This window comes from Phyllobates terribilis, unplaced genomic scaffold (genome assembly GCF_046119375.1).
Source record: "Phyllobates terribilis strain yellow unplaced genomic scaffold, ASM4611937v1 Scaffold_11__3_contigs__length_659146591, whole genome shotgun sequence".
Taxonomy (NCBI): domain Eukaryota; kingdom Metazoa; phylum Chordata; class Amphibia; order Anura; family Dendrobatidae; genus Phyllobates; species Phyllobates terribilis.
This window is the reverse complement of record NW_027362771.1, coordinates 1,740,366-1,884,544: the sequence shown is the minus strand read 5'-3', so window position 1 is coordinate 1,884,544 and position 144,179 is coordinate 1,740,366.

Sequence of the window (144,179 nt, the reverse complement as noted above, 5' to 3'; positions counted from 1 at the left end):
GTTCGCCGAACAGTTCGTCGAACTGTTCGTCGAACACCTTCGAACACCGTTAAAACCAATGGCAGGCAAACAAAAACACATAGAAACACATAGAAAACACCTTCAAAGGTGTCCAAAAGCTGACAAACTGCTCAGAAGACACAACTAACACATGGAAAAGTGACAAGTACATATAGTCATGCGAAAAGAAAAGAAGTGGAGGAGTAAAAGGAGGGGGAGACACAGATATAGGCATGTCATGCACTTCTAAAATCCATAAAGTGAGAAGCCGAGACGGCCAGTCCGCTCCTGCCCGTGCCACCTCCGTGTCGCCGGGTTTGTGCCAGAGCCGCGATGAACCCTGACGGCCAGCCCCCCTCTCCCAATACTGGTGCCTGTCCGCTGGTGGGTCGAGAGAGCCCCCCTGTGGTGGAGGCAGCTCTAAGCTTTTTAATTTAAATTGTCCCTCTAATTTGAATGAATACACTTTAAATCCATTTACAAGGATCTATTGGAGGGCAAGTCTCATGCCAGCAGCCGCGTAATTCCAGCTCCAGTAGCGTCCACTAAAGCTGCTGCAGTTAAAAAGCTTTTATAAGGATCGAGCTCGGCTGTCCACCGCAAGGCATCCTAGTGCCAGTCCCAGCCCCTATGCCTTGGGGTGCCTCCTGATGCTCTTCACTAAGTATCCCGTGGTCCCGAAGCATTTCCTTTGAAAAAATTAAGTGTCCAAACTACAGGTGGTGTAGCTTGCTTAACAGCCGGGATAATCCGCTGACTAGCAGACACTGCTACTAGGCACAAAGTATTTCCTGGGCTAGATGCAGTTAAAAATTTGTAAGTAGATACTCTCGTTGGATGCTGAGAAAGCATTCCATAGAGTCTCCTGGCACGCCATATATGATTCTCTTAAAAAGCTTGGGGTAGGGGTCTAGGGGACCCTTTTATAGCCCAAATCACGGCCCTGTATCACAATACGTCACCTAGGCTGAAGATAAATGGAACTGTAGCACCGAGGGCTCGGTTGCTACAGACGTATTGCACCTCACCCAGAGGTGTGATATCTCACTCTCAGATAAGGATGGAGTGTGGATCAGGACCCGACACCTGCATGCATTACACCACATTGCCGTGGGGCAGGGCGACCAATATGCCCCTGAGATGGGCACGACAGTCCCTGTCCCTGGCTGGAGTGGGGGGAGGGAACACTGAGGAAGGGGAACCCTGCAGTGCAGGAGCAGGGAGGAAGCAGTTCCTGGGTGCATTGAGAAGGGAGTATAAAAGGTGGGCACCATCTTAGTTCAGTGCAGAGAAGTCTGAGCAGAAGTGGCAGGGAGCAGGGGCTCTGCATGAGCTCTGCTCCGGAGGCGGGCCTAGTAACAGAGGCCCAGGCCTGCAAGAGGGAGAAGGAAGGAAGAGGAGCGGAGAAGGCTCCAGGAACGAGGAATGAAGGGATCCCAGGGGTGCGGACGGGCGAGTCGCCACCGCACGCCCGAATCCACCTGCGTGGAGGGGTCAGGCCAAAGGGGGAGACCGGTCCCCGAACTAGTGGAGGCAGGAAACGACCCTCAGCTAGAAACCGGAGGCTGTGACATTTTATGTGGCGCAGCCCCTTGCTCCACCCGCTAGGAAGGCACCACATAGGGTCAGGGAAACTGGCGCCAAGTTTACCAAGAGGAGGCCCGAGGCAGCCGGACAGAAGTGTTGGTAAGAAAGGCCAGACAAAGGACACACAAAGGGGGTCCTGTGAAGCGCTCCAAAGTTATCTGGGAGTTGTCTGAGCCCCTCACCTGGTGAGCACAGTACGACGTGGGCAGCCGTTACCTGCAGACGTGGTCTGGATAATAAGAACTGTGAGTAAAGGCCCTGAACTGCATCACTGACTCCGTGTCGATACTGCTGCTGCCCTGCACCATCACCCCCATCCTCCGCATACACTGCCCTGAGGCTATACTCCTCCCGTGGGGAGTTATGCTACGCTCTGCTGCACCCACAACACCAGCCTTAGCGGTCTGCCCTGTAGCGGCGGTTCACTCTGACCACAATCCACGGGTGGCGTAGTCGGACATTTAAACATCAAAACCACATAAATAGTGCCGCCACTGGTTTGACCGCCCTGAGCCACGGAACCGGATCGCCGCCACGAAGACTACAACCACCAGCATCCACCAAAAAGGGTCCGGCTCCGGGTGTCCCAAGGCCCAGGGGGTGCGTCAGAACATTTTCATCACCTTTCACAATCACCAATGGGACAAGGCAGGGATGTCCTCTGTCCCCTCTCTTATACATCCTAGTGACGGAGCACCTGCTCTCATCAATTCGCCATAACCCCAATATTAGGTGGATTGAGGTGGGAGGCACCGAGTACAAGTGCTCTCTATTTGCTGATGATGTCCTAGTATATATCACTCAATCACATATATCCATCCCTGCTGTTATGGCTGAAATAGATCACTTTGTTACATGGTAAAATTTTAAAATCAATGCAGGGAAGTCTGAGGCCCTCGATGTCTCCCTCCCTAAATCCATATAGGATTCCATCCAGTCCAACTTTCCCTTTGCCTGGCCCTCACAGGGTATCAAATACTTAGGAATTCCTATTCATAGAGACCTCTCCCATCTATGTTATCTTAATTTTGGGCCCTTTATTGTGCAATTCCATACAGACCACGGTTGGCAAGTTAGAACTGTAAGATTCACTACGTGAACCACTGGTGTTTTGTGGAAAAGCACATGTACACCGCGTTCCAAATTATTATGCAAAAAGTGTTTAGGAGTGATAAGGGAAGAATTTGTTTGTTTGTCAGTTAAACTCATTGATGGTGATGTGTGTCAGGGCTCTTTATATCACTGTAAGCAATTGCAGACACCTGTGCTAATTAGTTTGGCAGGTGTGTCCAATGAAAGGCAAGACTACTTAAGAAGGCTCTCTCACATTATTAAGCAGCCTACATTTTCTGCCAAAATGGGAAAGAAAAAGGATGTGTCGGCTGCTGAGAAGCAACAAATTGTGGAGTGTTTAGGTCAAGGCATGACTACAATCAACATTGTGCGATGATCAGGATGAAGTGTCTTGGCAATCAAGAAGTATGTAGCTGATTCACAGTACACACGTGTGCGTGCTGATAAGGGCAAATTGAGGACTCTTTCCTACAGGCAATTACGTCAGGTTGAAAGAGCAGCGGCAAAAAAGCCTTGTCATAGCAGCAGACAAGTTTTTGAAGCTGCTTGTGCCTCCAACGTCCCCCGAACAACAAGATGCAGGGTCCTTCAGAGGTTTGCAGCTGTGCATACGCCATCCTGTCGACCTCCTCTATCCACTTCACACAAGCAGAAACGGCTCCAGTGGGCCAAACATTACATGAAGACTGATTTCAAAACTGTTTTGTTCACGGATGAGTGCCGTGCAGCGCTCGATGGTCCAGATGAATGGAGTGGAGGATGGCTGGTTGATGGACACCCCACGCAAACACGGCTACAGCGCCAACAAGGAGGAGGTGGAGTAATGTTTTGGGCTGGAATCATGGGGAGAGAGATTGTCGGCCCCTTTAGGATCCCTGAAGGCACTAAAGATGAACTCCATAATGTATGTGGATTTTCTCAAACAGCACTTCCTGCCATGGTTCAAGAAGAAGAACCGTGTATTTCACAGCAAGATCATTTTTCTGCATGATAATGCACCATCTCATGCTGCACATAAAACATCTGCATCTCTGGCTGATATGGGCATAAAAGGGGACAAACTTCTGGTGTGACCCCCATGCTCCCCTGACCTCTACCCCATTCAGAACCTTTGGAGCATCATTAAAAGGAGTGTCTATGATGGCGGGAGGCAGTTCACATCTAAGCAACAGCTCTGGGAGGGTATTCTGTCCTCATGCAAAACAATTGAAGCAGAAACCATCCAAAACCTGACAAATTCAATGGACGAGAGAGTTCAGAAGCTCCTTTCGAACAAGGGGTCCTATGTGAAAATGTAACATCACCTAGAATAAAGTTTTGAGTTGAAAACTGTTTGATTTCAGTTTCTAACAACCTGCTAATGCTTATAATTTCAAAAATGACCATTTTTTTGGTCTTTATTAAAATGAAAAGGTTGATCGAAAAGTTTGGGGGATCTAAGAGTGTGGCAACCCAGTAGTCATGATTACTTCGAATTCTGACAATATGAGGGTCATGCTGCAGGTAGTGCAGCAAGAAGGCACTTATGTGTCTTGCGCATCTCGGAGCCCCAAAATTATTTTCCGGGCTAGATGCAGCTAAAAATTATTTTTAATTTTAAATCTGGTGAAGCTTATTATAGATGGCCTAATAGGATCAGTGCTGCACACTGCTACAAAGCCCAAATTATTTTCCAGTCAAGATACAGATAAACATGATTAGTAATTTGAAAGCTTAAAACGGTTGGTAGGGTGATTTTAACCAATCATCAAGCTTTTACTCTCCCCAGGATGACACAGGGGTAGAAAAGTCGTTTCGGATCCATGATTTGTTCATCTTTATGAACGTGAGTCTGTCTACATTATCAGTGGAGAGCCGCGTGCGCTTATCTGTCAGCACACCACCAGCAGCGCTGAACACACGTTCAGACAGAACGCTGGCTGCGGGGCATGACAAGATCTCCAAGGCGTAAGTGGCTAGCTCCGGCCATTTATCCAGATTGGAAGCCCAAAAAGAGCAAGGGTCCAGTGACACAGTCGTGGCTTCAATGTTTACTTGGAGATACTCCTGTACCATCGTCTCTAGGCGTTGACTATGTGTCAGACTTCTTGTCTCCTGTGGCCTTGCAAAGGATGGGCTAAAAAAGTGGTGAAATGATTCCGCAAAATTGATGTTACCAGCAGATACTGTGGTTCTGTTACGGTTTGAGTGCTGAACACTTGACGGTCCCACGGTTGGCAAGTTGGAACTGTGAGATTTACTACGTGCACCACTGGTATTTTGTGGAAAAGCACATGTAAGATTCTGCAACAGTCTCTGCTGATACTCCTGCATGCGTGCATCCCTTTCTATGGCAGGAATAATTTCTGCAAATTTACTTTTGTACCGGGGATCTAACAGTGTGGCAACCCAGTAGTCAGGATTATTTCTAATTCTCACAATTCGAGGGTCATGTTGCAGGTAGTGCAGCAAGAAGTCACTCATGTGTGTTGCGCATCCAGGAGCACCAAGTCCCTGTTGTGTTGGTGGCGAGGTAACAATCATGCTTCCTTCCTCTGTCCTCTCCCCCCAACCTCGCACAACAGAAATGTGATCAAGGTCTCCCTCATCTGATGAGTCTTCCATCAGTTCGTCCTCCACTTCTTCCTGGGCTCCTGCACCTTCCTCACTAGTTTGGCTGCTACCATGCGCCCTGGTTAAACCATCTCCCCCACCCTCACATGCCTGCCGCCTTGGTGCTGCCGACCGTCTGGACCTTGCAGATGTTAGCCCTTCCGCATACAACTCCTCCTCCTCTACTTCCTCCACCTCCTCTTGTGCCACCACCTGACTCCGAATTCTGTTTAACATGTGCTCCAGCATGTAAATCACCGGAATAGTCATGCTGATAATGGCATCGTCAGCACTAAACATCTTCGTCGCCATTTCAAAACTGTGCAGAAGGGTGCATAGGTCCCTGATCTGAGACCACTCCTCCAGCGTGATTTGCCCCACCTCTGAATCTCGTTGGCCCAGGCTATACGTCAGAACGTATTGCACCAGGGCTTGTCGGTGCTGCCACAGTCGCTGCAACATGTGCAGAGTTGAATTCCACCGGGTAGGCACATCGCATTTTAGCCGGTGAAGTGGCAGGCCCAACGACTTCTGTAGAGATGTAAGTCGCTGAGCTGCGGGATGCGAACGGCGGAAGTGAGCACACAGCGACCGTGCCCTCTGCAGAAGGCCATCTAGTCTGGGATAGTGGGCTAAAAATTGCTGGACAACCAGGTTCAACACGTGAGCCATACAAGGCACGTGTGTGACATTGCCCCGGCGAAGGGCCGCACCCAGGTTTGCAGCATTGTCGCACACGGCCTTCCCTGGTTTCAGGTCCAGTGGAGACAACCATTCATGAAATTGGTTCTCCAGAGCTGACCACAACTCCTCAGCTGTGTGACTCACATTTCCCAGACATTTCAATGTAAAAACCGCCTGATGACGTTGAGCCCTACTGCCAGCATAGTAAGGAGGTGTGCAGGATCCCTTCTGCGCAGTTAGAAAGCTTGTGGCATGACCAGACAGGCTTTGGGTGCAGGTGGAAGACCGAGAGGAGGTTGAGGAGGCAGAAGCAGTGTAGGAAAAATGACATAAAGAGGATTGACGCACAACTCGTGGGGACGGCAAGACTTGGACAGCAGCCCCTTGTCCTGCTGTCACCATAGTTACCCAGTGCCCAGTCAGCGACATGTAACGCCCCTGTCCATGCCTACTCGTCCAAGTGTCTGTGGTGAAATGCACCCTGTCACACACAGAGTTTCTCAAAGAAGCGGTGATGTTGTGTGCGACATGCTGGTGGAGCGCAGGCACACCTTTCTTTGAGAAGTAGTGCCGACTGGGCATCTGGTACTGGGGCACTGCGACGGACATAAGGTCTCGAAAATCCTCTGTGTCCACCAGGCGGAAAGGCAGCATTTCTGTAGCCAAGAGCTTGCAGATGGTGAAATTCAACCTCTTAGCTTTCTCATGGCTAGGAGGAAATGGTCTTTTACTTGTCCACATCTGAGGGACCGAGGGCTGGCTATTGTGCTTAGACGGGGTTGATAAGGGTGTCCCCGGCAAACTGCCGGTCTGTGAGGAAGATGCAGGCGGACATGTTAGGTTGCCTTGATCCAAAGGTGGTGCTATCGATGTCGGACAGCGCACAACACCAGCTGGTGTTACCACCTCCAAAGAAAATGATGACCTGCCAATCACGCTGGCTGTTGCGGGTAAAGAGGTGGCAGGTCTGCGCCCCAAAACAGGTGTGACTGCTGTCCCCCCAGTCACAGAGGATGAAGAGGCCGCGGATGCACAAGATATGGCAGACGGTGGTTGGCCCGGCCGGCTAGACCGCATTGTAGCACACTGAGCTTCCCACTGCAACTTATGCTTCATGTCCATGTGCCAGTTCATGCATGAAGTACTCAAACTATGTATTTTTTGGCCTCTACTTAGCTTTTGCTGACAAATGTTACAGATAACACGAGTTGGGTCATCTTTATCGATCTGAAAAAATGCCCAGGCTAAGCAAGGCTTAGCACCCATGCGACCTGAAGAGCCACCACGACTTGTGGTCAGAGGCAGAGTTGTGTTTGAGGATGCAGTTGTTGACGTGCTTCCAGTACTACGTCTCTGTCCAGGAAGGCGCAACCTGACCTCGTCGTCACTAGCATCTTCCTCCACCTCCTCTGCTGACCTCATCTCTTGGCTGACTGTGGGTTGACAGTAAGTGGGATCTCCGACCTCATCATCATCACCCTGTGCGTTATCACACCCGTCGTCCTCAGAGCCAACCTGTTCCTGCCCTGACAAAAAACTAAAGTTGTCGCTCCAATCAGGTATTTGAGTCTTATCATCGTCTTCCTCATTGTCTCCACCAACAGGAGTTACAGTTTGGGAATGAGGGTCTACATTATGGTCAGAACCTTCTGCGTCTGGTCCTGGATCCGACTCATAAAGATTCTGGGCATCAGTGCAGATCATTTCCTCGTCTGGATTCACAGAAGCGCTGGAGTCGACCTCTGATTCCCAGGCTATAGTATGAGTAAACAGCTCTGCAGACTCAACCATCTGTTCTACCTCATACTCAGACGGGCAGCTGGAGATTTGGGAGCTGTGAGGAAGCAAGTGCGATTTGGGTGACACCTTTGAGGACTGGAGTATTTGTGATGTTGAAGTTGATGTGGAGGAGAGCCCACTTAAAGGAGCACTTGATATCCGTTGAAGCACCTGCTGTTTTTGTGCCTCATCTGGAATTTGTAGCGATTGGCGTGGCCGTAAGAAAGGGATCTTATCACATTGTCCGCTAAAAGAAGTAGACATTTTAGTTTGGCTGGAAGATGGTCTTTCTTCTGCACCTACCCCACGGACACAACCTTTTTTCCCCTTCCCAACACGCCTATTCCCCTTTCCACCAGCAGCAGGCCTTTTTCCACTCATTTTGGTGGTTAACTAATTCACAACTCTGGAGTTGTTTGCACAAAAAAACAAAGGATGGTAACCGAGCAGAGCTGAGTGGCCAAACTGTGGTATTAGGCCAAAACTATTGGCTGGGTTAGATGCAGAAAAAAATTATTTTTAATTTGCAACCTGATGGAGGTCAGTATAGATGGACTAATAGACCAAGTCCCACACACTGCTAGAAGCCCAAATATTTTTTCAGAGCTAGATGCAGAAAAAAATTATTTTTAATTTGCAACCTGATGGAGGTCAGTATAGATGGACTAATAGACCAAGTCCCACACACTGCTAGAAGCCCAAATATTTTTTCAGAGCTAGATGCAGAAAAAAATTATTTTTAATTTGCAACCTGATGGAGGTCAGTATAGATGGACTAATAGACCAAGTCCCACACACTGCTAGAAGCCCAAATATTTTTTCAGAGCTAGATGCAGAAAAAAATTATTTTTAATTTGCAACCTGATGGAGGTCAGTATAGATGGACTAATAGACCAAGTCCCACACACCGCTAGAAGCCCAAATATTTTTTCAGAGCTAGATGCAGAAAATTTTTTTATTCAATTTGCAACCTGATGGAGGTCAGTATAGATGGACTAATAGACCAAGTCCCACACACTGCTAGAAGACCAAATATTTTTTCAGAGCTAGATGCAGAAAAAAATTATTTTTAATTTGCAACCTGATGGAGGTCAGTATAGATGGACTAATAGACCAAGTCCCACACACCGCTAGAAGCCCAAATATTTTTTCAGAGCTAGATGCTGAAAAAAATTATATTCAATTTGCAACCTGCTGGACGTCAGTATAGAAGGACTAATAGAACAAGTCCCACACACTGCTAGAAGCCCAAATATTTTTTCAGAGCTAAATGAAGAAAAAAATTATTTTTAATTTGCAACCTGATGGAGGTCAGTATAGATGGACTAATAGAACAAGTCCCACACGCTGCTAGAAGCCCAAATATTTTTTCAGAGATAAATGAAGAAAAAAATTATTTTTAATTTGCAACCTGATGGAGGTCAGTATAGATGGACTAATAGACCAAGTCCGACACACTGCTAGAAGCCCAAATATTTTTTCAGAGCTAGATGCAGAAAAAAATTATTTTTAATTTGCAACCTGATGGAGGTCAGTATAGATGGACTAATAGACCAAGTCCCACACACTGCTAGAAGCCCAAATATTTTTTCAGAGCTAGATGCAGAAAAAAATTATTTTTAATTTGTAACCTGATGGAGGTCAGTATAGATGGACTAATAGACCAAGTCCCACACACTGCTAGAAGCCCAAATATTTTTTCAGAGCTAGATGCAGAAAAAAATTATTTTTAATTTGCAACCTGATGGAGGTCAGTATAGATGGACTAATAGAACAAGTCCCACACGCTGCTAGAAGCCCAAATATTTTTTCAGAGATAAATGAAGAAAAAAATTATTTTTAATTTGCAACCTGATGGAGGTCAGTATAGATGGACTAATAGACCAAGTCCCACACACTGCTAGAAGCCCAAATATTTTTTCAGAGCTAGATGCAGAAAAAAATTATTTTTAATTTGCAACCTGATGGAGGTCAGTATAGATGGACTAATAGACCAAGTCCCACACACTGCTAGAAGCCCAAATATTTTTTCAGAGCTAGATGCAGAAAAAAATTATTTTTAATTTGCAACCTGATGGAGGTCAGTATAGATGGACTAATAGACCAAGTCCCACACACCGCTAGAAGCCCAAATATTTTTTCAGAGCTAGATGCAGAAATTTTTTTTATTCAATTTGCAACCTGATGGAGGTCAGTATAGATGGACTAATAGACCAAGTCCCACACACTGCTAGAAGCCCAAATATTTTTTCAGAGCTAGATGCAGAAAAAAATTATTTTTAATTTGCAACCTGATGGAGGTCAGTATAGATGGACTAATAGACCAAGTCCCACACACTGCTAGAAGCCCAAATATTTTTTCAGAGCTAGATGCAGAAAAAAATTATTTTTAATTTGCAACCTGATGGAGGTCAGTATAGATGGACTAATAGAACAAGTCCCACACGCTGCTAGAAGCCCAAATATTTTTTCAGAGATAAATGAAGAAAAAAATTATTTTTAATTTGCAACCTGATGGAGGTCAGTATAGATGGACTAATAGACCAAGTCCCAGACACCGCTAGAAGCCCAAATATTTTTTCAGAGCTAGATGCAGAAAAAAATTATATTCAGTTTGCAACCTGATGGAGGTCAGTATAGATGGACTAATAGAATGATGCTATGCCCAAAAGATTTTACTTCACTAGGTGCAGTAAAAAAATTGGTATTCTATACACAGGTGGTATATCTTGCAACACAGATAGGCTACTCCACTGACTAACACACTCTGCAATAGGCCAAAAAGGATTAGCTTTGCTAGATTCAGCCAAATGCTGTGAAAAAAACTTGCACAGCACTGGCACAGACCTGCCTGGCAAAAACTGATAGGAACTGATGTAACCTAGTCCTGAAAAGGACTCCAATTACAATTAGTCTTTACTCCCACAATCTATCTATTTAAGAGCACAGACCTGCCTGATAAAAGTCGTAGGAAATGCTGTAACCTAGTCCTTAAAAGGACTGCAATCACAACTATTCCCTACTCCCAAGCTATCTGTATATTTGTGCGAAAATTGGCTTGAAATTAACAAGGTATAGCGCACACAGCAACAGCGGTGCCGTCTAACACGCAGCTGCAGCAGTGAGAAAATGGTGGCGACGGGGAAAATGGCTTGGTCTTATAGGGCAAGGACATGTGACATACACTGCCAATCACACATGCCCTTGCTTGTGTGAAAAAAAGCACTTCGCTCCGTGTGTGCGCTGCTGATAGGCTGACAGATTGCACCTCCCCACTGCAAATGCGGGAAAGAGAAAAAAAAATGGAGATCTTCATTGTTCCTGCAGAGATCCATCCCCTGCCCCTCCCCCCGCCCCGCTGTACACTCAAACTGCGTATTAACATTAATTTTCATCATTACTGAGAAAAAATCCAGTTATGATTTTGGTGCACGAACAGTTATCGAACATAACCTCGAACAGCCGAATTTTTCTCAAATTGTTCGTGTTCGCCGACCGGCTCGAACACCGCCCAAAACAGCTCGAATTTGAGATTGGCGAACAGTTCGAGTAGAACAACGCTCATCTCTAATGATGACATCTTGTTCTTTATGAACACTTAATACAGATTCTATATCTCACAATTGCACTATCGCAAGCCCAAAATCAATGCAAATTTACATTGGCTCTATAGAAAGCTTATTAGTAAATAAATGAGAAAAGGCTCTCCATGGAGTTCAACCCATGAACTCCTATTCACAAGTAGTGTTGAGCCACCCCCGTAGTGTTCGAGTTCGGTTCGGTTCGTCGAAAACCCGTGTGTTTGTCGAACTGTTCGTCGAATACCTTCGAACACCGTTAAAACCAATGGCAGGCAAACAAAAACACATAGAAACACATAGAAAACACCTTCAAAGGTGTCCAAAGCTGACAAACTGCTCAGAAGACACAACTAACACATGGAAAAGTGACAAGTACCTATAGTCATGCGAAAAGAAAAGAGGTGGAGGAGTAAAAGGAGGGGGAGACACAGATATAGGCATATCATGCCCTTCTAAAATCCAATAAGTGGGAAGCCGACACGTTCAGTCCGCTCCTGCCCGTGCCACCTCCATGTCGCCGGGTTTGTGCCAGAACCACGGTGAACCCTGATGGCCAGCCCCCCTCTCCCAATACTGGTGCCTGTCCGCTGGTGGGTCGAGCGAGCCCCCCTGTGGTGGAGGCAGCTCTAAGCTTTTTAATTTAAATTGTCTCTCTAATTTGAATGAATACACTTTAAATCCATTTACAAGGATCTATTGGAGGGCAAGTCTCATGCCAGCAGCCGCGTAATTCCAGCTCCAGTAGCGTCCACTAAAGCTGCTGCAGTTAAAAAGCTTTTATAAGGATCGAGCTCGGCTGTCCACCGCAAGGCATCCTACTGCCAGTCCCAGCCCCTATGCCTTGGGGTGCCTCCTGATCCTCTTCACTGAGTATCCCGTGGTCCCGAAGCATTTCCTTTGAAAAAATTAAGTGTCCAAACTACAGGTGGTGTATCTTGCTTAACAGCCGGGATAATCCGCTGACTAGCAGACACTGCTACTAGGCACAAAGTATTTCCTGGGCTAGATGCAGTTAAAAATTTGTAATTAGATACTCTCGTTGGATGCTGAGAAACCATTCCATAGAGTCTTCTGGCACGCCATATATGATTCTCTTAAAAAACTTGGGGTAGGGGTCTAGGGGACCCTTTTATAGCCAAAATCACGACCCTGTATCACAATACATCACCTAGGCTGAAGATAATTGGAACTGTAGCACCCTGAGGGCTCGGTTGCTACAGAGGTATTGCACCTCACCCAGAGGTGTGATATCTCACTCTCAGGTAAGGATGGAGTGTGGATCAGGACCCGACACCTGCATGCATTACACCACATTGCCGTGGGGCAAGGCGACCAATATGCCTCTGAGATGGGCACGACAGTCACTGTCCCTGGCTGGAGTGGGGGGAGGTAACACTGAAGAAGGGGAACCCTGTAGTGCAGGAGCAGGGAGGAAGCAGTTCCTGGGTGCATTGAGAAGGGAGTATAAAAGGTGGGCACCATCTTAGTTCAGTGCAGAGAAGTCTGAGCAGAAGTGGCAGGGAGCAGGGGCTCTGCATGTGCTCTGCTCCAGAGGCGGGCCTAGTAACAGAGGCCCAGGCCTGGAAGAGGGAGAAGGAAGGAAGAGGAGCGGAGAAGGCTCCAGGAACGAGGAATGAAGGGATCCCAGGGGTGCGGACGGGCGAGTCGCCACCGCACGCCCGAATCCACCTGCGTGGAGGGATCAGGCCAAAGGGGGAGACCGGTCCCCGAAACTAGTGGAGGCAGGAAACGACCCTCAGCTAGAAACTGGAAGCTGTGACATTTTATGTGGCGCAACCCCTCGCTACACCCGCTAGGAAGGCACCACATAGGGTCAGGGAAACTGGCGCCAAGTTTACCAAGAGGAGGCCCGAGGCAGCCGGACAGAAGGGTTGGTAAGAAAGGCCAGACAAAGGACACACAAAGGGGGTCCTGTGAAGCACTCCAAAGTTATCTGGGAGTTGTCTGAGCCCCTCACCTGGTGAGCACAGTACGACGTGGGCAGCCGTTACCTGCAGACGTGGTCTGGATAATAAGAACTGTGAGTAAAGGCCCTGGACTGCATCACTGACTCCGTGTCGTTACTGCTGCTGCCCTGCACCATCACCCCCATCCTCCGCATACACTGCCCTGAGGCTATACTCCTCCCGTGGGGAGTTATGCTACGCTCTGCTGCACCCACAACACCAGCCTCAGCGGTCTGCCCTGCAGTGGGGGTTCACTCTGACCGCAATCCACGGGTGGCGTAGTCGGACATTTAAACATCAAAACCACATAAATAGTTCCGCCACTGGTTTGACCACCCTGAGCCAAGGAACCAGGTCGCCGCCACGAAGACTACAACCACCAGCATCCACCAAAAAGGGTCCGGCTCCGGGTGTCCCAAGGCCCAGGGGGTGCATCAGAACATTTTCATCACCTTTCACAATCACCAATGGGACAAGGCAGGGATGTCCTCTGTCCCCTCTCTTATACATCCTAGTGACGGAGCACCTGCTCTCATCAATTCGCCATAACCCCAATGTTAGGTGGATTGAGGTGGGAGGCACCGAGTACAAGTGCTCTCTATTTGCTGATGATGTCCTAGTATATATCACTCAATCACATATATCCATCCATGCTGTTATGGCTGAAATAGATCACTTTGTTACATGGTCAAATTTTAAAATCAATGCAGCGATGTCTGAGGCCCTCGATGTCTCCCTCCCCAAATCCATATAGGATTCCATCCAGTCCAACTTTCCCTTTGCCTGGCCCTCACAGGGTATCAAATACTTAGGAATTCCTATTCATAGAGACCTCTCCCATCTATGTTATCTTAATTTTGGGCCCTTTATTGAACAACTCCATACAGACCACGGTTGGCAAGTTAGAACTGTAAGATTCACTACGTGAACCACTGGTGTTTTGTGGAAAAGCACATGTACACTGTGTTCCAAATTATTATGCAAAAAGTGTTTAGGAGTGATAAGGGAAGCATTTGTTTGTTTGTCAGTTAAACTCATTGATGGTGATGTGTGTCAGGGCTCTTTATATCACTGTAAGCAATTGCAGACACCTGTGCTAATTAGTTTGGCAGGTGTGTCCAATGAAAGGCAAGACTACTTAAGAAGGCTGTCTCACATTATTAAGCAGCCTACATTTTCTGCCAAAATGGGAAAGAAAAAGGATGTGTCGGCTGCTGAGAAGCAACAAATTGTGGAGTGTTTAGGTCAAGGCATTACTACAATCAACATTGTGCGATGATCAGGATGAAGTGTCTTGGCAATCAAGAAGTATGTAGCTGATTCACAGAACACACGTGTGCGTGCTGATAAGGGCAAATTGAGGACTCTTTCCTACAGGCAATTACATCAGGTTAAAAGACCAGCGGCAAAAAAGCCTTGTCATAGCAGCAGACAAGTTTTTGAAGCTGCTGGTGCCTCCAACGTCCCCCGAACAACAAGATGCAGGGTCCTTCAGAGGTTTGCAGCTGTGCATACGCCATCCTGTCGACATCCTCTATCCACTTCATACAAGCAGAAACGGCTCCAGTGGGCCAAACATTACATGAAGACTGATTTCAAAACTGCTTTGTTCACGGATGAGTGCCGTGCAGCGCTCGATGGTCCAGATGGATGGAGTGGAGGATGGCTGGTTGATGGACACCCCACGCAAACACGGCTACAGCGCCAACAAGGAGGAGGTGGAGTAATGTTTTGGGCTGGAATCATGGGGAGAGAGATTGTCGGCCCCTTTAGGATCCCTGAAGGTGCTAAAGATGAACTCCATAATGTATGTGGATTTTCTCAAACAGCACTTCCTGCCATGGTTCAAGAAGAAGAACCGTGTATTTCACAGCAAGATCATTTTTTTGCATGATAATGCACCATCTCATGCTGCACATAAAACATCTGCATCTCTGGCTGATATGGGCATAAAAGGGGACAAACTTATGGTGTGACCCCCATGCTCCCCTGACCTCTACCCCATTCAGAACCTCTGGAGCATCATTAAAAGGAGTGTCTATGATGGCGGGAGGCAGTTCACATCTAAGCAACAGCTCTGGGAGGGTATTCTGACCTCAAGCAAAACAATTGAAGCAGAAACCATCCAAAACCTGACAAATCCAATGGACGAGAGAGTTCAGAAGCTCCTTTCGAACAAGGGGTCCTATGTGAAAATGTAACATCACCTAGAATAAAGTTTTAAGTTGAAAACTGTTTGATTTCAGTTTCTAATAACCTGCTAATGCTTATAATTTCAAAAATGACCATTTTTTTGGTCTTTATTAAAATGAAAAGGTTGATCGAAAAGTTTGGGGGATCTAAGAGTGTGGCAACCCAGTAGTCATGAGTACTTCGAATTCTGACAATATGAGGGTCATGTTGCAGGTAGCGCAGCAAGAAGGCACTTATGTGTCTTGCGCATCTCGGAGCCCCAAAATTATTTTCCGGGCTAGATGCAGCTAAAAATTATTATTAATTTTAAATCTGGTGAAGCTTTAGTATAGATGGCCTAATAGGATCAGTGCTGCACACTGCTACAAAGCCCAAATTATTTTCCAGTCAAGATACAGATAAACATGATTAGTAATTTTAAATCTGGTGGAGCTTATTATAGATGGCCTAATAGAATCAGTGCTGCACACTGCTACAAAGCCCAAATTATTTTCCAGCCAAGATACAGATAAACATGATTAGTAATTTGAAAGCTTAAAACGGTTGTTAGGGTGATTTTAACCAATCATCAAGCTTTTACTCTCCCCAGGATGACACAGGGGTAGAAAAGTCATTTCGGATCCATGATTTGTTCATCTTTATGAACGTGAGTCTGTCTACATTATCAGTTGAGAGCCGCGTGCGCTTATCTGCCAGCACACCACCAGCAGCGCTGAACACATGTTCAGACAGAACGCTGGCTGCGGGGCATGACAAGATCTCCAAGGCGTAAGTGGCTAGCTCCGGCCATTTATCCAGATTGGAAGCCCAAAAAGAGCAAGGGTCCAGTGACACAGTCATGGCTTCAATGTTTACTTGGAGATACTCCTGTACCATCGTCTCTAGGCGTTGACTATGTGTCAGACTTCTTGTCTCCTGTGGCCTTGCAAAGGATGGGCTAAAAAAGTGGTGAAATGATTCCGTAAAATTGATGTTACCAGCAGATACTGTGGTTCTGTTACGGTTTGAGAGCTGAACACTTGACGGTCCCACGGTTGGCAAGTTGGAACTGTGAGATTCACTATGTGCACCACTGGTATTTTGTGGAAAAGCACATGTAAGATTCTGCAACAGTCTCTGCTGATACTCCTGCATGCGTGCATCCCTTTCTATGGCAGGAATAATTTCTGCAAATTTACTTTTGTACCGGGGATCTAACAGTGTGGCAACCCAGTAGTCAGGATTATTTCTAATTCTCACAATTCGAGGGTCATGTTGCAGGTAGTGCAGCAAGAAGGCACTCATGTGTGTTGCGCATCCAGGAGCACCAAGTCCCTTTTGTGTTGGTGGCGAGGTAACAATCATGCTTCCTTCCTCTGTCCTCTCCCCCCAACCTCGCACAACAGAAATGTGATCAAGGTCTCCCTCATCTGATGAGTCTTCCATCAGTTCGTCCTCCACTTCTTCCTGGGCTCCTGCACCTTCCTCACTAGTTTGGCTGCTACCATGCGCCCTGGTAAAACCATCTCCCCCACCCTCACATGCCTGCCGCCTTGGTGCTGCCGACCATCTGGACCTTGCAGATGTTAGCCCTTCCGCATACAACTCCTCCTCCTCTACTTCCTCCACCTCCTCTTGTGCCACCACCTGACTCCGAATTCTGTTTAACATGTGCTCCAGCATGTAAATCACCGGAATAGTCATGCTGATAATGGCATCGTCAGCACTAAACATCTTCGTCGCCATTTCAAAACTGTGCAGAAGGGTGCATAGGTCCCTGATCTGAGACTACTCCTCCAGCGTGATTTGCCCCACCTCTGGATCTCGTTGGCCCAGGCTATACGTCAGAACGTATTGCACCAGGGCTTGTCGGTGCTGCCACAGTCGCTGCAACATGTGCAGAGTTGAATTCCACCGGGTAGGCACATCGCATTTTAGCCGGTGAAGTGGCAGGCGCAACGAATTCTGTAGTGATGTAAGTCGCTGAGCTGCGGGATGCGAACGGCGGAAGTGAGCACACAGCGACCGTGCCCTCTGCAGAAGGCCATCTAGTCTGGGATAGTGGGCTAAAAATTGCTGGACAACCAGGTTCAACACGTGAGCCATACAAGGCACGTGTGTGACATTGCCCCGGCGAAGGGCCGCACCCAGGTTTGCAGCATTGTCGCACACGGCCTTCCCTGGTTTCAGGTCCAGTGGAGACAACCATTCATGAAATTGGTTCTCCAGAGCTGACCATAACTCCTCAGCTGTGTGACTCACATTTCCCAGACATTTCAAAGTAAAAACCGCCTGATGACGTTGAGCCCTACTGCCAGCATAGTAAGGAGGTGTACAGGATCCCTTCTGCGCAGTTAGAAAGCTTGTGGCACGACCAGACAGGCTTTGGGTGCAGGTGGAAGACCGAGAGGAGGTTGAGGAGGCAGAAGCAGTGGAGGAGCTTTGACATAAAGAGGATTGATGCACAACTCGTGGGAACGGCAAGACTTGGACAGCAGCCCCTTGTCCTGCTGTCACCATAGTTACCCAATGCCCAGTTAGCGACATGTAACGCCCCTGTCCATGCCTACTCGTCCAAGTGTCTGTGGTGAAATGCACCCTGCCACACACAGAGTTTCTCAAAGAAGCGGTGATGTTGTGTGCGACATGCTGGTGGAGCGCAGGCACACCTTTCTTTGAGAAGTAGTGCCGACTGGGCATCTGGTACTGGGGCACTGCGACGGACATAAGGTCTCGAAAATCCTCTGTGTCCACCAGGCGGAAAGGCAGCATTTCTGTAGCCAAGAGCTTGCAGATGGTGAAATTCAACCTCTTAGCTTTCTCATGGCTAGGAGGAAATGGTGTTTTACTTGTCCACATCTGAGGGACCGAGGGCTGGCTATTGTGCTTAGACGGGGTTGATAAGGGTGTCCCCAGCAATCTGCCGGTCTGTGAGGAAGATGCAGGCGAACATGTTAGGTTGCCTTGATCCAAAGGTGGTGCTATCAATGTCGGACAGCGCTCAACACCAGCTGGTGTTACCACCTCCAAAGAAACTGATGACCTGCCAATCACGCTGGCTGTTGCGGGTAAAGAGGTGGCAGGTCTGCGCCCCAAAACAGGTGTGACTGCTGTCCCCCCAGTCACAGAGGATGAAGAGGCCGCAGATGCACAAGATATGGCAGACGGTGGTTGGCCCGGCCGGCTAGGCCACAATGTAGCACACTGAGCTTCCCACTGCAACTTATGCTTCATGTCCATGTGCCGGTTCATGCATGAAGTACTCAAACTATGTATTTTTTGGCCTCTACTTAACTTTTGCTGACAAATGTTACAGATAACACGAGTTGGGTCATCTTTATCGATCTGAAAAAATGCCCAGGCTATGCAAGGCTTAGCACCCATGCGACCTGAAGAGCCACCACGACTTGTGGTCAGAGGCAGAGTTGTGTTTGAGGATGCAGTTGTTGACGTGCTTCCAGTACTATGTCTCTGTCCAGGAAGGCGCAACCTGACCTCGTCATCACCAGCATCTTCCTCCACCTCCTCTGCTGACCTCATCTCTTGGCTGACTGTGGGTTGACAGTAAGTGGGATCTCCAACCTCATCATCATCACCCTGTGCGTTATCACACCCGTCGTCCTCAGAGCCAACCTGTTCCTGCCCTGACAAAAAACTAAAGTTGTCGCTCCAATCAGGTATTTGAGTCTCATCATCGTCTTCCTCATTGTCTCCACCAACAGGAGTTACAGTTTGAGAATGAGGGTCTACATTATGGTCAGAACCTTCTGCGTCTGGTCCTGGATCCGACTCATAAAGATTCTGGGCATCAGTGCAGATCATTTCCTCGTCTGGATTCACAGAAGCGCTGGAGTCGACCTCTGATTCCCAGGCTATAGTATGAGTAAACAGCTCTGCAGACTCAAACATCTGTTCTACCTCATACTCAGACGGGCAGCTGGAGATTTGGGAGCTGTGAGGAAGCAAGTGCGATTGGGGTGACACCTTTGAGGACTGGAGTATTTGTGATGTTGAAGTTGATGTGGAGGAGAGCCCACTTAAAGGAGCACTTGATATCCGTTGAAGCACCTGCTGTTTTTGTGCCTCATCTGGAATTTGTAGCGATTGGCGTGGCCGTAAGAAAGGGATCTTATCACATTGTCCGCTAAAAGAAGTAGACATTTTAGTTTGGCTGGAAGATGATCTTTCTTCTGCTAATGTTACTGTTGCTTTAACATCTACCCCACGGACACAACCTTTTTTCCCCTTCCCAACACGCCTATTCCCCTTTCCACCAGCAGCAGGCCTTTTTCCACTCATTTTGGTGGTTAACTAATTCACAACTCTGGAGTTGTTTGCACAAAAAAACAATGGATGGGAACCGAGCAGAGCTGAGTGGCCAAACTGTGGTATTAGGCCAAAACTATTGGCTGGGTTAGATGCAGAAAAAAATTATATTCAATTTGCAACCTGATGGAGGTCAGTATAGATGGACTAATAGAGAAAGTTCCACACACTGCTAGAAGGCCAAATATTTTTTCAGAGCTAGATGCAGAAAAAAATTATATTCAGTTTGCAACCTGATGGAGGTCAGTATAGATGGACTAATAGAACAAGTCCCACACACAGCTAGAAGCCCAATTATTTTTTCAGAGGTAGATGCAGAAAAAAATTATATTCAGTTTGCAACCTGATGGAGGTCAGTATAGATGGACTAATAGAACAAGTCCCACACACAGCTAGAAGCCCAAATATTTTTTCAGAGGTAGATGCAGAAAAAAAATATATTCAGTTTGCAACCTGATGGAGGTCAGTATAGATGGACTAATAGAGAAAGTCCCACACACTGCTAGAAGGCCAAATATTTTTTCAGAGCTAGATGCAGACAAAAAATTATTTTGAATTTGCAACCTGATGGAGGTCAGTATAGGTGGACTAATAGAACAAGTCCCACACACTGCTAGAAGGCCAAATATTTTTTCAGAGCTAGATGCAGATAAAAATTATTTTTAATTTGCAACCTGATGGATGTCAGTATAGATGGACTAATAGAGAAAGTCCCACACACTGCTAGAAGGCCAAATATTTTTTCAGAGCTAGATGCAGAAAAAAATTATATTCAGTTTGCAACCTGATGGAGGTCAGTATAGATGGACTAATAGAACAAGTCCCACACACAGCTAGAAGCCCAAATATTTTTTCAGAGCTAGATGCAGACAAAAAATTATTTTGAATTTGCAGCGTGATGGAGGTCAGTATAGATGGACTAATAGAACAAGTCCCACACACTGCTAGAAGCCCAAATATTTTTTCAGAGCTAGATGCAGAAAAAAATTACATTCAGTTTGCAACCTGATGGAGGTCAGTATAGATGGACGAATAGAACAAGTCCCACACACTGCTAGAAGCCCAAATATTTTTTCAGAGCTAGATGCAGACAAAAAATTATTTTGAATTTGCAGCGTGATGGAGGTCAGTATAGATGGACTAATAGAGAAAGTCCCACACACTGCTAGAAGGCCAAATATTTTTTCAGAGCTAGATGCAGAAAAAAATTATATTCAGTTTGCAACCTGATGGAGGTCAGTATAGATTGACTAATAGAACAAGTTCCACACACAGCTTGAAGCCCAAATATTTTTTCAGAGGTAGATGCAGATAAAAATTATTTTTAATTTGCAACCTGATGGAGGTCAGTATAGATGGACTAATAGAGAAAGTCCCACACACTGCTAGAAGGCCAAATATTTTTTCAGAGCTAGATGCAGACAAAAAATTATTTTGAATTTGCAGCGTGATGGAGGTCAGTATAGATGGACTAATAGAACAAGTCCCACACACTGCTAGAAGGCCAAATATTTTTACGGAGCTAGAAGCAGACAAAAAATTATATTCAGTTTGCAACCTGATGGAGGTCAGTATAGATGGACTAATAGAACAAGTCCCACACACTGCTAGAAGCCCAAATATTTTTTCAGAGCTAGATGCAGAAAAAAATTATATTCAATTTGCAACCTGATGGAGGTCAGTATAGATGGACTAATAGAATGATGCTATGCCCAAAAGATTTTACTTCACTAGGTGCAGTAAAAAAATTGGTATTCTATACACAGGTGGTATATCTTGCAACACAGATAGGCTACTCCACTGACTAACACACTCTGCAATAGGCCAAAAAGGATTAGCTTTGCTAGATTCAGCCAAATGCTGTGAAAAAAACTTGCACAGCACTGGCACAGACCTGCCTGGCAAAAACTGATAGGAACTGATGTAACCTAGTCCTGAAAAGGACTGCAATTACAATTAGTCTTTACTCCCACAATCTATCTATTTAAGAGCACAGACATGCCTGATAAAAGTCGTAGGAAATGCTGTAACCTAGTCCTTAAAAGGACTGCAATCACAACTATTCCCTACTCCCAAGCTATCTGTAGATTTGTGCGAAAATTGGCTTGAAATTAACAAGGTATAGCGCACACAGCAACAGCGGTGCCGTCTAACACGCAGCTGCAGCAGTGAGAAAATGGTGGCGACAGGGAAAATGGCTGGGTCTTATAGGGCAAGGACATGTGACATACACTGCCAATGACACATGCCCTTGCTTGTGTGAAAAACAGCACTTCGCTCCGTGTGTGCACTGCTGATAGGCTGACAGATTGCACCTCCCCACTGTAAATGCGGGAAAGAGAAAAAAAAATGGAGTTCTTCATTATTCCTGCAGAGATCCATCCCCTGCCCCTCCCCCCACCCCGCTGTACACTTAAACTGCGTATTAACATTAATTTTCATCATTACTGAGAAAAAATCCAGTTATGATTTTGGTGCACGAACAGTTATCGAACATAACCTCGAACAGCCGAATTTTTCTAACATAGTTTGTGTTCGTCGAACGGCTCGAACACCGCCCAAAACAGCTTGAATTTGAGATTGGCGAACAGCTTGAGTAGAACAACGCTCATCTTTATTCACAAGTGAGGCACATTAACTCAGTAAGCCACTGGAACATCACAGGTGCTTGAGGACGTCAGGAAGGGCAGTGAACATTGAATCGCTAATAGGTAAGTTAAAAAAGAAATCCATTGTTTTCACAATGTTATTCTTAATGCCAATCAGTACAGCGTATGATGACATCTTGTTATTTATGAACACTTAATACAGATTCTATATCTCACAATTGCACTTTCTGAAGCCTAAAATCAATGCAAATTTCCATTGGCTCTATAGGAAGCTTATTAGTAAGTAAATGAAACGAGGCTCTCCATGCAGTCAAACTCATTAATACCTGTTTACAAGACAGGTGCATTAACCTAGTAAGTCACTGGAACATCTCAGGTGTAAGTTTATGTCAATAAGGGCAGTGAACATTGCATCGCTAATAGGTAAGTTAAAAAAGAAATCCATTGGTTTCACAATGTAATTCTTAATACCAATTAGTACAGCATATGTTGACATCTTGTTCTTTATGAACACTTAATACAGATTCTATATCTCAGAATTGCACTATCCCAAGCCCAGAATCAATGCAAATTTCCATTGGCTTATTAGCAAGTAAATGAAGTAATGCTCTCAATGGTGTTGAACCCACACACTCCTGTTTACAAAACAGGTGCATCAACACAGTAAGCCACTGGAACAACACGGGTGCTTGAGGATGTCAAGAACGGCAGTGAACATATTATCTCTAATAGGTAAGTTAAAAAAGAAATCCATTGATTTCACTATGTTATTCGCTCTATATGAAGCTTATTAGTAAGTAAATAAAAAAAAAGCTCTCCATGGAGTTGAACCCATTCACTTCTGTGTACAAGAAAGGCGCATCAACACAGTATGCCACTGGAACATCACAGGCGCTTAGAAATGTCAAGAAGGGCAGTGAATATTGAATCGCTAATAGTTAAGTTAGAAAAAAAATCCATTGGTTTCACTATATTATTCTTAACCCTGCTATTCTCCTTGTTACCACTATACACTTGTTATCTTCCGGTCATTTTTGACCGGACCTAATAAAGTCTTGATTTTTAGCTAATTTAAGTGTTTTAGTTGAATAATTTTTGCAGTATTATATTGTATGTAAACCTGGTTGTTTAAAAACAAATGAAAATGGAAAGAAAAACTTACTTTTTATTTTTTTTTGTGTCAAAACATTTTACATTGCTTTATTGGAATATTTATGCATATTGCATATTTGCACATGCAAAAATAATTATTCTTCCAACTGTAAACTATAACTAATAACAATAAACTAAATGTAATTATATTATTTTCCAACAAAAAAAAAAATAAAAATTAACATTTCAGTTTTTTTCATGTAAAATGATAAATAAGTCCCACGGTGCAAAATTTACTGTTTGCAATTGTCACAGGTATAATTGACATGTCTTTTGCATAAATATTTTCCACATCTGTAACATATCACATTTGATTTGTGATTACTTGATGTTGGACAGAAGTCGCATAGTTTCCGTTTTAGGCTGGTTGGGTTGCTGGTGGCATCCGTGGGTATTGTAGCAGTGCTGGTGTAAGCTGTTGGTTCACTTTCTTTATCTTGCTGTTGGATCCTGTGGACAATGGCTGCCGCTCCATCAGCTCTGGATGTTACCTTTCGTTCTTCAATATATGGGCTAACTAGTCATTTTCCCAACTCCTCTATAAAAAGTCTTCTCTTATATAGTTTATTTTTGTTCCAATTTGGGTCTATTTCCTTCCATAGCACGAATGCATTGTATGCTGACACATCAATCATACTGTAAAAAATCACTATTGGCCACCGATTTGTTTTGCACTTACAGGTGTAAGTGCCTATCAGTTGATCTAGAGTATCAACAGCCCCTTTTGTAGCATTATATTCTAAAATGATGTCCGGTTTTCTGTCATCTCTATTACTGATTTCACTATCATGATGAATTGTGCTCATCAGAATTACCTGCTTGTGTTTTTTTGGGACGTAAGAAACTACTGTGGTATCCTTAGTAAAATAAAACATAGAACTATAAATGTCTCTCTTACTGAGAATACCTTGTGGCAGTTCTGGCTTATTTTTTATAATAGCACCCAACATGGTCATTTTTCTTTTCATCAACATCTGCCCTAATTGATATGATGTAAAAAAAATTGTCGCATGTGACATTTTGTCCTTTGAGTCCCTGGGTCAAATCCAAGACTACTCGCATGCCTTGATTTTTTTCGGCTCTTTCTCCAGCTTGTTTTTCTATGTATACCTGTGCATTTAGAGCGTACGCACTTTTGCTGTCGCACAGAGTCCATATTTTGATGCCGTACTTTGCAGGCTTACCTGGAATATACTGCCTGAACGGACACCTACCTCTGAATGAGACTAATTGCTCATCTACAGTCACATTGTCACCAGGATTATAAAATATTGGTAGATTTTCTACCCATTTGTTCCACAAATCTCTAATAGGGGCAAGTTTGTCTGTGGGTCTTCTTTCAATTCGATTGCTTTTATTATCAAAATGATGGACTCTTGAAATTTGATGAAATCTTTTCACAGACATTGTGGCCCTAAATATGTGGCGACCAGTTTCTGAATCCCATAAACTACTGGTTGACTCACCGCATGACCTGTAGACTCCTGCTAACAGTAGAAATCCTATGAAAGCATTTAGAGCTGTCAAATCTAAAGTATTCCATTTCTCGCCATAAACTTGTTGTCCCTCAATGTTGGACATTTGGATTATGATGTTTTGTATGGTAATATTTATAAACAATTTGAATGCAGATTGTATGTCATCAATTCTTGATATAGCATACCTGGTAGGACCAGGTGTACCTTTTATGACATCTTTAGAAGACATTCTACCAGACTGAGTAAAAGGCTGCAGGTTCCAAATGACATCTTTGTTCTTTGAAAGGATTTCTTGGATCCCACTAGTTGTCTGGGTTTCCTCATGAGATTCCACTTCAGAATCAGATTGCTCTGCATTGGATTCCCCATCACTTATGTGGTCCTCCTCTTCTGACACATTCTCAGGCGGGGCATCATCATCATCATCAGAATTAGAGGCGTTTACAAAGTCCTCCAAATCTTTTTCAGTCATTATACGTTTTCTCATTAGGAAAAGACGCAACACTCTGGAATAAAAACTTAAAATATACATAAAAAATAATAATACAATGAGAGAACAAACTATTACCAGTTTTACAACAATAAACACAATTAGGGCCCCATCACACATTGAGAAATTCACTGTGATTGTGATGCTGGAGCATCGCAAACAAGACCATCCATATAAGCATGCACTCATTCTATCAATTGCTGCTTTACACTATACCATCTAATCAAAAGAATTGAATACTTTGACAATAAAAAAAAGTTTATCTGCTACATACCTGTAAAGATGATCCTTTAGAACTCTGTTGTCTGTATATGTCCTTTCTGCTCTCTCTCCAGCTGGACTGAAAATGAAACTGTATAGACTACTATGGCAATTGTCTACTGATAGGATAAAATAAACCCCACCCCCACCCTTTCGGATAAGAGCTCAGAGTAAAGCAAACACACTTTTCAGACAGAATTTATTAGTACTCTTTCAGGTCAGCATTTCACAGAAATTAGATCAGGGAACACAAGTAAAAAAAGAGAATATGTTCATTTACAATATGAAATGTTGAGAACCGAATTGAACTATTTTACAGGAACAGCAGGGTAAAAATATTTGGCACATAACTATACTTGAAGGTAATCCATCAGCAGTATTGTAATGAGAAAATGTATGTATGTGTAAATCTGCATGGACCAAAAGGACCTAAATAAATTGATAAATAGTAGTAGATGTAATATATAGTCCAAAATGAGATTATAGCTCCTTTATTTTACTCATAAAATGGCTAGAGATCACTATAAAAGACTATCGGTCATATATGACCGAAGAGTACAAGTGTATAAAAAATTGTGGAGCAAAAAGTAAACATAAAAAAATATATATAACAATGCGCATAGTAAGAACCCTTCAAATGAGGAATAGTCAATCAACTACAAGTTTCAGAACCGCATCTTGCATATTTTAAAAAATATTAAAGTTCAAAATCAGTCATTTTTGACTGAAGACAACAAGGTTAATGTCAATCTATACAGCATATGATAACATCTTGTTCTTTATGAACACTTAATACACATTCTATATCTCACGATTGCACTATCTCAAGCCCAAAATCAAAGCAAATTTACATTGGCTCTATGGGAAGCTTATTAGTAAGTAAATGATAAAAGACACACTGTGGAGTTGAGCTCATGAACACTGGTTGACAAGACAGGTGCATTAACCCAGTTAGCCACTGAAACATCACAGGTGCTTATTGATGTCAAGAAGGGCAGTGAACATTGAATCGCTAATAGGTAAGTTAAAAAAGAAATCCATTGGTTTCACTATTTTATTCTTAATGCCAATCAGTACAGCGTATGATGACATCTTGTTCTTTATGAACACTTAATATAGATTCTATAGCTCACAATTGCGCTATCTGAAGACGGAAATAAATGCAAATTTCCATTGGCTCGATAGGAAGATTATTAGTAAGTAACTGAAAAAATGCTCTCCATGGAGTCAAACTCTTTAATACCTGTTTACAACACAGGTGCATTAACCTAGCAAGCCACAGGAAAATCTCATGTGCATGGTGATGTCAAGAAGGGCAGTGTACATTGAATCGCTAATAGGTAAGTTAGAAAAGAAATCCATTGGTTTCACTATGTTATTCTTGATGCCAATCTATAAAGCATATGATGGCATCTTGTTCTTTATGAACACTTAATACAGATTCTATATCTCACAATTGCACTTTCTGAATCCCCAAATCAATGCAAATTTCCATTGGCTCTATGGGAAGCTTATTAGTAAGTAAATAAAACAAAACTCTCCATGGAGTCGTACTCATGAACTCATTTTTATAAGACAGGCACATAAACCAGTAAGCCACTGGAACATCACTGGTGCATGGTGATGTCAAGAAGGGCAGTGAACATTGAATCGCTAATAGGTAATTTAAAGAAGAAATCCATTGGTTTCACTATTTTATTCTTAATGCCAATCAGTACAGCATATGATGACATCTTGTTCTTTATGAACACTTAATATAGATTCTATATCTCACAATTGCACTATCCCAAGCACAAAATCAATGCAAATTTCCATTGGCTCTATAGGTAGCTTATTAGTAAGCAAATGAAAAAAAGTTATCCATGAAGTCGAACTCATGTCTACAAGACAGGCACTTTAACCCAGTAAGCCACTGGAACATCACAGGTGCTTCATGATGTCAAGAAGGGCAGTGAACATTGAATCGCTTATAGGTAAGTTAAAAAAGAAATCCATTGTTTTCACAATGTTATTCTTAATGCCAATGAATACAGCGTATTATATTGTGGTGGCCGTTCAGAAGAATCAGGAAAACGTTGTACCAGTTCGTTGTTGTAAGCATCACAAACTCTCTTGGCCTTTAAATTAGTTTCTCGTAATATGATGTCACACATCTCGGGAGTCATGATTGACTTGAATAGCTCTTTTGCTGTATACAGGTTGCTGATTGCTGCAGGGCCACCTCTTTGTCGTAGGACATTACGAGATTTTGTTTGTACATTTGGCAGTGGATCACTACACCATTGAGTTTTATCCTTAGCAGTCCAAATGTCGCCTGCACTTTGAGGCACAGACTCATCCTCAACACTTTTGTCTGAGTCGTATTCTTTTTCCTTCTCTATGACCATTTCTTGTTCAATGTCTGAATCTTCTTCAGTAACATCTACTTGTGGTACATAGTTTTCATCATCAGATGCAACATATGGTTCTTCCTCATGCTCAGAATCAGATTCTTCTAGCATTCGCATTATTTCGTCAGACGTAAATCTGTAAATATGAAAAAATGAAAAATAAATAATTTTCCGAAATACTACACAATACTACATTATTGGCTTTTCACAAAATGATACTAACCTGCAAACACGTTTTCTTGGATTATGGCGGAAACTAGATCCAGCATCACTATCTGAAGAAGATTCAGACATTGAACAAGAAATGGTCATAGAGCAGGAAAAAGAATACGACTCAGACGAAAGTGTTGAGGATGAGTCTGTGCCTCAAAGTGCAGGCGACATTTGGACTGCTAAGGATAAAACTCAATGGTGTAGTGATCCACTGCCAAATGCACAAACAAAATCTCGTAATGTCCTACGACAAAGAGGTGGCCCTGCAGCAATCAGCAACCTGTATACAGCAAAAGAGCTATTCAAGTCAATCATGACTCCCGAGATGTGTGACATCATATTACGAGAAACGAATCGAAAGGCCAAGAGAGTTTGTGATGCTTACAACAAAGAACTGGTACAATGTTTTCATGATTCTTCTGAACGGCCACCACAAAAAACATTCAAGAAATTTACTGAAACTGAACTCCATGCATTTTTGGGCATACTGATTGCTGCTGGTGTGCACAGAGACAACAAAGAATCTGGAGGAAATGTGGAATGTTGCTGCTCTGCCTCTTATACGTGCAGCCATGTCTCATGACCGTTTCAAGATGATACTCAGATTTATCAGATTTGACAACGAAAATACACGTGCAGAATGTGTGCAAACAGATAAAGCTGCACCAATATGGGACATCTGGACAATGCTGAACAGAAATCTGGAGAGATCCTACAAGCCATATAATTGTATCACCGTCGACTAGCAATTATTTCCATTTAGAGGCCATACTAAATTTACCCATTATATACCTTCAAAACCAGCTAAATATGGCATAAAGATTTTATGGGCTTGTGACTCGTCAAACGCCTACCCATTACAAGGTCAGCTCTACACTGGGAAACCAACTGATGGTCCTCGACAAGTAAACATTGGTGAACGAACAGTATTCTACCTAGTGAGCTCGTATAAAGGCTCTGGAAGACATGTCACCACCGATAACTTCTTTACAACCATGGAACTAGCTAAGGTATTGAACTCCTGGAACATGACACTAGTTGGTACAGTGAGAAAAAACAAAAGGTTCCTACCTAGCAACATGCAGCCTGCCAAAGAAAGGCCTGTAAACTCGACAAATTTTGCTTACAATCATGATGCAACAGTCTGTTCATATGTACCAAAGAAGAACAAATCAATCGTGCTTCTATCATCTATGCACATGACGGGAGAAGTTGAAGAGACACTAGCAGCCAAGCCAGAGATAATAAAATACTACAACAAAACAAAAGGCGGAGTTGATGTTATGGATAAAATGTTGGGAGAGTATACTGTGAAACGACGAACATTACGTTGGCCTCTGGCATTTTTCTACAATATGATTGACGTCACTGGGTTAGCATCCTACATCATCTACAGAGAACACAATCCAAGCTTCAGGACAAAGGATCAACAAAGAATGTTCCTGAAAGATCTCGCAAATCAGCTGTGTATGCTTGCAATTGAAGATCGTAGTACAAACCGAATGATGATGAGAAACCATTTTCTTCGAGGTGCAGTAGAAATGGTGCTTGGACAATGCATTCTGGTAGCATCGCAAGCAGCAGCTGGCCCTCAAATACCTCATGGTAGTCGTGGACCCTCCCCTGTTGTTGGTAGTTGCTATGTCTGCCGAGACCTGAGGCGAAAACAACGTAAGACTATAATGTCTTGTGGGGTTTGTGTGAAACCTATTTGCGATGAACACTCGGTAACAAAGACAACATGCATTACTTGCGAAGAAAATCAATAAAAAAAGTTTCTTACATTTTCTTTTATAATGTAAATGATCAGTTTTTTTTACTTGTTTATAATAATAAAATAGCATTATCATTAAAAAAAATATTATTCTTTTTTCCTTGCATTATCTTCATTCAAAATATATGAGGGTACATTTGTACCTATGCAGCTTGTTACGGATGCAAAAATATCTCGACCCCTTATCTCGGAAGGGAGTGGAGATATTTTATTGAAATTTGGCCAGTTTATTCTGGACCAAAACTGCAGAGATGTCATGAAATTTCAGCCCTCTACCGCATTTCGGAAAAAAGTTATTGCAATTTTAAAACGGAATAGTTACAATTGTACCTACTCAGCCGGACGAAGGTTAAAAAAGAAATCCATTGCTTGCACTATGTTAGTCTTAATGCCAATCTATACAGCGTATGATGACATTTTGTTCTTTATGAATAATTAATACAAATTCTGTATCTCACAATTGCAGTATCTCAAGCCCAAATTCAATGCAAGTTTCCATAGCCTCTATAGAAAGTTTATTAGTAAGTAAATGGAAAAAAAGCTAATGGTGGATTCAAACTCATGAATGCCTGTTTACAAGACAGGTGCATCAACCCAGTAAGCCACTGAAACATGACAAGTGCAATGTAACGTCAAGAAGGGCAGTGAACATTGAATCGCTAATAGGTAAGTTAAAAAAGAAATCCATTGGTTTCACTATGTTATTCTTAAAGCCAATCTATACAGCATATGATGACATCTTGATCTTTATGAACACTTAATACAGATTCTATATCTCACAATTGCACCATCTCAAGCCCAAAATCAATGAAAATTTCCATAGCCTCTATAGCAAGTTTATTAGTAATTAAATAAAAAAAATATCGGTGGATATGAACTCATGAATGACTGTTTACAAAACAGGCACATTAACCCAGTACCCTACTAGAATATCACAGGTGTAAAGAGATGTCAAGAAAGGAAGTGAACATTGAATTGCTAATAGGTAAGTTAAAAAAGAAATCCATTGGCTTCACTATGTTATTCTTAATGCCAATCTATATGATGACATCTTGATCTTTATGAACACTTAATACAGATTCTATATCTCACAATTGCACCATCTCAAGCCCAAAATCAATGCAAATTTCCATGGCATCTATAGGAAGCTTATTAGTAAGTAAACTAAAGAAACCTCTCTGTGTGTTTGAACTTATGAATGCCTATTCAATACACAGGTGCATTAACCTAGTATGCTACTGGAACATCACTGGCATAAGGAAATGTCAAGAAAGGCAGTGAACATTGAATCGCTAATAGGTAAGTTAAAAAAGGAATCCATTGGTTTCATTATTTTATTCTTAATGCCAATCTATAGAGCGTATGATGACATCTTGTTCTTTATGAACACTTAATACAGATTCTATATCTCACAATTGCACTATCTCAAGCCCAAAATCAATGCAAATTTCCATGGGCTCTATAGGAAGCTTATTAGTACGTAAATAAAAAAAAACCTCCCTGCTGATTCAAACTCATGAATTCCTTTTGACAAGACAGGTGCATCAACACAGTAAGCCACTGGAACTTGACGGGAGAAATGTGTTGTCAAGAAGGGCAGTGAACATTGAATCGCTAATAGGTAAGTTAAAAAATAAATCCATTGGTTTCACTATGTTATTCTTAATGTCAATCTATACACCGTATGATGACATCTTGTTCTTTATGAACACTTAATACAGATTCTATATCTCACAATTGCACTATATCAAGCCCAAAATCAATGCAAATTTCCAATGCCTCTATAGGAAGCTTATTAGTAAGCAAATGAAAAAAAAGCTCTCCTTGGACTCAAACTCATGAATGCGTGTTTACAAGACAGGGGCATCAACCCAGTACGCCACTGGAATGTCACAGGTGTAAAGAGATGTCAAGAAAGGCAGTGAACATTGAATCGCTAATAACATAGTAACAGTTTGTAAAGCCGAATAAAGACTTGCGTCCATCAAGTTCGACCTGTTAGTTCTGTAATTGCTAAAGTTGATCCAGAGGAGGGCAAAAACCCCAAATGATTTAGCCAATCTTCACCTGAGGAAAAATTCCCTCCCGACTCTGAAACCAGCAGTCAGAATAAATCCCTGTATCAACCTACTATTTTATTCTATTTTTAAGTATACGCTGAAATCTGCCTGGTATCTAGAAATGCATCCAGTCCCCGCTTGAACTGGTGTAGTGAATCCGACATTACCGTCTCCTCACTCAGTGAATTCCATATTCTCACTGCTCTTACCGTAAAGAACCCCTTCCTATGCTGGTGCTGAAACCTTTTCTCTTCCAGTCTTAGTGAATGCCCTCTTGTTACCGTAATATCCCTCCTTTTGAACAAATCCCGGGCAAGATCTCTATACTGTCCCCTAACATATTTGTACACATTTATTATGTCCCCCCTCAACCTTCTCTTTTCCAGGCTGAATAGTCCTAGTTTTGCCAACCTCCATTCCCTTTATTAATTTTGTTGCCCTCCTTTGTACCTTTTCAAGCTCATTTATATCCTTTCTATATATTGGGGCCCATAACTGAGCACAGTATTCCAAGTGTGGTCTGACCAGTGCTTTGTACAGTGGAAGAACAATGTTCTCATCCTTTGCAGCTATACCTCTTCTGATACATCCCATTACCCTGTTTGCCCTTACAGCAGCGGCCTGACTTTGGACACTCCAATTTAGTTTGCTATCAATCAAGATGCCCAAGTCCTTCACCATCTCTGAATTCCCCAATGATTTCCCATTCAGTGAGTACTGGTGACTTCCATTTTTCCTTCCCATATGTATGACCTTACATTTCTCCTCATTAAACCTCATTTTCCATTTAATGCTCTACCTACCCAGCTTATCCAAATCCCTCTGTAGGTCTGCACTGTCCTCTTTTGTATTAATTGTTTTACATAACTTTGTGTCATCAGCAAATATCGATATTTTACTATTTATCCCGTTGACTATGCAGTTAATAAAGATATTAAATAACATTGGGCCTAGTACAGACCCCTGTAGTACCCCACTAGTGACGCTTACCCAATCTGAGTATATTCCATTTATAACCACCCTCTGCCTTCTATCCCTTAGCCAGTTTGCTACCCACTTGTAAACATTTTCCCCCAGCCCCATCATTCTCATTTTGTATACCAACCTATTATGTGGCACGCTATCGAACGCTTTTGAGAAGTCGAGATACACGACATCCACTGGTTCCCCCTGATCTACTCGAGAGCTACCCTCCTCGTAGAAGTCAATCAGGTTTGTTTGGCAGGAGCGATTCCTTATGAATCCATGTTGGTTCGGGATTAAAAGATTATTAGCATCAAGATGCTCCGTAATTGCCTCTTTAATGAAGCTTTCAAAAATTCTGCCCACAACGGACGTCAGACTCACCGGCCGATAGTTTCCAGCGTCACTTTTTGCTCCCTTTTTGAATATTGGCACTACATTCGCCTGTCGCCAATCAAGTGGTACAGACCCAGTCTCAACAGAGTCCTTAAATATAAGATATAACGGTCTGTCTATCACATTACTTAGTTCCCTTAGTACCCGTGGGTGTATGCCTGGTGATTTGTTTATTTTAATGTTACTGAGGCGTTTCTGTACCTCAACTTGGGTTAGATTAGTCATACTTAGCGGAGGATTAAGCTTGTCACTTCTCATTTCTCCTGTTAGTTCTATTTCCTTTGTGAAAGTTGTCGAAAAAAAATTATTTAATAGATTAGCTTTATCCTCATCTTTCTCTATGATTTTGCCTTCCTCACTTTTTATCGGTCCAATATTATCCGATTTAATCCTTTTACTATTTATATATGTAAAGAACATTTTGGGATTTGATCTACTTTCCCTAGCAATACGTTTCTCTGTTTCCTCCTTCGCTATTTTTATCTGTTTTTTACAGGTTATCGTTTTATCCTTGTAACACATTAGTGCCTCCTTACTGTTTTCCTGTTTTAATCTCTTGAATGCCTCTTTTTTGCTATTTAACGCCCCTTTTACGTTCTTGTTCAACCATATTGGTTTCCTCTTATTTCTGGCCCTTTTATTCCCATACGGTATATACCTCTCGCACTGAGTATTCAGAATTCTTTTGAAGGTTTCCCATTTACTATTCGTATTCCTTTGATTAAGTACTTTGTCCCAGTCAATAAGTTGAAGGTTTTCTATCAGCTGATCAAACTTCGCCCTCCTAAAGTTTAATGTTTTTGTTGTTCCCTTATTGATAACCCTACTGAAGGGCATTTTGAAGTCGATAATATTATGATCGCTATTACCTAGGTGCCCCCCTATCTGTACCTCAGTTATTCTATCAGGCCTATTAGTCAATATTAAGTCCAACACGGCCTTCCCTCTCGTTGGTTCCTGCACTAGTTGGGAGAGATAATTATCCTTAATATTTGTCAAGAACTTTTTTCCTTTCTGAGATCTACAGGTTTCTGTTTCCCAGTCAATATCCGGGTAGTTGAAATCCCCCATTACAATCACTTCATTATGTTTTGCTACTTTGTCTATTTGTCCTAATAGCAGATTCTCATTCTCCTCTGTTATATTTGGTGGCTTATAGCAGACCCCCAGTAATATTTTATTATTATTTTTTGCCCCCTCTATCTCTACCCACATGGACTCGACCCGGCTTTAGACATGACTTTACATATAAGCAGACTCCTCCGCCTTTCCCCTGTTTCCGGTCCCTTCTAAATAAACTATAATCTAATAAATTTACCGCCCAGTCGTAGCTATCATCTAGCCAAGTCTCTGTTATACCTACGATGTCATACCTCTCCTCAGATATAAGCGCCCGCAGCTCATCCGCCTTATTGGTCCGGCTTCTTGCGTTGGTCAGCATGCAAGATAAAACTTTGGGGTTATTTAGCATCCTATTCTTCTCTAACGATCTAACTGTACTATCCCCACCCCCCTCTCCACCCTCATTATATTCACTTCTCCCCTTCCCCCTTGCTTGCCTCACATCCCACCTATTTCCTTGGTTCCCCCCCGTCTCTAGTTTAAAAACTCCTCCAACCTATTAGCCATCTTCTTCCCCAGCACCGCTGCACCCTTCCCATTGAGGTGCAGCCCGTCCCTACGGTAGAGCCTGTAGCCGACCGCGAAGTTGGCCCAGTTCTCCATGAACCCAAACCCTTCTGCCTTGCACCAACTCTTTGGCCACTTGTTCACCTCCCTAACTTCCCGTTGGCGCTCCTGTGTGGCTCGCGGGATTGGTTGTATTTCTGAGAAAACTACCTTGGAGGTCCTTGCCCTAAGCTTCCTACCTAGGTCCCTGAAATCATTTTTAAGGACCCTCCATCTACCACTCACTTTGTCATTGGTGCCGATGTGGACCATGACTGCTGGGTCTTCGCCAGCGCCACCCAGTAACCTGTCAACCCGATCCGCGATGTGCCGGACTCGAGCGCCAGGGAGGCAGCACACCGTTCGGCGATCCCGGTCTTTGTGACAGATTGCCCTGTCTGTCCCCCTAATAATAGAGTCACCCACTACCAGGACCTGTCTTGCCTGCCCTACACTTCCCCCCTCCCCCTCATTACTGGAGCATACACTCCCCCGGCGGTCAGAGGATCTGTCGTGCTCCAATAATGCCGGTTCTGAACCAGCCTTCCTATACTTCTTCCCTCTATCCCTCCTAACTGTTATCCAGCTCCCTGCCTATTCAGCCTGCACTTCCCCACTATGCTCCACCCCCAGTGTTGACCCATTGAGTGTCTGCTCGGTGAGCAGCAAACTCCGTTCCATGTTGTCGATGCTCCTCAGTATTGCTATCTGAGCACTTAGATCCAGAATTTGGGCTTCCAAGTGCACTATATGCTCACATCTCTCGCAGCAGTATGGATCCTCAAGCGGTTGCTCACGGAATGCATACATTGCGCAAGATGTACACTGCACGGTTCCGGCCAACATGGACGTCATTCTAAATATGGGGATACAGTCAGTATATATATATACAAGTACAAAACACAATTATTTATATATAGGTGTATGGACGGGGATCAATTAGGGATGTGCAAGTGTATCAATTAGATATCGGCGGGGGATCAGTTAAGTATGGACGGGGGATCAATTAAGTATCAAGTATGGACGGGGGAATCAGCTAAGTAGGTCAGGTGGATTAATTAAGTATGGACGGTGTGTCAATTAACTATGGACTGGGGATCAATAAATATGGACTGGGGAAATAATTAATTGTGGACTGGGGAATCAATCAATTAATTATGGACAGGGGGTTAATTAAATATGGATGGGGATAAGGCAAATAAATAGGGACTGGGGATCAGTAAAAGTGGACAGGGGGAATCTATTAAATATGGACAAGGGGGATCAATTGATTATGGGCTGGGGGGGTCGATCAGTTAAATGTGGTCATGGGGATCAATTTAATATGGACGGGGGTGGTTGGGGGATCAATTAAATGCGGACAGGGGGGTCAATTTAAATGTGGTCAGGGGGATCAGTTAAATATGGATGGGGGGTGATCAGTGGATTAATTTAAATATGGACGGGGGGTGATCAATTAAATTTGGACTGGGGGATCACTAAAGATGGCCGGGGGAGTTGTATTAAATATGGATAGGGGGGAGATCGATCAAGTATGGACAGAGGATTAATTTAAATAAGGCCGGGGGGAGCACTTAAATATAATACAAATGCAATACAAATACAAATACAACACAGTACAGTACAGTACACGCTCGGGTTCAGTAGGGCCGCTTATCGCGGCCTCCTGCCCCTCACTCACCTCTTCTAGGGATGCTGCACGCTATCACAGCGCGCTCGCCCCTCCGGTCGCCTCTTACCGATCCTCCTGGTCAGCTCCTGGTCACCACCACCTGGCGCCCTCCGCCGGCCGGACCTGCACGCTATCACAGCGCTCTCTTGCGCTCGTCCCTCTGGTCGCCTCCTACCGGTCCACCCGGTCCACTCGGTCACCTCCGCCTGGCTCCCTCGCCGGAGGGCCGTGAGCCGAGTCTGACCTCGCCGCCCGCCGCACGCCGCTCACCACAGCCACACCACAGCCCACGTGCTCACACCCCGCGCGCGCTCTCACTTCCGGTCACGTGCTCTCTCTGTAGCTGGGAAGGAGTCAGATTAAAAAGTCCTGGAGATGTTTTTCCCTCCTTCCCAGCTCCTACAGCAGCACAAACTCCCAGCACCAACAGGCTCCTCCTCTTCCTGTCTGGAGCTCAATGCACCTCCTCCTCAATGCACCTTCATCATGAGCTGTAAGACTGCTAATAGGTAAGGTAAAAAAGAAATCCATTGGTTATACTATGTTATTCTTAATGACAATCTATACAGCATATGATGACATCTTGTTCTTTCTGAAAACTTAATACAGATTCTATATCTCACAATTGCACTATCTCAAGCCCAAAATCAATGCAAATTTCCATTGCCTATATAGGAAGCTTATTAGTAATTAAATGAAAAAAACCTCTCCATGGGTATGAGCTCATGAACACCTGTTCAATAGACAAGCACTTTAACCCAGTAAGCCACCGGAACATGGAGGTGTAAAGCAATGTCAAGAAGGGCAGTGAACATTGAATCGCTAATAGGTAAGTTAAAAAAGAAATCCATTGGTTTCACTATGTTATACTAAATGCCAATCTATACAGCGTATGATGACATCTTGTTCTTTCTGAACACTTAATACAGATTCTATATCTCACAATTGCACTATCTCAAGCCCAAAATGAATGCAAATTTCCATTGCCTCTATAGGAAGCTTATTAGTATGTAAATTAAAAAAACCTCTACGTGGACTTGAACTTATGAATGCCTGCTTACAAGAAGGGCACATTAACCCAGTAAGCCACTGGAACATCACAGGAGCATAGTGATGTCAAGAAGGGCAGTGAACATTGAATCGCTAATGGGTAAGTTTAAAAAAAAATCCATTGGTTTCACTATTTTATTCTTAATGCCAATCTATACAGCATATGATGACATCTTGTACTTTATGAACACTTAATACACATTCTATATCTCACGATTGCACTATCTCAAGCCCAAAATAAAAGCAAATTTCCATTGGCTCTATGGCAAGCTTATTAGTAAGTAAATGATAAAAAACTCACAGTGAAGTCAAACTCATGAACACCTGTTTACAAAACAGACGCATTAACTCAGTAAGCCACTGGAACATCACTGCTGCTTGGTGATGTCAAGAAGGGCAGTGAGCATTGAATCGCTAATAGGTAAGTTAAAAAATTAATCCATTGGTTTCACAATGTTATACTTAATGCCAATCAGTACAGCGTATGATGACATCTTGTTCTTTATGAACACTTAATACAGTTTCTATATCTCACAATTGCAGTATCTCAAGCCCAAAATCTATGCAAATTTCCATTGGTTCTATAGGAAGCTTATTAGTAAGCAAATGAAAAAAAGCTCTCCATGAAGTCAAACTCATGAACTCCTGTTTACAAAAGAGGTGCATTAACCTAGTAAGCCACTGGAACATCACAGGTGCGTGGTGATGTCAAGAAGGGCAGTAAACATTGAATCGCTAATAAATTAAAAAAGAAATCCATTGGTTTTACTATGTTATTCTTAACCTTCGTCAGGCTGCATAATTTTACAACGTTAACAGGCTGCAGAGGTACAATTTTACCTTCATATATACCTCCACTGTGGGAAGACTTTCTCCTTTACTTGGTTTCAGAAACTAAAGTTCATTCAGCTACAAATGTTATGCTGATATCTATTGGCCAGTGTTGTTACTGCTCACTTATGTTGCTGTCAATTAAGTTGATTCAAACTGGGAGTGGCTTCTACTTCTCTTCCTGCCTCCCTCTTCTCAGTAGCCATTTTGCTGTTCATCTCATTGCTGTGAGCACACACATTTCTAGGCTTGTGAAGTCTTTAATTTCTTGGATACGAAGGTAGGAAAGTCTCACAACATCTAACAGCCAGTTATACCTTCATTCGCCTTATGTGGGGACAGAACAGTCAGAAATTGTCTTTGAGCCTGGACTTGGCTTACATATATTTTGTATGAAGCTTATCACTGTAGGTATGATTTTTATACCAAAAATGGATAATAATTAATATCTAAATTTTGTTTTACGATGTTTTACTTATATTCAGCACAAAATAAAGATGGTGGCTCAGTTACAAATTTCCTATTGGTCGAAAAAACAGTCGAAGATGGAATGAAAATTCTGAAACTGTATACGGTTTACATAATATATAAATGACATTTATAAATAATTATCACTAGAAATAATTTACTTTTTAATCTGCACTTTAGAATCGAGCTTCATTCTACTTGCCACGTGTTACTGAACTAAATTACGAAGCCAAAATTCATCTACCAAGTCATCATGAGTGATAGTGATGCTGGATCTAGTTTCTGCCATAATCCAAGAAAACATGTTTGCAGGTTAGTATCATTTTGTGAAAAGCCAATAATGTAGTATTGTGTAGTATTTCGGAAAATTATTTATTTTTCATTTTTTCATATTTACAGATTTACGTCTGACGAAATAATGCGAATGCTAGAAGAATCTGATTCTGAGCATGAGGAAGAACCATATGTTGCATCTAATGATGAAAACTATGTACCACAAGTGGATGTTACTGAAGAAGATTCAGACATTGAACAAGAAATGGTCATAGAGCAGGAAAAAGAATACGACTCAGACAAAAGTGTTGAGGATGAGTCTGTGCCTCAAAGTGCAGGCGACATTTGGACTGCTAAGGATAAAACTCAATGGTGTAGTGATCCACTGCCAAATGCGCAAACAAAATCTTGTAATGTCCTACGACAAAGAGGTGGCCCTGCAGCAATCAGCAACCTGTATACAGCAAAAGAGCTATTCAAGTCAATCATGACTCCCGAGATGTGTGACATCATATTACGAGAAACGAATCGAAAGGCCAAGAGAGTTTGTAATGCTTACAACAACGAACTGGTACAACGTTTTCCTGATTCTTCTGAACGGCCACCACAAAAAACATTCAAGCAATTTTCTGAAACTGAACTCCATGCATTTTTGGGCATACTGATTGCTGCTGGTGTGCACAGAGACAACAAAGAGAATCTGGAGGAAATGTGGAATGTTGCTGCTCTGCCTCTTATACGTGCAGCCATGTCTCGTGACCGCTTCAAGATGATACTCAGATTTATCAGATTTGACAATGAAAATACACGTGCAGAATGTGTGCAAATAGATAAAGCTGCACCAATACGGGACATCTGGACAATGCTGAACAGAAATCTGGAGAGAGCCTACAAGCCATATAATTGTATCATCGTCGACGAGCAATTATTTCCATTTAGAGGCCATACTAAATCTACCCAGTATATACCTTCAAAACCAGCTAAATATGGCATAAAGATTTTATGGGCTTGTGACTCGTCAAACTCCTACCCATTACAAGGTCAGCTCTACACTGGGAAACCAACTGATGGTCCTCGACAAGTAAACATTGGTGAACGAACAGTATTGTACCTAGTGAGCTCGTATAAAGGCTCTGGAAGAAATGTCACCACCGATAACTTCTTTACAACCATGGAACTAGCTAAGGTATTGAACTCCTGGAACATGACACTAGTTGGTACAGTGAGAAAAAACAAAAGGTTCCTACCAAGCAACATGCAGCCTGCCAAAGAAAGGCCTGTAAACTCGACAAATTTTGCCTACAATCATGATGCAACAGTCAATTCATATGTACCAAAGAAGAACAAATCAGTCGTGCTTCTATCATCTATGCACATGACTGGAGAAGTTGAAGAGACACTAGCAGCCAAGCCAGAGATAATAAAATACTACAACAAAACAAAAGGCGGAGTTGATGTTATGGATAAAATGTTGGGAGAGTACACTGTGAAACGACGAACATTATGTTGGCCTCTGGCATTTTTCTACAATATGATTGACGTCACTGGGTTAGCATCCTACATCATCTACAGAGAACACAATCCAAGCTTCAGGACAAAGGATCAACAAAGAATGTTCCTGAAAGATCTCGCAAATCAGCTGTGTATGGCTGCAATTGAAGATCGTAATACAAACCGAATGATGATGAGAAACCATTTTCTTCGAGGTGCAGTAGAAATGGTGCTAGGACAATGCATTCTGGTAGCATCGCAAGCAGCAGCTGGCCCTCAAATACCTCATGGTAGTCGTGGACCCTCCCCTGTTGTTGGTAGTTGCTATGTCTGCCGAGACCTGAGGCGAAAACAACGTAAGACTAGAAAGTCTTGAGTGGTTTGTGTGAAACCCATTTGCGATGAACACTCGGTAACAAAGACAACATGCATTACTTGCGAAGAAAATCAATAAAAAAAGTTTCTTACATTTTCTTTTATAATGTAAATGATCAGTTTTTTTTACATGTTTATAATAATAAAATAGCATTATCATTAAAAAAATATTATTCTTTTTTCCTTGCATTATCTTCATTCAAAATATATGAGGGTACATTTGTACCTATGCAGCTTGTTATGGATGCAAAAGTATCTCGACACCTTATCTCGGAAGGGGGTGGAGATATTTTATTGAAATTTTACCAATATATTCTGGACCAAAACTGCAGAGATGTCACGAAATTTCAGCCCTCCACGGCATTTCGAAAAAAAGTTATTGCAATTTTAAAACGGAATAGTTACAATTGTACCTACTCAGCCGGACAAAGGTTAAAAAAGAAATCCATTGCTTTCACTATGTTATTCTTAATGCCAATCTATACAGTGTATGATGACATCTTGTTCTTTATGAACAATTAATACAAATTCTATATCTCACAATTGCACTATCTCAAGCCCAAAATCAATGCAAATTTCCATTGCCTCTATAGGAAGCTTATTAGTACGTAATTTAAAAAAAACTCCACGTGGATTTGAACTCATGAATTCCTGTTTACAACACAGGTGCATCAACCCAGTAAGTCACTGGAACACGTCAGGTGCAATGTGACGTCGAGAAGAGCAGTGAACATTGAATCGCTAATAGGTAAGTTAAAAAGATATCCATTGGTTTCACTATGTTATTCTTAATGCCAATCTATACAACGTATGATGACATCTTGTTCTTTATGAACACTTAATACAGATTCTATATCTCACAATTGCACAATCTCAAGCCCAAAATCAATGCAAATTTCCACTGGCTCTATAGGAAACTTATTAGTATGAAAATTTAAGAAAACCTCTACTCATGAATGCCTGTTTACAAGACAGGGGAACTAACCCAGTGAGCCACTGGAACATCACTGGTGTAAAGCAATGTCAAGAAGGGCAGTGAACATTGAATCGCTAATTGGTAAGTTAAAAAAGAAATCCATTGGTTTTACTATGTTATTCTTAATACCAATCTATACAGCGTATGATGACATCTTGTTCTTTATAAACATTTAATACTTATTCTATATCTCACAATTGCACTCTCAAGCCCAAAATCAATGCAAATTTCCATTGGCTCTATAGGAAGCTTATTAGTACGTAAATGAAAAAACCTCTCTGTGGATGCGAACTCATGAATGCCTGTTTACAAAACAAGTGCATTAACCCAGTAAGCCACTGGAACATCACATGTTTAATGTGATGTCAAGAAGGGTAGTGAACATTGAATCACTTATGGGTAAGTTAAAAAAGACATCCATTGGTTTCACTATGTTATACTAAATCCCAATCTATACAGCGCATGATGACATCTTGTTCTTTATGAATACTTAATACAGATTCTATATCTTACAATTGCACTTTCTCAAGCCCAAATCAATGCAAATTTCCATTTCCTATATAGGAAGCTTGTTAGTAAGTAAATGAAAAAAAGGGTTTTGTGGATTCAAAATCATGAATGCCTATTTCCAAGACAGGTGCATTAACCCAGTAAGCCAATGGAACAACACATAATTAGCGTGATGTCAAGAAGGGCAGTGAACATTGAATCGCTAAAAGGTAAGCTAAAAAAGATATCCATTGGTTTCACTATATTATTCTTAATGCCAATCTATACAGCGTATGATGACATCTTGTTCTTTATGAACACTTAATACAGATTCTATATCTCACAATTGCACAATCTCAAGCCCAAAATCAATGCAAATTTCCATTGCCTCTATAGGAAGCTTATTAGTAAGTAAATGAAGATAAGTTCTCCATGAATTCAAACTCATGATTGCCTGTTTACAAGACAGGCACATTATCCCAGTATGCCACTGGAACATCACAGGTGCAAAGAGATGTGAAGAAGGGCAGTGAACATTGTATCGCTAATAGGTTAGTTAAAAAATAAATCCAATTGTTTCACTATGTTATTCTTAATGCCAATCTATACAGCGTATGATGACATCTTCTTTATGAACACTTAATACAGATTCTATATCTCACAATTGCACTATCTCAAGCCCAAAATCAATGCAAATTTCCATTGCCTCTATAGGAAGCTTATTAGTTAGTAAATGAAGAAAAACTATTCGTGGATTCAAACTCATGAACGCCTGTTTCCAAGACAGGTGCATTAACCCCGTAAGCCACTGAAACATCACATGTTTTTAGCTATGTCAAGAAGGGCAGTGAACATTGAATCGCTAAAAGGTAAGTTAAAATGAAATCCATTGGTTTCACTATGTTATTCTTTATGCCAATCTATACAGAGTATGATGTCATATTGTTCTTTATAAACACTTAATACTTATTGTATATCTCACAATTGCACAATCTCAAGACCAACATCAATGCAAATTTCCACTGGCTCTATAGGAAGCTTATTAGTATGAAAATTTAAAAAAAACTCTATTCATGAATGCCTGTTTACAAGACAGGGGAACTAACCCAGTAAGCCACTGGAACATCACTGGTGTAAAGCAATGTCAAGAAGGGCAGTGAACATTGAATCGCTAATTGGTAAGTTAAAAAAGAAATCCATTGGTTTCACTATGTTATTCTTAATGCCAATCTATACAGCGTATGATAACATCTTGTTCTTTATAAACACTAAATACTTATTCTATATCTCACAATTGCACTATCTCAAGCCCAAAATCAATTCAAATTTCCATTGGCTCTATAGGAAGCTTATTAGTACGTAAATGAAAAATATCTCTTCGTGGATGCGAACTCATGAATGCCTGTTTACAAAACAAGTGCATTTACCCAGTAAGCCAATGAAACATTACAGGTCCAAGGTGATATCAAGAGGCACAGTGAACATTGAATCGCTAATAGGCAAGTTAAAAAAAAAATCCATTGGTTTCACTATGCTATTCCTAATGCCAATCTATACAGCGTATGATGACATCATGTTCTTTATGAACACTTAATACAGATTCTATATCTCACAATTGCACTATCTCAAGCCCAAAATCAATGCAAATTTCCATTGCCTCTATAGGAAGCTTATTAGTTAGTAAATGAAAACAAATTATTCGTGGATTCAAACTCATGAATGCTTGTTTACCAGACAGGTGCATTAACCCAGTAAGCCACTGGAACATCACATGTTTAATGCAATTTCAAGAAGGGCAGTGAACATTGAATCTCTAATAGGAAAGTTAAAAAAGAAATACATTGGTTTCACTATGTTATACTAAATGCCAATCTATACAGCGCATGATGACATCTTGTTCTTTATGAATACTTAATACAGATTCTATATCTTACAATTGCACGTTCTCAAGCCCAAAATCAATGCAAATTTCCATTTCCTATATAGGAAGCTTATTAGTAAGTAAATGAAAAAAAGCATTTTGTGGATTCAAACTCATGAATGCCTGTTTCCAAAACAGGTGAATTAACCCAGTAAGCCAATGCAACATCACATATTTAGTGTGTTGTCAAGAAGGGCAGTGAACATTGAATCGCTAAAAGGTAAGTTAAAAAAGATATCCATTGGTTTCACTATGTTATTCTTAATGCCAATCTATACAGCGTATGATGACATCTTGTTCTTTATGAACACTTAATACAGATTCTATATCTCACAATTGCTCTATCTCAAGCCCAAAATCAATGCAAATTTCAATTGGCTCTATAGGAAGCTTATTAGTAAGTAAATAAAGATAAGTTCTCCATGAATTCAAACTCATGATTGCCTGTTTACAAGCCAGGCACATTATCCCAGTATGCCACTGGAACATCACAGGTGCAAAGAGATGTCAAGAAGGACAGTGAACATTGTATCGCTAATAGGTTAGTTAAAAAATAAATCCAATTGTTTCACTATGTTATTCTTAATGCCAATCTATACAGCGTATGATGACATCTTCTTCTTTATGAACACTTAATACAGATTTTATATCTCAAAATTGCACTATCTCAAGCCCAAAATCAATGCAAATTTCCATTGCCTCTATATTAAGCTTATTAGTTAGTAAATGAAAAAAAAGGTATTTGTGGATTCAAACTCATGAATGCCTGTTTACAAGTCAGGTGAATTAACCCAGTAAGCCACTGGAACATGATAGGTGCAAAGTGATGACAAGAAGGGCAGTGAACATTGAATCGCTAATAGTTTAGTTAAAAAATAAATCCATTGGTTTCACTATGTTATTCTTAATGCCAATCTATACAGCGTATGATGACATCTTGTTCTTTATGAACACTTAATACAGATTCTATATCTCACAATTGCACTATCTCAAGCCCAAAATCAATGCAAATTTCCATTGCCTAAATAGGAAGCTTATTAGCAAGTAAATGAAAAAAAGTTTTTGTGGATTCAAACTCATGAATGCCTGTTTCCAAGACAGGTGCATTAACCCAGTAAGCCACTGAAACATAACAAGTTTTATGCAATGTCAAGAAGGGCAGTGAACATTGAATAGCTAAAAGGTAAGTTAAAATGAAATCCATTGGTTTCACGATGTTATTCTTTATGCCAATCTATACAGCGTATGATGTCATATTGTTCTTTATAAACACTTAATACTTATTGTATATCTCATAATTGCACAATCTCAAGCCCAAAATCAATGCAAATTTCCACTGGCTCTATAGGAAGCTTATTAGTATGAAAATTTAAAAAAACCTCTATTCAAGAATGCCTGTTTACAAGACAGGGGAACTAACCCAGTAAGCCACTTGAACATCACTTGTGTAAAGCAATGTCAAGAAGGGCAGTGAACATTGAATCGCTAATTGGTAAGTTAAAAAAGAAATCCATTGGTTTCACTATGTTATTCTTAATGCCAATCTATACAGCGTATGATGACAACTTGTTCTTTATAAACATTTAATACTTATTCTATATCTCACAATTGCACTATCTCAAGCCCAAAATCAATTCAAATTTCCATTGGCTCTATAGGAAGCTTATTAGTACGTAAATGAAAAAAATCTCTCCGTGGATGCGAACTCATGAATGCCTGTTTGCAAAACAAGTGCATGTACCCAGTAAGTCAATGAAACATTACAGGTCTAAAGCGATATCAAGAGGCACAGTGAACATTGAATCGCTAACAGGTAAGTTAAAAAAGAAATCCATTGGTTTCACTATGTTATACTAAATGCCAATCTATACAGCGTATGATGACATCTTGTTCTTTATGAACACTTAATACAGATTCTATATCTCAAAATTGCACTATCTCAAGCCCAAAATCAATGCAAATTTCCATTGCCTCTATAGGAAGCTTATTAGTTAGTAAATGAAAAAAAAGGTATTCATGGATTCAAACTCATTAATGCCTGTTTACAAGACAAGTGAATTAACCCAGTAAGCCACTGGAACATGATAAGTGCAATATGATGTCAAGAAGGGCAGTGAACATTGAATCGCTAATAGTTAAGTTAAAGAAATCCATTGGTTTCACTATGTTATCTCAAGCCCAAAATCAATGCAAATTTCCATTGCCTCTATAGGAAGCTTATTAGTAAGTAAATGAAAAAGAGCTATCCATGGATTCAAACTCATGAATGCCTGTTTACTAGTGTTCAGCCACCCCTGTGGTGTTTGAGCTTGGTTCGGTTTGGTTCGTCAAACACCCGTGTGTTTGCCGAACTGCTCGTCGAACACCTTCGAACACCGTTAAAACCAATGGCAGGCAAACAAAAACACATAGAAACACATAGAAAACACCTTCAAAGGTGTCCAAAAGCTGGCAAACTGCTCAGAAGACACAACTAACACATGGAAAAGTGACAAGTACATATAGTCATGCGAAAAGAAAAGAGGTGGAGGAGTAAAAGGAGGGGGAGACACAGATATAGGCATGTCATGCCCTTCTAAAATCCAAAAAGTGAGAAGCCGACACGGCCAGTCCGTTCCTGCCCGTGCCACCTCTGTGTCGCCGGGTTTGTGCCAGAGCCGCGGTGGACCCTGACGGCCAGCCCCCCTATCCCAATACTGGTGCCTGTCCGCCGGTGGGTCGAGGCCCCCCACGGTGGGGGGGGAGTAACATCTGCAGAAGAAAGACCATCTTCCAGCCAAACTAAGATGTCGACTTCTTTTCGTGGACAATGTGATACGATCCCATTCTTACGGACACGCCCATCGCTACAAATTCTAGATGAGGCACAAAAACAGCAGGTGCTTCAACGGATATCAAGTGCTCCTTCAAGTGAGCTCTCCATCACCTCAATTTCAACATCACAAATACTCCAGTCCTCAGAGGTGTCACCCCAATCGCACTTGCTTCCTCACAGCTCCCAAGTCTCCAGCTGCCCGTCTGAGTATGGGGTAGCACAGATGGTTGAGTCTGCACAGCTGTTTACTCATACTATAGCCCGGGAAACGGAGGTCTGCTCCAGAGCTTCTGTTAATTCAGATGAGGAAATGATCTGATCTGATGACCAGAATCTTTATAAGTCGGATCCAGGACCAGATGAAGAAGGTTCTGAGCATAATGTAGACCCTTGTTCCCAAACTGTAACTCCTGTTGGTAGAGACAATGATGAAGACGATGATGAGACTCAAATACCTGATTGGAGCGACAACTTGACTTTTCGGTCAGTGCAGGAAGAGGTCGGCTCTGAGGACGACGGGTGTGATAACACACAGGGTGATGATGACGACGTTGGAGATCCCACTTACTGTCAACCCACAGTCAGCCAGTCGATGAGGTCAGCAGAGGAGGTGGAGGAGGATGTGACTAGCCCTGGGGATGGAGATGACTCGGTACCCGGGCATTTGCCTGGCCTTGGGGATGTCGCGGTGGTCGGCTCCCTGGCCCGTACCCTGGGGTCTCTCTTTAAAAGGGTGGATAATTGTTAATTTTATAAGAGTTCATGACGCCACCTGTGGTATCTGGTGACAAGCACCAGCGCTGCAGCAGTCCACTGAGGCCGGTGATAAGGCAGCTCGATGGTATAGCTCCCCACAGGTGGACCTAGGTCTCAGGCCAGCGTATTCAGGGGGAATGCAGGACAGGCGAGACCCAGCTGGGTCAGAGCAAGAACGGGAACGGACACGGTAGTCACTTCAGTACCTTTTACTGGTGGAAATTCAGGCACATCCCGGAGCACTGTAGGGTGAAGGGTGCATATCAGGATCCTCCCCAATGAGCGGGTGTAGGGCCTCCTGTTTCTTGCCTCTGCATAGTAAGTTTCTGACCTGCCTGGAGCTAGGCCTAACTTTGTCTCTGTCCTGCGCTGGCTGACCTTGTGGTAGGGCCTTCTCTTGGAGTTCATGCTCCCAGTATGTGGGGCCTAAGTGTCTCCTGGCTCTGTTACATATCAGCACCTTAGCGATCCTGGGACTTGTAGTTCTCCAGGGATTCCGGTTATGCCTTACTGGGTCATAGAGATACCGGTAAGCTCGGATCCTGTGTCCGGTAAATGCTTCAGGGTGAGCTGGTTAAGCTCCTCTGCCCCTTATGTACTAACTCGCCACTCGCCTTCGGCCTACTCGGGCCCTCACTAGGCTATACACACTAACGGCAGCTTGCCGCGCTTCACTGATCTTACGGCACCGGCACACCTTAAGCTCTATCTGGGCTCCCTGAATCTAGCAAGCAGGAGCCTTGTGCTCCACTGCTGAACTATTAACTGCGTTCTCTAGACTAGACTGAGCTCCACTGCAGACTGACCTCTCTTAGGCTTCTCTACTGCAGGAACTCTTCAGAGGAACTGAACTGCCTAGCTCCACCTTCCCTATTTATATCCCTAACGGGCTCAATCTGCTGGTCTGAGGTGGAAGGTGGAGATGTGTGAATGTTTATGGGGGCCTCTTGTGGAGGATTCCATCAATGCACTCTTCTAGGATCTGTGATACCAAGCGCAGCGGGGCATCACAGATGCTATTGACGACGAGGTTAGGTTGCGCCTTCCTGAACAGAGACGGAGTACTGGAAGCACGTCAACAACTGCATCCTCAACCACAACTCTGCCTCTGACCACAAGTCGTAGTGGCTCTTCAGGTCACATGGGCTCTAAGCCTTGGATAGCCTGGGCATTTATTCAGATCGATAAGGATGACCCAACTCGTGTTATCTGTAATATTTGTCAGCAAAAGCTAAGTAGAGGCCAAAAAATCCATAGTTTGAGTACTTCATGCATGTACCGTCACATGGATATGAAGCATAAGTTGCAGTGGGAAGCTCACTGTGCTACAATGCGGCCTAGCCGGCTGGGCCAACCACCGTCTGCCCCATCTTGTGCATCCGCAGCCTCTTCATCCTCTGTGACTGGGGGGACAGCAGTCACACATGTTTTTGGACGCAGACCTGCCACCTCTTTACCCGCAACAGCCAGTGTGATTGGCAGGTCGTCAGTTCATTGCCAAGTGGAAACACCTGCTAGTGTTGAGCGCTCTCCGACATCGAGAGCACCACCTTTGGATCAAGGCAACCTAACATGTCCGCCTGCATCTTCCTCACAGACCGGCAGTTTGCTGGGGACACCCTACTCAACACCGTCTAAGCACAACAGCCAGCACTCGGTCCCTCAGATGTGGAAAAGTAAAAGACCATTTCCTCCTAGCCATGAGAAAGCTAAGAGGTTGAATTTCACCATCTGCAAGCTGTTGGCTACAGAAATGCTGCCTTTCCACCTGGAGGACACAGAGGATTTTCAAGACCTTATGTCCGTCACAGTGCCCAAGTACCAGATGCCCAGTCGGCACTACTTCTCAAAGAAAGGTGTGCCTGCGCTCCACTAGCATGTCGCACACAACATCACCACTTCTTTGAGAAACTCTGTGTGTGACAGGATGCACTTCACCACAGACACTTGGACGAGAAGGCATGGACAGGGGCGTTACATGTCGCTGACTGGGCACTGGGTAACTATGGTGACAGCAGGACAAGCGGCTGCTGTCCAAGTCTTACCGTCCCCACGAGTTGTGCGTCAATCCTCTTTATCTCGAAGTTCCTCCACTGCTTCTGCCTCCTCAACCTCCTCTCGGTCCTCCACCTGCACCCAAAGCCTGTCTGGTAATGCCACCTGCTTTCTAACTGCGCAGAAGGAATCCTGCACTCCTCCTTACTATGCTGGCAGCAGGGCTCAACGGCATCAGTGTTTACTTTGAAATGTCTGGGAAATGTGAGTCACACAGCTGAGGAGTTGTGGTCAGCTCTGGAGACCCAGTTTCATGAAAGGTTGTCTCCACTGGACCTGCAACCAGGGAAGGCCATGTGGTACAATGCTGCAAACCTGGGTGCGGCACTTCGCCGGGGCAATGTCACACACGTGCCTTGTATGGCTCACGTGTTGAACCTGGTTATCCAGCAATTTTTAGCCCACTATCCCGGACTAGATGGCCTACCGCAGAGCTCACTGTTGCTGTGTGCTCACTTCCGCCGTTCGCATCCCGCAGTTCAACGACTTACATCTCTACAGAAGATATCTACAAAAAGATATTATTGGGCCGATTTATACTATCCGCTTTTAATAAGCTTGGCCTGGTAGGGTCACTGTTATCATCTGAGTAAGCGGACCTATCTGTCTGCCGTTCCTAGGATATTGTGCTAATGTCAATTTTATACCTCACCTTTTGAGGATAGTGTACCCTCACTACTTAACTACACAATTTGACCCCCTTAATTATTATAATTATCGAACCTTGACTACTTCTTTATCTTGATGGTGCAGACGCATCCCGCTCATGCGCTGCTCGTCCCCTGTGGCGTCGCCGGCTGTACGCATTGCCGGGACGACGGGAGCGATGACGTTGTCCTCCCTCCCGTCTTCCCCCGGCGCGCGTCGGCTGGCCGCACCTCCCAGGGGAGGGGCAACATGACGAGTGATGTGCCGATTCGCCAGCCGCCCGGACCCCGTGATATTTATAGTGTCCATTCTTAACTTGTGTCACACCTCCTGACGAAGCCGGAAGGAGAAACGCGCGTCGAGGCGCTTGTGTGGATCTCCAGCCCTCTCCCCACAACGCGGATATGTCCCCAGGTACAGCATGTATTTAATATATTTTACTATGCCGTGTTATACCCGCTTAGTGCTCATTACCAAGCACATTTCGATCCCTATCTATACCTAAAGTTTTGCTGTCTCGGAGGCTGCTATGCATGCCTGTTAGTGTGGGGGGCGAATTTCTGCCTATTTTGATTGAGGGCTGGGAATCCTCTGTGTTTCTATGAGTTTCTATCACTCATTATTGCTGCAAATATTTTAGCAATTTGTCTTCCTTCACCATATGTGGATTTTCTATATGTATTAATATTTTGCTCTAATAAAATTAATTTGATATTTAAACCGATCCCGCGGTTTTTCTTTTGACAAAGAGTCCTCTGGTCTTTCTTTATTCCTCTGAGACTCATTTGAACCCTTAGCTAAAACCTTAATACTGTCATAATATTCTATTTCTTTTTGGGCTCAATTGTTGTGACTATATACTGTAGATCAGAGGTCTTTGTCCTCCTCTCCTTTTTTGGTTAAGTTTATATAATCGGGTCAGACTCCACTTTTAGTGGATTCGTTATAGGTTATCTCTACAGAAGTCGTTGGGCCTGCCAGTTCACCGGCTGAAATGCGATGTGCCGACACGGTGGAATTCAACTCTGCACATGTTGCAGCGACTGTGGCAGCACCGACAAGCCCTGGTGCAATACGTTCTGACGTATAGCCTGGGCCAACGAGATCCAGAGGTGGGGCAAATCACGCTGCAGGAGTGGTCTCAGATCAGGGACCTATGAAGTTGACGCGCCCCCTGGGCCATGGGGTATGCTGAGCCGGGCCGGTAGACGCTGGGGGTTGTAGTCACTGTGGCGGTGACCCAGTCCGTGACCCAGGGCGGTCAATCCAAGGGTAATTTGTATATATGGATTTTATAATGTCTGACTACGCCACCTGTGGAGTGCGGCCAAAGGGGCTGCTGCTGCGGAACAGTCCTCTGAAGCTGGTGGTTTTGCAGCAACGGTATTATTACTCACCACAGGAAGAGTGTATCTTCAGGGCAGTGTGGGTGGATGATGGTGGTTGTAGTGCAGGGAGTCAGTAATGAACACAGAGTCCGTGTGATGCTGTCTCAAGATATTACTCACAGTTGTTGTAGTCCAGATTACAGGTACCAGAGCAATCTCCCCCGTCGTGCTGTGCATACTCAGTGAGGGGCTCAGTCCACCCCCAGATAGCTCCGGAGTACTTAGCAGGACCCCCTTCTGTGTGTCCTTTCTCTGGCCTTCTCCCTGCACCTCACACCCAGTGACACTTCTATCCGGTATCCTCGGGCCTTGGCGGGTGACGTGTGTTCCGTCCACTGGGTCCTATGTGGCTACATTCTTAGTGAGACTGGTGTGGACTTTGGCCTGCAGTACATGAAATGCAGCAGCCCCCGGCTTCTAGTTGAGCCTTGCTGTTTCTCCGCTAGTTGAGGGACCGGTTCCCCTTATCTGGCCTGACCCCTCTGCCTCCTGGTAGCAGCGGGAGTACGGGTGGCCTTTTGCACGGCCCGTAGCCGTAGGGTCCCTTCGGTTCCTGGAGCCTTCCAGCTCCCACTCCTCTCTTCTCTCCTTCAGTCCTGGGCCTCCCAGGCTAGGCCCGCCTCCGGAGCAGAGCTCATGCCTAGTCTCTGCTCCTGTCACTTTTCCTCCTCTGTCTGGCTTGCTCTTTCTAAGATGGCTTCCTATTTATACTCTCCTTGTCATGTGCTCCCCTAAGCTGCTCCCCTAAGCACCCACTACATAGGACCCTCAAACCAGCTAGGGACCTGGGACTGTGCTCTCCCTTAGGAGCAATCTCGCCTTACCCCCACTGCGGGTATGTGTTGGATGCAGGAGTTAGGGTCCCGAGCCATACGCCTTCCTTACCTGAGGGTGAGATACCACACCTCTGGGTGAGATGCAGTAACTCTGTGGCGACTGAACCCTCAGGGGCGCCACACACTCTTCTGCACAGTTTTGAAATGGCGACGAAGATGTTTAGTGCTGACGACGATGCCATTATCAGCATGACTATTCCGGTGATTTACATGCTGGAGCACACATTAAACAGAATTCAGAGTCAGGTGGTGGGACAAGAGGAGGTGGAGGAAGTAGAGGAGGAGTCGTATGCGGAAGGGATAACATCTCCAAGGTCCAGACGGTTGGCAGCACCAAGGCGGCAGGCATGGGAGGGTGGGGGAGAGGGATTAACCAGGGCGCATGGTAGCAGCCAAACTGTTGAGGAAGGTGCAGGAGCCGAGGAAGAAGTGGAGGACGAACTGGCGATGGGCATGGAAGACTCATCAGATGAGGGAGACCTTGATCACATTTCTGTTGTGCGAGGTTGGAGGGAGAGGGCAGAGGAAGGAAGCATGATTCTTACCTCGCTACCAACACAACAAGGACTTGGTCCTTCTGGATGCGCAAGACACATGCGTGCCTTCTTGCTGCACTACCTGCAACATGACACCCGGATTGTCAGAATTCGAAGTAATCCCGACTACTGGGTTGCCACACTCTTAGATCCCCGGTACAAAAGTATATTTGCCGAAATAATTCCTGCCATAAAAAGGTATTGACGCATGCAGTAGTATCTGCAGACGCTGTTGCAGAATCTTACATGTGCTTTTCCACAAAACACCAGTGGTGCACGGGTGCACGTAGTGAATCTCACAGTTCTAACTTGCCAACGGTGGGACTGTCTAGTCTTCATCACTCAAACAGTAACAGTAACACAGTATCTGCTGGTAACAGCAATTTTGTGGAATCGTTTCACCACTTTTTTAGCCCATCCTTTGCAAGGCCACAGGAGACAAGAAGTCTGACACATAGTCAATGCCTAGAGAGGATGGTACAGGAGAATCTCCAAGTGAACATCGAAGCCATGACTGTGTCACTGGACCCTTGCTCATTTTGGTGTTCCAATCTGGAAAAATCGCCGGAGCTCGCCACTCACGCCTTGGAGATCTTGTCATGCCATGCAGCCAGCGTTCTCTCTGAACGTGTGTTCAGCGCTGCTGGTGGTGTGCTGACAGATAAGCGCACGCGGCTGTCCACTGAGAATGTAGACAGCCTCACCTTCATAAAGATGAACAAATCATGGATTCGCAAGGACATTTCTACCCCTGTGTCATCCTTGGGAGACTAAAAGCTTGGGGATTTGGTAAAATCACCTCACCAACCGTTTTAAGCAACAGTGGGGCAATTGATGCCACTTAACCCTAGAACGCATGACCATAAAAATCTACACTTTCACATACCTGGGGCCCTTTAGGTCCGTGTGCAAATAACATGGAATAACTCAAACTCAAATGACAAACAACTATATACATGAAGAATACCTAGAGTTTCAAAATTCTAACTAAAGTAATCTTGCAGAAAATAGAAAACAATTAACTGGGCGGGACTACAAGGCCACAGGTATGCGTTCTAGGGTTAAGTGGTGTCTGTGCCACAATTTTGCGAGTCCCCTTGCTGTGTCTTACGTGACGTTGGCATCGTCAATTCCAGGTGGGTTGGGTCGCCCCCCCCCCCTTTTAACTGTAAGAAACTACATACACTATGGCTTGGGGTAACACAGATGGTTGAGTCTGAAGAGCTGTTTACTCAGAGGTCTGCTCCAAATCTTCAGTGTCTGCTAGTCAGCGTAGAATTTTTAACTGCATCTAGCCTAGGCAATACTTTGGGCGTAGTAGCCCAGCTGCGAAGCAAGCTGCACCGCCTGTGTATCTAATAAGAATTTTTAAATGAATCTAGCCTAGGCAGACTGTGGGGACCCCCAACCAAACCTAGACGCTCAGCCCCTCTACCACCCCCCTTTCATGGACAATACAATAATGTAACTCTTACAACTGGATGGGTGAGGATCGGTCACAGCTTTATTAACTCTTTATTATGGTTGAGCCACCCCCGTAGTGTTCGAGTTCGGTTCGTCGAACACCCATGTGTTCGCCGAACTGTTCGTCGAACTGTTCGTCGAACACCTTCGAACACCGTTAAAACCAATGGCAGACAAACAAAAACACATAGAAACACATAGAAAACACCTTCAAAGGTGTCCAAAAGCTGACAAACTGCTCAGAAGACACAACTAACACATGGAAAAGTGACAAGTACATATAGTCATGCGAAAATAAAAGAGGTGGAGGAGTAAAAGGAGGGGGAGACACAGATATAGGCATGTCATGCCCTTCTAAAATCCAAAAAGTGAGAAGCCGACACGGCCAGTCCGCTCCTGCCCGTGCCACCTCCGTGTCGCCGGGTTTGTGCCAGAGCCGCGGTGAACCCTGATGGCCAGCCCCCCTCTCCCAATTCTGGTGCCTGTCCGCTGGTGGGTCGAGCGAGCCCCCCTGTGGTGGAGGCAGCTCTAAGCTTTTTAATTTAAATTGTCTCTCTAATTTGAATGAATACACTTTAAATCCATTTACAAGGATCTATTGGAGGGCAAGTCTCATGCCAGCAGCCGCGTAATTCCAGCTCCAGTAGCGTCCACTAAAGCTGCTGCAGTTAAAAAGCTTTTATAAGGATCGAGCTCGGCTGTCCACCGCAAGGCATCCTACTGCCAGTCCCAGCCCCTATGCCTTGGGGTGCCTCCTGATGCTCTTCACTGAGTATCCCATGGTCCCGAAGCATTTCCTTTGAAAAAATTAAGTGTCTAAACTACAGGTGGTGTAGCTTGCTTAACAGCCGGGATAATCCGCTGACTAGCAGACACTGCTACTAGGCACAAAGTATTTCCTGGGCTAGATGCAGTTAAAAAATTGTAATTAGATACTCTCGTTGGATGCTGAGAAAGCATTCCATAGAGTCTCCTGGCACGCCATATATGATTCTCTTAAAAAGCTTGGGGTAGGGGTCTAGGGGACCCTTTTATAGCCAAAATCACGGCCCTGTATCGCAATACGTCACCTAGGCTGAAGATAAATGGAACTGTAGCACCCTGAGGGCTCGGTTGCTACAGACGTATTGCACCTCACCCAGAGGTGTGATATCTCACTCTCAGGTAAGGATGGAGTGTGGATCAGGACCCGACACCTGCATGCATTACACCACATTGCCGTGGGGCAGGGCGACCAATATGCCCCTGAGATGGGCACGACAGTCCCTGTCCCTGGCTGGAGTGGGGGGAGGGAACACTGAGGAAGGGGAACCCTGTAGTGCAGGAGCAGGGAGGAAGCAGTTCTTGGGTGCATTGAGAAGGGAGTATAAAAGGTGGGCACCATCTTAGTTCAGTGCAGAGAAGTCTGAGCAGAAGTGGCAGGGAGCAGGGGCTCTGCATGAGCTCTGCTCCGGAGGCGGGCCTAGTAACAGAGGCCCAGGCCTGGAAGAGGGAGAAGGAAGGAAGAGGAGCGGAGAAGGCTCCAGGAACGAGGAATGAAGGGATCCCAGGGGTGCGGACGGGCGAGTCGCCACCGCACGCCCGAATCCACCTGCGTGGAGGGGTCATGCCAAAGGGGGAGACCGGTCCCCGAACTAGTGGAGGCAGGAAACGACCCTCAGCTAGAAACCGGAGGCTCTGACATTTTATGTGGCGCAGCCCCTCGCTACACCCGCTAGGAAGGCACCACATAGGGTCAGGGAAACTGGCGCCAAGTTTACCAAGAGGAGGCCCGAGGCAGCCGGACAGAAGTGTTGGTAAGAAAGGCCAGACAAAGGACACCCAAAGGGGGTCCTGTGAAGTGCTCCAAAGTTATCTGGGAGTTGTCTGAGCCCCTCACCTGGTGAGCACAGTACGATGTGGGCAGCCGTTACCTGCAGACGTGGTCTGGATAATAAGAACTGTGAGTAAAGGCCCTGGACTGCATCACTGACTCCGTGTCATTACTGCTGCTGCCCTGCACCATCACCCCCATCCTCCGCATACACTGCCCTGAGGCTATACTCCTCCCGTGGGGAGTTATGCTACGCTCTGCTGCACCCACAACACCAGCCTCAGCGGTCTGCCCTGTAGCGGCGGTTCACTCTGACCGCAATCCACGGGTGGCGTAGTCGGACATTTAAACATCAAAACCACATAAATAGTTCCGCCACTGGTTTGACCGCCCTGAGCCATGGAACCGGGTCGCCGCCACGAAGACTACAACCACCAGCATCCACCAAAAAGGGTCCGGCTCCGGGTATCCCAAGGCCCAGGGGGTGCGTCAGAACATTTTCATCACCTTTCACAATCACCAATGGGACAAGGCAGGGATGTCCTCTGTCCCCTCTCTTATACATCCTAGTGACGGAGCACCTGCTCTCATCAATTCGCCATAACCCCAATATTAGGTGGATTGAGGTGGGAGGCACCGAGTACAAGTGCTCTCTATTTGCTGATGATGTCCTAGTATATATCACTCAATCACATATATCCATCCATGCTGTTATGGCTGAAATAGATCACTTTGTTACATGGTAAAATTTTAAAATCAATGCAGCGAAGTCTGAGGCCCTCGATGTCTCCCTCCCCAAATCCATATAGGATTCCATCCAGTCCAACTTTCCCTTTGCCTGGCCCTCACAGGGTATCAAATACTTAGGAATTCCTATTCATAGAGACCTCTCCCATCTATGTTATCTTAATTTTGGGCCCTTTATTGAACAATTCCATACAGACCACGGTTGGCAAGTTAGAACTGTAAGATTCACTACGTGAACCGCTGGTGTTTTGTGGAAAAGCACATGTACACCGCGTTCCAAATTATTATGCAAAAAGTGTTTAGGAGTGATAAGGGAAGAATTTGTTTGTTTGTCAGTTAAACTCATTGATGGTGATGTGTGTCAGGGCTCTTTATATCACTGTAAGCAATTGCAGACACCTGTGCTAATTAGTTTGGCAGGTGTGTCCAATGAAAGGCAAGACTACTTAAGAAGGCTCTCTCACATTATTAAGCAGCCTACATTTTCTGCCAAAATGGGAAAGAAAAAGGATGTGTCGGCTGCTGAGAAGCAACAAATTGTGGAGTGTTTAGGTCAAGGCATGACTACAATCAACATTGTGCGATGATCAGGATGAAGTGTCTTGGCAATCAAGAAGTATGTAGCTGATTCACAGTACACACGTGTGTGTGCTGATAAGGGCAAATTGAGGACTCTTTCCTACAGGCAATTACGTCAGGTTGAAAGAGCAGCGGCAAAAAAGCCTTGTCATAGCAGCAGACAAGTTTTTGAAGCTGCTTGTGCCTCCAACGTCCCCCGAACAACAAGATGCAGGGTCCTTCAGAGGTTTGCAGCTGTGCATACGCCATCCTGTCGACCTCCTCTATCCACTTCACACAAGCAGAAACGGCTCCAGTGGGCCAAACATTACATGAAGACTGATTTCAAAACTGTTTTGTTCACGGATGAGTGCCATGCAGCGCTCGATGGTCCAGATGGATGGAGTGGAGGATGGCTGGTTGATGGACACCCCACGCAAACACGGCTACAGCGCCAACAAGGAGGAGGTGGAGTAATGTTTTGGGCTGGAATCATGGGGAGAGAGATTGTCGGCCCCTTTAGGATCCCTGAAGGCGCTAAAGATGAACTCCATAATGTATGTGGATTTTCTCAAACAGCACTTCCTGCCATGGTTCAAGAAGAAGAACCGTGTATTTCACAGCAAGATCATTTTTCTGCATGATAATGCACCATCTCATGCTGCACATAAAACATCTGCATCTCTGGCTGATATGGGCATAAAAGGGGACAAACTTATGGTGTGACCCCCATGCTCCCCTGACCTCTACCCCATTCCGAACCTTTGGAGCATCATTAAAAGGAGTGTCTATGATGGCCGGAGGCAGTTCACATCTAAGCAACAGCTCTGGGAGGGTATTCTGTCCTCATGCAAAACAATTGAAGCAGAAACCATCCAAAACCTGACAAATTCAATGGACGAGAGAGTTCAGAAGCTCCTTTCGAACAAGGGGTCCTATGTGAAAATGTAACATCACCTAGAATAAAGTTTTGAGTTGAAAACTGTTTGATTTCAGTTTCTAACAAACTGCTAATGCTTATAATTTCAAAAATGACCATTTTTTTGGTCTTTATTAAAATGAAAAGGTTGATCGAAAAGTTTGGGGGATCTAAGAGTGTGGCAACCCAGTAGTCATGATTACTTCGAATTCTGACAATATGAGGGTCATGCTGCAGGTAGTGCAGCAAGAAGGCACTTATGTGTCTTGCGCATCTCGGAGCCCCAAAATTATTTTCCGGGCTAGATGCAGCTAAAAATTATTTTTAATTTTAAATCTGGTGGAGCTTATTATAGATGGCCTAATAGGATCAGTGCTGCACACTGCTACAAAGCCCAAATTATTTTCCAGTCAAGATACAGATAAACATGATTAGTAATTTGAAAGCTTAAAACGGTTGGTAGGGTGATTTTAACCAATCATCAAGCTTTTACTCTCCCCAGGATGACACAGGGGTAGAAAAGTCGTTTCGGATCCATGATTTGTTCATCTTTATGAACGTGAGTCTGTCTACATTATCAGTGGAGAGCCGCGTGCGCTTATCTGTCAGCACACCACCAGCAGCGCTGAACACACGTTCAGACAGAACGCTGGCTGCGGGGCATGACAAGATCTACAAGGCGTAAGTGGCTAGCTCCGGCCATTTATCCAGATTGGAAGCCCAAAAAGAGCAAGGGTCCAGTGACACAGTTGTGGCTTCGATGTTTACTTGGAGATACTCCTGTACCATCGTCTCTAGGCGTTGACTATGTGTCAGACTTCTTGTCTCCTGTGGCCTTGCAAAGGATGGGCTAAAAAAGTGGTGAAATGATTCCGCAAAATTGATGTTACCAGCAGATACTGTGGTTCTGTTACGGTTTGAGTGCTGAACACTTGACGGTCCCACGGTTGGCAAGTTGGAACTGTGAGATTCACTACGTGCACCACTGGTATTTTGTGGAAAAGCACATGTAAGATTCTGCAACAGTCTCTGCTGATACTCCTGCATGCGTGCATCCCTTTCTATGGCAGGAATAATTTCTGAAAATTTACTTTTGTACCGGGGATCTAACAGTGTGGCAACCCAGTAGTCAGGATTATTTCTAATTCTCACAATTCGAGGGTCATGTTGCAGGTAGTGCAGCAAGAAGGCACTCATGTGTGTTGCACATCCAGGAGCACCAAGTCCCTGTTGTGTTGGTGGCGAGGTAACAATCATGCTTCCTTCCTCTGTCCTCTCCCCCCAACCTCGCACAACAGAAATGTGATCAAGGTCTCCCTCATCTGATGAGTCTTCCATCAGTTCGTCCTCCACTTTTTCCTGGGCTCCTGCACCTTCCTCACTAGTTTGGCTGCTACCATGCGCCCTGGTAAAACCATCTCCTCCACCCTCACATGCCTGCCGCCTTGGTGCTGCCTACCTTCTGGACCTTGCAGATGTTAGCCCTTCCGCATACAACTCCTCCTCCTCTACTTCCTCCACCTCCTCTTGTGCCACCACCTGACTCCGAATTCTGTTTAACATGTGCTCCAGCATGTAAATCACCGGAATAGTCATGCTGATAATGGCATCGTCAGCACTAAACATCTTCGTCGCCATTTCAAAACTGTGCAGAAGGGTGCATAGGTCCCTGATATGAGACCACTCCTCCAGCGTGATTTGCCCCACCTCTGAATCTCGTTGGCCCAGGCTATACGTCAGAACGTATTGCACCAGGGCTTGTCAGTGCTGCCACAGTCGCTGCAACATGTGCAGAGTTGAATTCCACCGGGTAGGCACATCGCATTTTAGCCGGTGAAGTGGCAGGCCCAACGACTTCTGTAGAGATGTAAGTCGCTGAGCTGCGGGATGCGAACGGCGGAAGTGAGCACACAGCGACCGTGCCCTCTGCAGAAGGCCATCTAGTCTGGGATAGTGGGCTAAAAATTGCTGGACAACCAGGTTCAACACGTGAGCCATACAAGGCACGTGTGTGACATTGCCCCGGCGAAGGGCCGCACCCAGGTTTGCAGCATTGTCGCACACGGCCTTCCCTGGTTTCAGGTCCAGTGGAGACAACCATTCATGAAATTGGTTCTCCAGAGCTGACCACAACTCCTCAGCTGTGTGACTCACATTTCTCAGACATTTCAATGTAAAAACCGCCTGATGACGTTGAGCCCTACTGCCAGCATAGTAAGGAGGTGTGCAGGATCCCTTCTGCGCAGTTAGAAAGCTTGTGGCATGACCAGACAGGCTTTGGGTGCAGGTGGAAGACCGAGAGGAGGTTGAGGAGGCAGAAGCAGTGGAGGAACTTTGACATAAAGAGGATTGACGCACAACTCGTGGGGACGGCAAGACTTGGACAGCAGCCCCTTGTCCTGCTGTCACCATAGTTACCCAGTGCCCAGTCAGCGACATGTAACGCCCCTGTCCATGCCTACTCGTCCAAGTGTCTGTGGTGAAATGCACCTTGTCACACACGGAGTTTCTCAAAGAAGCGGTGATGTTGTGTGCGACATGCTGGTGGAGCGCAGGCACACCTTTCTTTGAGAAGTAGTGCCGACTGGGCATCTGGTACTGGGGCACTGCGACGGACATAAGGTCTCGAAAATCCTCTGTGTCCACCAGGCGGAAAGGCAGCATTTCTGTAGCCAAGAGCTTGCAGATGGTGAAATTCAACCTCTTAGCTTTCTCATGGCTAGGAGGAAATGGTCTTTTACTTGTCCACATCTGAGGGACCGAGGGCTGGCTATTGTGCTTAGACGGGGTTGATAAGGGTGTCCCCGGCAAACTGCCGGTCTGTGAGGAAGATGCAGGCGGACATGTTAGGTTGCCTTCATCCAAAGGTGGTGCTATCGATGTCGGACAGCGCTCAACACCAGCTGGTGTTACCACCTCCAAAGAAAATGATGACCTGCCAATCACGCTGGCTGTTGCGGGTAAAGAGGTGGCAGGTCTGCGCCCCAAAACAGGTGTGACTGCTGTCCCCCCAGTCACAGAGGATGAAGAGGCCGCGGATGCACAAGATATGGCAGACGGTGGTTGGCCCGGCCGGCTAGGCCGCATTGTAGCACACTGAGCTTCCCACTGCAACTTATGCTTCATGTCCATGTGCCGGTTCATGCATGAAGGACTCAAACTATGTATTTTTTGGCCTCTACTTAGCTTTTGCTGACAAATGTTACAGATAACACGAGTTGGGTCATCTTTATCGATCTGAAAAAATTCCCAGGCTATGCAAGGCTTAGCACCCATGCGACCTGAAGAGCCACCACGACTTGTGGTGAGAGGCAGAGTTGTGTTTGAGGATGCAGTTGTTGACGTGCTTCCAGTACTACGTCTCTGTCCAGGAAGGCGCAACCTGACCTCATCGTCACTAGCATCTTCCTCCACCTCCTCTGCTGACCTCATCTCTTGGCTGACTGTGGGTTGACAGTAAGTGGGATCTCCGACCTCATCATCATCACCCTGTGCGTTATCACACCCGTCGTCCTCAGAGCCAACCTGTTCCTGCCCTGACAAAAAACTAAAGTTGTCGCTCCAATCAGGTATTTGAGTCTTATCATCGTCTTCCTCATTGTCTCCACCAACAGGAGTTACAGTTTGGGAATGAGGGTCTACATTATGGTCAGAACCTTCTGCGTCTGGTCCTGGATCCGACTCATAAAGATTCTGGGCATCAGTGCAGATCATTTCCTCGTCTGGATTCACAGAAGCGCTGGAGTCGACCTCTGATTCCCAGGCTATAGTATGAGTAAACAGCTCTGCAGACTCAACCATCTGTTCTACCTCATACTCAGACGGGCAGCTGGAGATTTGGGAGCTGTGAGGAAGCAAGTGCGATTTGGGTGACACCTTTGAGGACTGGAGTATTTGTGATGTTGAAGTTGATGTGGAGGAGAGCCCACTTAAAGGAGCACTTGATATCCGTTGAAGCACCTGCTGTTTTTGTGCCTCATCTGGAATTTGTAGCGATTGGCGTGGCCGTAAGAAAGGGATCTTATCACATTGTCCGCTAAAAGAAGTAGACATTTTAGTTTGGCTGGAAGATGGTCTTTCTTCTGCAGATGTTACTGTTGCTTTAACACCTACCCCACGGACACAACCTTTTTTCCCCTTCCCAACACGCCTATTCCCCTTTCCACCAGCAGCAGGCCTTTTTCCACTCATTTTGGTGGTTAACTAATTCACAACTCTGGAGTTGTTTGCACAAAAAAACAATGGATGGGAACCGAGCAGAGCTGAGTGGCCAAACTGTGGTATTAGGCCAAAACTATTGGCTGGGTTAGATGCAGAAAAAAATTATTTTGAATTTGCAACCTGATGGAGGTCAGTATAGATGGACTAATAGAACAAGTCCCACACACTGCTAGAAGCCCAAATATTTTTTCAGAGGTACTGTAGATGCAGATAAAAATTAGTTTTAATTTGCAACCTGATGGAGGTCAGTATAGATGGACTAATAGAGAAAGTCCGACACACTACTAGAAGGCCAAATATTTTTTCAGAGGTAGATGCAGAAAAAAATATATTCAGTTTGCAACCTGATGGAGGTCAGTATAGATGGACTAATACAACAAGTCCCGCACACAGCTAGAAGCCCAAATATTTTTTCAGAGGTACTGTAGATGCAGATAAAAATTATTTTTAATTTGCAACCTGATGGAGGTCAGTATAGATGGACTAATAGAGAAAGTCCGACACACTACTAGAAGGCCAAATATTTTTTCAGAGGTAGATGCAGAAAAAAATATATTCAGTTTGCAACCTGATGGAGGTCAGTATAGATGGACTAATACAACAAGTCCCACACACAGCTAGAAGCCCAAATATTTTTTCAGAGGTACTGTAGATGCAGATAAAAATTAGTTTTAATTTGCAACCTGATGGAGGTCAGTATAGATGGACTAATAGAGAAAGTCCGACACACTACTAGAAGGCCAAATATTTTTTCAGAGCTAGATGCAGAAAAAAATTATATTCAGTTTGCAACCTGATGGAGGTCAGTATAGATGGATTAATAGAACAAGACCCACACACAGCTAGAAGCCCAATATTTTTTCAGAGGTAGATGCAGAAAAAAATATATTCAGTTTGCAACCTGATGGAGGTCAGTATAGATGGACTAATAGAACAAGTCCCACACACTGCTAGAAGCCCAAATATTTTTTCAGAGGTACTGTAGATGCAGATAAAAATTAGTTTTAATTTGCAACCTGATGGAGGTCAGTATAGATGGACTAATAGAATGATGCTATGCCCAAAAGATTTTACTTCACTAGGTGCAGTAAAAAAATTGGTATTCTATACACAGGTGGTATATCTTGCAACACAGATAGGCTACTCCACTGACTAACACACTCTGCAATAGGCCAAAAAGGATTAGCTTTGCTAGATTCAGCCAAATGCTGTGAAAAAAACTTGCACAGCACTGGCACAGACCTGCCTGGCAAAAACTGATAGGAACTCATGTAACCTAGTCCTGAAAAGGTCTCCAATTACAATTAGTCTTTACTCCCACAACCTATCTATTTAAGAGCACAGACCTCCCTGATAAAAGTCGTAGGAAATGCTGTAACCTAGTCCTTAAAAGGACTGCAATCACAACTATTCCCTACTCCCAAGCTATCTGTAGATTTGTGCGAAAATTGGCTTGAAATTAACAAGGTATAGCGCACACAGCAACAGCGGTGCCGTCTAACACGCAGCTGCAGCAGTGAGAAAATGGTGGCGACGGGGAAAATGGCTTGGTCTTATAGGGCAAGGACATGTGACATACACTGCCAATGACACATGCCCTTGCTTGTGTGAAAAAAAGCACTTCGCTCCGTGTGTGCGCTGCTGATAGGCTGACAGATTGCACCTCCCCACTGTAAATGCGGGAAAGAGAAAAAAAAATGGAGATCTTCATTGTTCCTGCAGAGATCCATCCCCTGCCCCTCCCCCCACCCCGCTGTACACTCAAACTGCGTATTAACATTAATTTTCATCATTACTGAGAAAAAATCCAGTTATGATTTTGGTGCACGAACAGTTATCGAACATAACCTCGAACAGCCGAATTTTTCTCAAATTGTTCATGTTCGCCGAACGGCTCAAACACCGCCCAAAACAGCTCGAATTTGAGATTGGCGAACAGTTCGAGTAGAACAACGCTCATCTCTACTCTTTATACTCATTCCATTAGAAAGGCATTTTATTTCTAAAATAATTCAGCTTGTTGCAGCATGCCCTGGGTCCCCACTCCGGCAAGTTGGCCAACAAGTGTAACTCTCCAACATGTCCTTTCTATTTCCAGGCCACGGAGGATCCAGCGTACTCGTATGCAGGACTCTGACCCCCACCCATCACTCTTAAGGCTTGTTCCACTCCGTCCTGGAGTCCTGACAGGAATATGTCCAGCCCAATATCTATTAAGTGAACACCGTCGGGCCGTATGAGGCCTGCTTTATCTCCTTCCAGTTGTCGGTGTCGTATCACTACACCGCCTCTGTCTCTTCTAAATTTTGCCATCCGAATATTTATTACCCGCCTTGTCCATTCGATGGCCGTGATGTCTCGCGCACCTTGCCATACCGCTATCGGCACAATCTCTGACCATACTATAGCTAATTTTGTGAAAAATTCTCTGAAGCGCTCAGTGTCTAGTTTCATTATTGCCATTAGTTATGCGCTCTTGTGATGACCTAGGTTGTTTCCCCCGGCCTGTATAACTAAGATGACTGGACCTCTTGCCTCTCTCCCTACCTTGATTACCTCCATTAGTACCTGTGGCCATAGCAGGCCTCTAATACCTCTCCAGTTGAAATATGTGTTATGAAACTCTAATTTCCTCCCGCCTGGGTGGACTTTCGCCCTTTTTTGTGCCCAATATATATACGAGTGGCCTATCACTCACACTGTTGGCTTAGCGTCACCTGTAAAAGAAACAAACCACGTTAGGATAACAAGTCCGGTCTTATGTATCTCGCCAAACACGTGGATCGCCATCTCCCTATCGTCTGAACTTCCGTTTCTGACAGTCCTGCTCTTGCTGCTTCCGTGGCCGCACCTATGCGGAATGAGTGTGTCCCGTAATCTTTGGGGTGGTTCCCTGCCGATGTTATGCATTTATTAAATATCGCTTGGAACAGGTATCTTGATAATGGCGTTCCATCAATGTGTGATAGGAAGAAATTACTTTGTGATCTGATGGTTAGATATGTTTTTACTATTGTTACCCGACTCAGTGTACCGTTTGTGGGTTGTAGAAGTACCCAAGTAACCCTGCCCGCTGGAACCGTTTTCGATTGGTGTATGCATAGACGTATTGCATTATTGGCTATGACTACGTCCTGGTGTAATAAGCCTCCACTGGTGGTAATTTTGTATTGAGGGACTAATTCGCTTATACATAGCGCCCCGAAGAAGGCGATCACAAATGCAGTAGACATTAGTGTTGCTTCAGATTTTGAGTGTCATGTTAATGGTGTTAGGGATAAGATGTGAGATATCAGTTTTAGTGACACGAGACGGGACGTCTACATTCCTGACTTGGCTGACCCCTTTTCCACCCTTTTATGGATTGTCTGATGATGAATCTTTGTCACATCTCCCCAATTCAGTAGTTGGAAGTGAAATGCTACTCCGGTCAGACACCGCTGCGCTGACTCCCCTGATATGCCCCTCATCATTAGCTGGTGGAGAAATTCTATGGTGACTTGTGATCTGGCTTGTTCACATTGGTCAACCCGTCTGCCTGCTACTAGTCGTGTCCACTCTTCCCATGCCTTACCGTATGCTTGCCACGTAGACAGGGCAACTAACGCTCTGATTAATGGCATCAACTATTCGCCACTAGATCCCATAGGGAGGGTGGGCAACTGTTGCCCGATGGGTGGGCGTTGTGGAAGAGCTCTGTGAAAATCTGCCAATTGAATTGTTATAAAGCGTTAGCAGCAGCTTTATACCCCTCAGCATAGTGGCTAGCGCGGACCCATACATTGTGTTTTAGGCACAGGAATGCTAGCCTACGTAGTAGGCCTCGCACTGGGAGAGACGATGATGCCATCTTATTAATGCAGTGCGCTAGGCTGGTGTTTTGTGTTATGAAGCGTATATTTTTGTTAGCCAGGCGCGCGCCCCATATTTCTATTGCTACCACTATTGGGAAAAATTATTTTCAGGGCTAGATGCAGCTAAAAATTTTTATTAATTTCAAAGCTGGTGGAGCTTGGTATAGATGGCCTAATACAATAAGTCCCACACACTGCTAGAAGCCCAAATATTTTTTCAGAGGTAGATGCAGAATAAAATTATATTGAATTTTCAACCTGGTGTAGGTTAGTATAGATGGACTAATAGAACAAGTCCCACACACTACTAGAAGCCCAAATATTTTTTCAGAGCTAGATGCAGAAAAAAATGATATTCAATTTGCAACCTGATGGAGGTCAGTATAGATGGACTAATAGACCAAGTCCCACACACTGCTAGAAGCCCAAATACTTTTTCAGAGCTAGATGCAGATAAAAATTATTTTTAATTTGCAACCTGATGGAGATCAGTATAGATGGACTAATAGACCAAGTCCCACACACTGCTAGAAGCCCAAACATTTTTTCAGAAGTAGATGCAGAAAAAAATTATATTCAATTTGCAACCTGATGGAGGTCAGTATAGATGGACTAATAGAACATGTCCCACACACTGCTAGAAGGCCAAATATTTTTTCAGAGCTAGATGCAGATATAAATTATTTTTAATTTGCAACCTGATGGAGGTCAGTATAGATGGACTAATAGAGAAAGTCCCACACACTGCTAGAAGGCCAAATATTTTTTCAGAGCTAGATGCAGAAAAAAATGATATTCAGTTTGCAACCTGATGGAGGTCAGTATAGATGGACTAATAGAACAAGTCCCACACACTGCTAGAAGGCCAAATATTTTTTCAGAGGTAGATGCAGATAAAAATTATTTTTAATTTGCAGCCTGATGGAGGTCAGTATAGATGGACTAATAAAGAAAGTCCCACACACTGCTAGAAGGCCAAATATTTTTTCAGAGCTAGATGCAGACAAAAAATTATTTTTACTTTGCAACCTGATGGAGGTCAGTATAGATGGACTAATAGAGAAAGTCCCACACACTGCTAGAAGGCCAAATATTTTTTCAGAGCTAGATGCAGATATAAATTATTTTTAATTTGCAAAATGATGGAGGTCAGTATAGATGGACTAATAGAGAAAGTCCCACACACTGCTAGAAGGCCAAATATTTTTTCAGAGCTAGATGCAGAAAAAAATATATTCAATTTGCAACCTGATGGAGGTCAGTATAGATGGACTAATAGAACAAGTCCCACACACTGCTAGAAGCCCAAATATTTTTTCAGAAGTAGATGCAGAAAAAAAATTTATTCAATTTGCAACCTGATGGAGGTCAGTATACATGGACTAACAGAACAAGTCCCACACACTGCTAGAAGCCCAAATTTTTTTTCTGAGGTAGATGCAGAAAAAAATGATATTCAGTTTGCAACCTGATGGAGGTCAGCATAGATGGACTAATAGAACAAGTCCCACACACTGCTAGAAGCCCAAATATTTTTTCAGAGCTAGATGCAGATGAAAATTATTTTTAATTTGCAACCTGATGGAGGTCAGTGTAGATGGACTAATATACCAAGTCCCACACACTGCTAGAAGCCCAAATATTTTTTCAGAAGTAGATGCAGAAAAAAAATATTTTTAATTTGCAACCTGATGGAGGTCAGTATAGATGAACTAATAGACCCAGTCCCACACACTGCTAGAAGCCCAAATATTTTTTCAGAGCTAGATGCAGAAAAAAATTATATTCAATTTGCAACCTAATGGAGGTCAGTATAGATGGACTAATAGAACAAGTCCCACTCACTGCTAGAAGCCCAAATATTTTTTCAGAGCTAGATGCGGATAAAAATTATTTTTAATTTGCAACCTGATGGAGGTCAGTATAGATGGACTAATAGACCAAGTCCCACACACTGCTAGAAGCCCAAATATTTTTTCAGAGGTAGATGCAGGATAAAATTATATTGAATTTGCATCCTGGTGTAGGTTAGTATAGATGGACTAATAGAACAAGTCCCACACACTGCTAGAAGCACAAATATTTTTTCAGAGCTAGATGCAGAAAAAAATGATATTCAATTTGCAACCTGATGGAGGTCAGTATAGATGGACTAATAGACCAAGTCCCACACACTGCTAGAGGCCCAAATACTTTTTCAGAGCTAGATGCAGATAAAAATTATTTTTAATTTGCAACCTGATGGAGATCAGTTTAGATGGACTAATAGAACAAGTCCCACACACTGCTAGAAGCCCAAATATTTTTTCAAAGCTAGATGCAGATAAAAATTATTTTTAATTTGCAACCTGATGGAGATCAGTATAGATGGACTAATAGACCAAGTCCCACACACTGCTAGAAGCCCAAACATTTTTTCAGAAGTAGATGCAGAAAAAAATTATATTCAATTTGCAACCTGATGGAGGTCAGTATAGATGGACTAATAGAACATGTCCCACACACTGCTAGAAGGCCAAATATTTTTTCAGAGCTAGATGCAGATATAAATTATTTTTACTTTGCAACCTGATGGAGGTCAGTATAGATGGACTAATAGAGAAAGTCCCACACACTGCTAGAAGGCCAAATATTTTTTCAGAGCTAGATGCAGAAAAAAATTATATTCATATTGCAACCTGATGGAGGTCAGTATAGATGGACTAATAGAACAAGTCCCACACACAGCTAGAAGGCCAAATATTTTTTCAGAGGTAGATGCAGATAAAAATTATTTTTAATTTGCAGCCTGATGGAGGTCAGTATAGATGGACTAATAGAGAAAGTCCCACACACTGCTAGAAGGCCAAATATTTTTTCAGAGCTAGATGCAGACAAAAAATAATTTTTACTTTGCAACCTGATGGAGGTCAGTATAGATGGACTAATAGAGAAAGTCCCACACACTGCTAGAAGGCCAAATATTTTTTCAGAGCTAGATGCAGATATAAATTATTTTTAATTTGCAAAATGATGGAGGTCAGTATAGATGGACTAATAGAGAAAGTCCCACACACTGCTAGAAGGCCAAATATTTTTTCAGAGCTAGATGCAGAAAAAAATTATATTCATTTTGCAACCTGATGGAGGTCAGTATAGATGGACTAATAGAACAAGTCCCACACACAGCTAGAAGGCCAAATATTTTTTCAGAGGTAGATGCAGATAAAAATTATTTTTAATTTGCAGCCTGATGGAGGTCAGTATAGATGGACTAATAGAGAAAGTCCCATACACTGCTAGAAGGCCAAATATTTTTTCAGAGCTAGATGCAGACAAAAAAATATTTTTAATTTGCAACCTGATGGAGGTCAGTATAGATGGACTAATAGAGAAAGTCCCACACACTGCTAGAAGGCCAAATATTTTTCAGAGCTAGATGCAGACAAAAAATTTTTTTTAATTTGCAACCTGATGGAGGTCAGTATAGATGGACTAATAGAGAAAGTCCCACACACTGCTAGAAGGCCAAATATTTTTTCAGAGCTAGATGCAGACAAAAAATTATTTTTAATTTGCAACCTGATGGATTCAGTATAGATGGACTAATAGAGAAAGTCCCACACACTGCTAGAAGGCCAAATAATTTTTCAGAGCTAGATGCAGAAAAAAATTATATTCAGTTTGCAACCTGATGGAGGTCAGTATAGATGGACTAATAGAACAAGTCCCACACACAGCTAGAAGCCCAAATATTTTTTCAGAGGTAGATGCAGATAAAAATTATTTTTAATTTGCAACCTGATGGAGGTCAGTGTAGATGGACTAATAGACCAAGTCCCACACACTGCTAGAAGCCCAAATATTTTTTCAGAAGTAGATGCAGAAAAAAAATATTTTTAATTTGCAACCTGATGGAGGTCAGTATAGATGAACTAATAGACCCAGTCCCACACACTGCTAGAAGCCCAAATATTTTTTCAGAGCTAGATGCAGAAAAAAATTATATTCAATTTGCAACCCAATGGAGGTCAGTATAGATGGACTAATAGAACAAGTCCCACTCACTGCTAGAAGCCCAAATATTTTTTCAGAGCTAGATGCAGATAAAAATTATTTTTAATTTGCAACCTGATGGAGGTCAGTATAGATGGACTAATAGACCAAGTCCCACACACTGCTAGAAGCCCAAATATTTTTTCAGAGGTAGATGCAGAATAAAATTATATTGAATTTGCAACCTGGTGTAGGTTAGTATAGATGGACTAATAGAACAAGTCCCACACACTGCTAGAAGCACAAATATTTTTTCAGAGCTAGATGCAGAAAAAAATGATATTCAATTTGCAACCTGATGGAGGTCAGTATAGATGGACTAATAGACCAAGTCCCACACACTGCTAGAGGCCCAAATACTTTTTCAGAGCTAGATGCAGATAAAAATTATTTTTAATTTGCATCCTGATGGAGATCAGTTTAGATGGACTAATAGACCAAATCCCACACACTGCTAGAAGCCCAAATATTTTTTCAGAAGTAGATGCAGATAAAAATTATTTTTAATTTGCAACCTGATGGAGGTCAGTGTAGATGGACTAGTAGACCAAGTCCCACACACTGCTAGAAGCCCAAATTTTTTTTCTGAGGTAGATGCAGATAAAAATTATTTTTAATTTGCAACCTGATGGAGATCAGTATAGTGGACTAATAGACCAAGTCCCACACACTGCTAGAAGCCCAAATATTTTTTCAGAGCTAGATGCAGATAAAAATTATTTTTAATTTGCAACCTGATGGAGATCGGTATAGATGGACTAATAGACCAAGTCCCACACACTGCTAGAAGCCCAAATATTTTTTCAGAAGTAGATGCAGACAAAAAAATTATTTTTAATTTGCAACCTGATGGATGTCAGTATAGATGGACTAATAGAGAAAGTCCCACACACTGCTAGAAGGCCAAATATTTTTTCAGAGCTAGATGCAGATATAAATTATTTTTAATTTGCAACCTGATGGAGGTCAGTATAGATGGACTAATAGAGAAAGTCCCACACACTGCTAGAAGGCCAAATATTTTTTCAGAGCTAGATGCAGAAAAAAATTAAATTCATTTTGCAACCTGATGGAGGTCAGTATAGATGGACTAATAGAACAAGTCCCACACACAGCTAGAAGGCCAAGTATTTTTTCAGAGCTAGATGCAGATAAAAATTATTTTTAATTTGCAGCCTGATGGAGGTCAGTATAGATGGACTAATAGAACAAGTCCCACACACTGCTAGAAGGCCAAATATTTTTTCAGAGCTAGATGCAGAAAAAAATTATATTCAGTTTGCAACCTGATGGAGGTTTAGATGGACTAATAGAATGATGCTATGCCCAAAAGATTTTACTTCACTAGGTGCAGTAAAAAAATTGGTATTCTATACACAGGTGGTATATCTTGCAACACAGATAGGCTACTCCACTGTCTAACACACTCTGCAATAGGCCAAAAAGGATTAGCTTTGCTAGATTCAGCCAAATGCTGTGAAAAAAACTTGCACAGCACTGGCACAGACCTGCCTGGCAAAAACTGATAGGAACTGATGTAACCTAGTCCTGAAAAGGACTGCAATTACAATTAGTCTTTACTCCCACAATCTATCTATGTAAGAGCACAGACCTGCCTGATAAAAGTCGTAGGAAATGCTGTAACCTAGTCCTTAAAAGGACTGCAATCACAACTATTCCCTACTCCCAAGCTATCTGTAGATTTGTGCGAAAATTGGCTTGAAATTAACAAGGTATAGCGCACACAGCAACAGCGGTGCCGTCTAACACGCAGCTGCAGCAGTGAGAAAATGGTGGCGACAGGGAAAATGGCTGGGTCTTATAGGGCAAGGACATGTGACATACACTGCCAATGACACATGCCCTTGCTTGTGTGAAAAAAAGCACTTCGCTCCGTGTGTGCGCTGCTGATAGGCTGACAGATTGCACCTCCCCACTGTAAATGCGGGAAAGAGAAAAAAAAATGGAGTTCTTCATTATTCCTGCAGAGATCCATCCCCTGCCCCTCCCCCCACCCCGCTGTACACTCAAACTGCGTATTAACATTAATTTTCATCATTACTGAGAAAAAATCCAGTTATGATTTTGGTGCACGAACAGTTTTCGAACATAACCTCGAACAGCCGAATTTTTCTCAAATCGTTCGTGTTCGCCGAACGGCTCGAACATCGCCCAAAACAGCTCGAATTTGAGATTGGCGAACAGTTCGAGTAGAACAACGCTCATCTCTACTGTTTACAAGACAGGCGCATTATCCCAGTAAGTCACTGGAATATGACAGGTGTAATTGGATGGTAAGAAGGGTAGTGAACATTGAATTGTTAATGGGTAAGTTATAAAAGAAATCCATTGGCTTCACTATGTTATTCTTAATGCCAATCTACACAGCGTATGATGACTTCTTGTTCTTTATGAACACTTAATTCAGATTTTCAGTCTCACAATTGCACTCAAGCCCAAAATCAATGCAAATTTCCATTGCATCTATAGGAAGCTTATTAGTAAGTAAATGAAAAAAGCTCTCCATGGATTCAAGCTCATAAATGCCTGTTTACAAGACAAGCACATTATCCCAGTAAGACACTGGAACATCACAGAAAAAATGGGATGTCAAGAATGGTAGTGAACATTGAATTGCTAGTAGGTAAGGTAAAAAATATGTTATTCTTAATGCCAATCTACACAGCGTATGATGACATTTTGTTCTTTATGAACACTTAATACAGATTCTGAATCTCACAATTGCACTCTCTCAGTCCAAAAATCAGTGCAAATTTCCATTGCCTCAATAGGAAGCTTATTAGTAAGTAAATCAAATAATCCTCCCTGTGGATTCGTACTCATGAATGCCTATATACAAAAGAAGTGCAATAAACCAGTAAGTCACTGGAACAACATGGGTGTAAGATGATGTCAAGAAGGGCAGTGAACAATGAATCGCTAATAGGTAAGTTAAAAAAGAAATCCATTGGTTTCGCTATGTTATTCTTAATGCCAATCTATACAGCGTATGATGACATCTTCTTCTTTATGAACCCTAAATAAAGATTCTTTATCTCACAACTGCACTATCTCAAGCCAAAAATCAATGCAAATTTCCATTGCCTCTATAGGAAGCTTATTAGTAAGTAGATGAATCAAAACTCCCTATGAATTCAAATTCATGAATGCCTATTTGCAAGAGAGGCGCAATAAAGCAGTAAGCCACAGGAACATCACAGGTGTACATTGATGTCAAGAAGGGCAGTGAACATTGAATCGCTGATAGGTAAGTTAAAAAAGAAATCCATTAGTTTCACTATATTATTCTTAATACCAATCTATACAGCATATGAGACATCTTGTTCTTTATGAACACTTAATACAGATTCTATATCTCACAATTGCACTATCTCAAGCCCAAAATCAATGCAAATTTCCATTGGCTCTATAGGAAGCTTACTAGTACGTAATTAAAAAAAATTCCTCCCCGTAGATTCAAACTCGTGAATGCCTGTTAAAAAGACTGGAGCATTAACCTAGTAAGCCACTGGTATATCACAAGTAGTGTTGAGCCACCCCCGTAGTGTTCGGGTTCGGTTCGGTTCGTCGAACACCGGGATGTTCGAGGAACTGTTCGTCGAACTGTTCGTCGAACACCTTAGAACACCGTCGAACACCGTTAAAACCAATGGCAGGCAAACAAAAACACATAGAAACACATAGAAAACACCTGCAAAGGTGTCCAAAAGCTGACAAACTGCTCAGAAGACACTCTCTTTAAAAAAGCCGGCCGGCAAATTCAGCAGCGGCATACACCGGTACCCGACAATTTAGACAAGAAGGAATAGAGCATCACACATAGATTAGATAGATAGAAACATGTCAGTCACACATATAAGAAGCACAGTGACAGTGTTGGTTACTGCACTTGTCATTTAGTGTAAAGGATTTATTAAAAAAAATATTAGTGTTTTCATGCACCGTCTCTTTAAAAAAGCCGGCCGGCAATTCAGCATCTGTATCCGACAATTTATAACAGACAGAATAGAGCTTCACACATAGATTAGATAGATAGAAACATGTCAGTTACATATATAATAAGTACAGTGATAGTGTTGCTTACTATACTTGTCATTTAGTGTAAAGGATTTATTTAAAAAAATAATAGTGTTTTCATGCACTGTCTCTTTAAAAAAGCCGGCCGGCAATTCAGCAGCGGTACCCGACAATTTAGAACAGAAAGATAGAGCATCACACATAGATTAGATAGATAGAAACATGTCAGTCACATATATATGAAGTACAGTGATAGTGTTGGTTACTGTACTTGTCATTTAGTATTAAAATAAAGGATTTATTATTAAAAAAAATTGGCGTGGGGTTCCCCTTAATTTTAGGCTCTAGCGGAGGTTAAGCAGACGGCTGGGGCAGATGTTTGAAGCCTGGGAAGGGGGTAATACCCACGGAGCTTCCCAGGCTACTAATATCAGCCCCCAGCTGAATACATAGCCTTTACTAGCTATTAAAATGGGGGACCCCCCAAAAAAAATGACGTGGGGTCCCCCCTAATTTAATAGCTAGCAAAGGCTAGGCAGACAGCTGGGGGCTGATATTAATAGCCCAGGAAGGGAGCCATGAATATTGGCCCCCTCCCAGGCTAGAAACACCAGCCGTCAGCCGCCCCAGAAATGGCGCATTCATAGGATGCGCCAATTCTGGCACTTAGCCTCGCTCTTCCACGCTGCCCTGGTGCGGTGGCAGGGGGTAATAGGGTTGGGGTTGATGTCAGCTTATAATGCCAGCTGACATCAAGCCCAGGTTAGTAATGGAGAGGCGTCTATAAGACACCCCCATTACTAACCCCATAGTCAAAGTTAAAAAAAACACAAACACCCAGAATAAAGTCCTTTAATTGAAATAAAGACACAATCCTTTATTGTTCTAAATTAAACCATACTTACCATCACGCCCATTCCAGCTGAAGCCAACGATCTCCTGCAATAAAAGAAAAATAATAAAGCAACCTCATCCTTACCTTTCCATGGTTCCCACGACAGCTTCAGCTCTGCTACATCGAGATGACAGGCTGGACCGCAGCAGAACGCTGCCATCCAGCCTGTCATCCCGCAGACACTGAGAAGCGCAGGCTTGCTTGCGTTGCTCAGCGTCTCTCTGTGACGACATCCAGATGAGCCGAGTTCATGTCCAATGAACTCGGCTCACCTCATGCACGTCACTGACAGCGTGGGTAAATTCTCACGCTGAAGCGCTGATTGCAGGAGAATTTTCCCACGCTGTCAGTGACGTGCAGGAGGTGAGCTGAGTTCATTGGACATGAGCTCACCTCATGCACATCACTGACAGCGTGGGAGAATTCTCCTGCACTCAGCACTTCAGCGTGAGAATTTTCCCACGCTGTCAGTGACGTGCATGAGGTGAGCCGAGTTCATTGGACATGACCTCGGCTCATCTGGATGCCGTCACAGCGAGACAGTGAGGAGCGCAAGCATGCCTGCGCTTCTCAGTGTCTGCGGGATGACAGACTGGATGGCAGCGTTCTGCTGCGGTCCAGCCAGTCATCTCGATGTAGCAGAGCTGAAGCTGTCCTGGGAACCATGGAAAGGTAAGGATGAGGTTGGTTTATTATTTTTCTTTTATTGCAGGAGATCGTTGGCTTCAGCTGGAATGGGTGTGATGGTAAGTATGGTTTAATTTAGAACAATAAAGAATTGTGTCTTTATTTCAATTAAAGGACTTTATTCTGGGTGTTGTGTTTTTTTTAAATACTTTACTAGAAATTCATGGCGGTCATGTCTAATACTGGCGTGACCCCATGAATTTTGGGCTTGGGGCCAGCTGATAATACCAAGCTGGCCCTAACCCCTTTATTACCCAGTGAGCCACCGCACCAGGGCCCTGGATGAGTTGGGTACAGCGCCAGAAGATGGCGCTTCTATGAACGCGCCATTTTCCGGAGTGGCTGCGGACTGCAATTTGTAGCGGGGGGGGGGGCCCAGAAAGCTTGGGCCTCCCTGCGCTGCAGATTCCAGCCCCCAGCTGCCTAGTTGTACCTGGCTGGACACAAAAATAGGGCGAAGCCCCACGTACTTTTTTTTTAATTATTTCATGAAATTCATGAAATAATTAAGAAAAAAAGTCCTTCCCTATATTGTTGTGTCCGGCCAGGTACAAATAGTCAGCTGGTGGTTGGGGGCAGCCCGTTCCTGCCTGCTGTACCTGGCTGGACACAAATATAGTGCGAAGCCCCACTTCAATTTTTTTTAATTATTTCATGAAATTCATGAAATAATTAAGAAAAAAAGGGCTTCCCTATATTGTTGTGTCCGGCCAGGTACAAATAGGCAGCTGGTGGTTGGGGGCAGCCCGTTCCTGCCTGCTGTACCTGGCTGGACACAAATATAGTGCGAAGCCCCACTTCAATTTTTTTAAATTATTTCAGGAAATTCATGAAATAATTTAAAAAAAATTGACGTGGGGCTTCGCACTATATTTGTGTCCAGTCAGGTGCAGCAGGCAGGAACGGGCTGCCCCCATCCACCAGCTGCCTATTTGTACCTGGCCGGACACAACAATATAGGGAAGCCCTTTTTTTCTTAATTATTTCATGAAATAATTTAAAGAAAATTGACGTGGGGCTTCGCCCTGTTTTTGTGTCCAGCCAGGTACAACTAGGCAGCTGGGGGCTGGAATCCGCAGCGCAGGGAGGCCCAAGCTTTCTGTGCCACCCCCGCTGCAAATTGCAGTCCGCAGCCACCCCGGAAAATGGCGCGTTCATAGAAGCGCCATCTTCTGGCGCTGTACCCAACTCATCCAGGGCCCTGATGCGGTGGCTCACTGGGTAATAAAGGGGATAGGGCCAGCTTGGCATTATCAGCTGGCCCTAAGCCCGAAATTCATGGGGTCACGCCAATATTAGACATGACCACCATGAATTTCTAGTAAAGTATTTAAAAAAAACACAACACCCAGAAAAAAGTCCTTTAATTGAAATAAACACACAATTCTTTATTGTTCTAAATTAAACCATACTTACCATCACGCCCATTCCAGCTGAAGCCAACGATCTCCTGAAATAAAAGAAAAATAATAAAGCAACATCATCCTTACCTTTCCATGGTTCCCATGACAGCTTCAGCTCTGCTACATCGAGATGACAGGCTGGACCGCAGCAGAACGCTGCCATCCAGCCTGTCATCCCGCAGACACTGAGAAGCGCAGGCTTGCTTGCGCTCCACAGTGTCTCTCTGTGAGGGCATCCAGATGAGCCGAGTTAATGTCCAATGAACTCGGCTCACCTCATGCACGTCACTGACAGCGTGGGAAAATTCTCCTGCACTCAGCGCTTCAGCGTGGGAGAATACTCACACTGAAGCGCTGAGTGCAGGAGAATTCTCCCACGCTGTCAGTGACGTGCAGGAGGTGAGCTGAGTTCATTGGACATGAGCTCACCTTATGCACGTCACTGACAGCGTGGGAAAATTCTCCTGCACTCAGCGCTTCAGCGTGGGAGAATTCTCACGCTGAAGCGCTGAGTGCAGGAGAATTCTCCCACGCTGTCAGTGACGTGCAGGAGGTGAGCTGAGTTCATTGGACATGAGCTCACCTTATGCACGTCACTGACAGCGTGGGAGAATTCTCCTGCACTCACCGCTTCAGCGTGAGAATTTTCCCACGCTGTCAGTGACGTGCATGAGGTGAGCCGAGTTCATTGGACATGAACTCGGCTCATCTGGATGTCGTCACAGAGAGACGCTGAGCAGCGCAAGCAAGCCTGCGCTTCTCAGTGTCTGCGGGATGAGAGGCTGGATGGCAGCGTTCTGCTGCGGTCCAGCCTGTCATCTCGATGTAGCAGAGCTGAAGCCGTCGTGGGAACCATGGAAAGGTAAGGATGAGGTTGCTTTATTATTTTTCTTTTATTGCAGGAGATCGTTGGCTTCAGCTGGAATGGGCGTGACGGTAAGTATGGTTTAATTTAGAACAATAAAGGATTGTGTCTTTATTTCAATTAAAGGACTTTATTCTGGGTGTTTGTGTTTTTTTTTAACTTTGACTATGGGGTTAGTAATGGGGGTGTCTTATAGACGCCTCTCCATTACTAACCTGGGCTTGATGTCAGCTGGCATTATAAGCTGACATCAACCCCAACCCTATTACCCCCTGCCACCGCACCAGGGCAGCGTGGAAGAGCGAGGCTAAGTGCCAGAATTGGCGCATCCTATGAATGCGCCATTTCTGGGGCGGCTGACGGCTGGTGTTTCTAGCCTGGGAGGGGGCCAATATTCATGGCTCCCTTCCTGGGCTATTAATATCAGCCCCTAGCTGTCTGCCTAGCCTTTGCTAGCTATTAAATTAGGGGGGACCCCACGTCATTTTTTTTGGGGGGTCCCCCATTTTAATAGCTAGTAAAGGCTATGTATTCAGCTGGGGGCTGATATTAGTAGCCTGGGAAGCTCCGTGGGTATTACCCCCTTCCCAGGTCTCAAACATCTGCCCCAGCCATCTGCTTAACCTCCGCTAGAGCCTAAAATTAAGGGGAACCCCACGCCAATTTTTTTAATAATAAATCCTTTATTTTAATACTAAATGACAAGTACAGTAACCAACACTATCACTGTACTTCATATATATGTGACTGACATGTTTCTATCTATCTAATCTCTGTGTGAAGCTCTATTCTGTCTGTTATAAATTGTCGGGTACAGATGCTGAATTGCCGGCCGGCTTTTTTAAAGAGACGGTGCATGAAAACACTAATATTTTTTTTGATAAATCCTTTACGCTAAATGACAAGTACAGTAAGCAACACTGTCACTGTACTTCATATATATGTGACTGACATGTTTCTATCTATCTAATCTATGTGTGAAGCTCTATTCTTTCGGTTCTAAATTGTCGGGTACCGGTGTATGCCGCTGCTGAATTGCCGGCTTTTCATGTTTCACTGTTGGCACTGTTCCCATCGATTTGGGCAATCACTGTAATGCCACAACCACCATGGCTGTGGCATTACAGTGAGTGGCAGACAATCCCTGCATGATTGGTGCTCTAAATACCGACAGACATGCAGGACACGCTTTTGGTGCACGAACAATTATCGAACATAACCTCGAACAGCCGAATTTTTTGCAAATCGTTCGGGTTCGTCGAACAACTCGAACACCGCCCAAAACAGCTCGAATTTGAGATTGGCGAACAGTTCTAGTCGAACACCGCTCATCTCTAATCACAAGTGCAAGGTGATGTCAAGAAGGGCAGTGAACATTGAATCGCTAATAGGTAAGTTAAAAAAGAAATCCATTGGTTTCACTATGTTATTCTTAATGCCAATCTATTCAGCGTATGATGACATCTTGTTCTTTAAGAACACTTAATACAGATTCTATATCTCACAATTGCACTACCTCAAGCCCAAAATCAATGCAAATTTCCATTGCCTCTATAGGAAGCTTATTAGTGCGTAAATAAAAAAAAACCTCCACATGGATTTGAACTCATGAATGCCTATTTACAAAACAGGTGCATCAACCCAGTAAGCCACTGGTACACATCAGGTGCAATGTAATGTCTAGAAGAGCAGTGAACATTGAATCGCTAATAGGTAAGTTAAAAATGAAATCCATTGGTTTCACTATGTTATTCTTAATGCCAATCTATTCAGCGTATGATGACATCTTGTTCTTTATGAACACTAAATACAGATTCTATATCTCACAATTGCACTATCTCAAGCCCAAAATCAATGCAAATTTCCATTGCCTCTATAGTAAGCTTATTAGTACTTAAATAAAAAAAAGCTCCACATGGACTCAAACTCATGAATGCCTGTTTATAACACCAGTGCATCAACCCAGTAAGCCACTGCAACATGTCAGATGCAATGTGATGTCTAGAAGGGCAGTGAACAATGAATCGCTAAAAGGTAAGTTAAAAATGAAATCCATTGGTTTCACTATGTTATTCTTAATGCCAATCTATACAGCGTATGATGACATCTTGTTCTTTATGAACACTTAATACAGATTCTATATCTCACAATTGCACTATCTCAAGCCCAAAATCAATGCAAATTTCCATTGCCTCTATAGTAAGCTTATTAGTACGAAAATAAAAAAAAGCTCCACATGGATTCGAACTCATGAATGCCTGTTTACAACACCAGTGCATCAACCCTGTAAGCCACTGCAACATGTCAGATGCAAAGTGATGTCTAGATGGGCAGTGAACAATGAATCGCTAAAAGGTAAGTTAAAAATGAAATCCATTGGTTTCACTATGTTATTCTTAATGCCAATCTATACAGCGTATGATGACATCTTGTTCTTTATGAACACTTAATACAGATTCTATATCTCACAATTGCACTATCTCAAGCACAAAATCAATGCAAATTTCTATTGGCTCTATAGGAAGCTTATTAGTACGTAAATAATAAAAGACTCCCAGTGGATTTGAACTCATGAATGCCTGTTTACAAGACAGGTGATCAACCCAGTAAGCCACTAGAACATGACAGGTTTATCGCGATGTTAAGAAGGGCAGTGTACATTGAATCGCTAATAGGTAAGTTAAAAAAGAAATCCATTGGTTTCACTATGTTATTCTTAATGCCAATCTATACAGCGTATGATTGCATCTTTTTCTTTATGAGCAATTAATACAAATTCTATATCTCACAATTGGGCTATCTCAAGCCCAAAATCAATGCAAATTTCCTTTGCCTCTATAGGAAGCTTAGTAGCAAGTAAAAGAAAAATACCTCTCCGTGGATTTGAATTCATGAATGCCTGTTTACTAGACAGGTGCATTTTCCCAGTAAGACTCTGGAACAATGCAGGTGTAAGGAAATGTCAAGAAGCACAGTGAACATTGAATCGCTAATAGGTAAGTTAAAAAAGAAATCCATTGGTTTCACTATATTATTCTTAATACCAATCTATACAGCATATGAGACATCTTGTTCTTTATGAACACTTAATACCGATTCTATATCTCACAAGTGCACTATCTCAAGCCCAAAATCAATGAAAATTTCCATTGGCTCTATAGAAAGTTTATTAGTAAGTAAATAAAAAAAAACCTCCTCGTGGATTCGAACTCATGAATGCCTATTAAAAAGACTGGTGCATTAACCCAGTAAGCCAATGATATATCATAAGAGAAAGTAGATGTCAAGAAGGGCAGTGAACATTGAATCGCTAATAGGGAAGTTAAAATAAAAATCCATTGGTTTCACTATGTTATTCTTAATGCCAATCTATACAGCGTATGATGACATCTTGTTCTTTATGAACACTTAATGCAGATTCTATTTCTCATAATTGCGCTATCTCAAGCCCAAAATCAATGCAAATTTCCACTGGCTCTATAGGAAGCTTATTAGTACGTAAATAAAAAAAAAAACCTCCCTGTGGATTCGAACTCAAGAATGACTGTTTAAAATACAGGCACATTAACCCAGTAAGCCACTATACATGCCAAGTGCAACGTGATGTCAAGAAGGGCAGTGAACATTGAATCGCTAATAGGTAAGTTAAAAAAGAAATCCATTGGTTTCATAATGTTATTCTTAATGCCAATCTAAACAGCGTATGAGACATCTTGTCCCTTATGAACACTAAATACAGATTCTATATCTCACAATTGCACTATCTCAAGCCCAAAATCAATGCAAATTTCCATTGCCTCAATAGGAAGCTTATTAGTACGTAAATAAAAAAAATCTACCTGTGTATTCGAACTCATGAATGCCTGTTTACAAGACAGGTACATCAACCCAATAAGCCACTGGAACATGACTGGTGCAAAATGATGTCAAGAAGGGCAGTGAACATTGAATCGCTAATAGGTAAGTTAAAAAAGAAATCCATTGGTTTCACTATGCTGTTCTTAATGCCAATCTATACAACATAAGATGACATCTTGTTCTTTATGAACACTTAATACCGATTCTATATCTCACAATTGGGCTATCTCAAGCCCAAAATCAATGCAAATTTCCATTGGCTCTATAGGAAACTTATTAGTACGTAAATAAAAAAAAACTCCCAGTGGATTTGAACTCATAAATGTCTGTTTACAGCACAGTTGCCTCAACCCAGTAAGCCACCAGAACATCATAGGTGCAATGTGATGTCTAGAAGGGCAGTGAACATTGAATCGCTAATAGGTAAGTTAAAAATGAAATCCATTGGATTCACTATGTTATTCTTAATGCCAATCTATACAGCATGTGAGACATCTTGTTCTTTATGCACACTTAATACAGATTCTATATCTCACAATTGCACTATCTCAAGCCCAAAATCAATGCAAATTTCCATTGCCTCTATAGTAAGCTTATTAGTACGTAAATAAAAAAAAGCTCCACATGGATTCGAACTCATGAATGCCTGTTTACAACACCAGTGCATCAACCCAGTAAGCCACTGCAACATGTCAGATGCAATGTGATGTCTAGAAGGGCAGTGAACAATGAATCGCTAAAAGGTAAGTTAAAAATGAAATCCATTGGTTTCACTATGTTATTCTTAATGCCAATCTATACAGCGTATGATGACATCTTGTTCTTTATGAACACTTAATACAGATTCTATATCTCACAATTGCACTATCTCAAGCCCAAAATCAATGCAAATTTCCATTGCCTCTATAGTAAGCTTATTAGTGCTGAGTGCAGGAGAATTCTCCCACGCTGTCAGTGATGTGCATGAGGTGAGCTCATGTCCAATGAACTCAGCTCACCTCCTGCACGTCACTGACAGCGTGGGAAAATTCTCCTGCAATCAGCGCTTCAGCGTGAGAATTTTCCCACGCTGTCAGTGACGTGCATGAGGTGAGCCGAGTTCATTGGACATGAACTCGGCTCATCTGGATGTCGTCACAGAGAGACGCTGAGCAGCGCAAGCAAGCCTGCGCTTCTCAGTGTCTGCGGGATGACAGGCTGGATGGCAGCGTTCTGCTGCGGTCCAGCCTGTCATCTCGATGTAGCAGAGCTGAAGCTGTCGTGGGAACCATGGAAAGGTAAGGATGAGGTTGCTTTATTATTTTTCTTTTATTGCAGGAGATCGTTGGCTTCAGCTGGAATGGGCGTGATGGTAAGTATGGTTTAATTTAGAACAATAAAGGATTGTGTCTTTATTTCAATTAAAGGACTTTATTCTGGGTGTTTGTGTTTTTTTTAACTTTGACTATGGGGTTAGTAATGGGGGTGTCTTATAGACGCCTCTCCATTACTAACCTGGGCTTGATGTCAGCTGGCATTATAAGCTGACATCAACCCCAACCCTATTACCCCCTGCCACCGCACCAGGGCAGCGTGGAAGAGCGAGGCTAAGTGCCAGAATTGGCGCATCCTATGAATGCGCCATTTCTGGGGCGGCTGACGGCTGGTGTTTCTAGCCTGGGAGGGGGCCAATATTCATGGCTCCCTTCCTGGGCTATTAATATCAGCCCCTAGCTGTCTGCCTAGCCTTTGCTAGCTATTAAATTAGGGGGGACCCCACGTCATTTTTTTTGGGGGGTCCCCCATTTTAATAGCTAGTAAAGGCTATGTATTCAGCTGGGGGCTGATATTAGTAGCCTGGGAAGCTCCGTGGGTATTACCCCCTTCCCAGGTCTCAAACATCTGCCCCAGCCGTCTGCTTAACCTCCGCTAGAGCCTAAAATTAAGGGGAACCCCACGCCAATTTTTTTAATAATAAATCCTTTATTTTAATACTAAATGACAAGTACAGTAACCAACACTATCACTGTACTTCATATATATGTGACTGACATGTTTCTATCTATCTAATCTCTGTGTGAAGCTCTATTCTGTCTGTTATAAATTGTCGGGTACAGATGCTGAATTGCCGGCCGGCTTTTTTAAAGAGACGGTGCATGAAAACACTAATATTTTTTTTGATAAATCCTTTACGCTAAATGACAAGTACAGTAAGCAACACTGTCACTGTACTTCATATATATGTGACTGACATGTTTCTATCTATCTAATCTATGTGTGAAGCTCTATTCTTTCGGTTCTAAATTGTCGGGTACCGGTGTATGCCGCTGCTGAATTGCCGGCTTTTCATGTTTCACTGTTGGCACTGTTCCCATCGATTTGGGCAATCACTGTAATGCCACAACCACCATGGCTGTGGCATTACAGTGAGTGGCAGACAATCCCTGCATGATTGGTGCTCTAAATACCGACAGACATGCAGGACACGCTTTTGGTGCACGAACAATTATCGAACATAACCTCGAACAGCCGAATTTTTTGCAAATCGTTCGGGTTCGTCGAACAACTCGAACACCGCCCAAAACAGGTCGAATTTGAGATTGGCGAACAGTTCTAGTCGAACACCGCTCATCTCTAATCACAAGTGCAAGGTGATGTCAAGAAGGGCAGTGAACATTGAATCGCTAATAGGTAAGTTAAAAAAGAAATCCATTGGTTTCACTATGTTATTCTTAATGCCAATCTATTCAGCGTATGATGACATCTTGTTCTTTAAGAACACTTAATACAGATTCTATATCTCACAATTGCACTACCTCAAGCCCAAAATCAATGCAAATTTCCATTGCCTCTATAGGAAGCTTATTAGTGCGTAAATAAAAAAAAACCTCCACATGGATTTGAACTCATGAATGCCTATTTACAAAACAGGTGCATCAACCCAGTAAGCCACTGGTACACATCAGGTGCAATGTAATGTCTAGAAGAGCAGTGAACATTGAATCGCTAATAGGTAAGTTAAAAATGAAATCCATTGGTTTCACTATGTTATTCTTAATGCCAATCTATTCAGCGTATGATGACATCTTGTTCTTTATGAACACTAAATACAGATTCTATATCTCACAATTGCACTATCTCAAGCCCAAAATCAATGCAAATTTCCATTGCCTCTATAGTAAGCTTATTAGTACTTAAATAAAAAAAAGCTCCACATGGACTCAAACTCATGAATGCCTGTTTATAACACCAGTGCATCAACCCAGTAAGCCACTGCAACATGTCAGATGCAATGTGATGTCTAGAAGGGCAGTGAACAATGAATCGCTAAAAGGTAAGTTAAAAATGAAATCCATTGGTTTCACTATGTTATTCTTAATGCCAATCTATACAGCGTATGATGACATCTTGTTCTTTATGAACACTTAATACAGATTCTATATCTCACAATTGCACTATCTCAAGCCCAAAATCAATGCAAATTTCCATTGCCTCTATAGTAAGCTTATTAGTACGAAAATAAAAAAAAGCTCCACATGGATTCGAACTCATGAATGCCTGTTTACAACACCAGTGCATCAACCCTGTAAGCCACTGCAACATGTCAGATGCAAAGTGATGTCTAGATGGGCAGTGAACAATGAATCGCTAAAAGGTAAGTTAAAAATGAAATCCATTGGTTTCACTATGTTATTCTTAATGCCAATCTATACAGCGTATGATGACATCTTGTTCTTTATGAACACTTAATACAGATTCTATATCTCACAATTGCACTATCTCAAGCCCAAAATCAATGCAAATTTCTATTGGCTCTATAGGAAGCTTATTAGTACGTAAATAATAAAAGACTCCCAGTGGATTTGAACTCATGAATGCCTGTTTACAAGACAGGTGATCAACCCAGTAAGCCACTAGAACATGACAGGTTTATCGCGATGTTAAGAAGGGCAGTGTACATTGAATCGCTAATAGGTAAGTTAAAAAAGAAATCCATTGGTTTCACTATGTTATTCTTAATGCCAATCTATACAGCGTATGATTGCATCTTTTTCTTTATGAGCAATTAATACAAATTCTATATCTCACAATTGGGCTATCTCAAGCCCAAAATCAATGCAAATTTCCTTTGCCTCTATAGGAAGCTTAGTAGCAAGTAAAAGAAAAATACCTCTCCGTGGATTTGAATTCATGAATGCCTGTTTACTAGACAGGTGCATTTTCCCAGTAAGACTCTGGAACAATGCAGGTGTAAGGAAATGTCAAGAAGCACAGTGAACATTGAATCGCTAATAGGTAAGTTAAAAAAGAAATCCATTGGTTTCACTATATTATTCTTAATACCAATCTATACAGCATATGAGACATCTTGTTCTTTATGAACACTTAATACCGATTCTATATCTCACAAGTGCACTATCTCAAGCCCAAAATCAATGAAAATTTCCATTGGCTCTATAGAAAGTTTATTAGTAAGTAAATAAAAAAAAACCTCCTCGGGGATTCGAACTCATGAATGCCTGTTTACAACACCAGTGCATCAACCCAGTAAGCCACTGCAACATGTCAGATGCAATGTGATGTCTAGAAGGGCAGTGAACAATGAATCGCTAAAAGGTAAGTTAAAAATGAAATCCATTGGTTTCACTATGTTATTCTTAATGCCAATCTATACAGCGTATGATGACATCTTGTTCTTTATGAACACTTAATACAGATTCTATATCTCACAATTGCACTATCTCAAGCCCAAAATCAATGCAAATTTCCATTGCCTCTATAGTAAGCTTATTAGTGCTGAGTGCAGGAGAATTCTCCCACGCTGTCAGTGATGTGCATGAGGTGAGCTCATGTCCAATGAACTCAGCTCACCTCCTGCACGTCACTGACAGCGTGGGAAAATTCTCCTGCAATCAGCGCTTCAGCGTGAGAATTTTCCCACGCTGTCAGTGACGTGCATGAGGTGAGCCGAGTTCATTGGACATGAACTCGGCTCATCTGGATGTCGTCACAGAGAGACGCTGAGCAGCGCAAGCAAGCCTGCGCTTCTCAGTGTCTGCGGGATGACAGGCTGGATGGCAGCGTTCTGCTGCGGTCCAGCCTGTCATCTCGATGTAGCAGAGCTGAAGCTGTCGTGGGAACCATGGAAAGGTAAGGATGAGGTTGCTTTATTATTTTTCTTTTATTGCAGGAGATCGTTGGCTTCAGCTGGAATGGGCGTGATGGTAAGTATGGTTTAATTTAGAACAATAAAGGATTGTGTCTTTATTTCAATTAAAGGACTTTATTCTGGGTGTTTGTGTTTTTTTTAACTTTGACTATGGGGTTAGTAATGGGGGTGTCTTATAGACGCCTCTCCATTACTAACCTGGGCTTGATGTCAGCTGGCATTATAAGCTGACATCAACCCCAACCCTATTACCCCCTGCCACCGCACCAGGGCAGCGTGGAAGAGCGAGGCTAAGTGCCAGAATTGGCGCATCCTATGAATGCGCCATTTCTGGGGCGGCTGACGGCTGGTGTTTCTAGCCTGGGAGGGGGCCAATATTCATGGCTCCCTTCCTGGGCTATTAATATCAGCCCCTAGCTGTCTGCCTAGCCTTTGCTAGCTATTAAATTAGGGGGGACCCCACGTCATTTTTTTTGGGGGGTCCCCCATTTTAATAGCTAGTAAAGGCTATGTATTCAGCTGGGGGCTGATATTAGTAGCCTGGGAAGCTCCGTGGGTATTACCCCCTTCCCAGGTCTCAAACATCTGCCCCAGCCGTCTGCTTAACCTCCGCTAGAGCCTAAAATTAAGGGGAACCCCACGCCAATTTTTTTAATAATAAATCCTTTATTTTAATACTAAATGACAAGTACAGTAACCAACACTATCACTGTACTTCATATATATGTGACTGACATGTTTCTATCTATCTAATCTCTGTGTGAAGCTCTATTCTGTCTGTTATAAATTGTCGGGTACAGATGCTGAATTGCCGGCCGGCTTTTTTAAAGAGACGGTGCATGAAAACACTAATATTTTTTTTGATAAATCCTTTACGCTAAATGACAAGTACAGTAAGCAACACTGTCACTGTACTTCATATATATGTGACTGACATGTTTCTATCTATCTAATCTATGTGTGAAGCTCTATTCTTTCGGTTCTAAATTGTCGGGTACCGGTGTATGCCGCTGCTGAATTGCCGGCTTTTCATGTTTCACTGTTGGCACTGTTCCCATCGATTTGGGCAATCACTGTAATGCCACAACCACCATGGCTGTGGCATTACAGTGAGTGGCAGACAATCCCTGCATGATTGGTGCTCTAAATACCGACAGACATGCAGGACACGCTTTTGGTGCACGAACAATTATCGAACATAACCTCGAACAGCCGAATTTTTTGCAAATCGTTCGGGTTCGTCGAACAACTCGAACACCGCCCAAAACAGCTCGAATTTGAGATTGGCGAACAGTTCTAGTCGAACACCGCTCATCTCTAATCACAAGTGCAAGGTGATGTCAAGAAGGGCAGTGAACATTGAATCGCTAATAGGTAAGTTAAAAAAGAAATCCATTGGTTTCACTATGTTATTCTTAATGCCAATCTATTCAGCGTATGATGACATCTTGTTCTTTAAGAACACTTAATACAGATTCTATATCTCACAATTGCACTACCTCAAGCCCAAAATCAATGCAAATTTCCATTGCCTCTATAGGAAGCTTATTAGTGCGTAAATAAAAAAAAACCTCCACATGGATTTGAACTCATGAATGCCTATTTACAAAACAGGTGCATCAACCCAGTAAGCCACTGGTACACATCAGGTGCAATGTAATGTCTAGAAGAGCAGTGAACATTGAATCGCTAATAGGTAAGTTAAAAATGAAATCCATTGGTTTCACTATGTTATTCTTAATGCCAATCTATTCAGCGTATGATGACATCTTGTTCTTTATGAACACTAAATACAGATTCTATATCTCACAATTGCACTATCTCAAGCCCAAAATCAATGCAAATTTCCATTGCCTCTATAGTAAGCTTATTAGTACTTAAATAAAAAAAAGCTCCACATGGACTCAAACTCATGAATGCCTGTTTATAACACCAGTGCATCAACCCAGTAAGCCACTGCAACATGTCAGATGCAATGTGATGTCTAGAAGGGCAGTGAACAATGAATCGCTAAAAGGTAAGTTAAAAATGAAATCCATTGGTTTCACTATGTTATTCTTAATGCCAATCTATACAGCGTATGATGACATCTTGTTCTTTATGAACACTTAATACAGATTCTATATCTCACAATTGCACTATCTCAAGCCCAAAATCAATGCAAATTTCCATTGCCTCTATAGTAAGCTTATTAGTACGAAAATAAAAAAAAGCTCCACATGGATTCGAACTCATGAATGCCTGTTTACAACACCAGTGCATCAACCCTGTAAGCCACTGCAACATGTCAGATGCAAAGTGATGTCTAGATGGGCAGTGAACAATGAATCGCTAAAAGGTAAGTTAAAAATGAAATCCATTGGTTTCACTATGTTATTCTTAATGCCAATCTATACAGCGTATGATGACATCTTGTTCTTTATGAACACTTAATACAGATTCTATATCTCACAATTGCACTATCTCAAGCCCAAAATCAATGCAAATTTCTATTGGCTCTATAGGAAGCTTATTAGTACGTAAATAATAAAAGACTCCCAGTGGATTTGAACTCATGAATGCCTGTTTACAAGACAGGTGATCAACCCAGTAAGCCACTAGAACATGACAGGTTTATCGCGATGTTAAGAAGGGCAGTGTACATTGAATCGCTAATAGGTAAGTTAAAAAAGAAATCCATTGGTTTCACTATGTTATTCTTAATGCCAATCTATACAGCGTATGATTGCATCTTTTTCTTTATGAGCAATTAATACAAATTCTATATCTCACAATTGGGCTATCTCAAGCCCAAAATCAATGCAAATTTCCTTTGCCTCTATAGGAAGCTTAGTAGCAAGTAAAAGAAAAATACCTCTCCGTGGATTTGAATTCATGAATGCCTGTTTACTAGACAGGTGCATTTTCCCAGTAAGACTCTGGAACAATGCAGGTGTAAGGAAATGTCAAGAAGCACAGTGAACATTGAATCGCTAATAGGTAAGTTAAAAAAGAAATCCATTGGTTTCACTATATTATTCTTAATACCAATCTATACAGCATATGAGACATCTTGTTCTTTATGAACACTTAATACCGATTCTATATCTCACAAGTGCACTATCTCAAGCCCAAAATCAATGAAAATTTCCATTGGCTCTATAGAAAGTTTATTAGTAAGTAAATAAAAAAAAACCTCCTCGGGGATTCGAACTCATGAATGCCTGTTTACAACACCAGTGCATCAACCCAGTAAGCCACTGCAACATGTCAGATGCAATGTGATGTCTAGAAGGGCAGTGAACAATGAATCGCTAAAAGGTAAGTTAAAAATGAAATCCATTGGTTTCACTATGTTATTCTTAATGCCAATCTATACAGCGTATGATGACATCTTGTTCTTTATGAACACTTAATACAGATTCTATATCTCACAATTGCACTATCTCAAGCCCAAAATCAATGCAAATTTCCATTGCCTCTATAGTAAGCTTATTAGTGCTGAGTGCAGGAGAATTCTCCCACGCTGTCAGTGATGTGCATGAGGTGAGCTCATGTCCAATGAACTCAGCTCACCTCCTGCACGTCACTGACAGCGTGGGAAAATTCTCCTGCAATCAGCGCTTCAGCGTGAGAATTTTCCCACGCTGTCAGTGACGTGCATGAGGTGAGCCGAGTTCATTGGACATGAACTCGGCTCATCTGGATGTCGTCACAGAGAGACGCTGAGCAGCGCAAGCAAGCCTGCGCTTCTCAGTGTCTGCGGGATGACAGGCTGGATGGCAGCGTTCTGCTGCGGTCCAGCCTGTCATCTCGATGTAGCAGAGCTGAAGCTGTCGTGGGAACCATGGAAAGGTAAGGATGAGGTTGCTTTATTATTTTTCTTTTATTGCAGGAGATCGTTGGCTTCAGCTGGAATGGGCGTGATGGTAAGTATGGTTTAATTTAGAACAATAAAGGATTGTGTCTTTATTTCAATTAAAGGACTTTATTCTGGGTGTTTGTGTTTTTTTTAACTTTGACTATGGGGTTAGTAATGGGGGTGTCTTATAGACGCCTCTCCATTACTAACCTGGGCTTGATGTCAGCTGGCATTATAAGCTGACATCAACCCCAACCCTATTACCCCCTGCCACCGCACCAGGGCAGCGTGGAAGAGCGAGGCTAAGTGCCAGAATTGGCGCATCCTATGAATGCGCCATTTCTGGGGCGGCTGACGGCTGGTGTTTCTAGCCTGGGAGGGGGCCAATATTCATGGCTCCCTTCCTGGGCTATTAATATCAGCCCCTAGCTGTCTGCCTAGCCTTTGCTAGCTATTAAATTAGGGGGGACCCCACGTCATTTTTTTTGGGGGGTCCCCCATTTTAATAGCTAGTAAAGGCTATGTATTCAGCTGGGGGCTGATATTAGTAGCCTGGGAAGCTCCGTGGGTATTACCCCCTTCCCAGGTCTCAAACATCTGCCCCAGCCGTCTGCTTAACCTCCGCTAGAGCCTAAAATTAAGGGGAACCCCACGCCAATTTTTTTAATAATAAATCCTTTATTTTAATACTAAATGACAAGTACAGTAACCAACACTATCACTGTACTTCATATATATGTGACTGACATGTTTCTATCTATCTAATCTCTGTGTGAAGCTCTATTCTGTCTGTTATAAATTGTCGGGTACAGATGCTGAATTGCCGGCCGGCTTTTTTAAAGAGACGGTGCATGAAAACACTAATATTTTTTTTGATAAATCCTTTACGCTAAATGACAAGTACAGTAAGCAACACTGTCACTGTACTTCATATATATGTGACTGACATGTTTCTATCTATCTAATCTATGTGTGAAGCTCTATTCTTTCGGTTCTAAATTGTCGGGTACCGGTGTATGCCGCTGCTGAATTGCCGGCTTTTCATGTTTCACTGTTGGCACTGTTCCCATCGATTTGGGCAATCACTGTAATGCCACAACCACCATGGCTGTGGCATTACAGTGAGTGGCAGACAATCCCTGCATGATTGGTGCTCTAAATACCGACAGACATGCAGGACACGCTTTTGGTGCACGAACAATTATCGAACATAACCTCGAACAGCCGAATTTTTTGCAAATCGTTCGGGTTCGTCGAACAACTCGAACACCGCCCAAAACAGCTCGAATTTGAGATTGGCGAACAGTTCTAGTCGAACACCGCTCATCTCTAATCACAAGTGCAAGGTGATGTCAAGAAGGGCAGTGAACATTGAATCGCTAATAGGTAAGTTAAAAAAGAAATCCATTGGTTTCACTATGTTATTCTTAATGCCAATCTATTCAGCGTATGATGACATCTTGTTCTTTAAGAACACTTAATACAGATTCTATATCTCACAATTGCACTACCTCAAGCCCAAAATCAATGCAAATTTCCATTGCCTCTATAGGAAGCTTATTAGTGCGTAAATAAAAAAAAACCTCCACATGGATTTGAACTCATGAATGCCTATTTACAAAACAGGTGCATCAACCCAGTAAGCCACTGGTACACATCAGGTGCAATGTAATGTCTAGAAGAGCAGTGAACATTGAATCGCTAATAGGTAAGTTAAAAATGAAATCCATTGGTTTCACTATGTTATTCTTAATGCCAATCTATTCAGCGTATGATGACATCTTGTTCTTTATGAACACTAAATACAGATTCTATATCTCACAATTGCACTATCTCAAGCCCAAAATCAATGCAAATTTCCATTGCCTCTATAGTAAGCTTATTAGTACTTAAATAAAAAAAAGCTCCACATGGACTCAAACTCATGAATGCCTGTTTATAACACCAGTGCATCAACCCAGTAAGCCACTGCAACATGTCAGATGCAATGTGATGTCTAGAAGGGCAGTGAACAATGAATCGCTAAAAGGTAAGTTAAAAATGAAATCCATTGGTTTCACTATGTTATTCTTAATGCCAATCTATACAGCGTATGATGACATCTTGTTCTTTATGAACACTTAATACAGATTCTATATCTCACAATTGCACTATCTCAAGCCCAAAATCAATGCAAATTTCCATTGCCTCTATAGTAAGCTTATTAGTACGAAAATAAAAAAAAGCTCCACATGGATTCGAACTCATGAATGCCTGTTTACAACACCAGTGCATCAACCCTGTAAGCCACTGCAACATGTCAGATGCAAAGTGATGTCTAGATGGGCAGTGAACAATGAATCGCTAAAAGGTAAGTTAAAAATGAAATCCATTGGTTTCACTATGTTATTCTTAATGCCAATCTATACAGCGTATGATGACATCTTGTTCTTTATGAACACTTAATACAGATTCTATATCTCACAATTGCACTATCTCAAGCCCAAAATCAATGCAAATTTCTATTGGCTCTATAGGAAGCTTATTAGTACGTAAATAATAAAAGACTCCCAGTGGATTTGAACTCATGAATGCCTGTTTACAAGACAGGTGATCAACCCAGTAAGCCACTAGAACATGACAGGTTTATCGCGATGTTAAGAAGGGCAGTGTACATTGAATCGCTAATAGGTAAGTTAAAAAAGAAATCCATTGGTTTCACTATGTTATTCTTAATGCCAATCTATACAGCGTATGATTGCATCTTTTTCTTTATGAGCAATTAATACAAATTCTATATCTCACAATTGGGCTATCTCAAGCCCAAAATCAATGCAAATTTCCTTTGCCTCTATAGGAAGCTTAGTAGCAAGTAAAAGAAAAATACCTCTCCGTGGATTTGAATTCATGAATGCCTGTTTACTAGACAGGTGCATTTTCCCAGTAAGACTCTGGAACAATGCAGGTGTAAGGAAATGTCAAGAAGCACAGTGAACATTGAATCGCTAATAGGTAAGTTAAAAAAGAAATCCATTGGTTTCACTATATTATTCTTAATACCAATCTATACAGCATATGAGACATCTTGTTCTTTATGAACACTTAATACCGATTCTATATCTCACAAGTGCACTATCTCAAGCCCAAAATCAATGAAAATTTCCATTGGCTCTATAGAAAGTTTATTAGTAAGTAAATAAAAAAAAACCTCCTCGTGGATTCGAACTCATGAATGCCTGTTTACAACACCAGTGCATCAACCCAGTAAGCCACTGCAACATGTCAGATGCAATGCGATGTCTAGAAGGGCAGTGAACAATGAATCGCTAAAAGGTAAGTTAAAAATGAAATCCATTGGTTTCACTATGTTATTCTTAATGCCAATCTATACAGCGTATGATGACATCTTGTTCTTTATGAACACTTAATACAGATTCTATATCTCACAATTGCACTATCTCAAGCCCAAAATCAATGCAAATTTCCATTGCCTCTATAGTAAGCTTATTAGTGCTGAGTGCAGGAGAATTCTCCCACGCTGTCAGTGATGTGCATGAGGTGAGCTCATGTCCAATGAACTCAGCTCACCTCCTGCACGTCACTGACAGCGTGGGAAAATTCTCCTGCAATCAGCGCTTCAGCGTGAGAATTTTCCCACGCTGTCAGTGACGTGCATGAGGTGAGCCGAGTTCATTGGACATGAACTCGGCTCATCTGGATGTCGTCACAGAGAGACGCTGAGCAGCGCAAGCAAGCCTGCGCTTCTCAGTGTCTGCGGGATGACAGGCTGGATGGCAGCGTTCTGCTGCGGTCCAGCCTGTCATCTCGATGTAGCAGAGCTGAAGCTGTCGTGGGAACCATGGAAAGGTAAGGATGAGGTTGCTTTATTATTTTTCTTTTATTGCAGGAGATCGTTGGCTTCAGCTGGAATGGGCGTGATGGTAAGTATGGTTTAATTTAGAACAATAAAGGATTGTGTCTTTATTTCAATTAAAGGACTTTATTCTGGGTGTTTGTGTTTTTTTTAACTTTGACTATGGGGTTAGTAATGGGGGTGTCTTATAGACGCCTCTCCATTACTAACCTGGGCTTGATGTCAGCTGGCATTATAAGCTGACATCAACCCCAACCCTATTACCCCCTGCCACCGCACCAGGGCAGCGTGGAAGAGCGAGGCTAAGTGCCAGAATTGGCGCATCCTATGAATGCGCCATTTCTGGGGCGGCTGACGGCTGGTGTTTCTAGCCTGGGAGGGGGCCAATATTCATGGCTCCCTTCCTGGGCTATTAATATCAGCCCCTAGCTGTCTGCCTAGCCTTTGCTAGCTATTAAATTAGGGGGGACCCCACGTCATTTTTTTTGGGGGGTCCCCCATTTTAATAGCTAGTAAAGGCTATGTATTCAGCTGGGGGCTGATATTAGTAGCCTGGGAAGCTCCGTGGGTATTACCCCCTTCCCAGGTCTCAAACATCTGCCCCAGCCGTCTGCTTAACCTCCGCTAGAGCCTAAAATTAAGGGGAACCCCACGCCAATTTTTTTAATAATAAATCCTTTATTTTAATACTAAATGACAAGTACAGTAACCAACACTATCACTGTACTTCATATATATGTGACTGACATGTTTCTATCTATCTAATCTCTGTGTGAAGCTCTATTCTGTCTGTTATAAATTGTCGGGTACAGATGCTGAATTGCCGGCCGGCTTTTTTAAAGAGACGGTGCATGAAAACACTAATATTTTTTTTGATAAATCCTTTACGCTAAATGACAAGTACAGTAAGCAACACTGTCACTGTACTTCATATATATGTGACTGACATGTTTCTATCTATCTAATCTATGTGTGAAGCTCTATTCTTTCGGTTCTAAATTGTCGGGTACCGGTGTATGCCGCTGCTGAATTGCCGGCTTTTCATGTTTCACTGTTGGCACTGTTCCCATCGATTTGGGCAATCACTGTAATGCCACAACCACCATGGCTGTGGCATTACAGTGAGTGGCAGACAATCCCTGCATGATTGGTGCTCTAAATACCGACAGACATGCAGGACACGCTTTTGGTGCACGAACAATTATCGAACATAACCTCGAACAGCCGAATTTTTTGCAAATCGTTCGGGTTCGTCGAACAACTCGAACACCGCCCAAAACAGCTCGAATTTGAGATTGGCGAACAGTTCTAGTCGAACACCGCTCATCTCTAATCACAAGTGCAAGGTGATGTCAAGAAGGGCAGTGAACATTGAATCGCTAATAGGTAAGTTAAAAAAGAAATCCATTGGTTTCACTATGTTATTCTTAATGCCAATCTATTCAGCGTATGATGACATCTTGTTCTTTAAGAACACTTAATACAGATTCTATATCTCACAATTGCACTACCTCAAGCCCAAAATCAATGCAAATTTCCATTGCCTCTATAGGAAGCTTATTAGTGCGTAAATAAAAAAAAACCTCCACATGGATTTGAACTCATGAATGCCTATTTACAAAACAGGTGCATCAACCCAGTAAGCCACTGGTACACATCAGGTGCAATGTAATGTCTAGAAGAGCAGTGAACATTGAATCGCTAATAGGTAAGTTAAAAATGAAATCCATTGGTTTCACTATGTTATTCTTAATGCCAATCTATTCAGCGTATGATGACATCTTGTTCTTTATGAACACTAAATACAGATTCTATATCTCACAATTGCACTATCTCAAGCCCAAAATCAATGCAAATTTCCATTGCCTCTATAGTAAGCTTATTAGTACTTAAATAAAAAAAAGCTCCACATGGACTCAAACTCATGAATGCCTGTTTATAACACCAGTGCATCAACCCAGTAAGCCACTGCAACATGTCAGATGCAATGTGATGTCTAGAAGGGCAGTGAACAATGAATCGCTAAAAGGTAAGTTAAAAATGAAATCCATTGGTTTCACTATGTTATTCTTAATGCCAATCTATACAGCGTATGATGACATCTTGTTCTTTATGAACACTTAATACAGATTCTATATCTCACAATTGCACTATCTCAAGCCCAAAATCAATGCAAATTTCCATTGCCTCTATAGTAAGCTTATTAGTACGAAAATAAAAAAAAGCTCCACATGGATTCGAACTCATGAATGCCTGTTTACAACACCAGTGCATCAACCCTGTAAGCCACTGCAACATGTCAGATGCAAAGTGATGTCTAGATGGGCAGTGAACAATGAATCGCTAAAAGGTAAGTTAAAAATGAAATCCATTGGTTTCACTATGTTATTCTTAATGCCAATCTATACAGCGTATGATGACATCTTGTTCTTTATGAACACTTAATACAGATTCTATATCTCACAATTGCACTATCTCAAGCCCAAAATCAATGCAAATTTCTATTGGCTCTATAGGAAGCTTATTAGTACGTAAATAATAAAAGACTCCCAGTGGATTTGAACTCATGAATGCCTGTTTACAAGACTGGTGATCAACCCAGTAAGCCACTAGAACATGACAGGTTTATCGCGATGTTAAGAAGGGCAGTGTACATTGAATCGCTAATAGATAAGTTAAAAAAGAAATCCATTGGTTTCACTATGTTATTCTTAATGCCAATCTATACAGCGTATGATTGCATCTTTTTCTTTATGAGCAATTAATACAAATTCTATATCTCACAATTGGGCTATCTCAAGCCCAAAATCAATGCAAATTTCCTTTGCCTCTATAGGAAGCTTAGTAGCAAGTAAAAGAAAAATACCTCTCCGTGGATTTGAATTCATGAATGCCTGTTTACTAGACAGGTGCATTTTCCCAGTAAGACTCTGGAACAATGCAGGTGTAAGGAAATGTCAAGAAGCACAGTGAACATTGAATCGCTAATAGGTAAGTTAAAAAAGAAATCCATTGGTTTCACTATATTATTCTTAATACCAATCTATACAGCATATGAGACATCTTGTTCTTTATGAACACTTAATACCGATTCTATATCTCACAAGTGCACTATCTCAAGCCCAAAATCAATGAAAATTTCCATTGGCTCTATAGAAAGTTTATTAGTAAGTAAATAAAAAAAAACCTCCTCGTGGATTCGAACTCATGAATGCCTATTAAAAAGACTGGTGCATTAACCCAGTAAGCCAATGATATATCATGAGAGAAAGTAGATGTCAAGAAGGGCAGTGAACATTGAATCGCTAATAGGGAAGTTAAAATAAAAATCCATTGGTTTCACTATGTTATTCTTAATGCCAATCTATACAGCGTATGATGACATCTTGTTCTTTATGAACACTTAATGCAGATTCTATTTCTCATAATTGCGCTATCTCAAGCCCAAAATCAATGCAAATTTCCACTGGCTCTATAGGAAGCTTATTAGTACGTAAATAAAAAAAAAAACCTCCCTGTGGATTCGAACTCAAGAATGACTGTTTAAAATACAGGCACATTAACCCAGTAAGCCACTTTACATGCCAAGTGCAACGTGATGTCAAGAAGGGCAGTGAACATTGAATCGCTAATAGGTAAGTTAAAAAAGAAATCCATTGGTTTCATAATGTTATTCTTAATGCCAATCTAAACAGCATATGAGACATCTTGTCCCTTATGAACACTAAATACAGATTCTATATCTCACAATTGCACTATCTCAAGCCCAAAATCAATGCAAATTTCCATTGCCTCAATAGGAAGCTTATTAGTACGTAAATAAAAAAAATCTACCTGTGTATTCGAACTCATGAATGCCTGTTTACAAGACAGGTACATCAACCCAATAAGCCACTGGAACATGACTGGTGCAAAATGATGTCAAGAAGGGCAGTGAACATCGAATCGCTAATAGGTAAGTTAAAAAAGAAATCCATTGGTTTCACTATGCTGTTCTTAATGCCAATCTATACAACATAAGATGACATCTTGTTCTTTATGAACACTTAATACCGATTCTATATCTCACAATTGGGCTATCTCAAGCCCAAAATCAATGCAAATTTCCATTGGCTCTATAGGAAACTTATTAGTACGTAAATAAAAAAAAACTCCCAGTGGATTTGAACTCATAAATGTCTGTTTACAGCACAGTTGCCTCAACCCAGTAAGCCACCAGAACATCATAGGTGCAATGTGATGTCTAGAAGGGCAGTGAACATTGAATCGCTAATAGGTAAGTTAAAAATGAAATCCATTGGATTCACTATGTTATTCTTAATGCCAATCTATACAGCATATGAGACATCTTGTTCTTTATGCACACTTAGTACAGATTCTATATCTCACAATTGCACTATCTCAAGCCCAAAATCAATGCAAATTTCCATTGGCTCTATAGGAAGCTTATTAGTTCGTAAATAAAAAAAAACCTCCCCGTGGATTCGAACTCATGAATGCCTATTAAAAAGACTGGTGCATTAACCCAGTAAACCACTGGAACACGACAGGTATATAGCGATGTTAAGAAGGGCAGTGTACATTGAATCGCTAATAGGTAAGTTAAAAAAGAAATCCATTGGTTTCACTATGTTATTCTTAATGCCAATCTATACATCGTATGATGGCATCTTTTTCTTTATGAGCACTTAATACAGATTCTATATCTCACAATTGGGCTATCTCAAGCCCAAAATCAAAGCAAATTTCCATTGCCTCTATAGGAAGCTTATTAGTAAGTAAATGAAAAAATGCTTTCTGTTGATTCGTACTAATGAATGCCTGTTTACAAGACAGGTGCACGCACCCAGTAAGCCACTATAAAAAAGCAGGTGTAAGGGGATGTAAAGAAGGGCAGTGAACATTGAATCGCTAATAGGTAAGTTAAAAAATAAATCCATTGGTTTCGCTTTGTTATTCTTAATGCCAATCTCAACAGCATATGATGACATCTTGTTCTTTATAAACACTTAATACAGATTCTATATCTCACAATTGCACTACCTCACGCCCAAAATCAATGCAAATTTCCATTGCCTCTATAGGAAGCTTATTAGTAAGTAGATGAAAAAAACGTAATGATGGATTCAGACTCAGGAATATCTGTTTACAAAACAGGCTCATTTACCCAGTAAGCCACTGAAACATCACATGTGTAAGGCAATGTCAAGAAGGGCAGTGAACATTGAATCGCTAATTGGTAAGTTAAAAAAGAAATCCATTGGCTCTATAGGAAGCTCATTAGTACGTAATTAAAAAATATACTTCCCCGTAGATTCGAACTTATGAATGCCTGTTAAAAAGACTAGTGCATTAACCTAGTAAGCCACCGGTACATCACAAGTGCAAGGTGATGTCAAGAAGGGCAGTGAACATTGAATCGCTAATAGGTAAGTTAAAAAAGAAATCCATTGGTTTCACTATGTTATTCTTAATGCCAATCTATACAGCGTATGATGACATCTTGTTCTTTATGAACACTTAATGCAGATTCTATTTCTCATAATTGCGCTATCTCAAGCCCAAAATCAATGCAAATTTCCACTGGCTCTATAGGAAGCTTATTAGTACGTAAATAAAAAAAAAAACCTCCCTGTGGATTCGAACTTAAGAATGACTGTTTACAATACAGGCACATTAACCCAGTAAGCCACTATACATGCCAAGTGCAACGTGATGTCAAGAAGGGCAGTGAACATTGAATCGCTAATAGGTAAGTTAAAAAAGAAATCCATTGGTTTCATAATGTTATTCTTAATGCCAATCTAAACAGCGTATGAGACATCTTGTCCCTTATGAACACTAAATACAGATTCTATATCTCACAATTGCACTATCTCAAGCCCAAAATCAATGCAAATTTCCATTGCCTCAATAGGAAGCTTATTAGTACGTAAATAAAAAAAATCTACCTGTGTATTCGAACTCATGAATGCCTATTTACAAGACTGGTTCATCAACCCAATAAGCCACCGGAACATGACTGGTGCAAAATGATGTCAAGAAGGGCAATGAACATTGAATCGCTAATAGGTAAGTTAAAAAAGAAATCCATTGGTTTCGCTATGTTATTCTTAATGCCAATCTATACAGCGTATGATGACATGTTGTTCTTTATGAACCCTAAATACAGATTCTATATCTCACAATTGCGCTATCTCAAGCCCAAAATCAATGTAAATTTCCATTGCCTCTATAGGAAGCTTATTAGTAAGTAAATGAAACAAACCTCCCTATGGATTCAAACCCAGGAATGCCTATTTAAAAGAAAGGCGCAATAAAGCAGTAAGCCACTGGAACATCACGGGTGTAAATTGATGTCAAGAAGGGCAGTGAACATTGAATCGCTAATAGGTAAGTTAAAAAATAAATCCATTGGTTTCACTATGTTAATCTTAATGCCAATCTATACAGCATATCATGACATCTTGTTCTTTATTAACCCTAAATACAGATTCTATATCTCACAATTGCATTGTACCTATGCAGCTTGTTATGGATGCAAAAGTATCTCGACACCTTATCTCGGAAGGCGGTGGAGATATTTTATTGAAATTTGGCCAATATATTCTGGACCAAAACTACAGAGAAGTCACATAATTTCAGCCCTCTACGGCATTTCGAAAAAAAGTTATTGCAATTTTAAAACGGAATAGTTACAATTGTACCTACTCAGCCGGACAAAGGTTAAAAAAGAAATCCATTGCTTTCACTATGTTATTCTTAATGCCAATCTATACAGCGTATGATGACATTTTGTTCTTTATGAACAATTAACACAAATTCTATATCTCACAATTGCACTATATCAAACCCAAAATCAATACAAATTTCCATTGCCTCTATAGGAAGCTTATTAGTAAGAAAATGAAAAAAAGCTATCCTTGGATTGGGACTCATGAAAATGTGTTTACAAAACTGGCTTATTTACCCAGTAAGCCACTGGAACATCGGAGGTGTCAGGAGATGTCAAGAAGGGCAGTGAACATTGAATCGCTAATAGGTAAGTTAAAAAAGAAATCCATTGGTTTCACTATGCTGTTCTTAATGCCAATCTATACAGCATAAGATGACATCTTGTTCTTTATGAACACTTAATACCGATTCTATATCTCACAATTGGGCTATCTCAAGCCCAAAATCAATGCAAATTTCCATTGGCTCTATAGGAAACTTATTAGTACGTAAATAAAAAAAAACTCCCAGTTGATTTGAACTCATAAATGTCTGTTTACAACACAGTTGCCTCAACCCAGTAAGCCACCAGAACATCATAGGTGCAATGTGATGTCTAGAAGGGCAGTGAACATTGAATCGCTAATAGGTAAGTTAAAAATGAAATCCATTGGATTCACTATGTTATTCTTAATGCCAATCTATACAGCATATGAGACATCTTGTTCTTTATGCACACTTAATACAGATTCTATATCTCACAATTGCACTATCTCAAGCCCAAAATCAATGCAAATTTCCATTGGCTCTATAGGAAGCTTATTAGTTCGTAAATAAAAAAAAACCTCCCCGTGGATTCGAACTCATGAATGCCTATTAAAAAGACTGGTGCATTAACCCAGTAAACCACTGGAACACGACAGGTATATAGCGATGTTAAGAAGGGCAGTGTACATTGAATCGCTAATAGGTAAGTTAAAAAAGAAATCCATTGGTTTCACTATGTTATTCTTAATGCCAATCTATACATCGTATGATGGCATCTTTTTCTTTATGAGCACTTAATACAGATTCTATATCTCACAATTGGGCTATCTCAAGCCCAAAATCAAAGCAAATTTCCATTGCCTCTATAGGAAGCTTATTAGTAAGTAAATGAAAAAATGCTTTCTGTTGATTCGTACTAATGAATGCCTGTTTACAAGACAGGTGCACGCACCCAGTAAGCCACTATAAAAAAGCAGGTGTAAGGGGATGTAAAGAAGGGCAGTGAACATTGAATCGCTAATAGGTAAGTTAAAAAATAAATCCATTGGTTTCGCTTTGTTATTCTTAATGCCAATCTCAACAGCATATGATGACATCTTGTTCTTTATAAACACTTAATACAGATTCTATATCTCACAATTGCACTACCTCACGCCCAAAATCAATGTAAATTTCCATTGCCTCTATAGGAAGCTTATTAGTAAGTAGATGAAAAAAACGTAATGATGGATTCAGACTCAGGAATATCTGTTTACAAAACAGGCTCATTTACCCAGTAAGCCACTGAAACATCACATGTGTAAGGCAATGTCAAGAAGGGCAGTGAACATTGAATCGCTAATTGGTAAGTTAAAAAAGAAATCCATTGGCTCTATAGGAAGCTCATTAGTACGTAATTAAAAAATATACTTCCCCGTAGATTCGAACTTATGAATGCCTGTTAAAAAGACTAGTGCATTAACCTAGTAAGCCACTGGTACATCACAAGTGCAAGGTGATGTCAAGAAGGGCAGTGAACATTGAATCGCTAATAGGTAAGTTAAAAAAGAAATCCATTGGTTTCACTATGTTATTCTTAATGCCAATCTATACAGCATATGATGACATCTTGTTCTTTATGAACACTTAATGCAGATTCTATTTCTCATAATTGCGCTATCTCAAGCCCAAAATCAATGCAAATTTCCATTGGCTCTATAGGAAGCTTATTAGTACGTAAATAAAAAAAAACCTCCCCGTGGATTTGAACTCATGAATGCCTATTAAAAACACTGGTGCATTAACCCAGTAACCAGTGGAACACGACAGGTATATAGAGGTGTTAAGAAGGGCAGTGTACATTGAATCGCTAATAGGTAAGTTAAAAAAGAAATCCATTGGTTTCACTATGTTATTCTTAATGCCATTCTATACATCGTATGATGGCATCTTTTTCTTTATGAGCACTTAATACAGATTCTATATCTCACAATTGCACTATCTCAAGCCCAAAATCAATGCAAATTTCCATTGCCTCTATAGTAAGCTTATTAGTACTTAAATAAAAAAAAGCTCCACATGGACTCGAACTCATGAATGCCTGTTTACAACACCAGTGCATCAACCCTGTAAGCCACTGCAACATGTCATATGCAATGTGATGTCTAGAAGGGCAGTGAACAATGAATCGCTAAAAGGTAAGTTAAAAATGAAATCCATTGGTTTCACTATGTTATTCTTAATGCCAATCTATACAGCGTATGATGACATCTTGTTCTTTATGAACACTTAATACAGATTCTATATCTCACAATTGCACTATCTCAAGCCCAAAATCAATGCAAATTTCCATTGGCTCTATAGGAAGCTTATTAGTTCATAAATAAAAAAAAACCTCCCCGTGGATTCGAACTCATGAATGCCTATTAAAAAGACTGGTGCATTAACCCAGTAAACCACTGGAACACGACAGGTATATAGCGATGTTAAGAAGGGCAGTGTACATTGAATCGCTAATAGGTAAGTTAAAAAAGAAATCCATTGGTTTCACTATGTTATTCTTAATGCCAATCTATACATCGTATGATGGCATCTTTTTCTTTATGAGCACTTAATACAGATTCTATATCTCACAATTGCGCTATCTCAAGCCCAAAATCAATGTAAATTTCCATTGCCTCTATAGGAAGCTTATTAGTAAGTAAATGAAACAAACCTCCCTATGGATTCAAACCCAGGAATGCCTATTTAAAAGAAAGGCGCAATAAAGCAGTAAGCCACTGGAACATCACAGGTGTAAATTTATGTCAAGAAGGGCAGTGAACATTGAATCGCTAATAGGTAAGTTAAAAAATAAATCCATTGGTTTCACTATGTTAATCTTAATGCCAATCTATACAGCGTATCATGACATCTTGTTCTTTATTAACCCTAAATACAGATTCTATATCTCACAATTGCATTGTACCTATGCAGCTTGTTATGGATGCAAAAGTATCTCGACACCTTATCTCGGAAGGGGGTGGAGATATTTTATTGAAATTTGGCCAATATATTCTGGACCAAAACTACAGAGAAGTCACATAATTTCAGCCCTCTACGGCATTTCGAAAAAAAGTTATTGCAATTTTAAAACGGAATAGTTACAATTGTACCTACTCAGCCGGACAAAGGTTAAAAAAGAAATCCATTGCTTTCACTATGTTATTCTTAATGCCAATCTATACAGCGTATGATGACATTTCGTTCTTTATGAACAATTAACACAAATTCTATATCTCACAATTGCACTATATCAAACCCAAAATCAATACAAATTTCCATTGCCTCTATAGGAAGCTTATTAGTAAGAAAAAGAAAAAAAGCTATCCTTGGATTGGGACTCATGAAAGTGTGTTTACAAAACTGGCTTATTTACCCAGTAAGCCGCTGGAACATCGGAGGTGTCAGGAGATGTCAAGAAGGGCAGTGAACATTGAATCGCTAATAGGTAAGTGAAAAAAGAAATCCATTGGTTTCACTATGCTGTTCTTAATGCCAATCTATACAGCATAAGATGACATCTTGTTCTTTATGAACACTTAATACCGATTCTATATCTCACAATTGGGCTATCTCAAGCCCAAAATCAATGCAAATTTCCATTGGCTCTATAGGAAACTTATTAGTACGTAAATATAAAAAAACTCCCAGTGGATTTGAACTCATAAATGTCTGTTTACAACACAGTTGCCTCAACCCAGTAAGCCACCAGAACATCATAGGTGCAATGTGATGTCTAGAAGGGCAGTGAACATTAAATCGCTAATAGGTAAGTTAAAAATGAAATCCATTGGATTCACTATGTTATTCTTAATGCCAATCTATACAGCATATGAGACATCTTGTTCTTTATGCACACTTAGTACAGATTCTATATCTCACAATTGCACTATCTCAAGCCCAAAATCAATGCAAATTTCCATTGGCTCTATAGGAAGCTTATTAGTTCGTAAATAAAAAAAAAACCTCCCCGTGGATTCGAACTCATGAATGCCTATTAAAAAGACTGGTGCATTAACCCAGTAAACCACTGGAACACGACAGGTATATAGCGATGTTAAGAAGGGCAGTGTACATTGAATCGCTAATAGGTAAGTTAAAAAAGAAATCCATTGGTTTCACTATGTTATTCTTAATGCCAATCTATACATCGTATGATGGCATCTTTTTCTTTATGAGCACTTAATACAGATTCTATATCTCACAATTGGGCTATCTCAAGCCCAAAATCAAAGCAAATTTCCATTGCCTCTATAGGAAGCTTATTAGTAAGTAAATGAAAAAATGCTTTCTGTTGATTCGTACTAATGAATGCCTGTTTACAAGACAGGTGCACGCACCCAGTAAGCCACTATAAAAAAGCAGGTGTAAGGGGATGTAAAGAAGGGCAGTGAACATTGAATCGCTAATAGGTAAGTTAAAAAATAAATCCATTGGTTTCGCTTTGTTATTCTTAATGCCAATCTCAACAGCATATGATGACATCTTGTTCTTTATAAACACTTAATACAGATTCTATATCTCACAATTGCACTACCTCACGCCCAAAATCAATGTAAATTTCCATTGCCTCTATAGGAAGCTTATTAGTAAGTAGATGAAAAAAACGTAATGATGGATTCAGACTCAGGAATATCTGTTTACAAAACAGGCTCATTTACCCAGTAAGCCACTGAAACATCACATGTGTAAGGCAATGTCAAGAAGGGCAGTGAACATTGAATCGCTAATTGGTAAGTTAAAAAAGAAATCCATTGGCTCTATAGGAAGCTCATTAGTACGTAATTAAAAAATATACTTCCCCGTAGATTCGAACTTATGAATGCCTGTTAAAAAGACTAGTGCATTAACCTAGTAAGCCACTGGTACATCACAAGTGCAAGGTGATGTCAAGAAGGGCAGTGAACATTGAATCGCTAATAGGTAAGTTAAAAAAGAAATCCATTGGTTTCACTATGTTGTTCTTAATGCCAATCTATACAGCATATGATGACATGTTGTTCTTTATGAACACTTAATGCAGATTCTATTTCTCATAATTGCGCTATCTCAAGCCCAAAATCAATGCAAATTTCCATTGGCTCTATAGGAAGCTTATTAGTACGTAAAAAAAAAAAAACCTCCCCGTGGATTTGAACTCATGAATGCCTATTAAAAACACTGGTGCATTAACCCAGTAACCAGTGGAACACGACAGGTATATAGAGGTGTTAAGAAGGGCAGTGTACATTGAATCGCTAATAGGTAAGTTAAAAAAGAAATCCATTGGTTTCACTATGTTATTCTTAATGCCATTCTGTACATCGTATGATGGCATCTTTTTCTTTATGAGCACTTAATACAGATTCTATATCTCACAATTGCACTATCTCAAGCCCAAAATCAATGCAAATTTCCATTGCCTCTATAGTAAGCTTATTAGTACTTAAATAAAAAAAAGCTCCACATGGACTCGAACTCATGAATGCCTGTTTACAACACCAGTGCATCAACCCTGTAAGCCACTGCAACATGTCATATGCAATGTGATGTCTAGAAGGGCAGTGAACAATGAATCGCTAAAAGGTAAGTTAAAAATGAAATCCATTGGTTTCACTATGTTATTCTTAATGCCAATCTATACAGCGTATGATGACATCTTGTTCTTTATGAACACTTAATACAGATTCTATATCTCACAATTGCACTATCTCAAGCCCAAAATCAATGCAAATTTCCATTGGCTCTATAGGAAGCTTATTAGTTCGTAAATAAAAAAAAACCTCCCCGTGGATTCGAACTCATGAATGCCTATTAAAAAGACTGGTGCATTAACCCAGAAAACCACTGGAACACGACAGGTATATAGCGATGTTAAGAAGGGCAGTGTACATTGAATCGCTAATAGGTAAGTTAAAAAAGAAATCCATTGGTTTCACTATGTTATTCTTAATGCCAATCTATACATCGTATGATGGCATCTTTTTCTTTATGAGCACTTAATACAGATTCTATATCTCACAATTGCGCTATCTCAAGCCCAAAATCAATGTAAATTTCCATTGCCTCTATAGGAAGCTTATTAGTAAGTAAATGAAACAAACCTCCCTATGGATTCAAACCCAGGAATGCCTATTTAAAAGAAAGGCGCAATAAAGCAGTAAGCCTCTGGAACATCACAGGTGTAAATTTATGTCAAGAAGGGCAGTGAACATTGAATCGCTAATAGGTAAGTTAAAAAATAAATCCATTTTTTTCACTATGTTAATCTTAATGCCAATCTATACAGCGTATCATGACATCTTGTTCTTTATTAACCCTAAATACAGATTCTATATCTCACAATTGCATTGTACCTATGCAGCTTGTTATGGATGCAAAAGTATCTCGACACCTTATCTCGGAAGGGGGTGGAGATATTTTATTGAAATTTGGCCAATATATTCTGGACCAAAACTACAGAGAAGTCACATAATTTCAGCCCTCTACGGCATTTCGAAAAAAAGTTATTGCAATTTTAAAACGGAATAGTTACAATTGTACCTACTCAGCCGGACAAAGGTTAAAAAAGAAATCCATTGCTTTCACTATGTTATTCTTAATGCCAATCTATACAGCGTATGATGACATTTCGTTCTTTATGAACAATTAACACAAATTCTATATCTCACAATTGCACTATATCAAACCCAAAATCAATACAAATTTCCATTGCCTCTATAGGAAGCTTATTAGTAAGAAAAAGAAAAAAAGCTATCCTTGGATTGGGACTCATGAAAGTGTGTTTACAAAACTGGCTTATTTACCCAGTAAGCCGCTGGAACATCGGAGGTGTCAGGAGATGTCAAGAAGGGCAGTGAACATTGAATCGCTAATAGGTAAGTGAAAAAAGAAATCCATTGGTTTCACTATGCTGTTCTTAATGCCAATCTATACAGCATAAGATGACATCTTGTTCTTTATGAACACTTAATACCGATTCTATATCTCACAATTGGGCTATCTCAAGCCCAAAATCAATGCAAATTTCCATTGGCTCTATAGGAAACTTATTAGTACGTAAATAAAAAAAAACTCCCAGTGGATTTGAACTCATAAATGTCTGTTTACAACACAGTTGCCTCAACCCAGTAAGCCACCAGAACATCATAGGTGCAATGTGATGTCTAGAAGGGCAGTGAACATTAAATCGCTAATAGGTAAGTTAAAAATGAAATCCATTGGATTCACTATGTTATTCTTAATGCCAATCTATACAGCATATGAGACATCTTGTTCTTTATGCACACTTAGTACAGATTCTATATCTCACAATTGCACTATCTCAAGCCCAAAATCAATGCAAATTTCCATTGGCTCTATAGGAAGCTTATTAGTTCGTAAATAAAAAAAAACCTCCCCGTGGATTCGAACTCATGAATGCCTATTAAAAAGACTGGTGCATTAACCCAGTAAACCACTGGAACACGACAGGTATATAGCGATGTTAAGAAGGGCAGTGTACATTGAATCGCTAATAGGTAAGTTAAAAAAGAAATCCATTGGTTTCACTATGTTATTCTTAATGCCAATCTATACATCGTATGATGGCATCTTTTTCTTTATGAGCACTTAATACAGATTCTATATCTCACAATTGGGCTATCTCAAGCCCAAAATCAAAGCAAATTTCCATTGCCTCTATAGGAAGCTTATTAGTAAGTAAATGAAAAAATGCTTTCTGTTGATTCGTACTAATGAATGCCTGTTTACAAGACAGGTGCACGCACCCAGTAAGCCACTATAAAAAAGCAGGTGTAAGGGGATGTAAAGAAGGGCAGTGAACATTGAATCGCTAATAGGTAAGTTAAAAAATAAATCCATTGGTTTCGCTTTGTTATTCTTAATGCCAATCTCAACAGCATATGATGACATCTTGTTCTTTATAAACACTTAATACAGATTCTATATCTCACAATTGCACTACCTCACGCCCAAAATCAATGCAAATTTCCATTGCCTCTATAGGAAGCTTATTAGTAAGTAGATGAAAAAAACGTAATGATGGATTCAGACTCAGGAATATCTGTTTACAAAACAGGCTCATTTACCCAGTAAGCCACTGAAACATCACATGTGTAAGGCAATGTCAAGAAGGGCAGTGAACATTGAATCGCTAATTGGTAAGTTAAAAAAGAAATCCATTGGCTCTATAGGAAGCTCATTAGTACGTAATTAAAAAATATACTTCCCCGTAGATTCGAACTTATGAATGCCTGTTAAAAAGACTAGTGCATTAACCTAGTAAGCCACTGGTACATCACAAGTGCAAGGTGATGTCAAGAAGGGCAGTGAACATTGAATCGCTAATAGGTAAGTTAAAAAAGAAATCCATTGGTTTCACTATGTTATTCTTAATGCCAATCTATACAGCGTATGATGACATCTTGTTCTTTATGAACACTTAATGCAGATTCTATTTCTCATAATTGCGCTATCTCAAGCCCAAAATCAATGCAAATTTCCACTGGCTCTATAGGAAGCTTATTAGTACGTAAATAAAAAAAAAAACCTCCCTGTGGATTCGAACTCAAGAATGACTGTTTAAAATACAGGCACATTAACCCAGTAAGCCACTATACATGCCAAGTGCAACGTGATGTCAAGAAGGGCAGTGAACATTGAATCGCTAATAGGTAAGTTAAAAAAGAAATCCATTGGTTTCATAATATTATTCTTAATGCCAATCTAAACAGCGTATGAGACATCTTGTCCCTTATGAACACTAAATACAGATTCTATATCTCACAATTGCACTATCTCAAGCCCAAAATCAATGCAAATTTCCATTGCCTCAATAGGAAGCTTATTAGTACGTAAATAAAAAAAATCTACCTGTGTATTCGAACTCATGAATGCCTGTTTACAAGACAGGTACATCAACCCAATAAGCCACTGGAACATGACTGGTGCAAAATGATGTCAAGAAGGGCAGTGAACATTGAATCGCTAATAGGTAAGTTAAAAAAGAAATCCATTGGTTTCACTATGCTGTTCTTAATGCCAATCTATACAGCATAAGATGACATCTTGTTCTTTATGAACACTTAATACCGATTCTATATCTCACAATTGGGCTATCTCAAGCCCAAAATCAATGCAAATTTCCATTGGCTCTATAGGAAACTTATTAGTACGTAAATAAAAAAAAACTCCCAGTGGATTTGAACTCATAAATGTCTGTTTACAGCACAGTTGCCTCAACCCAGTAAGCCACCAGAACATCATAGGTGCAATGTGATGTCTAGAAGGGCAGTGAACATTGAATCGCTAATAGGTAAGTTAAAAATGAAATCCATTGGATTCACTATGTTATTCTTAATGCCAATCTATACAGCATATGAGACATCTTGTTCTTTATGCACACTTAATACAGATTCTATATCTCACAATTGCACTATCTCAAGCCCAAAATCAATGCAAATTTCCATTGGCTCTATAGGAAGCTTATTAGTTCGTAAATAAAAAAAAACCTCCCCGTGGATTCGAACTCATGAATGCCTATTAAAAAGACTTGTGCATTAACCCAGTAAACAACTGGAACACGACAGGTATATAGCGATGTTAAGAAGGGCAGTGTACATTGAATCGCTAATAGGTAAGTTAAAAAAGAAATCCATTGGTTTCACTATGTTATTCTTAATGCCAATCTATACATCGTATGATGGCATCTTTTTCTTTATGAGCACTTAATACAGATTCTATATCTCACAATTGCGCTATCTCAAGCCCAAAATCAATGCAAATTTCCATTGCCTCAATAGGAAGCTTATTAGTACGTAAATAAAAAAAATCTACCTGTGTATTCGAACTCATGAATGCCTATTTACAAGACAGGTACATCAACCCAATAAGCCACCGGAACATGACTGGTGCAAAATGATGTCAAGAAGGGCAATGAACATTGAATCGCTAATAGGTAAGTTAAAAAAGAAATCCATTGGTTTCGCTATGTTATTCTTAATGCCAATCTATACAGCGTATGATGACATGTTGTTCTTTATGAACCCTAAATACAGATTCTATATCTCACAATTGCGCTATCTCAAGCCCAAAATCAATGTAAATTTCCATTGCCTCTATAGGAAGCTTATTAGTAAGTAAATGAAACAAACCTCCCTATGGATTCAAACCCAGGAATGCCTATTTAAAAGAAAGGCGCAGTAAAGCAGTAAGCCACTGGAACATCACGGGTGTAAATTGATGTCAAGAAGGGCAGTGAACATTGAATCGCTAATAGGTAAGTTAAAAAAGAAATCCATTGGTTTCACTATGTTATTCTTAATGCCAATCTATACATCGTATGATGGCATCTTTTTCTTTATGAGCACTTAATACAGATTCTATATCTCACAATTGGGCTATCTCAAGCCCAAAATCAAAGCAAATTTCCATTTCCTCTATAGGAAGCTTATTAGTAAGTAAATGAAAAAATGCTTTCTGTTGATTCGTACTAATGAATGCCTGTTTACAAGACAGGTGCACGCACCCAGTAAGCCACTATAAAAAAGCAGGTGTAAGGGGATGTAAAGAAGGGCAGTGAACATTGAATCGCTAATAGGTAAGTTAAAAAATAAATCCATTGGTTTCGCTTTGTTATTCTTAATGCCAATCTCAACAGCATATGATGACATCTTGTTCTTTATAAACACTTAATACAGATTCTATATCTCACAATTGCACTACCTCACGCCCAAAATCAATGCAAATTTCCATTGCCTCTATAGGAAGCTTATTAGTAAGTAGATGTAAAAAACGTAATGATGGATTCAGACTCAGGAATATCTGTTTACAAAACAGGCTCATTTACCCAGTAAGCCACTGAAACATCACATGTGTAAGGCAATGTCAAGAAGGGCAGTGAACATTGAATCGCTAATTGGTAAGTTAAAAAAGAAATCCATTGGCTCTATAGGAAGCTCATTAGTACGTAATTAAAAAATATACTTCCCCGTAGATTCGAACTTATGAATGCCTGTTAAAAAGACTAGTGCATTAACCTAGTAAGCCACTGGTACATCACAAGTGCAAGGTGATGTCAAGAAGGGCAGTGAACATTGAATCGCTAATAGGTAAGTTAAAAAAGAAATCCATTGGTTTCACTATGTTATTCTTAATGCCAATATATACAGCGTATGATGACATCTTGTTCTTTATGAACACTTAATGCAGATTCTATTTCTCATAATTGCGCTATCTCAAGCCCAAAATCAATGCAAATTTCCATTGGCTCTATAGGAAGCTTATTAGTACGTAAATAAAAAAAAACCTCCCAGTGGATTTGAACTCATGAATGCCTATTAAAAAGACTGGTGCATTAACCCAGTAACCAGTGGAACACGACAGGTATATAGAGGTGTTAAGAAGGGCAGTGTACATTGAATCGCTAATAGGTAAGTTAAAAAAGAAATCCATTGGTTTCACTATGTTATTCTTAATGCCATTCTATACATCGTATGATGGCATCTTTTTCTTTATGAGCACTTAATACAGATTCTATATCTCACAACTGCACTATCTCAAGCCCAAAATCAATGCAAATTTCCATTGCCTCTATAGTAAGCTTATTAGTACTTAAATAAAAAAAAGCTCCACATGGACTCGAACTCATGAATGCCTGTTTACAACACCAGTGCATCAACCCAGTAAGCCACTGCAACAAGTCAGATGTAATGTGATGTCTAGATGGGCAGTGAACAATGAATCGCTAAAAGGTAAGTTAAAAATGAAATCCATTGGTTTCACTATGTTATTCTTAATGCCAATCTATACAGCGTATGATGACATCTTGTTCTTTATGAACACTTAATACAGATTCTATATCTCACAATTGCACTATCTCAAGCCCAAAATCAATGCAAATTTCTTTTGGCTCTGTAGGAAGCTTATTAGTACGTAAATAATAAAAGACTCCCAGTGGATTTGAACTCATGAATGCCTGTTTACAAGACAGGTGCATCAACCCAGTAAGCCACAAGAACATGACAGGTTTATCGCGATGTTAAGAAGGGCAGTGTACATTGAATCGCTAATAGGTAAGTTAAAAAAGAAATCCATTGGTTTCACTATGTTATTCTTAATGCCAATCTATACAGCGTATGATTGCATCTTTTTCTTTATGAGCACTTAATACAAATTCTATATCTCACAATTGGGCTATCTCAAGCCCAAAATCAATGCAAATTTCCTTTGCCTCTATAGGAAGCTTAGTAGCAAGTAAAAGAAAAATACCTCTCCGTGGATTTGAATTCATGAATGCCTGTTTACTAGACAGGTGCATTTTCCCAGTAAGACTCTGGAACAATGCAGGTGTAAGGAAATGTCAAGAAGCGCAGTGAACATTGAATCGCTAATAGGTAAGTTAAAAAAGAAATCCATTGGTTTCACTATGCTGTTCTTAATGCCAAGCTATACAACGTATGATGACATCTTGTTCTTTATGAACACTTAATACCGATTCTATATCTCACAAGTGCACTATCTCAAGCCCAAAATCAATGAAAATTTCCATTGGCTCTATAGAAAGTTTATTAGTAAGTAAATAAAAAAAAACCTCCTCGTGGATTCGAACTCATGAATGCCTATTAAAAAGACTGGTGCATTAACCCAGTAAGCCAATGATATATCATGAGAGAAAGTAGATGTCAAGAAGGGCAGTGAACATTGAATCGCTAATAGGGAAGTAAAAATAAAAATCCATTGGTTTCACTATGTTATTCTTAATGCCAATCTATACAGCGTATGAAGACATCTTGTTCTTTATGAACACTTAATGCAGATTCTATTTCTCATAATTGCGCTATCTCAAGCCCAAAATCAATGCAAATTTCCACTGGCTCTATAGGAAGCTTATTAGTACGTAAATAAAAAAAAAAACCTCCCTGTGGATTCGAACTCAAGAATGACTGTTTAAAATACAGGCACATTAACCCAGTAAGCCACTATACATGCCAAGTGCAACGTGATGTCAAGAAGGGCAGTGAACATTGAATCGCTAATAGGTAAGTTAAAAAAGAAATCCATTGGTTTCATAATATTATTCTTAATGCCAATCTAAACAGCGTATGAGACATCTTGTCCCTTATGAACACTAAATACAGATTCTATATCTCACAATTGCACTATCTCAAGCCCAAAATCAATGTAAATTTCCATTGCCTCAATAGGAAGCTTATTAGTACGTAAATAAAAAAAATCTACCTGTGTATTCGAACTCATGAATGCCTGTTTACAAGACAGGTACATCAACCCAATAAGCCACTGGAACATGACTGGTGCAAAATGATGTCAAGAAGGGCAGTGAACATTGAATCGCTAATAGGTAAGTTAAAAAAGAAATCCATTGGTTTCACTATGCTGTTCTTAATGCCAATCTATACAGCATAAGATGACATCTTGTTCTTTATGAACACTTAATACCGATTCTATATCTCACAATTGGGCTATCTCAAGCCCAAAATCAATGCAAATTTCCATTGGCTCTATAGGAAACTTATTAGTATGTAAATAAAAAAAAACTCCCAGTGGATTTGAACTCATAAATGTCTGTTTACAGCACAGTTGCCTCAACCCAGTAAGCCACCAGAACATCATAGGTGCAATGTGATGTCTAGAAGGGCAGTGAACATTGAATCGCTAATAGGTAAGTTAAAAATGAAATCCATTGGATTCACTATGTTATTCTTAATGCCAATCTATACAGCATGTGAGACATCTTGTTCTTTATGCACACTTAATACAGATTCTATATCTCACAATTGCACTATCTCAAGCCCAAAATCAATGCAAATTTCCATTGGCTCTATAGGAAGCTTATTAGTTCGTAAATAAAAAAAAACCTCCCCGTGGATTCGAACTCATGAATGCCTATTAAAAAGACTGGTGCATTAACCCAGTAAACCACTGGAACACGACAGGTATATAGCGATGTTAAGAAGGGCAGTGTACATTGAATCGCTAATAGGTAAGTTAAAAAAGAAATCCATTGGTTTCACTATGTTATTCTTAATGCCAATCTATACATCGTATGATGGCATCTTTTTCTTTATGAGCACTTAATACAGATTCTATATCTCACAATTGCGCTATCTCAAGCCCAAAATCAATGTAAATTTCCATTGCCTCTATAGGAAGCTTATTAGTAAGTAAATGAAACAAACCTCCCTATGGATTCAAACCCAGGAATGCCTATTTAAAAGAAAGGCGCAATAAAGCAGTAAGCCACTGGAACATCACAGGTGTAAATTTATGTCAAGAAGGGCAGTGAACATTGAATCGCTAATAGGTAAGTTAAAAAATAAATCCATTGGTTTCACTATGTTAATCTTAATGCCAATCTATACAGCGTATCATGACATCTTGTTCTTTATTAACCCTAAATACAGATTCTATATCTCACAATTGCATTGTACCTATGCAGCTTGTTATGGATGCAAAAGTATCTCGACACCTTATCTCGGAAGGGGGTGGAGATATTTTATTGAAATTTGGCCAATATATTCTGGACCAAAACTACAGAGAAGTCACATAATTTCAGCCCTCTACGGCATTTCAAAAAAAAGTTATTGCAATTTTAAAACGGAATAGTTACAATTGTACCTACTCAGCCGGACAAAGGTTAAAAAAGAAATCCATTGCTTTCACTATGTTATTCTTAATGCCAATCTATACAGCGTATGATGACATTTTGTTCTTTATGAACAATTAACACAAATTCTATATCTCACAATTGCACTATATCAAACCCAAAATCAATACAAATTTCCATTGCCTCTATAGGAAGCTTATTAGTAAGAAAATGAAAAAAAGCTATCCTTGGATTGGGACTCATGAAAGTGTGTTTACAAAACTGGCTTATTTACCCAGTAAGCCGCTGGAACATCGGAGGTGTCAGAAGATGTCAAGAAGGGCAGTGAACATTGAATCGCTAATAGGTAAGTGAAAAAAGAAATCCATTGGTTTCACTATGCTGTTCTTAATGCCAATCTATACAGCATAAGATGACATCTTGTTCTTTATGAACACTTAATACCGATTCTATATCTCACAATTGGGCTATCTCAAGCCCAAAATCAATGCAAATTTCCATTGGCTCTATAGGAAACTTATTAGTACGTAAATAAAAAAAAACTCCCAGTGGATTTGAACTCATAAATGTCTGTTTACAACACAGTTGCCTCAACCCAGTAAGCCAGCAGAACATCATAGGTGCAATGTGATGTCTAGAAGGGCAGTGAACATTGAATCGCTAATAGGTAAGTTAAAAATGAAATCCATTGGATTCACTATGTTATTCTTAATGCCAATCTATACAGCATATGAGACATCTTGTTCTTTATGCACACTTAATACAGATTCTATATCTCACAATTGCACTATCTCAAGCCCAAAATCAATGCAAATTTCCATTGGCTCTATAGGAAGCTTATTAGTTCGTAAATAAAAAAAAACCTCCCCGTGGATTCGAACTCATGAATGCCTATTAAAAAGACTGGTGCATTAACCCAGTAAACCACTGGAACACGACAGGTATATAGCGATGTTAAGAAGGGCAGTGTACATTGAATCGCTAATAGGTAAGTTAAAAAAGAAATCCATTGGTTTCACTATGTTATTCTTAATGCCAATCTATACATCGTATGATGGCATCTTTTTCTTTATGAGCACTTAATACAGATTCTATATCTCACAATTGGGCTATCTCAAGCCCAAAATCAAAGCAAATTTCCATTGCCTCTATAGGAAGCTTATTAGTAAGTAAATGAAAAAATGCTTTCTGTTGATTCGTACTAATGAATGCCTGTTTACAAGACAGGTGCACGCACCCAGTAAGCCACTATAAAAAAGCAGGTGTAAGGGGATGTAAAGAAGGGCAGTGAACATTGAATCGCTAATAGGTAAGTTAAAAAATAAATCCATTGGTTTCGCTTTGTTATTCTTAATGCCAATCTCAACAGCATATGATGACATCTTGTTCTTTATAAACACTTAATACAGATTCTATATCTCACAATTGCACTACCTCACGCCCAAAATCAATGCAAATTTCCATTGCCTCTATAGGAAGCTTATTAGTAAGTAGATGAAAAAAACGTAATGATGGATTCAGACTCAGGAATATCTGTTTACAAAACAGGCTCATTTACCCAGTAAGCCACTGAAACATCACATGTGTAAGGCAATGTCAAGAAGGGCAGTGAACATTGAATCGCTAATTGGTAAGTTAAAAAAGAAATCCATTGGCTCTATAGGAAGCTCATTAGTACGTAATTAAAAAATATACTTCCCCGTAGATTCGAACTTATGAATGCCTGTTAAAAAGACTAGTGCATTAACCTAGTAAGCCACTGGTACATCACAAGTGCAAGGTGATGTCAAGAAGGGCAGTGAACATTGAATCGCTAATAGGTAAGTTAAAAAAGAAATCCATTGGTTTCACTATGTTATTCTTAATGCCAATCTATACAGCGTATGATGACATCTTGTTCTTTATGAACACTTAATGCAGATTCTATTTCTCATAATTGTGCTATCTCAAGCCCAAAATCAATGCAAATTTCCACTGGCTCTATAGGAAGCTTATTAGTACGTAAATAAAAAAAAAAAACTCCCTGTGGATTCGAACTCAAGAATGACTGTTTACAATACAGGCACATTAACCCAGTAAGCCACTATACATGCCAAGTGCAACGTGATGTCAAGAAGGGCAGTGAACATTGAATCGCTAATAGGTAAGTTAAAAAAGAAATCCATTGGTTTCATAATGTTATTCTTAATGCCAATCTAAACAGCGTATGAGACATCTTGTCCCTTATGAACACTAAATACAGATTCTATATCTCACAATTGCACTATCTCAAGCCCAAAATCAATGCAAATTTCCATTGCCTCAATAGGAAGCTTATTAGTACGTAAATAAAAAAAATCTACCTGTGTATTCGAACTCATGAATGCCTGTTTACAAGACAGGTACATCAACCCAATAAGCCACCGGAACATGACTGGTGCAAAATGATGTCAAGAAGGGCAATGAACATTGAATCGCAAATAGGTAAGTTAAAAAAGAAATCCATTGGTTTCGCTATGTTATTCTTAATGCCAATCTATACAGCGTATGATGACATCTTGTTCTTTATGAACCCTAAATACAGATTCTATATCTCACAATTGTGCTATCTCAAGCCCAAAATCAATGTAAATTTCCATTGCCTCTATAGGAAGCTTATTAGTAAGTAAATGAAACACACCTCCCTATGGATTCAAACCCAGGAATGCCTATTTAAAAGAAAGGCGCAATAAAGCAGTAAGCCACTGGAACATCACGGGTGTAAATTGATGTCAAGAAGGGCAGTGAACATTGAATCGCTAATAGGTAAGTTAAAAAATAAATCCATTGGTTTCACTATGTTAATCTTAATGCCAATCTATACAGCATATCATGACATCTTGTTCTTTATTAACCCTAAATACAGATTCTATATCTCACAATTGCATTGTACCTATGCAGCTTGTTATGGATGCAAAAGTATCTCGACACCTTATCTCGGAAGGCGGTGGAGATATTTTATTGAAATTTGGCCAATATATTCTGGACCAAAACTACAGAGAAGTCACATAATTTCAGCCCTCTACGGCATTTCGAAAAAAAGTTATTGCAATTTTAAAACGGAATAGTTACAATTGTACCTACTCAGCCGGACAAAGGTTAAAAAAGAAATCCATTGCTTTCACTATGTTATTCTTAATGCCAATCTATACAGCGTATGATGACATTTTGTTCTTTATGAACAATTAACACAAATTCTATATCTCACAATTGCACTATATCAAACCCAAAATCAATACAAATTTCCATTGTCTCTATAGGAAGCTTATTAGTAAGAAAATGAAAAAAAGCTATCCTTGGATTGGGACTCATGAAAGTGTGTTTACAAAACTGGCTTATTTACCCAGTAAGCCACTGGAACATCGGAGGTGTCAGGAGATGTCAAGAAGGGCAGTGAACATTGAATCGCTAATAGGTAAGTTAAAAAAGAAATCCATTGGTTTCACTATGCTGTTCTTAATGCCAATCTATACAGCATAAGATGACATCTTGTTCTTTATGAACACTTAATACCGATTCTATAGCTCACAATTGGGCTATCTCAAGCCCAAAATCAATGCAAATTTCCATTGGCTCTATATGAAACTTATTAGTACGTAAATAAAAAAAAACTCCCAGTTGATTTGAACTCATGAATGCCTGTTTACAACACAGTTGCCTCAACCCAGTAAGCCACCAGAACATCATAGGTGCAATGTGATGTCTAGAAGGGCAGTGAACATTGAATCGCTAATAGGTAAGTTAAAAATGAAATCCATTGGATTCACTATGTTATTCTTAATGCCAATCTATACAGCATATGAGACATCTTGTTCTTTATGCACACTTAATACAGATTCTATATCTCACAATTGCACTATCTCAAGCCCAAAATCAATGCAAATTTCCATTGGCTCTATAGGAAGCTTATTAGTTCGTAAATAAAAAAAAACCTCCCCGTGGATTCGAACTCATGAATGCCTATTAAAAAGACTGGTGCATTAACCCAGTAAACCACTGGAACACGACAGGTATATAGTGATGTTAAGAAGGGCAGTGTACATTGAATCGCTAATAGGTAAGTTAAAAAAGAAATCCATTGGTTTCACTATGTTATTCTTAATGCCAATCTATACATCGTATGATGGCATCTTTTTCTTTATGAGCACTTAATACAGATTCTATATCTCACAATTGGGCTATCTCAAGCCCAAAATCAAAGCAATTTCCATTGCCTCTATAGGAAGCTTATTAGTAAGTAAATGAAAAAATGCTTTCTGTTGATTCGTACTAATGAATGCCTGTTTACAAGACAGGTGCACGCACCCCGTAAGCCACTATAAAAAAGCAGGTGTAAGGGGATGTAAAGAAGGGCAGTGAACATTGAATCGCTAATAGGTAAGTTAAAAAATAAATCCATTGGTTTCGCTTTGTTATTCTTAATGCCAATCTCAACAGCATATGATGACATCTTGTTCTTTATAAACACTTAATACAGATTCTATATCTCACAATTGCACTACCTCACGCCCAAAATCAATGCAAATTTCCATTGCCTCTATAGGAAGCTTATTAGTAAGTAGATGAAAAAAACGTAATGATGGATTCAGACTCAGGAATATCTGTTTACAAAACAGGCTCATTTACCCAGTAAGCCACTGAAACATCACATGTGTAAGGCAATGTCAAGAAGGGCAGTGAACATTGAATCGCTAATTGGTAAGTTAAAAAAGAAATCCATTGACTCTATAGGAAGCTCATTAGTACGTAATTAAAAAATATACTTCCCCGTAGATTCGAACTTATGAATGCCTGTTAAAAAGACTAGTGCATTAACCTAGTAAGCCACTGGTACATCACAAGTGCAAGGTGATGTCAAGAAGGGCAGTGAACATTGAATCGCTAATAGGTAAGTTAAAAAAGAAATCCATTGGTTTCACTATGTTATTCTTAATGCCAATCTATACAGCGTATGATGACATCTTGTTCTTTATGAACACTTAATGCAGATTCTATTTCTCATAATTGCGCTATCTCAAGCCCAAAATCAATGCAAATTTCCATTGGCTCTATAGGAAGCTTATTAGTACGTAAATAAAAAAAAACCTCCCCGTGTATTTGAACTCATGAATGCCTATTAAAAAGACTGGTGCATTAACCCAGTAACCACTGGAACACGACAGGTATATAGAGGTGTTAAGAAGGGCAGTGTACATTGAATCGCTAATAGGTAAGTTAAAAAAGAAATCCATTGGTTTCACTATGTTATTCTTAATGCCATTCTATACATCGTATGATGGCATCTTTTTCTTTATGAGCACTTAATACAGATTCTATATCTCACAATTGGGCTATCTCAAGCCCAAAATCATGCAAATTTCCATTGCCTCTATAGGAAGCTTATTAGTAAGTAAATGAAAAAATGCTTTCTGTTGATTTCGTACTCATGAAAGCTTGTTTACAAGACAGGTGCACGCACCCAGTAAGCCACTATTAAAAAGCAGGTGTAAGGGGATATAAAGAAGGGCAGTGAACATTGAATCGCTAATAGGTAAGTTAAAAAATAAATCCATTGGTTTTGCTTTGTTATTCTTAATGCCAATCTCTACAGCATATGATGACATCTTGTTCTTTATGAACACTTAATACAGATTCTATATCTCATAATTGCACTACCTCACGCCCAAAATCAATGCAAATTTCCATTGCCTCTATAGGAAGCTTATTAGTAAGTAGATGAAAAAAATGTAATGATGAATTCAGACTCAGGAATATCTGTTTACAAAACAGGCTCATTTACCAAGTAAGCCACTGGAAAATCACATGTGTAAGGCAATGTCAAGAAGGGCAGTGAACATCGAATCGCTAATTGGTAAATTAAAAAAGAAATCCAATGGTTTCACTATTAGAGATGAGCGTTGTTCTACTCGAACTGTTCGCCAATCTCAAATTCGAGCTGTTTTGGGCGGTGTTCGAGCCGTTCGGCGAACACGAACAATTTGAGAAAAATTCGGCTGTTCGAGGTTATGTTCGATAACTGTTCGTGCACCAAAATCATAACTGGATTTTTTCTCAGTAATGATGAACATTAATGTTAATACGCAGTTTAAGTGTACAGCGGGGTGGGGAGAGGGGCAGGGGATGGATCTCTGCAGGAACAATGAAGATCTCCATTTTTTTTTTCTCTTTCCCGCATTTACAGTGGGGAGGTGCAATCTGTCAGCCTATCAGCAGCGCACACACGGAGCGAAGTGCTTTTTTTCACGCAAGCAAGGGCATGTGTCATTGGCAGTGTATGTCACATGTCCATGCCCTATAAGACCAAGCCATTTTCCCAGTCGCCACCATTTTCTCACTGCTGCAGCTGCGTGTTAGACGGCACCGCTGTTGCTGTGTGCACTATACCTTGTTAATTTCAAGCCAATTTTCGCACAAATCTACAGATAGCTTAGCAGTAGGGAATAGTTGTGATTGCAGTCTTTTTAAGGACTAGGTTACAGCATTTCCTATGACTTTTATCAGGCAGGTCTGTGCTCTTAAATAGATAGGTTGTGGGAGTAAAGACTAATTGTAATTGGAGTCCTTTTCAGGACTAGGTTACATCAGTTCCTATCAGTTTTTGCCAGGCAGGTCTGTGTCAGTGCTGTGCAAGTTTTTTTCACAGCATTTGGCTGAATCTAGCAAAGCTAATCCTTTTTGGCCTATTGCAGAGTGTATTAGTCAGTGGAGTAGCCTATCTGTGTTGCAAGATATACCACCTGTGTATAGAATACCAATTTTTTTACTGCACCTAGTGAAGTAAAATCTTTTGGGCATAGCATCATTCTATTAGTCCATCTATACTGACCTCCATCAGGTTGCAAATTGAATATAATTTTTTTCTGCATCTCCCTCTGAAAAAATATTGGGCTTCTAGCTGTGTGTGGGACTTGTTGTATTAGTCCATCTATACTGACCTCCATCAGGTTGCAAACTGAATATATTTTTTTCTGCATCTACCTCTGAAAAAATATTGGGCTTCTAGCTGTGTGTGGGACTTGTTCTATTAATCCATCTATACAGACCTCCATCAGGTTGCAAACTGAATATATTTTTTTCTGCATCTACCTCTGAAAAAATATTGGGCTTCTAGCTGTGTGTGGGACTTGTTGTAGTAGTGCATCTATACTGACCTCCATCAGGTTGCAAATTAAAAATAATTTTTATCTGCATCTACAGTACCTCTGAAAAAATATTTGGGCTTCAAGCTGTGTGTGGGACTTGTTCTATTAGTCCATCTATACTGACCTCCATCAGGTTGCAAATTGAATATAATTTTTATCTGCATCTAGCTCTGAAAAAATATTTGGCCTTCTAGCAGTGTGTGGGACTTTCTCTATTAGTCCATCTATACTGACCTCCATCAGGTTGCAAATTAAAAATAATTTTTATCTGCATCTACCTCTGCAAAAATATTTGGGCTTCTAGCTGTGTGTGGGACTTGTTCTATTAATCCATCTATACAGACCTCCATCAGGTTGCAAATTGAATATATTTTTTTCTGCATCTACCTCTGAAAAATTATTGGGCTTCTAGCTGTGTGTGGGACTTGTTGTATTAGTCCATCTATACTGACCTTCATCAGGTTGCAAACTGAATATATTTTTTTCTGCATCTACCTCTGAAAAAATATTGGGCTTCTAGCTGTGTGTGGGACTTGTTCTATTAATCCATCTATACAGACCTCCATCAGGTTGCAAACTGAATATATTTTTTTCTGCATCTACCTCTGAAAAAATATGTGGCCTTCTAGCAGTGTGTGGGACTTTCTCTATTAGTCCATCTATACTGACCTCCATCAGGTTGCAAATTCAAAATAATTTTTTGTCTGCATCTAGCTCTGAAAAAATATTGGGCTTCTAGCTGTGTGTGGGACTTGTTGTATTAGTCCATCTATACAGACCTCCATCAGGTTGCAAACTGAATATATTTTTTTCTGCATCTACCTCTGAAAAAATATTGGGCTTCTAGCTGTGTGTGAGACTTGTTCTATTAATCCCATCTATACAGACCTCCATCAGGTTGCAAACTGAATATATTTTTTTCTGCATCTACCTCTGAAAAAATATTGGGCTTCTAGCTGTGTGTGGGACTTGTTGTATTAGTCCATCTATACTGACCTCCATCAGGTTGCAAACTGAATATATTTTTTTCTGCATCTAACGCTGAAAAAATATTGGGCCTTCTAGCAGTGTGTGGGACTTTCTCTATTAGTCCATCTATACTGACCTCCATCAGGTTGCAAATTCAAAATAATTTTTTGTCTGCATCTAGCTCTGAAAAAATATTGGGCTTCTAGCTGTGTGTGGGATTTGTTGTATTAGTCCATCTATACTGACCTTCATCAGGTTGCAAATTAAAAATAATTTTTATCTGCATCTACAGTACCTCTGAAAAAATATTTGGGCTTCTAGCTGTGTGTGGGACTTGTTCTATTAGTCCATCTATACTGACCTCCATCAGGTTGCAAATTGAATATAATTTTTATCTGCATCTAGCTCTGAAAAAATATTTGGCCTTCTAGCAGTGTGTGGGACTTTCTCTATTAGTCCATCTATACTGACCTCCATCAGGTTGCAAATTGAATATAATTTTTATCTGCATCTAGCTCTGAAAAAATATTTGGCCTTCTAGCAGTGTGTGGGACTTTCTCTATTAGTCCATCTATACTGACCTCCATCAGGTTGCAAATTAAAAATAATTTTTATCTGCATCTACCTCTGAAAAAATATTTGGGCTTCTAGCAGTGTGTGGGACTCATTGTATTAGGCCATCTATACCAAGCTCCACCAGCTTTGAAATTAATAATAATTTTTAGCTGCATCTAGCCCTGAAAATAATTTTTCCCAATAGTGGTAGCAATAGAAATATGGGGCGCGTGCCTGGCTAACAAAAATATACGCTTCATAACACAAAACACCAGCCTAGCGCACTTCATTAATAAGATGGCATCATCGTCTCTCCCAGTGCTAGGCCTACTACGCAGGCTAGTATTCCTTTGCCTAAAACACAATGTATGGGTCCCCGCTAGCCACTTTGCTGAGGGGTATAAAGCTGCTGCTAACGCTTTATAACAATTCAATTGGCAGATTTTCACAGAGCTCTTCCACAACGCCCACCCATCGGGCAACAGTTGCCCACCCTCCCTATGGGATCTAGTGGCGAATAGTTGATGCCATTAATCAGAGCGTCAGTTGCCCCGTCAACGTGGCAAGCATACGGTAAGGCATGGGAAGAGTGGACACGACTAGTAGCAGGCAGACGGGTTGACCAATGTGAACAAGCCAGATCACAAGTCACCATAGAATTTCTCCACCAGCTAATGATGAGGGGCATATCAGGGGGGTCAGCGCAGCGGTGTCTGACCGGAGTAGCATTTCACTTCCAACTACTGAATTGGGGAGATGTGACAAAGATTCATCATCAGACAATCCATAAAAGGGTGGAAAAGGGGTCAGCCAAGTCAGGAATGTAGACGTCCCGTCCCGTGTCACTAAAACTGATTTCTCACATCTTATCCCTAACACCATTAACATGACACTCACAATTTGAAGCAACACTAATGTCTACTGCATTTGTGATCGCCTTCTTCGGGGCGCTATGTATAAGCGAATTAGTCCCTCAATCCAAAATTACCACCAGTGGACGCTTATTACACCAGGAAGTAGTCATAGCCAATAATGCAATACGTGTACGCATACACCAATCGAAAACGGTTCCAGCGGGCAGGGGTATTTGGGTACTTCTACAACCCACAAACGGTACACTGAGTCGGGTAACAATAGTAAAAACATATCTAACCATCAGATCACAAAGTAATTTCTTCATATCACACATTGATGGAACGCCATTATCAAGATACCTGTTCCAAGCTTTCTTTAATAAATGCATAACATCGGCAGGGAACCACCCCAAAGATTACGGGACACACTCATTCCGCATAGGTGCGGCCACGGAAGCAGCAAGAGCAGGACTGTCAGAAACGGAAGTTCAGAGGATAGGGAGATGACGATCCACGTGTTTGGCGAGATACATAAGACCGGACTTGTTATCCTAACGTGGTTTGTTTCTTTTAAAGGTGACGCTAAGCCAACAGTGTGAGTGATAGGCCACTCGTATATATATTAGGCACAAAAAAGGGCGAAAGTCCGCCCAGGCGGGAGGAAATTAGAGTTTCATAACACATATTTCAACTGGAGAGGTATTAGAGGCCTGCTATGGCCACAGGTACTAATGGAGGTAATCAAGGTAGGGAGAGAGGCAAGAGGTCCAGTCATCTTAGTTATACAGGCCGGGGGAAACAACCTAGGTCATCACAAGAGCGCATAACTAATGGCAATAATGAAACTAGACACTGAGCGCTTCAGAGAATTTTTCACAAAATTAGCTATAGTATGGTCAGAGATTGTGCCGATAGCGGTAAGGCAAGGTGCGCGAGACATCACGGCCATCGAATGGACAAGGCGGGTAATAAATATTCGGATGGCAAAATTTAGAAGAGACAGAGGCGGTGTAGTGATACGACACCGACAACTGGAAGGAGATAAAGCAGGCCTCATACGGCCCGACGGTGTTCACTTAATAGATATTGGACTGGACATATTCCTGTCAGGACTCCAGGACGGAGTGGAACAAGCGTTAAGAGTGATGGGTGGGGGTCAGAGTCCTGCATACGAGTACGCTGGATCCTCCGTGGCCTGGAAATAGAAAGGACATGTTGGAGAGTTACACTTGTTGGCCAACTTGCCGGAGTGGGGACCCAGGGCATGCTGCAACAAGCTGAATTATTTTAGAAATAAAATGCCTTTCTAATGGAATGAGTATAAAGAGTTAATAAAGCTGTGACCGATCCTCATCCATCCAGTTGTAAGAGTTACATTATTGGGTTGTCCATGAAAGGGGGGTGGTAGGGGGCCTGAGCATCTGGGTTTGGTTGGGGGTCCCCACAGTCTGCCTACGCTAGATTAATTTAAAAATTCTTATTAGATACACAGGCGGTGCAGCTTGCTTCGCAGCTGGGCTACTACGCCCAAAGTATTGCCTAGGCTAGATGCAGTTAAAAATTCTACGCTGACTAGCAGACACTGAAGATTTGGAGCAGACCTCTGAGTAAACAGCTTTTCAGACTCAACCATCTGTGTTACCCCAAGCCATAGTGTATGTAGTTTCTTACAGTTAAAAGGGGAGGGTGCGACCCAACCCACCTGGAATTGACGATGCCAACGTCACGTAAGACACAGCAAGGGGACTCCCAAAATTGTGGCACAGACACCACTTAACCCTAGAACGCATAGCTGTGGCCTTGCAGGCCCGCCCAGTTGATTGTTTTCTATTTTCTGCAAGATTGCTTTAGTTAGAATTTTGAAACTCTAGGTATTCTTCATGTATATAGTTGTTTGTCATTTGAGTTTGAGTTATTCCATGTTATTTGCACACGGGCCTAAAGGGCCCCAGGTATGTGAAAGTGTAGATTTTTATGGTCATGCGTTCTAGGGTTAAGTGGCATCAATTGCCCCACTGTTGCTTAAAACGGTTGGTGAGGTGATTTTACCAAATCCCCAAGCTTTTAGTCTCCCAAGGATGACACAGGGGTAGAAATGTCCTTGCGAATCCATGATTTGATCATCTTTATGAACGTGAGTCTGTCTACATTCTCAGTGGACAGACGCGTGCGCTTATCTGTCAGCACACCACCAGCAGCGCTGAACACACGTTCAGAGAGAACGCTGGCTGCATGGCATGACAAGATCTCCAAGGCGTGAGTGGCGAGCTCCGGCGATTTTACAAGATTGGAATACCAAAATGAGCAAGGGTCCAGTGACACAGTCATGGCTTCGATGTTCACTTGGAGATTCTCCTGTACCATCCTCTCTAGGCATTGACTATGTGTCAGACTTCTTGTCTCCTGTGGCCTTGCAAAGGATGGTCTAAAAAAGTGGTGAAACGATTCCACAAAATTGCTGTTACCAGCAGATACTGTGTTACTGTTACTGTTTGAGTGATGAAGACTCGACAGTCCCACCGTTGGCAAGTTAGAACTGTGAGATTCACTACGTGCACCACTGGTGTTTTGTGGAAAAGCACATGTAAGATTCTGCAACAGAAACTCCTGCATTCGTCAATACCTTTTTATGGCAGGAATTATTTCGGCAAATATACTTTTGTACCGGGGATCTAAGAGTGTGGCAACCCAGTAGTCGGGATTACTTCGAATTCTGACAATCCGGGGGTCATGTTGCAGGTAGTGCAGCAAGAAGGCACTCATGTGTCTTGCGCATCCAGAAGGACCAAGTCCTTGTTGTGTTGGCAGCGAGGTAAGAATCATGCTTCCTTCCTCTGACCTCTCCCTCCAACCTCGCACAACAGAAATGTGATCAAGGTCTCCCTCATCTGATGAGTCTTCCATGCCCATTGCCAGTTCGTCCTCCACTTCTTCCTCGGCTCCTGCACCTTCCTCAACAGTTTGGCTGCTACCATGCGCCCTGGTTAATCCCTCTCCCCCACCCTCCCATGCCTGCCGCCTTGGTCCTGCCAACCGACTGGACCTTGGAGATGTTATCCCTTCCGCATACGACTCCTCCTCTACTTCCTCCACCTCCTCTTGTCCCACCACCTGACTCCGAATTCTGTTTAACATGTGCTCCAGCATGTAAATCACCGTAATAGTCATGCTGATAATGGCATCGTCAGCACTAAACATCTTCGTCGCCATTTCAAGACTGTGCAGAAGGGTGCATAGGTCCCTGATCTGAGACCACTCCTCCAGCGTGATTTGCCCCACCTCTGGATCTCTTTGGCCCAGGCTAAACGTCAGAACGTATTGCACCAGGGCTTGTCGGTGCTGCCACAGTCGCTGCAACATGTGCAGAGTTGAATTCCACCGTGTCGGCACATCGCATTTCAGCCGGTGAACTGGCAGGCCCAATGACTTCTGTAGAGATGTAAGTCGTTGAACTGCGGGATGCGAACGGCGGAAGTGAGCACACAGCGACCGTGCACTCTGCAGAAGGCCATCTAGTCCGGGATAGTGGGCTAAAAATTGCTGGACAACCAGGTTCAACACGTGAGCCATACAAGGCACGTGTGTGACATTGCCCCGGCGAATTGCCGCACCCAGGTTTGCAGCATTGTCGCACATGGCCTTCCCTGGTTGCAGGTCCAGTGGAGACAACCTTTCATGAAACTGGGTCTCCAGAGCTGACCAAAACTCCTCAGCTGTGTGACTCACATTTCCCAGACATTTCAAAGTAAACACTGATGCGTTGAGCCCTGCTGCCAGCATAGTAAGGAGGTGTGCAGGATTCCTTCTGCGCAGTTAGAAAGCAGGTGGCATTACCAGACAGGCTTTGGGTGCAGGTGGAGGACCGAGAAGAGGTTGAGGAGGCAGAAGCAGTGGAGGAAGTTCGAGATAAAGAGGATTAACACACAACTCGTGGGGATGGTAAGACTTGGACAGCAGCCCCTTGTCCTGCTGTCACCATAGTTACCCAGTGCCCAGTCAGTGACATGTAACGCCCCTGTCCATGCCTTCTCGTCCAAGTGTCTGTGGTGAAGTGCACCCTGTCACACACAGAGTTTCTCAAAGAAGCGGTGATGTTGTGTGCGACATGCTAGTGGAGCGCAGGCACACCTTTCTTTGAGAAGTAGTGCCGACTGGGCATCTGGTACTGGGGCACTGTGACGGACATAAGGTCTTGAAAATCCTCTGTGTCCTCCAGGTGGAAAGGCAGCATTTCTGTAGCCAACAGCTTGCAGATGGTGAAATTCAACCTCTTAGCTTTCTCATGGCTAGGAGGAAATGGTCTTTTACTTTTCCACATCTGAGGGCTGGCTGTTGTGCTTAGACGGTGTTGAGTAGGGTGTCCCCGGCAACTGCCGGTCTGTGAGGAAGATGCAGGCGGACATGTTAGGTTGCCTTGATCCAAAGGTGGTGCTCTCGATGTCGGAGGGCGCTCAACACCAGCAGGTGTTTCCACTTCCCAATGAACTGACGACCTGCCAATCACACTGGCTGTTGCGGGTAAAGAGGTGGCAGGTCTGCGTCCAAAAACATGTGTGACTGCTGTCCCCCCAGTCACAGAGGATGAAGAGGCTGCGGATGCACAAGATGGCGCAGACTGTGGTTGGCCCAGCCGGCTAGGCCGCATTGTAGCACAGTGAGCTTCCCACTGCAACTTATGCTTCATATCCATGTGACGGTACATGCATGAAGTACTCAAACTATGTATTTTTTGGCCTCTACTTAGCTTTTGCTGACAAATATTACAGATAACACGAGTTGGGTCATCCTTATTGATCTGAATAAATGCCCAGGCTATGCAAGGCTTAAAGCCCATGTGACCTGAAGAGCCACTACGACTTGTGGTCAGAGGCAGAGTTGTGGTTGAGGATGCAGTTGTTGACGTGCTTCCAGTACTCCGTCTCTGTTCAGGAAGGCGCAACCTAACCTCGTCGTCAATAGCATCTGTGATGCCCCGCTGCGCTTGGTATCACAGATCCTACAAGAGTGCATTGATGGAATCCTCCACAAGAGGCCCCCATAAACATTCACACATCTCCACCTTCCACCTCAGACCAGCAGAGGGAGCCCGTTAGGGATATAAATAGGGAAGGTGGAGCTAGGCAGTTCAGTTCCTCTGAAGAGTTCCTGCAGTAGAGAAGCCTAAGAGAGGTCAGCCTGCAGTGGAGCTCAATCTAGTCTAGAGAACGCAGTTAATAGTTCAGCAGTGGAGCATGAGGCTCCTGCTTGCTAGATTCAGGGAGCCCAGATAGAGCTTAAGGTGTGCCGGTGCCGTAAGATAAGTGAAGCGCGGCAAGCTGCCGTTAGTGTGTATAGCCTAGTGAGGGCCCGAGTGGGCCGAAGGCGAGTGGCGAGTTAGTACATAAGGGGCAGAGGAGCTTAACCAGCTCACCCCGAAGCATTTACCGGACACAGGATCCGAGCTTACCGGTATCTCTATGACCCAGTAAGGCATAACCGGAATCCCTGGAGAACTACAAGTCCCAGGATCGCTAAGGTGCTGATATGTAACAGAGCCAGGAGACGCTTAGGCCCCGCATACTGGGAGCGTGAACTCCAAGAGAATGCCCTACCACAAGGTCAGCCAGCGCAGGACAGAGACAAAGTTAGGCCTAGCTCCAGGCAGGTCAGAAAATTACTACGCAGAGGCAAGAAACAGGAGGCCCTACACCCGCTCATTGGGGAGGATCCTGATATGCACCCTTCACCCTACAGTGCTCCGGGATGTGCCTGAATTTCCACCAGTAAAAGGTACTGAAGTGACTACCGTGTCCGTTCCCGTTCTTGCTCTGACCCAGCTGGGTCTCGCCTGTCCTGCATTCCCCCTGCATACACTGCCCTGAGACCTAGCTCCACCTGTGGGGAGCTATACCATCGAGCTGCCTTATCACCGGCCTCAGTGGACTGCTGCAGCGCTGGTGCTTGTCACCAGATACCACAGGTGGCGTCATGAACTCTTATAAAATTAACAATTATCCACCCTTTTAAAGAGAGACCCCAGGGTACGGGCCAGGGAGCCGACCACCGCGACATCCCCAAGGCCAGGCAAATGCCCGGGTACCGAGTCATCCCCATCCCCAGGGCTAGTCACATCCTCCTCCACCTCCTCTGCTGACCTCATCGACTGTCTGACTGTGGGTTGACAGTAAGTGGGATCTCCAACCTCGTCATCATCACCCTGTGTGTTATCACACCCGTTGCCCTCAGAGCCAACCTCTTCCTGCCTTGACTGAAAAGTCAAGTTGTCGCTCCAATCAGGTATTTGAGTCTCATCATCGTCTTCATCATTGTCTCCACCAACAGGAGTTACAGTTTGGGAACAAGGGTCTACATTATGCTCAGAACCTTCTTCATCTGGTCCTGGATCCAACTTATAAAGATTCTGGGCATCGGATCAGATCATTTCCTCATCTGGATTAACAGAAGCTCTGGAGCAGACCTCCGTTTCCCAGGCTATAGTATGAGTAAACAGCTGGGCAGACTCAGCCATCTGTGTTACCCCATACTCAGACGGGCAGCTGGAGACTTGGGAGCTGTGAGGAAGCAAGTGAGATTGGGGTGACACCTCTGAGGACTGGAGTATTTGTGATGTTGAAATTGAGGTGATGGAGAGCACACTTGAAGGAGCACTTGATATCCGTTGAAGCACCTGCTGTTTTTGTGCCTCATCTAGAATTTGTAGCGATGGGCGTGTCCGTAAGAATGGGATCGTATCACATTGTCCACGAAAAAAAGAAGTCGACATCTTAGTTTGGCTGGAAGATGGTCTTTCTTCTGCAGATGTTACCCCCCCCCCACCGTGGGGGGCCTCGACCCACCAGCGGACAGGCACCAGTATTGGGATAGGTGGGCTGGCCGTCAGGGTCCACCGCGGCTCTGGCACAAACCCGGCGACACAGAGGTGGCACAGGCAGGAACGGACTGGCCATGTCAGCTTCTCACTTTTTGGATTTTAGAAGGGCATGACATGCCTATATCTGTGTCTCCCCCTCCTTTTACTCCTCCACCTCTTTTCTTTTCGCATGACTATATGTACTTGTCACTTTTCCATGTGTTAGTTGTGTCTTCTGAGCAGTTTGTCAGCTTTTGGACACCTTTGAAGGTGTTTTCTATGTGTTTCTATGTGTTTTTGTTTGCCTGCCATTGATTTTAACGGTGTGCGAAGGTGTTCGACGAACCGAACCCGAACACTACGGGGGTGGCTCAACACTATTCACTATGTTATTCTTAATGACAATCTATTCAGCGTATGATGACATCTTGTTCTTTAAGAACACTTAATACAGATTCTATATCTCATAATTGCACTCAAGCCCAAAATTAATGAAAATTTCTATTGGCTCTATAGGAAGCTTATTAGTGCGTAAATAATAAAAGACTCCCAGTGGATTCGAACTCATGAATGACTGTTTACAAGACAGGTGCATCAACCCAGTAAGCCACCAGAACATGACAGGTTTATCGTGTTGTTAAGAAGGGCAGTGTACATTGAATCGCTAATAGGTAAGTTAAAAAAGAAATCCATTGGTTTCACTATGTTATTCTTAATGCCAATCTATACAGCGTATGATTGCATCTTTTTCTTTATGAGCACTTAACACAAATTCTATATCTCACAATTGGGCTACCTCAAGCCCAAAATCAATGCAAATTTCCTTTGCCTCTATAGGAAGCTTAGTAGTAAGTAAAAAAAAAAAAAAACTCTTCGTGGATTTGAATTCATGAATGCCTGTTTACAAGGTGCATTTACCCAGTAAGCCTCTGAAACAATTAGGGGGAAGGCAATGTCAAGAAGCGCATTGAACATTGAATCGCTAATAGGTAAGTTAAAAAAGAAATCCATTGGTTTCACTATGCTGTTCTTAATGCCAATCTATACAGCGTAAGATGACATCTTGTTCTTTATGAACACTTAATACCGATTCTATATCTCATAATTGCACTATCTCAAGCCCAAAATCAGTGCAAATTTCCAATGCCTCTATAGGAAGCTTATTAGTAAGTAAATTAAAAAAATGTAATGATGGATTCAGACTCAGGAATATCTGTTTACAAAACAGGCTCATTTACCCAGTAAGCCACTGGAACATCACATGTGTAAGGCAATGTCAAGAAGGGCAGTGAACATTGAATCGCTAATTGGTAAGTTAAAAAAGAAATTCATTGGTTTCGCTATGTTATTCTTAATGCCAATCTACACAGCGTATGAGACATCTTGTTCCTTATGAACACTTAATACAGATTCTATATCTCACAATTGCACTATCTCAAGCCCAAAATCAATGCAAAATTCCATTGGCTCTATAGGAAGCTTATTAGTACGTAATTAAAAAATATACCTCCCCGTAGATTCGAACTCATGAATGCCTGTTAAAAATACTGGTGCATTAACCTAGTAAGCCACTGGTATATCAAAGGTGCAAGGTGATGTAAAGAAGGGCAGTGAACATTGAATCGCTAATAGGTAAGTTAAAAAAGAAATCCATTGGTTTCACTATGTTATTCTTAATGCCAATCTATTCAGTGTATGATGACATCTTGTTCTTTAAGAACACTTAATACAGATTCTATATCTCACAATTGCACTATCTCAAGCCCAAAATCAATGCAAATTTCAATTGGCTCTATAGGAAGCTTATTAGTACGTAAATAATAAAAGACTCCCAGTGGATTCAAACTCATGAATGACTGTTTACAAGACAGGTGCACCAACCGAGTAAGCCACTAGAACATGACAGGTTTATTTAGATGTTAAGAAGGGCAGTGTACATTGAATCGATAATAGGTAAGTTAAAAAAGAAATCCATTGGCTTCACTATGTTATTCTTAATGCCAATCTATACAGCGTATGATTGCATCTTTTTCTTTATGAGCACTTAATACAAATTCTATATCTCACGATTGGGCTATCTCAAGCCCAAAATCAATGCAAATTTCCTTTGCCTCTATAGGAAGCTTAGTAGTAAGTAAAAGAAAAAAACCTCTCCGTGGATTTGAAATCATGAATGCTTGTTCACAAGACAGGTGCATTTACCCAGTAAGCCTCTGGAGCAATGCAGGTGTAAGGCAATGTCAAGAAGCGCAGTGAACATTGAATCGCTAATAGGTAATTTAAAAAAGAAATCCATTGGTTTCACTATGCTGTTCTTAATGCCAATCTATACAGCGTAAGATGACATCTTGTCCTTTATGAACACTTAATACTGATTCTATATCTCACAATTGCACTATCTCAAGCCCAAAATCAGTGCAAATGTCCAATGCCTCTATAGGAAGCTTATTAATAAGTAAATGAAAAAATGCTCTTCATTGATTCGTACTCATGAATGCCTGTTTACAAGACAGGTGCACACACTCAGTGAGCCACTGGAAAAAATCAGGATTAAGGCGATGTAAAGAAGGGCAGTGAGCATTGAATCGCTAATAGGTAAGTTAAAAAAGAAATCCATTGGTTTCGCTTTGTTATTCTTAATACCAATCTCTACAGCGTATGATGACATTTTGTTCTTTATGAACACTTAATACAGATTCTGTATCTCACAATTGCACTACCTCACGCCCAAAATCAATGCAAATTTCCATTGCCTCTTTAGGAAGCTTATTAGTAAGTAAATGAAAAAAAGTTAACGATGGATTCGGACTCAGGAATATCTGTTTACAAAACAGGCTCGTTTACCCAGTAAGCCACTGGAACATCACATGTGTAAGGCAATGTCTAGAAGGGCAGTGAACATTGAATCGCTAATAGGTAAGTTAAAAAAGAAATCCATTGGTTTCAATATGTTATTCTTAATGCCAATATATACAGCGTATGATGGCATCTTTTTCTTTATGAGCACTTAATACAGATTCTATATCTCACAATTGGGCTATCTCAAGCCGAAAATCAATGGAAATTTCCATTGCCTCTATAGGAAGCTTATTAGTAAGCAAAAGAAAAAATCCTCTCCGTGGATTTGAATTCATGAATGCCTGTTTACAAGCCAAGTGTATTTACCCAGTAAGCCTCTGGAACATTGCAGGAGTAAGGTGATGTCAAGAAGCACAGTGAACATTGAATCGCTAATAGGTAAGCTAAAAAAGATATCCATTGGTTTCACTATGTTATTCTTAATGCCAATCTATACAGCATATGATGACATCTTGTTCTTTATGCACACTTAATACAGATTCTATATCTCACAATTGCGCTATCTCAAGCCCAAAATCAATGCAAATTTCCATTTCCTCTATAGGAAGCTTATTAGTGAGTAAATGAAAAAAAGCTCTCTGTTGATTCGTACTCATGAATGCCTGTTTACAACACAGGTGCACGCACCTAGTAAGCCACAGAAACATCTCAGGTGTAAACGTAATCTAAAGAAGGGCAGTGAACATTGAATCGCTAATAGGTAAGTTAAAAAAGAAATCCATTGGTTTCACTATGTTATTCTTAATGCCAATCTATACTTCGTATGATGGCATCTTGTTCTTTATGAACACTTAATACCAGTGTTGAGCGATACCTTCCGATATCGGGAAATATCGGATCGCACTGGATCGGACCGATACCCAAAAAGTATCGGATATCGCCGATTCCGATACCGGAAACCAATGCAAGTCAATGGGACAGAAATATCGGAATAAAAATAAATCCTTTCTTTCCTTGTAGGTTAATTCTACATGAAGGAAAACAACTAAGAATAATGTAGAATGTATTGGGGGAGGTTGGGGAAACAATAAAGGCATAGAGGTTTAGCCCAATCAAATGGAATAGCAGGAATTAATATTTCTTTTAAGACGTTCTGAGTTACGGAAATATTGACTATGTTAAGTTTTTTTATATTTTGTCAGATTTTTATGTTTCACTACTTCCATGCTCTTCACCTTTTTTTACTTCTCCCACACTTTCTCCTTCATCATCCTCAGCATCAGCATCTTTTTCATCAACTTCTTCTTCACCTTCTTCATCTTCTTCTTCTTCACCTTCTTCGTAATATTCTTTTATTTTACATTCTTCATATTCTTCTTATTCAACTGTTATTCTTCTTCATATTTTACTTCTTCATATTCTTCTTCTTCATCATATTCTTATTTGTGACAGGCATTCCTGTAGTTGTTATCTATAAAAGTTTGAACATTACACTTTTCGTTCTGCCCGTCACAAAAGATTTACAACAGGATTTGTCCGCGTTCAGTTTGGCCTGCAGCAGCAGGTCTTTTCCAGGGGCACCACGAGGAGGAACGGACTCACCCCCATACACTGCTTAGTCATCTTCTGCTTATAATTTAGATATTATCTTTTGCTCTGATTTTTAGTCTTATGCTTAATGTTCTTCCTCTTTTTGTTCTGCAGCTTCTTGTACTTCTGCTTCTTGGTTTTCGGTCTCTTGTTCTTCTGTATCTTGGTGGTTGTCTTCTTCTTTGTCCTCTTGGTCAGCTTCTTCAGGGTCATCTTCTTGGTCTTCTTCGGGGTGGTCTTCAGGGTCATCGTCTTCAGGGTCATCATCTTCGGGGTCCTCATCTTTGGGGTCCTCGTCTTCAGGGTCCTCGTCTTCGGGGTACTCGTCTTCTTCGGGGTGGTCTTCAGGGTCCTCGTGTTCAGGGTCGTCATCTTCGGGGTCCTCGTCTTCTTTGGGGTGGTCTTCAGGGTCCTCTTCTTCAGGGTCGTCGTCTTCAGGGTACTCGTCTTCTTCGGGTTGTTCTTCAGGGTCCGCGTCTTCAGGGTCCTCGTCAGGGAGATCCAGAGTAATTACCAAGAACCATTTCAAAAAGCTTGAACTTGGAAATGTAGCAAAAGGTACAAGAAGGCTGAGGAACTGCTGAGAACCAGCTGATGGTACTGGTACCTGGATGGGTAGCAGAAGGTACAAGAGCCAATGGAACTACTGAGGACCAGCTGATGGTACTGGAACTCGGTTACTAAGCAGGAGGTACCTGTGCCAGAAAGCACTACCAAGGACCAGCAGACGTTGGTGGAACTTGGATACCGAGAAGGAGGCACCTAAGCCAAAGGCACTGCCGAGAACCAGCTGATGGTACTGGAACCCGTATGGGTAGCAGAAGGTACCCATGTAAAAAAAAGTTGCAAGGCCGCGAGCCGGCGCAGTTACCGAAATCCACAGTCCTACAGAGGGTGCTTGTCTTATTGGCACTATGGAACCAGCCTTCATTGCCAGATCCCGCAGCCCACATAGGAGTCACCTAAACTGCAGGCACCATAGAGTCGGCTAACCCGACCGCAACACGACAGGACAACGCATTGGAGGCAAAGTGACGTTGACACTACCCGGAAACAGCTGGAGTGCTGGAACCAGGCTGGGCAGGTGGGAGTACCTGTGACAAAGACACTGCCGAGAACCAGCTGATGGTACTGGAACCCGGATGGGTAGCAGAAGGTACAAGAGCCAGTGGAACTATCGAAGACCAGCTGATGGTACTGGAACTCGGTTACTAAGCAGGAGGTACCTGTGCCAGAAAGCACTACCAAGGACCAGCAGACGTTGGTGGAACTTGGATACCGAGAAGGAGGCACCTAAGCCAAAGGCACTGCCGAGAGCCAGCTGACGGTACTAGAACCCGGATGGGTAGTAGAAGGTACAAGAGCAAATGGAATTACCGAGGACCAGCTGACAGTATTGGAACCCGAATGGGTAGCAAAAGGTACAAGAGCCAATGGAACTACCGAGGACCAGCTGACGGTACTGGAACTTGGTTACTAAGCAGGAGGTACCTGTGCCAGAAAGCACTACCAAGGACCAGCAGACGTTGGTGGAACTTGGATACTGAGAAGGAGGCACCTAAGCCAAAGGCACTGCCGAGAACCAGCTGACGGTACTGGAACCTGGATGGGTAGCAGAAGGTACAAGAGCAAATGGAATTACCGAGGAGCAGCTGATGGTACTGGAACCCGGATGGGCAGCAGAAGGTACAAGAGCTAATGGAACTACCGAGGACCAGCTGACGGTACTGGAACTCGGTTACTAAGCAGGAGGTCCCTGTGCCAGAAAGCACTACCAAGGACCAGCAGACATTGGTGGACCTTGGATACCGAAAAGGAGGCACCTAAGCCAAAGGCACTGCCGTGAACCAGCTGACGGTACTAGAACCCGGATGGGTAGCAGAAGGTACACATGTAAAAAAAAGTTGCAAGGCCGCAAACCGGCCGCAGTTGCCGAAACCCACAGTCCTACAGGGGGTGCTTGTCTTATTGGCACTATTGAACCAGCCTTCATTGCCAGATCCCGCAGCCCACATAGGAGTCACCTAAACTGCAGGCACCATAGAGTAGGCTAACCTGACCGCAACATGACAGGACAATGCATTGGAGGCAAAGTGACATTGACACTACCCGGAAACAGCTGGCGTGCTGGAACCAGGCTGGGCAGGAGGTAGTACCCATGCCAAAGACACTGCCGAGAACCAGCTGACGGTACTGGAACCTGGATGGGTAGCAGAAGGTACAAGAGCCAATGGGACTACCGAGGACCAGCTGACGGTACTGGAACTCGGTTACTAAGCAGGAGGTACCTGTGCCAGAAAGCACTACCAAGGACCAGCAGACGTTGGTGGAACTTGGATACCGAGAAGGAGGCACCTAAGCCAAAGTCACTGCCGAGAACCAGCTGATGGTACTGCAACTCGGATGGGTAGCAGAAGGTACAAGAGCAAATGGAATTACCGAGGACCAGCTGACGGTACTGGAACCCGGATGGGTAGCAGAAGGTACAAGAGCCAATGGAACTACCGAGGACCAGCTGACGGTACTGGAACTCGGTTACTAAGCAGGAGGTACCTGTGCCAGAAAGCATTACCAAGGACCAGCAGACGTTGGTGGGACTTGGATACCGAGAAGGAGGCACCTAAGCCAAAGGCCGGGCCGAAAACCAGCTGACGGCACTGGAACCCGGATGGGTAGCAGAAGGTACCCATGTGAAAAAAAGTTGCAAGGCGTGAGCCGGCCGCTGTTACTGAAACCAACAGTCCTACAGGTGGGGCTTGTCTTATTGGCACTATGGAACCAGCCTTCATTGCCAGATACCACAGCCCACATAGGAGTCACCTAAACTGCAGGCACCATAGAGTCAGCTAACCCGACATCAACACGACAGGACAACGCATTGGAGTCAAAGTGACGTTGACACTACCCTGAAACAGCTGGCGTGCTGGAACCAGGCTGGGCAGGAGGGAGTACCCATGCCAAAGACACTGCAAAGAACCAGCTGACGGTACTGGAACCCGGATGGGTAGCAGAAGGTACAAGAGCCAATGGAACTACCGAGGACCAGCTGACGGTACTGGTACTCGGTTACTAAGCAGGAGGTACCTGTGCCAGAAAGCACTACCAAGGACCAGCAGACGTTGGTGGAACTTGGATACCGAGAAGGAGGCACCTAAGAAAAAGGCTCTGCCGAGAGCCAGCTGACTGTACTGGATCCCGGATGGGCAGTAGAAGGTACAAGAGCAAATGGAATTACCGCGGACCAGCTGACGGTACTGGAACCGGGATGGGTAGCAGAAGCTACAAGAGCCAATGGAACTACCCAGGACCAGCTGACCGTACTGGAACTCGGTTACTAAGCAGGAGGTCCCTGTGCCAGAAAGCACTACCAAGGACCTGCAGACGTTGTAATTGGAGCAAGTTTTAAATCAGTAGTGCAGTGGATGTGGACAAAGCAGGAGTAATTGCCCGACACACAGCTGTGGATCAGCTGACGTTACTGAACCCCAATTACACGGCAGCAAGCGTTGACTGTGCAGTCGGCACTTCTGAGCACCAACTAGCGGTATTGGAGCCCAGGGTAAATACTAAAAACAGAGGAGCCAGAGGTGTAATTGGAGCAAGTTTTAAATCAGTAGTACAGTGGATGTGGACAAAGCAGGAGAATTTGCCGGACACACCACTGGAGATCAACTGACGTTACTGAACCCCAATAATACGGCAGCAAGTGTTGACTGTGCAAACAGCACTTCTGAGCGCCATTTGACGGTGTTGGAGCTCAGGGATAATACTGAAAACAGAGGAGCCAGAAGTGTAATTGGAGCAACTTTAAAATCTGTAGTAGTGAGAATGTGGACAGAGCAGGAGAAATTGCCGTCCGCACAGCAGGGGAACAGCTGACGTTACTGAGCCCCAATAACACGGCAGCAAGCGTTGACTGTGCAGACGTCACTTCTGAGTGCCAACTGGCAGTGTTGGAGCTCAGGGAGAATACTGAAAACAGAGGAGCCAGAGGTGTAATTTGAGCAACTTTAAAATCTGTAGTAGTGAGAATGTGGACAGAGCAGGAGAAATTGCCGTCCACACAGCAGGGGAACAGCTGACGTTACTGAACCACAATAACAAGGCAACAAGTGTTAACTGTGCAGACAGCACTTCTGGGTACCAACTGGCGGTGTTGGAGCTCAGGGATAATACTAAAAACAGAGGAGCCAGAGGTGTAATTGGAGCAACTTTAAAATCTGTAGTAGTGTGAATGTGGAAAGAGCAGGAGAAATTGCCGTCCGCACAGAAGGGGAACAGCTGATGTTACTGAACCCCAACAACACGGCAGCAAGTGTTGACTGTGCAGACAGCACTTCTGAGCGCCAACTGGCGGTGTTGGAGCTCAGGGATAATACTACAAACAGAGGAGCCAGAGGTGTAATTGGAGCAACTTGAAAATCTGTAGTAGTGTGAATGTGGACAGAGCTGGAGAAAATGCCGTCCGCACAGCAGGGGAACAGTTGACGTTACTGAACCCCAATAACATGGCAGCAAGTGTTGACTGTGCAGACAGCACTTCTGAGCGCCAACTTGCAGTGTTGTAGCTCAGGGATAATACTAAAAACAGAGGAGCCAGAGGTGTAATTGGAGCAACTTTAAAATCTGTAGTAGTGTGAATGTGGAAAGAGCAGGAGAAATTGCCGTCCGCACAGAAGGGGAACAGCTGATGTTACTGAACCCCAACAACACGGCAGCAAGTGCTGACTGTGCAGGCAGCACTTCTGAGTGCCAACTGGCGGTGTTGGAGCTCAGGGATAATACTAAAAACAGAGGAGCCAGAGGTGTAATTGGAGCAACTTTAAAATCTGTAGTATTGTGAATGTGGACAGAGCAGGAGAAATTGCCGTCCTCACAGAAGGGGAACAGCTGAGGTTACTGAACCCCAATAACACGGCAGCAAGTGTTGACTGTGCAGACGTCACTTCTGAGCGCCAACTGGCGGTGTTGGAGCTCAGGGATAATACTGAAAACAGAGGTGCCAGAGGTGTAATTGGAGCAACTTTAAAATCTGTAGTAGTGAGAATGTGGATAGAGCAGGAGAAATTGCCATCCGCACAGCAGGGGAACAGCTGACGTTACTGAACCCCAATAACACGGCAGCAAGCGTTGACTGTGCAGACAGCACTTCTGAGCGCCAACTGGCGGTGTTGGAGCTCAGGGATAATACTAAAAACAGAGGAGCCAGAAGTGTAATTGGAGCAACTTTAAAATCTGTGGTAGTGTGAATTGTGAATATGGACAGAGCAGGAGAAATTGCCGTCCGCACAGCAGGGGAACAGCTGACATTACTGAGCCCCAATAACATGGCAGCAAGTGTTGACTGTGCAGACAGCATTTCTGAGCGCCAACTGGCAGTGTTGGAGCTCAGGGATAATACTAAAAACAGAGGAGCCAGAGGTGTAATTGGAGCAACTTTAAAATCTGTAGTAGTGTGAATATGGACAGAGCAGGAGAAATTGCCGTCCGCACAGAAGGAGAACAGCTGACGTTACTGAACCCCAATATCAAGGCAGCAAGTGTTGACTGTGCAGACAGCACTTCTGAGCGCCAACTGGCGGTGTTGGAGCTCAGGGATAATACTAAAAACAGAGGAGCCAGAGGTGTAATTGGAACACCTTTAAAATCTCTAGTAGTGTGAATTGTGAATATGGACAGAGCAGGAGAAATTGCCATCCGCACAGCAGGGGAACAGCTGACGTTACTGAACCCAAATAACATGGAAGCAAGTGTTGACTGTGCAGACAGCACTTCTGAGCGCCAACTGGCAGTGTTGGA